The sequence below is a fragment of the Patiria miniata genome, unplaced genomic scaffold, assembly GCF_015706575.1.
Source record: "Patiria miniata isolate m_02_andy unplaced genomic scaffold, ASM1570657v1 HiC_scaffold_28, whole genome shotgun sequence".
NCBI lineage: Eukaryota > Metazoa > Echinodermata > Asteroidea > Valvatida > Asterinidae > Patiria > Patiria miniata.
In genome coordinates, this window is record NW_024037067.1 from 1,548,284 (window position 1) to 1,692,462 (window position 144,179).

The 144,179-nt window shown below is 38.9% G+C and overlaps 3 protein-coding genes across 11 annotated transcripts in view; all 3 read left to right on the plus strand.

Moving 5' to 3' along the window:
* Positions 1 to 10,766, plus strand: part of LOC119734740 (fibrillin-2-like) — a 110,206-nt gene extending 99,440 nt beyond the window's left edge. For 3 of the 4 annotated variants that reach the window (XM_038208282.1, XM_038208283.1, XM_038208284.1), the window contains 13 exons: positions 146 to 280; positions 2,452 to 2,565; positions 3,580 to 4,074; positions 4,584 to 4,697; positions 5,162 to 5,281; positions 5,806 to 5,931; positions 6,078 to 6,191; positions 6,513 to 6,608; positions 7,006 to 7,122; positions 7,958 to 8,052; positions 8,198 to 8,271; positions 8,937 to 9,041; positions 10,162 to 10,766. In XM_038208282.1, coding sequence (XP_038064210.1) covers positions 146 to 280; positions 2,452 to 2,565; positions 3,580 to 4,074; positions 4,584 to 4,697; positions 5,162 to 5,281; positions 5,806 to 5,931; positions 6,078 to 6,191; positions 6,513 to 6,608; positions 7,006 to 7,122; positions 7,958 to 8,052; positions 8,198 to 8,271; positions 8,937 to 9,041; positions 10,162 to 10,243 — 1,787 coding nt within the window. In that variant the 3' untranslated portion in view covers positions 10,244 to 10,766. Of the gene's footprint in view, positions 1 to 145; positions 281 to 2,451; positions 2,566 to 3,579; positions 4,075 to 4,583; positions 4,698 to 5,161; positions 5,282 to 5,805; positions 5,932 to 6,077; positions 6,192 to 6,512; positions 6,609 to 7,005; positions 7,123 to 7,957; positions 8,127 to 8,197; positions 8,272 to 8,936; positions 9,042 to 10,161 lie in introns of all 4 variants that reach the window. The other variant, XM_038208281.1, reaches the window with a different exon arrangement.
* A 2,629-nt stretch (positions 10,767 to 13,395) lies between these two features.
* Positions 13,396 to 94,785, plus strand: LOC119734880 (fibrillin-2-like). 6 transcript variants are annotated; one of them, XM_038208489.1, is made up of 59 exons: positions 13,396 to 13,789; positions 25,193 to 25,312; positions 26,614 to 26,961; positions 28,137 to 28,250; positions 29,065 to 29,178; positions 31,804 to 31,917; positions 33,506 to 33,619; positions 34,518 to 34,631; positions 34,986 to 35,099; positions 36,309 to 36,422; positions 37,210 to 37,323; positions 39,208 to 39,321; positions 40,401 to 40,514; positions 40,907 to 41,020; positions 42,089 to 42,202; positions 42,971 to 43,081; positions 43,837 to 44,064; positions 44,499 to 44,726; positions 45,397 to 45,510; positions 46,315 to 46,539; positions 46,694 to 46,813; positions 47,527 to 47,640; positions 48,521 to 48,634; positions 49,264 to 49,377; positions 50,349 to 50,462; positions 51,218 to 51,331; positions 52,473 to 52,586; positions 53,944 to 54,057; positions 55,331 to 55,444; positions 56,673 to 56,786; positions 57,490 to 57,603; positions 59,029 to 59,139; positions 60,645 to 60,872; positions 61,551 to 61,664; positions 62,048 to 62,161; positions 62,941 to 63,054; positions 63,838 to 63,951; positions 66,312 to 66,425; positions 67,533 to 67,646; positions 68,316 to 68,426; positions 68,948 to 69,061; positions 70,183 to 70,296; positions 70,941 to 71,054; positions 71,323 to 71,550; positions 72,765 to 72,884; positions 73,043 to 73,156; positions 74,545 to 74,907; positions 76,902 to 77,024; positions 79,169 to 79,282; positions 79,518 to 79,631; positions 80,465 to 80,584; positions 81,161 to 81,295; positions 82,159 to 82,275; positions 83,342 to 83,458; positions 84,115 to 84,231; positions 85,151 to 85,298; positions 87,125 to 87,136; positions 90,374 to 90,526; positions 92,752 to 94,785. In XM_038208489.1, exons 1-59 carry the CDS (start codon positions 13,720 to 13,722, stop codon positions 92,843 to 92,845), a joined length of 7,737 nt encoding a protein of 2,578 aa, XP_038064417.1. In that variant the 5' UTR covers positions 13,396 to 13,719; the 3' UTR covers positions 92,846 to 94,785. The 6 variants fall into 6 exon arrangements, with proteins under 6 accessions (XP_038064417.1, XP_038064418.1, XP_038064419.1 ...); XM_038208493.1 differs by lacking the exon at positions 13,396 to 13,789 and adding an exon at positions 21,833 to 21,943; XM_038208490.1 differs by lacking the exon at positions 87,125 to 87,136.
* Positions 94,786 to 124,751: 29,966 nt separating this feature from the next.
* Positions 124,752 to 144,179, plus strand: part of LOC119734672 (beta-1,3-N-acetylglucosaminyltransferase radical fringe-like) — a 22,377-nt gene continuing 2,949 nt past the window's right edge. Inside the window, exons 1-10 of the mRNA XM_038208196.1 lie at positions 124,752 to 125,811; positions 129,513 to 129,561; positions 131,292 to 131,334; positions 131,883 to 131,942; positions 132,319 to 132,466; positions 132,916 to 133,040; positions 140,301 to 140,371; positions 141,734 to 141,828; positions 142,864 to 142,955; positions 144,003 to 144,179. The exon at positions 144,003 to 144,179 is cut by the window's right edge and continues 2,949 nt beyond it. Of these exons, the coding sequence (XP_038064124.1) occupies positions 125,326 to 125,811; positions 129,513 to 129,561; positions 131,292 to 131,334; positions 131,883 to 131,942; positions 132,319 to 132,466; positions 132,916 to 133,040; positions 140,301 to 140,371; positions 141,734 to 141,828; positions 142,864 to 142,955; positions 144,003 to 144,060 (1,227 nt within the window). The 5' untranslated portion in view covers positions 124,752 to 125,325 and the 3' untranslated portion in view covers positions 144,061 to 144,179. The remainder of the gene's footprint in view (positions 125,812 to 129,512; positions 129,562 to 131,291; positions 131,335 to 131,882; positions 131,943 to 132,318; positions 132,467 to 132,915; positions 133,041 to 140,300; positions 140,372 to 141,733; positions 141,829 to 142,863; positions 142,956 to 144,002) is intronic.

A 144,179-nucleotide genomic window follows, 5' to 3' on the forward strand; every position in this document is an offset into this window, starting at 1 on the left:
TTCTTAAACTCTAGAAAACACAAAACAGAATACTGTTTGCATTTGTTATTTGCCAAAAAGTTTTTTTAAGGCACTCCTATACAAATTCTCCCAGGCCAGTTATAAAGGTAAATTTTGTTTTTTTCCTTTTGAAAAATTGATTCAGTAATTCCTGTGGTGAATGTGTGCACCATCAACCCGTGTCAGAATGGTGGAGTCTGCATACTTGATTCTACACAGGCCAGTGGATACAGATGTCGCTGTACTAACGGCTTCACTGGAACCAACTGCGATAACTTTGGTATGTTTGGCATCTGACTTCCAGCCTTGGAATCTAACCATAAAATAGAGCTACACCAAATAAAGGTCACCAGTAGATTTCATTTGGTTTTACCCCACCGCGTGGGGGAAGTAATGAGCTAGCTGTCAGTATAATGACTCACCATACGCAGAAAACAAAATGCCGATCACATTTTACAGCCCCCGAGACGCACAGTAATAATGCACACGCCATTTATATTCACAATATAATCGTTACACACGATATTATTTCATCTTGACACGCTTAATCTTGATGAAAAAGCCTATATTTCTGACGCATTTGTGATGCACGACATCAAATTTCGCTGTACGATGTTCTGTGCATGTGTGAGTGCATCCGGTATTCGCTGGTTCTCACCGCATGCTAACAGAATCAAAGCTATGATGTAGGACCGGAACCAGTGACTACGGCCTACGTACAGTCTAGTACCGAACCATGATGTACCATGCATGACTACAGAAGCGTAACAGGACGAATTTGGATCATGGAAAATACCAAGCAAACATCGGTGGAGAAAGATAATTTCTGCAAAGTAATTCTTAGAACATGATCTTCTCTTTTCTGTGTATGTATTTTCCGTTGAAATATATTTTTATAACGAAATTTTACCGCTCGGATTTGATACACCGTAGCGTATTTCTACAAAATTTTCGGTCACAGCACGTGCAGGCTTGTGCAGTCTCTGTATGCGTTCCTGAGCCACTTTTACCGACTCGCACTGTCCGCACTGGACTTATCATCTCGGGAAAAGTGACCTGGTCAGTTTTCCTGGGCGCCTGTTGGCCGCTGGACTCAGGTAAAGTAACTGAGAGGAAAACGTCCCAGGCTGTCCGCACTGGACTTATAATGGAAAAAGTACCAATAGTCTCGGTAAGCTTTACCAAAAAAAGTCCAGTGCGGACAGGGCTTAACACCCCTTGAACAAAAACATTGACAAAATGTGGAGCATCCCACATAGGGCTGGATAGCTCAGTTGGTAGAGCACCGGAACGGCAATCCGCAGATCACAGGCTCAAACCCTACTCCAGTGAATTTCTTTGCTCAAACTTGAAATAATATGAATTCATATAATATGTGTCCAGAAATTTCTTTTTGGTAGATTCCATTTGGTCTTGTCCAGTGTCACTGTTATATTCATTCTCCAGTGCTATGTACTCAATTGTTGTGTCTTTCACATTTGACACAAGTGCTTGAGATTTCTAATTTCATCTTATGGGCCTTCTTCACGAGTCGCCATATCAAATTGAAAGCGAGGTAAAATCTTCATTTTTGGAACTTGCAAATAGAAATGAAAGTAATGAAATAAAGTTAATTGCATATTAATACCAGTCTGCTCTGATGAATAATTTAAAATTTGTGATTGAACATACTAATGTTTTAAGCCACATTTAAAACAAATTAAAAGTGAGGTTTGGAATGCATAAATTATCTGGCACCATCCCAGTCAACAGTTTGCAAGGCTTATTTACATGATTAACACAAACGTGATTTTCTCTCGCAATGACTATGTCATGCGGCAATGTCCCACACGTGCGTGTGTGAACAAATTTGAATGTAAAGGCGCTCATTGATTTGTGCGTGCGACATTATTGCGCGACAACATCGCGTAAACGTGTGTAAAATTCAGGGAACACGATCAAAATGACATCCTTGTGAATAAGGCCCATCATACCGTCACCATTTGGAAAGGTTGGCAAATCTGCCCAATTCGCTGCTAAACTGAGATTTGAGAATATCCAATTTGAAGTTGGCCCATTTTTTCTAATCTTGATATTGTTTACATTTCACACCAAATTATGCAACTGATATATATCAAAACAATATACAACTGATGTGATAGCCCATTTTTACATAGCTCTACTTTGTCACTGTTTTTGTAAAATCATATTTAACTGAGGAGATATTACTTACCAAACAGATTTGTGACTTTGTAAAAACAGAAACTTTGGAGCGCGCTCACATTCCTCACACATACGTAGCATGAGTTTGTACACAGATTCGCCACACATCTTGAAATTTGTGGAGGAAAAACAAAAATTGCAAAATACACAAAAAATACACACAAATCCCGATTTGCTTAAAATACCGGTTATGGACAGATTGGTCACTTTGTCCAGACAGTAACACTGTTATGTATCACCCTCTTGTAGTGACTCTGTGTGCATCGCCGTGCACCAATGGTGGTAGCTGTATCTATGATGATTTCCATGCTGTCTACACATGTAGCTGCTTGACTGGCTTCTCAGGCCACCAATGCCAAATATGTAAGTACACAATTATTAGATAATAATCCCTTGAGGATTATTCCTTTAGATGATGCTACCTAAAACCTCCTGATGTCATACTGTTGTATCATTAGTTATTTTGATATTGGGTGTTGTCCCTATGAAAGCTTGGGAAATTATGAAAACTGTTGAAGAGCTCACAAACAAGATATATTCACAACGTTGCTTGTGAATTTGGTTCAAGTCGGACCAAGCAAGTCTGTGTGATCCCATGCATTGCTGTGCCAATGCCCTCCTTTAAGTAATCATGGGCAAAAACTCCTAACTTCCTTTTCTGGAATATCTACCGTCGACCAACATTGTAAATAACTGTTCATTGCTTGAGCTCTCTGGTCTCTGTATATGTTGAATTCGATATGTTTAGCAGCCACCTCCACTCCTCCGAAAAGTTTGGACTTGAACCACACCTAAGCCACCCCACCCCATCCCAGCCCAGCCCTCCTCACCCCACACCACACCCAACCCCACCTAACCCCACCCCACCCCACCGAATCCCCAGCCCAACCCACCCCACCCACCCACCCAACCCCATCCCCAGCCCAGTCCAGCCCCACTTAGCATTTGAGGTTTATGGGGTACCACTATTGTTCAACCCTAATTCCCTTCTTTTGTTCTCCTTTGTCCCGTTAGAAATCTCAAAACCCATAGCATTAGGGCTATGGGGTACTTTAATTTCTAAAGACAGACTTGCGGGGTACCATTGTCCCTATATGTGCCAATATGTAAGAGTAGCCCACCCAAACCCCACCCCTTATTGCAAAGCCTGGATTGGTCACTGGTAAGGTATACAATTCAAACTAAAATGCAGAAGTTCTTTTTCTCATTCTGAAGAGTAACAAGCAGTGAACCATAACAAGGGAATGCCTTTGTCACAATTCATTTGATTAGCTTGTGAGGACTTGGGACTGGATGATTTGTGATTAACTTGTTATTGACTTGTGATGGACTCAACTACAACACTGCATCGTATTGCTTGTGATTGTCTTTTTTTAGCTGCACCCTGTGGTGAGAACATCACCCTGACAGAGGGTGAGCAGCGGCGCATCACCAGCCCCAACTACCCCAACAACTACCAAGACAACCTGGTCTGCATCTTCAACTTCCTGGCGTCCGGAACCAACCGACGGTTGAGCTTTGTAATGGAGGAACTGGCCACCGAGTGCGATCGAGATCTGGTCCAAGTGGGTCAGGGCACGGACCCGACTGACCCAACCTCCGTCATTATGAGGGACTCTGGCACCAGCCTGATGGCACCGTTCCATGTGGACTCTCAGGACGCGTGGCTGATGTTCACGTCGGACTTTTGGCAGACGGAGAAAGGTTTTTCCGTCGTGGTGCAAGACGTGCCGTTGGACTCGATGGGCAATATGGGGGATTGTCAGGATAGCTTGTGCTTCAATGGCGGAATGTGTGTGGTCCGGCCTGGAAACCCTAACACACTGATGTGTGTCTGCCAGGCTGGCTATGGAGGGGATAACTGTCAAACAAGTGAGTTCCTTTGGAAGACCTGTTCTCAGTTACATGAGGCTTTGGAGCTTGTCGATCCATATTTGAAATCACTTTGAACAAACGTATAGGTCTTAAAAAACATTTTTTCACTCCATTCCCTTTGATCTTCACCCACTCTGATGTGTCCCCCATTAATCCCCTTTTTGTGTTTCTCCTCCCACCCGGCATGCTTGTGAGTCCTTACATGTTTGTTTCTGGTACCACTGATTTAGCCTCTGAAGAAGATCTCGTTAAGATCTAAACATCAGGCCGCTTACATTGATTTGATTATGTACACTTCAGGTCAATCCAGCCAGAAAGCAGTTTGCAGTAGTTTTATTCATTTTTATTCATTTTCATAAATTATAATTTGCCTTATCTGAAGTTGGACAAAAAAAATGTGTCTGAACAGCATTTAAGTTCTGAGTGGCTGTACTTGTCTGCAAGAGGTACATTGGAAAATGATAATGAGGGGATGGATATACAAAGTTTGATTTTTTTTTAATCAGATGTGGATGAATGCCAAAGCAACCCTTGCCAGTCCGGTGGGGAGTGTCGCGACGTCATCAATGGCTATATCTGTCTGTGCCCTGCAGGACGCGGTGGCCCCAACTGTGAAATAAGTAAAAAGCGTCTTCTTGATTTCATTATCTAGGAGTTCCTAACAGTGCTTATTTTGTTGTCCAATTTTTCCTGTCCCTGTTAAATCATATTCTGGAAGCACCCTGCATTCTTCCTCCAAGAGTGAATGTGTAAAGCAAAATATGTATCAAACAAATAAAAAATAGTTGCAAGTCATTTTAAAATAAATGATACTTGAATGGCAATTTACAAAGTTTATTGGGGACAGGAAAAGAGTCACACTTTGCACCCTGAATTTGATGAATGATCCACATCAATTTTCAAGCCCGGAAAAACCTGTGGAGACTTCGGAAGAAGATGTTAGCCCATACTCACATTTAATTATAGCCAAACTACATGTATGTGGAGTATTGTAGCCAAATGTCTTCTGTAGTCTTTTTAAATTTTTTTACTTCATAATTTTGTAGAATTACCACCTTATTTCTTCTTTTCGATATTTTTTCAGCTACAGCCAACCCTTGCCAGGATGAGCCTTGTCAGAATGGAGCTATGTGCTTTGAGCTTGCAGATGGATCATATGTTTGTGACTGCGTGGCGGGATTCACTGGGCGGAATTGTGAAACCAGTAGGTCCACCCTGTTGATTTTTTTTCTCATAATGCCAAAGAAATTAGGGTGATGAAAATTATGGAATAAGTTGCGATGGGTGACTCAAGTCGACAAGGAAACCATGCACAAAACACCCAAATAACGTATGGTTTTTACAAACTGGGTACAATCAAATTTGTCATCACAATTGAATTTTTCGTCGAAAGTGAAATTAGGCAAGTTCCTAATTGTGTTAGTTATTGATAGTGTTATCAGCATAAGATTTTGAGAAAACTTCTCCAGAAGTGTGCATGCACAATTGTAGGCATGTAGTTCCATTTATTCATCTAATAACATGGCACAAAATTGCCCATCTTAATCTTTCTCCGATTGTGAAACTTGGCTGGAAAAAAATTCAATTTGTGATTCATTTTCAGGCTCCATTGATTTCTGCAGTGGGAAAAAAAAATGAGGAGAGTCAAGTCAATAAACAATGCATTATTCAAAGATTGAAATATTGAAATATTATACTACCAATCATGTTTTTTCTCTCTTTTTTTAGCAATAGCGGTCGGCAACCCATGCTCCAGTTCCCCCTGCTTAAACGGAGGTTTCTGCCACAATCTGGCTGATCAGACACTCCTTTGTCTCTGCCCGAAGAACTACCAAGGAGTCTACTGTGAAATCGGTGAGAGGTCGTCTCTGCAACCATTCTTAATTCTGTCTCATATTAGCAGTAATTCTGAAATCTTGAAAAGCATTTATTTCAGCAGTTTGTGTTCATTTTTGGAAGTCCGTGAAAAATGTCTGATTTTTTTCCTTTGTATTGTCCAGTGTTAACGCTGTGCCAAAGCTCGCCATGTTTCAACGGCGCCACCTGCGATGACTCCAGTGGGAATGTAGTCTGCCAATGTCTTGAAGGTTACGTCGGAACCTTTTGTGAGACAGGTACTTCCCCCCCCCCCCATTAGATTTGTGCCGTTAAAGGGGGTTATCTTTTGCTACCAAGGTTGAAAATATGATAGTTGCGTTCCTGTGCTCTTCAACAAATTTTAGTATTTTTTTCTGTTAATAAACTTTCACCTTGTATGTTTTATTCTAACCCCAAAATTGATTATGGGGCAGGAACCAGCCTACCCAATAGAGCAAAATAATTTGTCATTGTTAAGTAATAATTCAAAAGCATAACATAGGCCAATTTTCATTTTTTTTTTTTTTTCATTTTCTTAAATCTGACAATGTGGTTTTTTCTTGGTGCATTTTTAACAGCAACCAGAGACTGTATTTGCCAGAACGGAGGCATTTGCTTCGGAGCCAACAACTGTATTTGCCGACCGGGCTTTGGTGGCCAGTTCTGTGATATTAGTGAGTACATGTAATTTAATTGTATTTTCTTTGTGTAGAATTTTCATTTCCTCCTTGTCACCATATTTGAATGTTTGGTTTAATGGTCTCACACTTTATATCACTCATCATCATTCACTGTCTGCACATACAAATTGTGGACCTCTCTACCACGATCATACTTCCCATCATCCTATACAACCCACAGTTTTTCAAGAGCTTCATCAACAAGCTCGATCTCATATCTCTTTTCTGGTCTTATTTCCTGTGTCAAGAGCTCTTTTGAACCTAAGGTGATTCCTGCCTTTTCTTGGCATTATCTAATAAAAAAAAAATTGATAAGCCTGTCTTTGGTTCAAACAGTCCTAAGGTTTTGAAATGTTTCTCCCCCCCCCCTTTTTTTCCCTGTTTCACTCAGATATCAATGAATGTGCCAGCAACCCGTGTCAGAATGACGCTGTATGCCTCGATGCAGATGGTGCTTTTTTCTGTGTTTGTCCGACGGGTTTCTCCGGACTCACCTGCGACACCAGGGGTAATAAGACATAATAAACCAACATTGGATGAATCTCATTTTAAGCAAGGTTTAAAACAGCACCTTCACAAGACCTACATGTTTCATACACAGTCAATTAAATAATTACAAATAAAAAAATAAGTTTTCCCGTCCAATTTTTGCAACTTGTTTGTTCCATCAGAACGAATGTTCATTCAAATTCGCATAAAAATGGTCACGCGTTTTTGCACACCATTTGTTTAATTGGTGTGTATACTTCGAGGAATAAATCTTGCATAATTAAAAAGGTGATAAAAATCATATCAGTTTCTTTTACTGATTTCCCCATCGCCAATATGATTAACGTTTGGCGAAACAAATGTCAAATTCAGTCAAAAATTAATACATCTATTAAAATTTGCCTACTTGGTGCGAAATCAAAAACCAGCAAACCAAATTAATTTTTCTTGCACAAAAAAATTTGACCACTGTCGCTTATTTGAACTCATTCAAACAAAATTGAATGCTGAATTTAGAAATTGTATTCATACCCAACTCTGTGAAACCTCATGAAATGAAACAAACATTTTTTTTCATGATTGAATGAACAGGTTGCAGAATTAAGCAGGAAACCAATAATTTGGAACAAAAAGTAATGTTGAAAAAAAAGGATAAATATCTCTGAGCATATTGGTAGGCTTTTACATAACTAACTAAAGCAATATTGCAAAGTGATGATAAAATAGAATATTGCTTTTCCTTGAAAAAAACATATTGCTTTCCTGATCACTGAGTGATCAGGGATTGGTACAATGTACATACATGTACGTCTTCAGAAATGTGGTCATCAAATAATTTTGGTTTCCTTGGACAGACCCGAATAATGCAGGACAGACTGGCAATGAAAACGCTGGTGGTACAGATGGAGGCACTAACAACTCATTGGGCGTAGGTTGGATCATCCTGATTGCTATCCTGGGATTACTGCTACTCCTACTGCTGCTGTTTGTGGTTGTCAGGTCCTGGAAGAAGTATGATGATAGGTGAGTGGTGATTGTTGGGTTAGGGTCGGGTTGGGTCGGCTGGGCTATGAAAAACTGGGCTGGGCAGTCAGGCTATCCTGGGATTACTGCTACTCCTACTGCTGCTGTTTGTGGTTGTCAGGTCCTGGAAGAAGTATGATGATAGGTGAGTGGTGATTGGTGGGTTAGGGTCAGGTTGGGTCGGCTGGGCTATAAATAACTGGGTTGGGCAGGGCGCAATTTTTTTTCACCCCAAACGACATCCACATGGGGTATACGCTATGACGTTTTGGACTTTACAAAACTAGCTGAGCTAAGCTCAGCTGGGGATAGGACTGGTCGGGTAGGACTGGTTCAGGCAGCAATGGACTGGCTAGGCTAGGCTTGGTAGGTTAGAAGTAGACTGCTATTTCCAACGATTCTTCCAACGATTCTATAAATATATTAGCGGTCTGGTAAGAGTCTTTTGCAATGGATGAAAGTTTGGAAGAGTTGCATTTTTTCATGGCGAATTTACTGTGTTAAGCACAGCACCATGGAGGTTGTTGAGCAAATGCCCAGAAGATTTGCATAAGTTTTGTTTGCAACAATTTCAGATATCAAGTGATTTGCAGTTTTGTGTGCGTGTGTGTTCGTGTTAATTATTTAATTGTGTAAAGCTATGCCTGATTTTTGTTTGGACGCCTAGTTACCGTGGGTTTCTCATTGTAATTGGTGTCTGTTCTTACAGGCACTCTTCTTCTTAAAATAATAAATACAAACCCAATATATGCACTGAACTCTTCTTTGATTAATGATTTCTTTGTTGTGTCAAATAATTTGGGAGTGCAGATACTCTGAGGACAAGTCTCGCATCCTGAGTGACTACGAGGACAACCTGCGATACCAAGACAACCAGAGAATGGAGATGGGTAACATTCTCCTGCCCGCTGCAGGGTAAGCAGAAACAGAAATCACTGCTAAGCAAGGTTACTAGCTAAGAAAAAAAATCTAGTGAGAAGCAGTCACTGGCAGCGTTGTTATGTTCTCATGATATCAGGCTTGGTACAGTTGTTTTGTTAAGCGAATGTTTTCTCCGCTCAGCATGTTTTTGTGCTTAGTTGGCTTATCAGCGGCTCCTGAGGAAGCAAATTGAAATTTTTGGTTTTTATTTGGCCTGACTTAGTGAATTCCAACCATACTTGCATGGAAATTGTGCATAATGTATTAAGCTGTATTGCTTGTAACTGAAAAATGACACTTTTTGAAGGGGCACTTAACATTTATGTTGATTACCTTTGAAAAACACTTAACTAAGCTAGGATTTGAGTCTGTGACTCCAGAACTTGCCGACACTATCCTGATCTTTATTTAATAGTCTAAGGTTTACAGGCAGATAGGATCATTTGCTTTTCATGCATTTTGTCCCATTCCAATAATAACACCACGCAAAATCCAAAGAAGATTGTTCAAACCTAACCTGTTGAAATTTCAGTTCAGGGGTAATTATACTTTTAGGAAAAACAGTCAAAAACCACACGCCACCTTTCGATCACTAAACATGATTTCATCCAAGGCACTCTTATATTTCCAAAAAATCAGTTGATTGACTGATCATTGGAAATCACTTACATTTCTTGAATTCTTCCAATGACAGTAAGCCAGATAGAATAATTTCACAGGGTGTTTAGTATCAGTACAATTTTTAATCCAAATAAGGTTTTTGATGATAATTTGGTAGGTGTAAATCCTTCTAATCTGACTTTCTTTTTTAAACCCAATTCTGTCTTAAAAAATAAACCTAATTCTTTATTTTTTTGGTGGTTTGTTTAAATACCCTATTGTTACAAACGGTTAAGACCAAATCGTAACAAAGTCAAGAAATGTTTTTGAGTCAATATGCACGGTCCCCCAACGAGAAGTTGTTAAATCTTGTGCCCCCATTGTGCTTTCTTGGGATACACAGGGTTACATTGTCATTTGTTATGCTAAATTTAGACGCATTAGATGATTGCTCACAATGTGAATAGGCTATTGACCATATTTCTCTGTACCTGTACTTTGTCTCTTACTACAGAACAACCAGCGTTGCCCATCTGAACACGAGAGAAGAACCTTGGCCGGTTAGCACTGACGAGATGCCTACAAGTAACATTTAGTCCACAGAAAAGTACTTAGACTTTTAATATAACTTCACAATTTCCCTACAATGGTTTGTATAAAATAATAACCTTCTTTTTTTGTAAAGTGAATTGAAATAATTAAGTCTTCCCATATTTAATTGTGCACATTAACACATTAAAGTTTTTAAAAATATTGGAAACTAGATATATACGTTTGGGTGGTATAATAACGTGGACATTTTATGCACATTTGCTATAATATCTAAAAATAAGTGTACTTATATGAGGTTTTCAATTTTCAAGTATGGACATTCTTTTATTTCTATGACTTTATATTCACTGAAAATTTTTGTAAAACAGTATGACCAAAGTAGTTCTCAGTTATGACAATAACTTAAAAGTTCTTGAAAGAGATTTGGTTTTTGTGTAATATTTGTCTAATATTTCAGGTTTTTCCAGTGTTTGTAGCACTGATTTTACAATATATTGAAAAGAAAACTGAATTATGTAGTCGCATTTATGGGGCCAAAATTGATACAGTTTTTGTATGTATCAATATTGTTGATCATGTAGAGGCACATACCATAGACAGTGCAAGTAAAAACATAAAGAAAGATTGTTGACAAAAATCTTTGGAAATTTGTGCTTTTTTGACTTGTTTTAACTTTTTGACCGGAAGGTATTTATGAATGGGAATAAATATGTGCTTGGCCGGTATTAAAAAAGTAGGTTTAAACCCGCTAGGTGCCTGGATGCTGATAATGTCCGTTGCCTTCAGCTCAGGCCACTATCAGGGTTCAGGCCCCTAGCCGGTTTTAAACTTGCTTGTTTAAAACTGGTCAAGTTCATATTTATTCCCTTAATAACAGGGAATTAAAAACTCGGCTTTTACTCTCTTTACAAAAATTCTACTGAGAAGGAACTGAATTTTTTTAATATTTTAACCGATCTATTTTATGTGGATGATTTTCAGAAATCTTTTTTTGTATTTTGAATCATTCTGGTAGATTAATGAATATATACCTCAATAATGTTTAAGTTGTTCATAATTTTGTAGCCGATGAGATGATTCTTTCTTTGACTTTTCCACACCACTCGTTCAGAGATTGTTTTGTGCATTAATAGGAGTTTCAAACGTGACCCTGTGTTTTACACAACTGATTCATTTTCACATCGTTTTAATTGCACCATAAGTTAATTGAGATGAGATGTAGTAGCCTTCAACCATCAAGGCAAAACAATAGTTAATTTCTAGACATGTTCCCCCCCCCTTCTTTCTGTCTTGCTATCTTTTCATTACAGTTGTGATTTATTTGTAAATTCATAGAGTAAACAAAAGAGCAGCTTAATTACACATTCCTCCCGACACTTGTATTTTTTTCACATTAATATTACAATTGCGGTTGTTTGGTGAAGTCTTTAATTAAACAGTGCTGAACCACGCCCCATTCGGTTGTCAACTTGTTTTCACCCGATCGGGCGGTATAGCGCCCTCTGCTGTCTGGCTATTAATACTCTGAGGATTGCTGGGTTGGAATTTCTACTTTTGTAAGCCGAAAAAATGGAAATTGCATTCCTTTCTACTACGTTCAGGATGACTGACAGTCCATGACTGCAACCCAAATTGAGACACGTTTTTGTATTGTATTTTTTTTTAGAGCAAGGGTATACTGTACTTTTTAAGTCGGTGTTTCAGTGAAAACTGAAGGAAACAAGAACAGGAAACATAGCTAGGCCCCTAGGTTTCGGCAAGGGAAGTACGGATGGTTTGGTCGTAACCATTGCGAGAAAATGATGATAATTTCTCTTTTCTCGAAAAGGACAGCATACTTGTACGCGCAACGATTTCACAGGATGATTGATCCTATTATTTACTTACAAACAAGTAGGATATTTCAAGATATTTCTGAGTGGTTGCTAAATGGTATAACTACGCTCATTTTGTCGGCTATCGGGTTCGGGCCGCGGTGTGTAACTTGTGGTTTAAATTCCAGCTTTCACTGTGTTTATAAACCTCTGACCTATCATTGTGTCCAGAATTCCGATCCTCGACTAAGATCATTTTCTGGTGAAGAGAAACTCATTTAACCTGTTAACTGTACACAAATCGGTGCGATCCAGTATCTGATTTTTCAATGGTCGGACTATAGGCTTACACTCTGCTATGGGAACCTGGTTCAGGAGAAATTTAACCTGTTCTCTTTTGGGGGGGGGGGAGTGAAACTGACCGTGTACAGGTGAAGGTTGAGTGCGCCCATTTAGAACAAGTCGTTTTCATACTACGTTCGTCACAATTTCGTTAAAAACAGTGACCTTGGTTTTTTCCTTCTTTAATTTATTTTTATTTTATCGTCTACTCCGCCTACTCACAAATTTCAGTTCAGCATTTTAAAGTGCCACCCTCTGACTGTACAATCAGTTTTCAAAAAGGGACCCCAATTATAATGCGCATATAATGATGTAGGCCTACATGTACTTTTGTTCTGTACTTTGTTGCTATATTATTGTTCCTTTTTCAAATCTGCTTTTCGCTTCCTTTTGTTATTCCTAAGGGGATATTATGGTAGTTTGTTCAAACCTTTTTTCTGGAGTGCTCTTTTGAAAAGGATTTATATTTCTCCTCAACCCACATTTACACTGTAAAACACATGATATGGTTGGGGGGGGGGTAGGAACAAGCAAATGCTCAAAATCGCAAGGAAAACCAAAGATATGGAAAGCGCCGGGTCGCCACTGGTCTTTCAGTAAGCAGTTTGAATGAACGGACCCGACCCATGTAAAATCTTCAGCGAATGCTGAAAACCAATAGGAAAGGTGGGGTAGGCGATTAAGAACTCGGTAATTAGTAATGCCTGCCTGAGCAGCAAACTTTTCCATTTTACCTTGGCCGCTTCATAGACCGTTGGCACCCACCGTGAACTGCAAAGCCATGCCTACACTTTCTGTAGTCACAACCCGATGATCTCATCCCTATTCATCGCTGCCTATTGTTACACTTTCAAAAGCCATGGCAAACACTGAAAGGCTAGGCATGGCGGTCCATGGGCTAGGTGAGGCCAGGAACGGTTTGGTATGGGAACCGGGCCTATTCTTACGGACACGCCTGACTGGTCACCAGGTATCCTATTCAACCTACCCGGCGCAGTCAGTCGTTTGTGGTAGCCTTTGGGGGCCAAAGCGCAATTTGAAACAAACACAAACCTTGCGTTTGGGACCAAAGCCCAAGCTACTAAATTTCGTGAAAGCAGGCGGGTGTGGATTTAAGATAGGCTTGTTTTGAAAGTGCGAACGAGATTGTGTTACGTGGGCATTATCCGGTAGCGAAACGAGGACGCTGAGAAATTCATGTCGTCGGGTCACACACACCGGATAGAAATATAGCCTGAAATCGGCAAAAAATTGGACCGCTTTTCCGACCCGATCTTGGAAATAAGTCACTTCTCAGAGTTTTGAAGTTGTACGGAGACGAACCCGATTGTTGGCGGAGAAAAGTGGTTGGTTTACAGGGGACGATGAGGCACTTGCTGCTGACTGCGTTCGTAGTTGCCACCGTGTTGACAGGCGGAACATGGGCAGTTAACGGTACGTTGTGTAATTGTTTATTGGTTGATGGAAGCTGTCTTAATGTGGTTTGATGGAGTTTCATTAGGAGGGTGGATTTATGAGGCCCAGACAAGGAGAAATATTTTTGAATAATATTCTCCTCATGTCGTTTGTGGACCGGGTCAGTAACGTTACTTTTTTATTAATATTTAGAAGTCAAAATTGGGAAAGAGTTCCATATCTACACATCATTTTGACATCACCCTGTGCACAAACCCTATGAGACTGGTCTGAAAAATTCCAAGTGTTTTCTCATTAAATGTTTCAATATTTTGCCCGCTAAATTTGACTTTTTAGGACATGTTATCGCTTTTTGATGGCTGATATAGGTCAATGCATGGGGAAAGTAGTGATGTCCATGTATGGAATTCATAAACAAATTTGATTAAGTTTTAATATTTATAATTGATATTGATAAATACAGCGAAGGGCAAACTATAGTAAGGTTGTACACCTAGGTGATTAATAAAATGAAACTTTGCCAAAGGTATTTTACATATACAATGAATAAACTCACATAAACCCCGTTGTTAAGTATTTTGCCTGCTTGCAGTTAGTTGCAGACATTGCCGTTCAAAAAAAATCGAGAGCAATAAAAAGCTTTAAGATTCGAGAATATCACAGAAATTCAAACAAAGGAGTCTGGAATTAGAACATTTGTTTTTAATTGTTTTTTTTTTTAATTTGTGAACATAATGCCTGAAGAGTGTTGAAACTGGTGTCATGAAAGTATCGGCACAATATATTGGAGAACGGAAATATAAATGCCATGTATCACAATTTTCACACTTTTCAAACAAAATTCACTGTCCATTTTTTACCAAAACCATGGTTCTTTCTAAACAAAAACTAAGTTCAAGATACAATTTATTTTTTTGGGTTGCGTTTCAAAGTTTAATCATACCAAATCCTTTTTTTTGGGTAGGCATATATTTAGCAAATGTGGGAAGAGTTTACTTTATACCAAACAATAAAATTGGCAGGAAATGATAAATCTGAAGAAAAACGCACACTTAAATCAAGTTAAAATACGTTTAGTGGCACAAACTAAATTATTTTAAGAAAGTTATGTGTTGATAACAAGCAGAAAATGTGCACACAGGCTACAATTATGTTTTAAGAGGGTTTTTCTATGTGTAAGATAGTTGTGAATATTGACAGTTTATTCTTTCCCCTTTTTCCCCATATTTCCTGACCAGTAATAATATTGTAGCGGAGATATCAAAGAAAAATCTTATAGTAGATTTCTTTTGGGTTAACTGTCCGATTAATGTCATCAATTTGCAAGCCAAAACGATAACATCTGAAGATGCAGTTCAGTCATACAGTAATGATGTTATTACTCCAACCATTGTCTCCGGTAGCAACCAATTTCCAATTTTATTGACGTGTTGACGAAATTTACTGGGATTTTTTGTTTTAATTTGATAAGGCCAAATTCTCCCATATCGTGCGCCTCTCCGATAGGCTTAAACTTGCAAGGCACAATCTTTTTGAAGGGGGAGTGGCATGGAATGTTATAGAAATATGTTTTGAAAATGTTTATTATAGAATATAGTTGCTAAATTTCGTTAGTTTTAAATTGTTTGATGGAGAATCGACACAATCCAGTTTACGTAGACATCACGCGGAAGGTGAGCGAGAACCATTTGCGAAAAACAGAGGATTTGAATGATATGATCAAGTCGTAATTTTCGTCGTCTTAACTAATAACTGTTATCATGTTATTTCAAGTACATTACGAACTATTATGTAGTCCATCTATCCGTGTAAATTCAAGTTGGTCTACCGTTCCGCCAAAGATTCTCCGCCCAAGGGAGATGATTTTGCAGGATTGAGGACGGCCATGAAGATCGAAACTAAAGTATAACGAATGGTATAATGGGGGATTTGGGAAGCTTTCCCATGCACAAAAACAATGACTACAGCATGTTAGGATTTCAGGCATATGACCTTGACCATAACACCAAAAAAATGCCATTCCGATGTATGATCAAACAAAAGTGGGCAGATCTGGAACTGTCCACGTCACTGGTATAATTTATCGTGGAAACACTGAAATTCTCACTACACCCGATAGGAACACAGATTTCAACGAACTTTTTTTACTGAAAATACAAAATTCAATGGGAGTTAGCTTACAATATCAGGGAAAATTCAACGATAAGGTTATTTCGGAAACCGTGGAATTCAAAGAGAATGTATCTCTGAAAAACGTTATTCAATGATTGAACTTATCAGGGAAAGGAGATTAAACGATAATATTATCACGGAAACACAAAAAGCATTGAAAACATATCTTAGAAACACGGAATTCAACGATAACGTATCTCGAAACCATGAAATCTGTGTTGTATCGGGTGTGTGTTTCTGTGCCTGTTATCACGATACAATTATCGCAGTGACTTGTATGATCATACCATGATCATACATGTACGCCTCCGTACCAGGAAGAGATGAGATTTTTTTTTCTCAAATACAGAAGTTTTTAGAAAGCTTTGTGCTCTCTGCTGAATAGAAGGAAAATAGAAACGAATTTCCCGATGTTAGGTTTAAGTATAACCATGGAGCTATACAACTTTTTTTTTTTTATAGCTCCATGATACAACTATATGCGTCTAGATGTTTGGCAGTGTGACATGTATATCGCTGTACGTAGCTATGTACGTACTTCCTCAACTTTCAAGATCACAATGTGGCGAGTTTAAAACTTCACCGTGCGCCTGACTTAGATGAATTAAGATAATGCTTACCATTTAAACTTTAGTCCATTTTAATGCACTAACAATTCTCAGAAAAACATGAAGATTCGTTTCAAAACCCCAATGCTTCAATACTTGGGTCGAAGTTTAGGCTACATTGTAATTTTTGTTTACAACCATGGCTTGCCTCGAATATCTGCGTGTACATGCATGGCGGAAGGCCCCTTTGCCTGTTTTGCATAAATTAAAAATGGAACTTGCGTTCCTTCTGCATCTGCTCTTCAACAAGTTCTATTAATAAATTTTCAACTGGTATTTTTACCCTTATTCCAACCCAAAAAAAACTGCTTCTTTTTCCTTGTTTGGACGTCTGCAAAGCTCTGGAAAAGTTGTATTTTTTGTTGGGGGCGGGCATAAACAGATCCGCTTTGCGAGCAGACCGGCTCCTGGTCCCTACATTATTGTTACTGATTGTGAGGCGGGAACCAGCCTACCCCGCGAGACTGTGAATTACATGTCTGGCAGCCAATAATTCGAAATTGTAAAGTAATAATTCAAAAGTGAATAATTTTTGTACTGCTAGAAAAAAAGCAATTTAGAAAAGGAATCTATTTTTCCGGATGAAACTTGAAAATAGCACGGGAAATGCATCTTGGAGTTTTCATTTTTCATTTGGTTTGATCACGTGGGACCATTCGACAAGTTAAGAATTTAAATAGATGTACTTCCATATTAACATCAACTACTTTATGATCATGTTTTGCTTTAACAAAACAAAATCAACAAGCAACTTCAGTTTGCAAAGTTTAGAGAATTAAAAAAAAAACACTTCCCATGAATAAATATAATTCCGTCCAAACAGCTAGTAGGATATTTATCTTTGGGGTGCGTTCTATAGGCCGGCATCCCATAAAAACACCCTCCCCAAATCACCCATCATTTGCCTTCCCGCAAAACTCAATGCCCATTAGTTGCTCAACCGAGTGAACAATTTAGTACCCAACCACCATAGCAGTACATGTTATCCTCCAAAAAATGACTTGATGCTACAATACCATTCTGCCGTAGGCACGCTGTCATCACCTATACCGCCTGTTGCTGAGGTACTCATGGGCGTTCCCCTATAAAGCACCAAGGACCGTGCGTAGAGGTACGGCAGGCTGACTCATGAGTCATGACCGATCATTATTAACCTACATGTTGGTTTTATTGCTTTCCATACACCGTCAACGCATTTTCTTTTGTCAAGGCCAACAAATGGAAGGCTGTTTATGCACTGAGCTCGTTGATGAGGATCATGGACTGATGGAGTGTTGGTTACACGCGTTTGATTTCTGATATCCACTGCTGCCGCCTTCTGAATGATGGAACTGAATGATCAGTTGTTTTGGCAGGAATGAAAATGGCTGATATTGGTTTAAATGTGCGGTGTTTTTAATTACAGGCTAATCATCATCATCATAACTATTGACACCGATACCCACGGTAGCAAAACGATACCACACTTGCATCCAGACACTGATGTGCTCGCGCATAATTACATCCTCGATCAAGCTATCCGCAGCGTTGCATTGGTGACACCGTATAAGCGAGCGGAATGCAAGACATCATCACCCGTGCTGTACGGACGAAAGCCTGCGAAAATAATGCGAAAAGTATATATTTGCACACCCTGGAGCTTAGCAATGTGGAATGTCTTCGTTAAACTGGGACCATGTTTCTACGGCAATAACAAAATGAAGTCATTTTCTTTGGGAGTTCACACGAGGCGTCTGGGAATGATGATTATACGATGATGGTATCGCTGGATGTTGAGACCATTTCGTTGTCAGCATGTAACACGTTGGATACCACACTGTAGACAAAGACGTAGGATTAACTTAAATGTCCACTTGATTAAATGGGGAGGAAGATCAAGACATGACATGAAACTCTAACACGGCAGCTCTGACGACATACAGCACTGCGGATTTTTTTTCTACGGAAATTCGGACAGCAATTTGGTACTATTGTTTTAATACACTACGTTCGTTTTTTTCCTGTTTTGTAAATGATGTAGACCTCGTGAAATTTGTCAACAAAACTGCATCACATAAATGCTGTGTATTGGCAACGACTCTACTTCAAACCATCCGAGCGTTTCTTCATCAAATATGAATAACAAAGAGAAGAAGCAGATGTGCCACTGATAATATACGTGAATTCACGTCTTGAATTTAATAGCGTAGAATGAGAGTACACCAGCTAAAATTTCAACGCCATATTTGGTACTAAAAGGTTGTAATTCGCAGATTTTTCGTAGATCTTTTTTTCTTCTATCGCTTGGGTGAGGAATTTCAAGTTCTGCAAAGAGAGTGACAGTTGTAATCTTCAGTTTATACCACGAACCAAAGTCCCTCATTTTTTATGCGCCGGGACGGTCTCGAGAGAAAAAATGGCGTCCAGTGATCTTTTCTGCAGGCGAAATGGACAGCCCTCGTCTGGACACCACAGCCGTAAATTCGGAGCAGTTCCCCCGTCTCCACCCTACAGGATTCACGCTCCCAACACCAGCTCGATCCGATACCTCTTAACCGCATCACTGTGTCTTCTGGCTTCCATTTTTATTCAAAAGACCGACGCCCTTTACGGTAAAAACCTTCTCTCTTTGATTTTGGAAATTATCGAATGTATGATATACCAATATATCCTTTGCCTAAGGCAGCCATCTCTCAAGGTTTTTAAAAACCCTGAACACACGAGACCATGCACAAAGATGGCTGTCATTGCAAGCGAAGTTACCAGGGGAAAGTGTAATTGAAAACGCTTTTATTAAGATGGCTATGTAGCTAAATTCTCTAGAGTATTTTACCATCACTGCTTCGTTTGGAGGCAAAATATGACATATTACCCAGTGATATTTTGGTTTAGAAAAAAAAAGTAAAAAAAACAACAACAAAAACAACGGATTAATGCTAAATGGAGTGTGGTTCTAGTCTGAAGCCAACAGGGTAATAAGAAACGATGGGCAAGGGAAGTCTGAATTGGTATTTAGAGAGGGAAATACTTTTAAAAGACGGTGTTTTCCGTTATCGTCGGAAATCTTCCACAAATAACAAAATTTAAAATTCAAACGAAGCGTGGGCAATTCCTCTCGACATTTCCGTTCCCTGAACTGTGTGTGATATAATTTAAATGTCGCTGTTTAGGTTTTGGACTGAAACGCAAAACTTTAAACCCATCACACCCGACCGTTGAAAAAAAAGCATGAATGAAATTTCTTTCGTAGATCGAGCGGGAAAATAGGATTCTGGTATTTAAATTACAAACTGGTAACTGCTGTAAAAATAACCACGAACCAGCCTTTCTTTAGTTTAGGAGTGGCGTCCTTGACATTACCACACTGTTGTGTGTTATTTGCATCTGAATGACTTTTTAATATCAGCCGTATTTCCTCCTTCACGGAAAATCGATGGCTGCACACATTACCCATTCTCGTGTACGCCCGCTTATGCATTGTTTGCAGAAGGCGTGTTTATGATCGTTTTCAACTTTTCCACTCAATTTTTTTCACACCTAGCTTTTCTACAAATGCTCTGAGCAATGTGACGTCAATTCTTGCAAACTAAATGTACAAAGAAAGGGTAACAAAACGATTGGGTATTTTGTTATGATTACAGTTACAACATGTTACAAGCATGCATAAAACAGGTAGCCCCGCACTGCGTATGTACTCACAGAATGGTCTATTGTGTAAATTAAACCCCATACAGCAACATGTCACGTGCTATTTTGTAATCGGCATGGGTTAACGATGTTAGGCACACGTGAGATTCAACGATAAAAGACAAAAGTTACGGAATTGTGAAACGCTGAAAATATCTTTTAGAATTAAATAGTGAGACATTCGGACATGAATAAAATCAAAGAATTGGATGTAAATAAAATCATCATCGTACAATCAGCAGGCGTGTCACGAGCACGACTACAACACTAACACACTGGTAGAACATATTCTCAAATACTTGCAAAAATAGGCCTTCACTTCTTTGCAAAACCCGGAATGAAACAAATTGTTTAATTTATCTCCTATAGATAATTCATTCTTTCAGTATGCACTTTGGCTATCCATGTAGGCATTATAAAACACATTTTGGAAAATGGTTTCAAAAGGAGGAATACTTCAGGAGAAAACCATTATCGGTAGATTTATTCACGGCCCTGAGGCATCTGAACGGCTGACCTAAATATAAATGCATTGAAACGGCAATGCTAGCCAACAGGTGTTTTTTTTTGCTGCCTGTGTGTGGTTGCCAAGGGACGCGGTTGCCATGACTCCCGAAGCAATGGTCTTTCCTCCGCGGCAGATGTTCACACTTTGCTCATGTCGCCTTGGGGCGTTGTTCGCTACCATCAACAGCAATTTGTATGATGATGGCAATTTGTCTCAATGTTGATGCCGTTTGTATTTGCCCAAACCATTACGGCTGACCAAAAGAGACATAATTCAATACGGCTACATGTAGGCCTAATAGGCCTACCGACCCATTGTATCGGGTCTTTTCCGATGAAGGAAGCCATTTCCGATCGTGTTCGAGATTATTATATTGTCCTTGTTTATCTCCTCTCTCCTGTCAAACTGTCCACCCTCCCTTCCCTCCCCCGCGACCCATTCCTTCTCGCATCCTTCAGCCTTGTCTGGTCATACTTTTTCAATTTCCAATTTTGTTAACTTTTTGATATATCTTTGCTTTGTCATTGTACTTTTGTTCATTTGTTGGCCGAATAAATAATAATAATAATTTTATGATTGGAGGGTGCGCGTGCCAAGCCTCGAATTCTTTCCTTTTTTTCTTGGCTTAAAACATTAGGCAATGTAATCACAAATGTTAATTATTCATCAGAGCAGACTGCACTGGTATTAATTTGTAACGAACTTTTATATCTTTCCTTTCATTACTATACTTGTAAGTTCCAAAATGAAAGGTTTTTCAATTTAATATGGCCGACTCGTGAATAAAGTCTAAACACATTGCATCTGTGTCATAAATCATGGCGTGATCGACGGTTTGGCTACTAAAACCATGCAGTCACCGTTTTTGGCTACAACTTAATGAAAATACACCGAACGTTAATCATGTTAAAGGATTTGATCTTCCTGAAAAGGAAAATGGACCTTTATTGAGCCGCGGCCCCGACCCCCGGTCATGGGCTAAAATCTCTTAAAGCTGCACTGGACTGGTGACGAAGCCCAAGTTTGGGGAAATCCCCGTCCCAAAAGTGTCACTTGGGGGCGCGCTTGACCACGGCGGTAAACTTCGACTTTGTTTATCGATTTCGAGAAGGTTAAGTTGGCAATGTCGGGCCTGAGTCAGTGTGATTGTCATCGAAGCATTGAGACCTGTTTGTTTTTTTGGCAGCTCCTTAAATGTGGGCACAAGACACGGAGAAAGTGAGTAACTCTAGCCCCATAAATGTGGCCAATTTACTGGACTACCTCCATGACCTCCGTAAATAAAGGCCACACTTCCACCGGTCATGCATGTCATGTACAAAAACATGTCGAACTTTGTCAAATTTTGATTTTCACATTTAGGCATATTTTGTGGCCAATTTACTGGACTACCTCCGTAAATAAAGGCCACACTTGGAACTACTCCTAGAACTATGAGGCTCCACGAGTGGAGCCTCATAGATGAAGAACCCCGCAAAATTGTTTTCAGCACAAAACACTAATTAAGTACAAAAACGTCCATCAAAATGCAGACATTTCCCGCAGAACCGCTGCACAGTTTGCCCCCAAACTCCGTACTACACCTCATGACATACTCACGTAATATGCGCAGAACAAACATTGCTGGATTTTGTAGGTTTTTCTGGCTAAAATGATGAAAAATATGCCCTTTCTGCGTTGAGCCAACCTGACACTTAAAACGTGCACGCATATGATCCAGCGATGATTTTTCGGTTCGCTCAGAGCGCGCCGCGGGGGCAGCCTCGACTCCAGAGGCGTGTGCTTGTTCCTTACACTAACCCCTGGCTGTGATGGTGACGTAAATGACACTGAATGGCTATTCACAGCGTACTGCGCGGGCATTTCAAAGATTGCACGCCGGGCGCGCCCATAATGCGCTCGCGCTCGCGTGCTTAGCTTTGCACGTAACGTCACATACGAAAAAAAAAATTATGATTCAAAAGTCGCAAAACCTGTACGATATAGATTTTGTCAGCCGCGTTTTTCACTAAAAAAAACCCTGTATCTGTGGTTGTAAAGGCACAAAAGGGGTACGTACATTTAATACAAATCTTTGCTGATTAACACAACGTCCAAACGTTGTGTTTGAAAGGATTGATTCTTCAAAATCACACCTTTTAACATTTTAAAGATGGCGTCGGCACGTAAAATGGATAAACTGCAGCCCTAGGGGTTACGATCGCGCAAGGCATGATGGGAAACAACATGGTGCTGCAAGATCGTACCCACGGGGCACGAGGTTTGCCGCGGGGGGTACGGTACTTGCACTTGTACGCATGTGCATAGTATCATTTTGCTTGTACCGTACCCCCCGTGGCGCGCTCAGAGCGAACCGAAAATCATCGCTGGATCATAATATGATCCAGCGATGATTTTCGGTTTGCTCTGAGCGCGCCACGTTTCAAGCGTCAGGTTGGCTCAGCGCGGAAAGGGCATATTTTTCATCATTTTGGCCAAAAAACGGACAAAATCCAGTGATGTTTGTTCTGCGCATATTACGTGAGTATGTCATGAGGCGTAGTACGGAGTTAGGGGGCAATCTGTGCAGCGGTTCTGTGGGAAATGTCTGCATTTTGATGGACGTTTTTGTACTTAAGTAGTGTTTTGTGCTGAAAACAATTTTGCGGGGTTCTTCATCTATGAGGCTCCACGTAGTGGAGCCTCATAGTTCTAGAAGTAACTTGGAACATGTACCTGAAAATGTAGAACTTGTCAAATTTGGATTTTCACATTTAGGCTTTTATTTGTAGTTTATTTACACTTTAGAAGCATAATCACCCTCTTTACAGCGATAGTAAATTTTTCCCCTCTTTTTCAGACATCTACTTTTCGTGTAATTTCGTGTTGGAATTTAGATACCCAGACGTATACAAACGAACCTGGAAGGAAATTACCTGAAATATAAATATCTCAAAAAGGGGGGATAAATTTTCTATCGCTATAAAGAGGATGAGTATGCTTCTAAAGCGTAATAAAACTACAAATAAAGCGTAAATGTGAAAATTTGACAAAGTTCTACGTGTTCGGGTACATGTTCCAAGTGTGGCCTTTATTTACGGAGGTAGTCCAGTAAATTGGCCACATTTATGGGGCTAGGTCGGGTGATGGTCTACTATCGCCCGACCTACCCCTAGTAGAACTATGGGTCTTACATGTGGATAGGCATATCAACGCGAACATGCTGTATACTCTACGAATATTATGGTTATTATAGAAATGAGTTTTGGAGCGGCCACTGTATATTTGTACCCAAAGACTATGCCCAGTACTTCTTGACAAACTCACGTTCATTTCGCTAACAAGTATAAGGGTTGAATCGATCCCGATGGTGCAAAAAAATGATGAAAACAGTTCCCTTTCCGTACCACAGCTACAGTTTGAGTTTTAACGTTTCAACGTGCACGTCGCATGCGATGCACATTGTTGGCGTGAATCTTTTGGTCTGGGAACCGACCACAGACACCGTCTTTAAAGTGCATATCTCGGGCAGCGTCAGACGGACCAATCAATTCTGAGTAGGCCCCCTAGTGGATCATACCAAAGAAAAACAAATTATGAGTTATGACATTAAAATTAGGCCGAATTAAAGCTTTAGTCCATCATTTGTAATTAGTGCATTTTGTTCGTTTGAAGCAACAAAAGTGTTCAAAATCTAATGAAGGATACTGAGCAACTAACCTGATGAAGTTTCAGCTAAGCTTCAGCTGTACATTCCGAGAAAAGCAGCATTCTAAGATCTCAATTTCAAATCAAAAGTTACTGAATCATGTTTTGAAAAAGGAAGCGGGCGGGGACGAGAAACATGTTTTTTTTACTTCGCCTTATGTAAACAAATGGCGATTAATTTGTAGGGTCCATATTAGTTATTACTAGTAGGACTATATTTGTCAGACTAGCAAAAGTATATCGTCAAAAAACCTGATAATTGTATAACACCGACTAGCTTGATAACTCCAGCTGACATGCTCATCAGGAATTTGTGATGAGCATGTTAGCTGGAGCTACTCGAGCTAAAAACTGACTTGAGTCAAAGATACTTGTAGAATTAGAAGGCCACACATGAGGCCTTCTAATTCTAGAAGTAAAAAGAATGATGATGTCATTCATGACAGATGAAGATGAAATTTTGAAATTTGAAAATGGATGTCAAATACAAGGATATACAAAATGTTCTGGAATTTTAAGACCGTTTTTTATTTTATTTGTATGTTTAAAAGTTTTTTTATAGGTATTAATTTAAAACATTCATTTTTAAGGTCTTTTTCTGGACTAGGCCTATCTTTTTTGAGGGAGGGGGGTTTACACATGTGTTGGAGGTATGCTGCATTGCATGGTGGACATGCTCAGAGCTGCGTGGAATTATCATGCAGACAGTGGATAGGCCACTGGAACCTGTAGATGAAATTTAATCTGATTAATTTGTTTTCATGTTTTGTTTGAATGCAGAATGTGCGAGTTCCCCTTGTGTCAATGGATTGTGCTCTGATGGCGACTACGGCTTTTACACCTGCCTGTGCAATCAAGGCTACGAAGGCGTCAACTGTGATATACTAAATGGCCAATCCCGTAAGCAAAACAAATGTTAACTCTCAATCCCCTAGTCTGAATATTACAGAATGCTGAGTCCAGCAGTAACCAGTAGCAATAGTACTAATGGTGTGACATTACATGTGCGCTTTCCTATGAGAGCCAGATGGAACATGTGGCTCTAATAGGGAAGCCCAAATGTAAACAAAGTGTGATGTCAAATCTTAGGACTATTGAAGACTAATTGTGAAGACTTGTTCAGTGTTTTTTTGTGAAGACATGTGCTACATTAATCTATTATAACAAAGAATATTTATCTGTTTTCTTTTAAATTGACATGAAAGTGACTGTTAATGGTCAACAGTAAAGTTGAGTATGGTGTGGTGCGGTGGTCCTATGTAGACAAATGTGCCTCATTTGGAAAAGAAAAAAGTATAAAACCTAATATCAATATCACAATGAATCAAAGACCTTCATTTGAAAACATGTTGATCATGTTCATAGCTGTATTGTATACGAAGAGTTTGGAATTGAACGCTTTAAAGAGTACTTGCAGCTCTGGCTGGGTTATGTTGGCCGTCCAATTAAGTTTCTTTCGTGTATCTTGTATTTAAATGCGTACTTTAAAAATGTAAACGGGTCCCCATTGCACTTTGTCTTGATACGAATATTGTGAATTTTCTGAATTCTTCTATTTTCTTATTTTTGTTTGTGCTGCTGAAATCCTGATCCAATGTACAGGTTGATTCATACTTGCAAAGCAAAAATGAATAACATGTAAACATTGGAAGACATTTTCTACAAATTGTGCCCAAATTCAAATGAAATCTTTTGCAAATTAGACCGATGAAGGGAAGTCTCCAAATTCATATTGAAGTAGCCTTTTAATATTCAATAAGAAAAATAGAGCCACTGATTTTTTGTTTCACTGGAAAATAGAATAAAATTAATAACAAAATTAACTCTCTGAATGAGAATTCAGCTTTCGGGGGGCAAAACATATATCGTGTGTGCACAAATAGAAACATACTTTCAATTTCCAACATGTCCAAACACACTTACAATTCAACAAAAATGTAACAATTTTTGCAAAGGTTTATTTTTGAATTCTTTGCAAAAAAGAAAATTTGTTCATTTTTCAGTGGACATCCACTACATGACACACATAAAGTGGGAAACAGATTTTCTTCCACAGTTTTCTGGTTGAAACAGAATTAATGATTTCATGCAATGGAAAAGCAACATCTTTGATAAGGGAGAATCAGTGGCCCTAAAAGAGGTTTCTGTATAAAAACAAAGACAAATCACTTTCCATTTTTTTCTGTTTTCCGTAACAATAGTCAATAGTTCCTGTGGGATGTCCTATTCTGCGACCACGGGCATTATTGAGAGTCCAAACTACCCAAGCAGGTATGGCAGGGAACTGTACTGCTTGTACCAGATCCGGCCCCACGGCGCCAATGAAATTCTTGTAAACATCACCAACTTTAACCTGGAAAACAGGAAGGACTACCTTTATGTTGGTGTTGGCTATGTTGCTGATATGAGCCAAGCTGACTGGACACTTACAAGTGATCTGACCAGTCAGCTGCCTCAGTCCAGACTCTACATTGCTAGGTCCGTCTGGCTTCTGTTCACCTCAGATTTCAATGTCCAGAGGTCAGGGTTCCGTCTGGAGTATAGTGCTGGTGAGTTTCATTCATAACAATGTTTCCGATCGCCAAAATTCCAATGCGTGAAAGATTGTACACTGAAATCTCAATACGTCAAACTATGATAATTCAAAAAATTTTTTAGTCAAACAAAGATTCCATTGCCTTTTAGTAGTATGACGTACCGTGCTTAACTCAAACAAACTTAACTCAAATTTTGAACCTGTTCTCTTGAGGTTTGACTTATCAAATTTCACTGCATATCACTTTTGTTGAAAGTTGGATGGTATTGAATTCTACAACGATTGTGTTTATTGAGGGCACTCTAACCTCAGTGGAGACCCTTGCATGTTCACTGATGATAATGTGTCCTACTTGTGTTACTGCGCATGTTGTCACACTGCTTTAACTAATGTTGAAGCCGTCTTGATCAAAGCTCATGAAAAATACTACACATTTTGGTCTTTTAGATATTCCTGGATTAGTGCTGTGCATTTTGTAATAACCTAGTACTTGATTATTGGAACTTAAATTTGATCGAATATTCAAATATTGGAACATTGATAATTGAGGTTAAAACTTTTAATGAATACCGTGAAACGATATGTTTTTATTCGGAGATAGCTGACTACCTGATGTACAGATAGAAAATTGTGGTGTAAAGTGGCATCTTTTTTTTGCAATCAGCTCGAGATTGCTCAATTTTTTTGCCAAGTATTCTGTTCAGAGGATGGTACAATATTCTGAATTAGAAGGACCATATTGAACCAGAGTCCCAAAAGTCAGACATCTCCTGAAGACAAAGCCTGAGGGCTCATAATTTGTTTTATACAATGACTGATGTTACAGTACCAGTAAAATGGGGCCAAAAATAATAAATGGAATGCTATTAGTTCCTAAATTTATGCTCATATTGCCTAAGAATCATAGATTTCCAAATTTCACCGGGCATGTCCCTGGACCCCCTGGCAGAGGCCTTTGGCACGCCGTTTCTCAGCCTCGCCTTCATATCTCCCCTTTCCCCGAAAGCTAGATCCACCCCTTCCAAAGTCTGGGACATTCAAATTTGTATGCATAATTTTGATTAATTAAAGAACTCGGGCTATTGGAAAATTTAATTTATCTAGCACTTAGCACCTTGCAAAATAAAATAAACATCTCAATCAGTGATTTTTTTGTGATGTTTTTTTTGTTTACTGTGTTAATTCTAGATGGTGATGATTGTTACAACTCTCCCTGTCTGAACGGTGCAACATGCACTGATTCAGTGCGGTCCTTTACTTGCACCTGTGCCCTGGGATTCAGTGGCACACAGTGTGAGATTGGTAAGTAAGATGTTCGCCAATTACATACATTTAAACTTTGTGATAAAAAAAAAGGAAACAACAATGTACTGTTTAATTTCGCACATTGGACACTGTACAATAACGAATGTTCATGAGTGCAATGGTAAGAATAATATCATGAGGTGAGTGATGGAATGTAACATTTCACCTATTGCCAAAGAAATTACTCTTTCCATTGCACGAATGTGAAACACTCGTAATTTGTTTTATACAATGCCTGACTAACTCCTTGTCATCTTATTGATACTTTGTAAACTGTACTATGAATGTACTGCATCAGAGCTGTGTTATGACGCAACCAATAATGTGACCATGCAAGTAAGTTTTATTTACCGTGGGAGTGGACCTTATATTTTGACGACACGATCGCGCTGTGTATTGTGACAAATAATTCAATGACACGTGATCAACGACCCACCAATTAGATGATGGAGATTTATTCAGGTGTTGAATAAATGTTATAATAATGTCATTGGGTTTTTGTTTTTTGTTAATCTGGTTTATAAAAACATTGCCTTTGTAACCCTGAGGCGTAAATGCAACAGTACCGGTATTTACAGTTAGAACAAAACATAAAACATGGAAATACAATATGAGTTATTAAAATAAATGCAAGAATGAGGGCAATCACAAGCTAAAGTATCGTGCTGTATTTCGTGCATATTCTCCTAAAAAGAAAGTTTAATGCAGATTTGCTTTCTAATGCTTATTTTCATTGTTTTTTCATCACTTTGTTCATTTTTGATCCCAGAGGGTAATTGTTTATCAATTTTGATATTGTTGTCAATGACAGACAATGACGACTGCACTCCTAATCCGTGTCTGAATGGAGCCATGTGTGATGACCGAGTCAATGATTACACCTGCCGATGTGCAGATGGCTGGATTGGCAGGAATTGTGAAACCAGTAAGTAGATAACCCCCTGTCTTGAAATGGACTGTTCCTCCATTTTAAGACATACTTGCCCCCCCCCCTCCACCCTACACTTAAACATGGAGTGGCCCCAGCATCAGTTTCTTTGTTTAGAATGGTGACATAACAAATGGAATAATACAACAAAATAAACAATTGTATTGCCACTGCCTGCAGCAGCCCTTGCTTTATCAGATTTTGATTAGCTTCCTGATCGATCAGCAAGCTAGGGTGTCAAGTGGCAAGACCTCTGCTCTAGTAAGTGAGAGCTCGTGGGTTCGAGTCCCACCGGAGTAAGCTTGTGATATTTTTCTTGCAAGCCCTCAGATAACACTTAGAATACAGTTTTATGAAATCGCGCCTGTGAATCAGGGCAAAACCCATTATTGAATAATCGTTTACATGTATTCAGCCATTTCAAAACAGAAATATAAGTACAAACAAATCCTGAATAATAGTGATGAACATTAAACATGCACATCAACCCTGTGAAATTGTCCATTTTGTAGACCTTTAGACCAGCACCCGATTTCACGAAGCGCTGCGACGCGTCGCAACTCGAGTTACGACGTGTAACACGTCGCAACTCGCGACGCGTCGTATCTTCCATTTCACGAAAGTTGCGATGTGTTGAACGCGTCGTAAGTTCCTTGACAACGGCTTAAAACACGTCGCAAGTTAAGACGTGTCTAGTGGTCGTCGCAAAATAAGAAGAGTAATTTCTAAGCCAGTTTTATGCCATAAACATTACATTAACGAGACTATAATACCGAGGCAATGTGTGTAAAGTTGTAAATAGAAAATTCATTGAATAATTATGAATTAGACCGGAATATTAGAATTGAAATTTCAAAGTAGCTATACAGTCCAATGAGAGTTTGTTTTCCTTCAAAATTGCATCGCACGGCCGCCATTTTGTTTTACGTTTTAACCAATTTCGAGCTGAGATCCGACGACTCTTTGTTGAATATCAGACGACTATTTACTGTACGCTGACTAAATACATAAAACAGTCACCGAGTTGTGCTATAAATACACCTACGATGCGTCGCACTTACGACGTGTTTTGTGAAATGGATCGCAGGACGCGTCGCAATTGCGACGCATCGTAGAGATATGACGCGTCGCATCGCTGCGATGCATCGTAAGTTACGAAGAGTTTGATGAAATCGGGTGCAGGCACCCAATAGCTGTACACTGACAAAAGCACCAAGTTGTGGAAAAAGCATTAAGCCAGCTCTTGACTCCTTGCACAAACAGTTGATGACGCTTTGTGACCATTTGTGACCAGTGGGTGAGACACACAGCGTGTTCGCACTGGTTTGTACACGTGTGGCATGAAGTGTGCACAACTAATCTTATTCTCAGAGATGAAACTTTTCCGATTTTAATCGGAAATCTGACTTTTGGAATTTTCCAATGAAATTTCCGATTTGGTTACAATGTGTCCCACAAAATATGATTTTGTGTCACGATATCATTTATTTTAATCATAATTTCGAAGAAAAGTCGATGAAAAGTCGATGGAGATGGCATGTTAAAATCATCGCGAACGTAGTTTTAATCTCTTTCACCAGTCGTTATTGGAGTGTTTCAGTGGTAGAAACACAGGCCAACACTGAAAGGAGCCTTTTCCGGCTGGACAAAAGGTAAAACATTGACATGTGGCATGGAAAAATCACTGTGTCGCACGGTAATACAGTGTGACGCGTGCATGTACAGCACATGATGATATGCAATGGTACCAGCGTACGTACCGCACCGTCTGCTAGCACATGGCCGGTTGGGAACGGGTAGCCTCGTGAATGATCCAGTGGATAAAATCCATTATGTTGTGTGATTTTCGGAGGTTTCAGATTTACTTGTACAAAATGCAATGCTTTAAAAATCATGATGATTATCTCGAGGATAGCGAAGAGAGCATAAGCGAAACATTTCGCTGACATTTGTTGGAAGAGAAAGAAGATAATGCCTGATTTTTCCCTACGATATGAAAGTGGAGTAGTGGAGTTGTGTGGTTGAATCACGGACATGATTGAAGCATTGAATCACCATGAATGGTGCCCTTGTCTTTCGGACTTTTTCCTCGACGTTCTCAAGTAAGAAGTGAACTTCTTTGTTGATGACTCCATTACTCTAACCGTAATTCAGGCGTTTTATGCCATGAAACAAAATTTTGTTTGAATTGAAATTAAAGCAGGAGTCAGTGTCCAGAAATTGGACTTGAAATGTATTGTACATGCATGTACATGTACAATTGTATATGTGACTGCAGCGCGGCCCAGATTTCGGTCACATATTTTTGTTATTTTATATTTTCCGATTTTGTTGCCATATGCCAGTTTCATCTCTGTATTCTGAGTGTGCGCAAAGCAGCTGCATCTTCCCGTGAGTGTCAGGCGCTGACCGTAATGCAGTGGTCTCCCCAAACTCTCTCTTTGTAACCGTTGAGGATGTACTTGTGCGAGGAGGCCATTGTACAAAGCTAATGCCGCTTGACAATTAATTCTGAACATTAACTTGCACAGTGCTTCTGAAGTGCACCTGAATTGTTCTAACCAGTACAGACAAGTACATGTATGTATTAAACATGAGATTCCTGTGGATATTTTGTCACAGATATTGATGAGTGTTCCAGCTCGCCATGTCAAAATGGCGGTGTCTGTTCAGACGCAGTGAATGGGTATGCCTGTAGGTGCCTACCTGGTTTCCTCGGTGAACAGTGCCAAACAGGTTTGTATATGCCTACTTCTGCATCTGACAATCTGTTTGTCGGTGTGCCTGTTGATGTTTGTCTTGTCCCCCATTCTCCCCCTTTACATGATGCTTAGGCCTGGGCCCAATTTATGCCTCTGCTTACCAAAAGCTAAAAATCTGAGCTTACTACAGGGTGTCTCACAAAAAAACCGAACCCTCAAAGCGTCCTCTTTGTTACAGCGTTAAAAAAAATTCATCGCAAATATCTATACATATTTAGAGAGTATAGTCCATTAGCTTTTCAACAAGGAAAACATCTTTCAGGTAAACATTTATTTAGTTGTGGCCAATTTAAATAAGTGCCGATTTTTCAATCTGTCCACGGTCTCAATTGTCATTTGGTAGGAATGTAATAGATTTGGGGTGAGGGTAGTTTTGCTCTCTTTAATGTTTTAATCTCTCTTCATTTATTCTGATCATTTTATTTTAAATTTTTTTGCAAAAGTGGCCAATTATCCTTTTTGAAGTAATGGTAGTCCTAAAAAGAACTGTTTGATTAACTTCTTAGATGTCTTCATCTTCATTTAAGTACATGGCAACAGGCCAAACTTGGCCCATGACGCCATGGGGTGCAGAGTGTGCAGAGTAAAGATGTCCACTTTATTGCTCTGTCTCTGCCCTCGACTTGGTAGCCCTTTTTCAAAAATGCAAGTTTTGGTCCTTGTGTCTTATTGTGGCAGTCAAAATAGTAGTCGCCGTGGACAAAATGAAGAAGCGTTACATGTTGTCAATTGGCCATAACTCAATAAATATTTACCTCATTGGAAAGATTATTAAATTGTTGAAAAGTTAATGGACTATACTGTCTAAAAGATACTTGCAATGCATTTTTTAAAGCTGTTAAAAAGAGGACACTTTGAAGGTTCATTTTTCTTGTGAGACACCCTGTATAGTGACAATATTGTGTAATTCACGGGTCAGCAAGGAATGTTGGCTTTTGCCCACGTATTCTGCAACTAAAGATTCTTGCTAACAAGCTCAGCACAGAATGTCTGAGCTAGTGCAGTCAACACAGAATGGTGTAAATGGCAGGGGCACAATTTGGTGGTAGAAGCAGAGCCTAGAAATGTGCTCCTGTTAGAAGTATTTTACTTCTTGGGATATGTAATTATTTGTTATAGTTTTTTCTCTGTAAAATTGACAAATTCTCTGGATAGTGGTCAACAAAGAAATAGTCCATATTTAGAAGATAGGAGGAAATACAGACACATGATTTGGGAAATAAAGTAAGTAGTTGGGAAAACTGGGGGGAAGTCCACTGTCGGGGTAAAGACCATTATCATGTTGCGGCCATCTTGATTTTTTCCCATTCAAATCGACGTAACCTAAAAATGTGGCTGGAAGGAAAAATAGTCTGGTTTCTTTTTGCACAAAACAAAAAAATTATCAATCAGTACTGTTATTGGATTCAGGGAACATGACTGAAATGGTGGCTGCGTGATAAAGGTCTATTGAGTGGGTTGAACATTACAATGAAAGATCTGGTCACAGTTTCTTTGCTCTTGTCTTAAAAAAAAAAAATCTTGAGAATTCTTCTTTTCTACCCATTTGTCTTTCGCTTTAGATTTTGATGAGTGTTCCAGTTCACCGTGCCGCAATGATGGGACATGCAGAGATCAAGTCAATGGTTATAATTGTACCTGTGCTGCTGGCTGGGAAGGACCTATGTGTAACATCAGTGAGTTCGACTGAGGCGATAATAGTGTGATGGAGCAATTAGAAACTTGTGGTTTAAAACCAGTTAGGGGCCTGACTGCAGATAATGGCCTGAACTGAAGGCAAGGACTTTAACTGGCAATCAGGCCCCTAACTGATTTTGAAAATGACGTTTATAACTGCTCCATCTAGCTATTATCCACATTATAAAATACCTTTTTCAATCAAAAGCCACAAAAAGTAAAAAAAAAATGGACGAACTGGCAACATCTTGTTTTACATTGTGTACCAACACAAACAAGGCAATTATTCATAAGATGGGGTTTTTTTTTGGGGGGGGGGGGTTTGCACCGGGGTGATGTAAATTAAATTAACTCGGGTGAAAAAAACCACTCGGGTGGGACTCTTAAATTAAAAAAAAAAAAAATCCCATCTTATGATTAGTTGATGCGGTACCCGCTGCTGTGTACATCCGATTTGAACCAGCCAACTGATCCTGTTAGCCGGGTGATAGAGTGGTAAGACATCTGCACTAGAAAGCAGGAAGTCGTGGGCTCGAGTCCCACCTGAGTGATTTTTTCCTGACTTTCACTTGGTAGGTAACTGAGTATACAGTGTTTATAGGTTGGTGAAGGGCATAACCTAATTTGATTTACATCACCCCGATACAAAAAAAAAGGCCCATCATGTTGATGCCCCCTACCCATTACGGTATTGCATTACTATTAATGACATAAGCTGAGGCTATTCGCAACATACCTTTAAAGACTTGGCCATGAGTTATGAACATTCAATTAATCTTTTTGAATTAATGATGATTGTAGATTGTAAAGGATCCAATTCAACACCCATTTACATCATTGCAAAATGGATGGGTTGGCCTTCATAGTTTGATACAATTCTCCTATTTTTTTCAACAGATATCGATGAGTGCGTCTCCAATCCTTGTCAGAATTCAGGATTTTGCCGTGACGGTATGAATGGCTTCACTTGCACATGTGCGTCTGGCTATACAGGAACCCTCTGTGATAGTGGTAAGGGAACCTTTCTGCATTTTGGATCAGGAGCAATCATTTTTGCTCACGGAGGGACAATTCCTCTACAATTTGAGGCAATTTCAAATTTGGCCCAGACATTTCTTTAAAAATCTGCTGAATTTCTGCCAAAAAGTGGTTTTGATTACAGTTGATTGAATAAAAGCAAATTGAACCTGTGCTGCATGTTACACCATTTATTTAAAAGTTACTTCCTCGGGATTATCTGAATTTCATCGCAAAATGGAATGAAATATCAGTCTGTTTTAAGGACTCCTATAAATAGACAATGTATGTACATATTTTTAGTAAGTGTAGTTGTTTATATTGTATTTCTGTGTTTTGTTCTTGAAGACATTGATGAGTGTGGCAGCAACCCATGCCAGAATGGAGGAACTTGCAGTGACAGGGTCAACTCATACCAGTGTACATGCGCACCAGGCTGGGTGGGGGAAAACTGTCAAACCAGTAAGTGTCAACTACACAAAACACCTCTTGTATTACTTTAAGAGTCCGTAAATGTATGATCTGTCTGAGAGGAGTATTTGTTTTTCCAATTTAGGTTGTTGAAGAAACAGAATCAAAATGTACATGTATGATGTAGCTTCTCATGAGAGCTCCAGTGTTTGGGACGTGATGTGTACAAACAAAGTCTTGCAAATTATGTTTTTGTTTCCCTTCTTGTGTTCTTTGCTTCTATTTAAAATCTTAAACTCCATAACATTTTCCTTATGGGACACCCAAAAAGATTATAGAAACCCAGCTTTTAAGTGACCCCCAAGTGTGTGTGGAGTGCAGCCTGCCATATATTCAAGATGGAAGCCGCCATATTAACAAGTACCAAGTGGTACAACCCACAGCGGTTCCACGAACAGTACTACCGCGAATTTTGCAGTGCAATTTGGCCTAATATGCAAATTAGACGCATGCGCATCAGTGTCACAAAGCTGTAGGTATTCCATAGAAACTCACTGGCCAAGCTGCGATACACACGTAGCATGGAACAGTATAACACACCCTGAATAAACTGTCCACCAACCAACCAACCCACCCACCCACCCACCTACCAACCGACCAACATAAGCAGCTCAAGCCCACACTGTGTTTCACATCGCCGTGGGAAAAAGCCAAATTAAAAGAAGGGAAAACTATAATGATCTTTTTACGAAAATAATGTAAATCCCGGAATAGCTATAAAAATTGTCAAAGACAAGCCCACTCTATGTTTGAGAATTTTTTTTTTTTATCAGTACTACTCCGCTGAATGAGCTTTTTAAATTTTATACAAAAAAATTAATGCAAACTGCAGTAAGGTTGCAATCTTTGTTCGTGATGTGTTCATTCAGTTTCAATTTTTCATTCCAAACCCTGTTCTTAAATTTTCTCCGTTCCTAGGTCTCATTTTGGGGGGGGGGAGAACCTCAATTGTTGTAGTCTGAAATCTCTACTCTTGCAAAACAATGTAGTCGTAAAGAGTACAGCGTGCGAAACAGTACCACCAAGAGGCAGGATTGTACAAACAAATGCAATTGCCATCACACAGTGACATTCATGTACCTATCATCTTTCCTTCTCCTAAGTTTTTAAGATTTTATTTCCCTACTGAAAATAAATAGATGCAAAGAGTTTCTTACACAATTTGTTTGATGGTGATTTTAATTTTGCTTTTGTTTCCAGACTTTCAAGAGTGTGCCACGATTCCATGCAGGAACGGTGGAACGTGTGAAGATGGTGTCAACACGTATAGGTGCGTGTGCCGAGCGGGATACACTGGCCAAAACTGCGAACAGAGTAAGTGCATTATATCGCGGCAGATTATTTTATTTATTTATTTTATTTATTTTATTTATTTCTGGTAATAAAACCGAGGATTCTTCAAAAGTGCCCTAGACACTGTAGCCTGAAAGCCTGACGAAAAGTGTAGAGAGGAGACAATCAGAAGAAATTACAGTTTTAAAGGTGGGAGGAAAAGCCCAGAAGAATATTCTGGGGAAAACCCACGAAATCGGGTAGGGACTGAAAACCCAATCCACATGTTGGCCCAGGCGGGATTCGAACCCGGGTCATAGCCGTGGAAGGCGGGGAAAGTACTACTACGCCAACCTGACTCCCCAAGATTCAAGACTGAAGAAATTTTGGAAAAATCCACTTCAGCTCCAAGTCTTCAATTCATAAAATGACAATTGCTAATGTCTGTGGCTGCAGAGTCATTTGGCCAGGGATCTGATGTCATAACGACAAAGTCTGTATCTGAAGCTTAGTTTTATCCTGTGGCATCAGAGCGTTGCCAATTATAAAAATTGCATGAATTCAACTAATTGATCCTGCAAAGTAATCAAAATAGACTTTTTAATTGCTTACTTTTTATTTGCATTGCTAAGAGCATGTCCAGCTTTTTAATTGAATACAGCACTCATTTACACATCTTATGAATATGGACATTTTTTACTATTGTAGGTAAAAAATACAATAGTTCGCAGGGCTTGTTTTCCGATTATTTCTGTCGTCCTAATGTTCATTTTTGTGGGATTGGGCCACTAATGAAATGATTCCGTGCCAATTATTTGTATGATTACAGATATCAATGACTGTGCCCCTAACCCCTGCATTAATGGCGGTGCCTGCTCCGATGGTGTCAACAGCTACAGATGCACCTGTGCTCCTGGGTTTGAGGGAGATCAGTGCCAGGATAGTATGTACAATTTGTCTCTTTCCATTAAGCACTGCCTATATCAGAATGTTCAATAGTCGATATATCGGAAATCCAATATCAACAATATTAGGTATATCGATTATCCCATGTAAAAATTAAAGACCGTTAAGATTATACTTTGATTTAAAAAAAACAAAATGTAAGGCCCCAATTTTCCACGGCTTTTGCTGGAGCATATTGCTCAATCTTTATAAAACATATCTCAGCACTGAGAGATTGTCCAGAACGGATGTTTTATTTAATAGTTTTACATTGGGAGAGACTGCGAATTTCAGCGAATGCAGAGCACAAAGCGACGCCGCTAGGCATTTCACAATGTTTTTGCTTTGATTCACAAGCACAAGTTGCCGCAGAGTTTTATTTTCATTCATACACAAAAACATTCAAATTGAATTGCTTGTGATACATATCGTAGTAACTTCTGACTTCAATCCTTGTGCAAAAGGAAAACAGGTTGACAAACACAAGTCTCCTTAACCTTTTGGTTGTACAATCTGCTATAAATCACTCTACATGGACATGTTGGCCACAACTTTTATGATTCCTGCTATATTTTGTATACAAAGTAGAAAAACTTAAGCAAATTTTGTGTCTAGCTCCTCCCGCTTCTATCCACAGGAAGTATGTTTCTACTTGTTTCAACAGTGTTTCATTCTTTAGGATCACATGCATCTGCAGCATTCAGTAGTAAAGAGAAATTGAATACATTTGTATAAAAGAATGTATGCAAAGTAGAAACACTAAATCCAAACAATACGATTTGATTCTTGGGCAAAAAGGCCATTACTTACCTAGTAGTGCCTTTACTCTACCAAAGTGCCCTGCCTGTTACTCCACATACTGCCCCAAATCACCCTAGTACTCTCTGGATGTTTGGATTCATCAAGAAGTAAATACAGTGTAGTACAATGTTATTATGGATTAAAGTAATTTGTTAAAATCTTGCTTATCTGTATAAACTCTGTGGTAATGTTGTGCTTCCGGTTGGGTTGACCAGGCAAAACTGACCTGAAACACAGATTATAAACTGAATCTGAACTGAAACCTATCTGAACTCCCCAAGTCTGACCCGACCTTACAAAAATTCAAGCAAAAACTTACCCGAACTGACCCGAAATCGAACCGATCAGAAAACCCCAAAAATATCTTGCTTGGGCAACTGTGTCAGCTTTTCGTGCCTGAACACCTCATTAGACACCGCGTCACTTGGAAATCATCATCTCTCAGAGAAGAATCCTATCATACGGTAAGGTGAAGACTCTTCCCGTTACCTACTGGTGGGCCTACACATTATACATGTAGACGGTGCGCGATGGACCGCAAACCACATGTACATTCTCACGGTGGGTTGTTGTTGGTCATACCGGGCACATCAACTTGCCGAAAAAAATTGCACCGTGTGAATTTGCGAACAGTTTCTTTTTTTTTTCCAGTTATTTCTTGTTTTTCACAAGTTTACTTAACTGACCCGATTTGAAAATTGCAAATGGAAAATCAACCCGACTGAAATGAGTGGAAACTGACTGAAGCTGACCCAAAGTCTGTTTCTGGTTGGCTTTGCACAACATTACTCTGGACATCTGTCGATTGTTTCCGGGAATCTTACTGGTCTGTCTAACACTAGGGGTAAATAATCACAAGTGTGCTCTGATATACAGTCGAGTCTCGTTAATACAAACTCGTTCGGACCTAAGCAAATTGTTTGTTAGAGGAACATCAGTCCCATTCATTGTGCACATAAATGCACAGTTGGGACCAGGCTTTATGTTTGTTATAACCAGAATTTTGTATTAACAGAGTTTATACTAACGAGAGTTGACTGTAAATGTTTACAAACACTTTTTCTGTTGTGAATTGCTTCAGATATCAATGAATGCATTGGCAACCCTTGCGGTAATGGTGGTACATGTATAGATGGAGACAACAGCTTCAGCTGTATGTGCGCTGATGGGTTTGAGGGAATTCGCTGTCAGATGAGTAAGTCAGTTTGATAAGAAAAAACGATTATGAAAAAACATTAAAATGATTTTTCCTTCTAATTTTCGTTTAAGTACTAAACCATAAAACATGAACAAAAATTTGTATTCAATATTCTAGTTTTTATCATTTATAAATACCTAAGACAGTTTACACATTTAGTCGAGTGCCTATCACGTGGGTGGTTTTAAATAGTTGATAAAACACTGACTGCGTTTAAACACTTTTATCCGCTGTCATATGAAATTTGGACTCCTATGAAATCTTGTCCCTTTTACCCGTTTATTGGTTGAACCCCCACACGTGACCAGTCACTCCTAATTATCTTTACTTAGGCATGCGCAATACTACCAATGATTCCGTATTTCATAGAGTCCTAAATTCACACTACACCGGCACCGCTGCGTTCTGCGCCACATCATGTGCAAGCCCCAATGTCCATGTAAGGAGATTTGTAGTACGACTTGCGCGAGGCACATACCACGATCATAGTTAGACGTGAAATATTTAATGGATGAACAAAAACATTTTAGAAGGAAAGATTTCCATATACGAAGTTCACTAATTTTCCTCTGTATTGACTAACAAGCCCCCAGATAGCAATTTCATGTCATCAAAGTCAATTTGAGCAGTGAGAAAATACAAGCATTTTCTTAGAAAACACTTAGAATTTTTCAGTCCAATCTCATTGGGTTTGTACACAGGATGTTGAGTGAACTTCGTATATGGAAATCTTTCCCATTTGAAATTTATAAGTTTTTTACTTGTTTTGACTTTTTGACTGAAAGTTATTTATGATTGAGAATAACAAATATGTGCTTGGCTGGTATTAAACGAAACCAGACTAGGAGAAGATAACGGCCGAGCTGAATCCTCGTCCAGGGCCCTAGCCAGTTTTATACATACTTGTTTAATAAACATAGGCCTACTTCTTAAAACCGGCTAAGCACATATTTATTCCCTTATTAATCAATAGGGCATTTTTCTACATCAATTTCGGTTAACCTAGAAAAATTATTTGGACTGTCTCATTAAACTTTTCATGTAGGGGATTACTACATATTTTCTCCATTCCACAGATATTGATGAATGTTCCCCTGATCCGTGTATGAATGGTGGCACATGCATTGATCAAGTCAATGGATACGCTTGTCAGTGTTCTCGTGGATATACTGGAGATCATTGTGAAATTGGTGAGTTAACTGCCCAAGGACTGTCCCAAATATACCAAATATACAAATTGATCATCAACCGAATATTCAAATAGCTTTTTGCTGGTTTGAATATTAAAAAAAAAACTATGCACGTACACACATGACTGGTCTTAGTTTAATCGTAAATTTGCGCCGCAAATAAGGATACTAAGTACTACTGCATAGCGAACAAGGATGCTAAAAAGTACTTTTCTGAACATAATAATGTATTAAATGAAATATTTAGTTTAATAAGTCTATACTTTGCAACTCGCGGAGAGTTAAGTCATTTTTCTTAGGATATAGAAACACTCTTTGTTGTACTGCTTCATACATTAGGATGAGCCAATGTGTTTCTGCATCTGACTGTTAACAATTCTGTTATTAAACAGATATCAATGAGTGCGACAGTGATCCATGTGCGAATGGTGGAACTTGCAACGATCTTCCCAACATGTACACGTGTGTTTGCCTGTCTGGATTAACAGGGCCTCGCTGTCAAACAAGTAAGCGGGATTATTTGGCAATAAAGTAACTAAACTTTAGGATTGGAATTGTGTGACATGATATGTTAGTTTATTGTCACTTTCAGTTAGTGTGTAATTAAATGTAACCATGTTGTCAAAAAAAAAGTTTTGAAAATTTGCCAAAGTATTTGAAGAATACTGGTGAAATGCACAGTACTTTTGGTAACAAATATTGTTTTGCAAGATTATGATTGATTTTGTTGTACATTTCATATTTGACTGACTTTTAGGTATGATTGGAAGCTTTGCATGGATACCAAAAGAGACTATTTACACCATGCTATCTCAATATCGCAATTTTCAGCTAATAGGCCTAATTAAACAAATTTGAAAACGTGAATATAGGCCTACTGCTTTTTTATTCTTTGTGCACATACACAGAACTTTTATGGTATTTAGTGCTTAAATTTGATCCATGGAATGAATTGCCTTAACCCTAACCTTCCCAAATCAACCAAATCCTCTTAACAAAATGGAAGTTTTGCAGGATTGAGGCTGTATGGCAAAAATGTGTGGCTGATTTTGGAGGATGCACTGTGTCCAGGTCTTAGGCCAGACCTTGTGTTGTTTATGCTCAGCCATGCATGCATTTAGGCCTAGATTATACTTGAAATCCTCTGCACTGCTCCAGGATGGCACTGGCTCTGCCTCAACGATTGCCAGTGATTGCTGGAGGATTTTGCAGGATTGAGGCAGTGGTCACCCCACTAAGGACCACATTAAATAAATAACGAATGGTTTTGGAGGATTGAGGCTGTATGCCATTTTTGCATGGAGGCAGTTGGAGGATTTTGCAGGGTTGGGGTTGCATCCTAGCCAAAATGCCTGGGGAGTTAGGGTTTATAATCAGAAGAATTTGCTAATTTCAAGCCAGTGAATCTGCTTGTTGTCTCTAGTGTGTGTCATAATCATGGAGTTGTAAATGCTCTAATAGTTGTATTTCTTAACCTGTTCTTGTACATGTAACTACTTTTATAATGGGCCAGTTGTGTTGGTTCTTTCTGTTTTATTCATGTTTTTGTGTTTTGTATTATCTCCGATTGTCAGATATCAATGAATGCAGCAGCACGCCATGCCAGAACAGTGCTTTCTGTGTTGACCTCATCAATGGCTATACATGCAACTGCAATCCTGGCTACACTGGTCTACACTGTGAGACAGGTGAGATAGTACCCTTAAATCTTATAAATATTCATTAGCAATAAGATAGTTTCATTGGTCGATTGTCCATTGTGTCAGAGAAGTGAAAAGTTTAATGAGTTTTTTTATCACCTAATAATGGTTATTTCCAACTTAATATACAGAGTGATTTTGGTTGTTGCAAAAGAAATCTTGGTCAGTTGGTTCATTTGTCTTACTGGTCTATCTCAAAGCTGTGACTTCATGTTTTATTTGTGAATTTGAAAACTGTTGTGGTTTTGAGGTTTGTCTCCACACATATCCATGGACCAAAAGAGATGACAATTATGTGACAGCCTCTAGATATTATGTGAGATTTGATACTTTTAGGAATGTTGTTGATTTTTCCAACAAATGTTAAAGAATAAGAGAGTCCTCTTGTTTCAACATTTTGAGAACCACTAATCAGATATCAATGAAATTATCATAGCTTTGGACTGTCTATAATTGTAATGGCCACTGTAGCTTTATGGATGGTGCAGTCAAAGTCTCGTGTGCAAAACAGCGCACACTGTATGAAGGCTTACTCCACCATTATTGTTCTCAGAGTCCATTATTAGTTAGTGCAAAATAACAAATTTATGAAGTTCAGATTACAACTCACTTCAATCATTGCATGCTCATTGCTAGTACCATCATGATTGTCTTTAATCCAATCTGCTTTTCACAAAATGCATGAAAGACAGCATTTTTTCCTCAAACTCTTGTTTTACTCTGACATGTCATTGTTTTCTTTGAAACATTGCACAGATATCAATGAGTGTGCCAGCGGCCCATGCGTTAATGGTGTGTGCAACGATGACGTGAACCGATTCACGTGCACTTGTTCGGATGGCTGGGAGGGTGCACTTTGTGATCAAGGTATTTCCCCCAAACTTCCCTCTCTCTCGCTCCCTGCTTAACCCCTCTCAAATTTACCATGGAATGATGGAACATTTCACTCTTTTTTTTTTAGATGTCATACATTAAAGGGCCTTTTTTCACTATGGGGATGTGGAAACCAAAACCCACATTCTGCAGTTGTTCATACAGTCAAGAAGACGATGGAACTTTTGGTTGCACAAAAGTTGGGGCATACAAAATACAAATGTACCTTCACTGTCCAAACTTTTAAAAATATTTCGCTTACTTCAGAGCAAGACATTTCTTTCATTTTCCTGGCACCCGCTATGATTTTAAGGCATGTGGCAAATTGTTTCTCCGAAAGGAAAATTGTAAAATGTTGATGCACATGTGTGCAGGTTGAATACTCTACTGGCTCATTAAGACAAGCCTTTAGTTCTGTTCCACATAAAGATGTCTTTCTGTGAACAGTGATTTGCAATTTTGAATACTCCCCAGCTCATATAGCAGAAATTGCTTAAATAGCCCTCCTCAGGTTGACCTTGGGACATCACAGAACAGTTGGCGACTGACTTTTCAGGATCAAGCTGCGTCTGAGCTACCATGTTGGAAAATTGATAAAAAGTTCCAGTTGTGAAAATGCCAAGGGAGTCCGAGTTATATTGTCTTTACATAAAATGAGTTTTTCAGTGGGTACAGGTGTTACTGATGCCTTTGCTTAAAAGCCACTTTTCTTATTATAACAAGAGAGTTTATACCTTGTTGCTTTTCAGCCATCGATGAATGTCGTTCCTTCCCGTGCCAGAATGGCGCCACTTGCGTAGATGGCCACAACTCCTACACCTGTGAGTGTGCACCGGGATGGGATGGGATCCACTGTACTGGCAATGTGAACGAGTGTATCCCGGACCCCTGCCAGAATGGCGGTCAGTGCTTTGATCTTATCAACATGTACCGCTGTGACTGCCAGCAGGGATGGACTGGAACTAACTGTGAAATGGGTAAGGGGCTGTCTAAAAACTAATCCAAACTTGAGGCAAGAGCAGTCATGATATTTTAACCCAAGCTTCTGTAACTCAGGGCTTTGTTAGAGTTGTTCAGATTCTGTCAGAGTTTAGTTCAACAAAAAGTAGAAACTCAGGTCAACTCAAATAGATTTAGTTCTAGACGGGCAAACTTGTGTGCATTAATTTGATAATTTTTATTGAACAGACACTGAAGTCACTCTGAATGACTATAAGAGTTGATCTTTTGACCTAGTTACTCCTAATTGTCTCAAGCCTTTCACCTTTTTGTGTAATTTATTAAAATCTTTGTAATAAGTCCCATCTGAAACAGGTGTCAGATCCTGATGATAACCTCACTCACAAGGGTGTGGAATACAAAGTGCAATTTTTCATTGTTATTTGGTACCTTTTTGTTTTACGTGTCTTAGACTTGAACGATTGCGCCAGCATTCCTTGCTTGAATGACGGCACGTGCATGGACATTCTGAACGGCTTCACCTGCACCTGTGTACAGGGATGGGAGGGCACCAACTGCGAGAGAGACGTGGATGAGTGTGCCAGCAACCCCTGTCAGAATAGCGGACAGTGTAACAATCGGCTGAACAGATATGATTGTACATGCTTGGCTGGTTACTCTGGAGTTCACTGTGAGACAGGTATGTGACATTTCCATTCTTGGGTTGGGTTGCATTCCCATGATCATGAATGTTCTGTGTAATTTAGGACAAATTTGGATCAAACTTGGATCTGAACATTTGCATGGTTATGAAACTTTATAGAATAATAACGCTACAACAGCTGTCTCTAAATTTCATTTTTTGCTTGACCGTATTCTTAAATTGCATTTACTTATCCATAAAATAGCCATCAAAACTGCAGGATTCTGTAAGTTAACAAAATGGCATTTATCTTGATTTGGAAATAAACTCTTGGTGTGAGCCAGTCAGAAACTTTTGACAGAGCTTGTTTAAAAAAATATATCCAGTAGTGATAATAAACAGATATCTAAGAAAAGTACAGAAAATAGCACCTGATTTACAAGTTGGAAAATGAGTGGCACAGGTTTTCAATTCAATTCAGTTCTGGTTTATAGGATCAAAAACACCACCAAGTAAGAAGTAAAAGACTTAAATAATCTATAATAATTACTATAACAATTACAAATTTGTACAAAGCATTAATGTCAGCATTCCAGAATTCCAATTAATTAAAAAAGAATAATGAATCAATTAATTAAAAATTTAAAAGTAAGAAGAAGACGTTAAAAAGAGGGTACATGTACTAAAAAACAACCACAATGATGATTGTTTCTCTTTGATCCAACAGACATTGACGAGTGTGTTAGTAATCCATGTGAAAATGGCGGCACTTGTCAGGACCAGCGGGCTGGATATGTCTGCCAGTGCCCACCTGGTTACAGTGGCATCAACTGCCAAACTGGTATGTTCACTCTGAAAGCAAACCGACACCCTGCAATACCATACAGGGTGGTTCAAAAAGAAGGAAACCCACTCTTGACAGGAATTTTAACCTACTTACTTAACTTATTTGAACTGGTTTTTTTTATGATATAGTGAAGTACAGCTCTTCAACCATTCATGGTGGAAAAAAAAATCTTTCAAAAATTCGTAAGAATAGTGTTATTATGCTAATTTGAATACAAGTCTCCAAAATCAATGATGTCCACGTGTAAGTCTAGTGTAGTGTTTTGTTGTCTTCAAATAAAACTCCAGAGCTCATTCAAGCAGATGGAATAAAGCCGTCTGTGGACAAACGGGTTTGGCACATGAAACCTTTAAACTGCCATATCTCAGAGACAAAATGTGCATTTGAAAATCATTTTTTCGTCACTTATGTTTAAAGATCAACATGTTAATACTATCAAATTGAATTCTTGAAATATGCTGAACAAATAGGTGAGAATTGCTGTCAAAAAGGGGGTTTCCTTCTTTTTGCATCACCCTGTATGTCATGTCTAAACATGTACCCATAATGTTTTGGAATTTGTAGCATATCCAACTGATGGCAAATATTCATAACAAGAACAGTGTGCTTAAAACAATAGTGGGAATAGATGTTCCAAAGCAATTGTTGATCAGGCCATTCTATTCCTCAGTTGACATTTTGTTCTCTTTGGTCATGAGCACCCATTCTCACTCCTGGGTTGAGACGGGTAATTGCCATAAACTGTCTTGCCCAAGAACACAGGAACATCACAATTTATGGTGCTTTCTTTATCACCAGACAACAACGAATGCAGTAGTTTACCCTGCCGCCAAGGTTCGACCTGCCAGGACGGGATCAACTCATACACTTGCGTGTGTGCTGCTGGCTTCGCTGGCTTCAACTGCGATGTAAACTTTAACGAATGCTCCAACAGTCCCTGTCTCAACGGCATGTGCATTGACGGCTTCAATGAGTATTTCTGCAACTGCTTTCCTGGGTACACTGGTGACAACTGTGAAATAGGTATGTGTATTTTGCTCAATCTAATTACAAACAAAACTTCCAAACATTGTGTGTTCTGCATTTTCTGTAACAAGATGAAAAAAATCCTATTAAATCTAAAAATGTTTCACTAATAAAAAATTGCACTGAATGTTTTTATTGTTTATTTTAACAGACATTGACGAGTGCAGTAGTGATCCTTGCTTCAATAATGCTACATGTTTTCAAGGCAGTAATTCTTTCACATATTTCTGTTCTTGTCCAATGGGATACACCGGCACCAACTGTGAAATAGGTGAGGTTGAGTTTTCATTCCTTTATTTGACCTTTTTTGGTACATTTCTCAATAGAGGAGTGACCTTTAAACAGCAGCCATCTCTTTTGTTTTATTCAGTGACATTGAATCACTGATCTCTACATAAAGACTGGATAGTGGATAGAGTAATTTAAAGAGGTTGTGGAATGCTCGAAGACATTTCCGTCATTTTTCGGGTATATGTAGCCTAAGGTGTGATGAAATAAAAACGACTATTGTATCTGTCATGAAATGAGTACAAAAGGTACTTTTGAGAGCTGTTTTTCAGGTCCTGTTTCGACCCGCAGGTGCAATTTGTGTAAAAGTCGTCGTTGGGGGCAGCAAACAAAACATAGTAAATCGTGACGTAATAAACAGGACTCCCGATGCAGCGTAGTATAAACGAGCATTCCACAATCTCTTTAACCAGTGCGCCCCCAATCTTTCAAAAATGGCCGCCTATATACGAACGTTCTACGCATACATACAGTGCGCGCTGTATCAAGATTGATGCACATTTTACATAGTGTTATGATTGGCTTCAAGATATGTAAGTGAAAATAGAAAAAAACTTCCCACAATTGCAATTGTGTCTCCTTTTTTGCCATGATTAAAATATACAATACTTGAACTTCAAGTAAATAAACATTCCAGAAAAAAATTGAGGTGGAAAAAAGGTATTCAAGACAAATTTGGGTTTGATGTTTTTCTAGATATAAATGAGTGTGTGAGCATGCCTTGCCAGAATGGTGGCACCTGTCGCAATGAAATCAATGGCTACAGCTGCACCTGTGCACCGGGCTTTGCTGGAGATAACTGCAGATTCAGTAAGTCGATCTGATTGGTCAATGGCCCTTTAGGCTGATTGTGATTGGTCACTGACTTGAGTCCGTTTAGGCTGATATATTTTTTTAAATCCTCCACTTTTAAGCTGCAGTGCAAGGGGGAGCACGTAGTAGTTCCCAGTGGAGCTGAAAGATAGGCAACTTGCTATTGGAAAATGACTGAACTCTTTACTCACTGTAGCACCCGAAATCGCCGGCCCGAGTACTCTATGGATTGATTGATTCTTCAGTGAATAAACACAATGTAATATAATGTAGCATCTTCTCTTTCAAGATGTTGTTAATCTGATGGCTGTATTACCTGGGATTTTGTTTGCCTTGAATAAGCCAGTTTGGTATTTCAATGACCCAAGGTCATTTGGGATCACATCGCTGACGTGATGTTACGCGATGTTACGTGCACGCCCATTCTGCTGGTAATTTACACGCAAGCGTTGTGCGCCAGCGTTCATGCGCCTTTGAAACCTTCTATTATCCCTTATGACCTGTGACCCATATCATTGTGCACATGTGCAGTTGCAATACCGAACTGGCTTATTCTGAATTGTTTGACTACCTCATAAGTTTTCAATCTTTAGGTTCAGAAATTTGATTTCCACACATTTCTGAAATTCTTACATGCCAGGAGCATTCCAAAAAACACTGTTTCGCAATGTGATAAATTGCTCTAAGGATGAGGTTAAAAGAGAGTGCAAAGTTTGTTTGTGTGTCCACTCCAGTTGATAACATTTAAAGATTGACCCTCGATGTGTCAGACTCCGAGATGTGTCAGACTGTGTCAGTTACTGCGTCTTTTATATTTGATCCATCTTGATATTTGTTTTCACCACTTTTTTTCATGGTTTACTCTTTTTACTTTTAGATTTTAATGATTGCCAGAGTCAACCGTGCCAAAATGGCGGCATATGCACGGACGGGGACAACGCTTATAACTGTCAGTGCCTAAGTGGTTGGCTTGGCGACAACTGTGAAATTGGTACAAAATTTCTTTTTATTTGTGTCCTATTATTTTTATTATTTTTTTTTATTCAGATAACATTAACAACATAGACTACACATAAAAATACAAAGATAAGAAAACAAAGAACAGTTGATGTTGTCTGGGATAGCCTCAAAAGCCAATTTAAGAGGCTTATTTCCAGTGGGTCCCATGGAAATACGTAAAATCATTTTGTTTACAGACCAAGGGAGGAATTTGTTTGGATTGCTTGGCGGTTTGCGGAAAGTTGTGTCAACATGAAGTGTATTTTATGGCTTTCAGGTACAAACTCTTGCAGTCACTAGAGATTGCTAGTATCACATCATTAAGCAAATACCTCCTCTGAAGTAAGTGCTGTGCTTACTGTTTTCAGTCTCTGTGAAGATATTTTCTCAAAAAAACACATAGTTGTTATTTTCCGCTAACAAATTTTTTAGGAACATAAGCTGTAAGCTCAGAAAATGCTAAATTTGCAAGGTTAGCGCAATTTCTCCGCCATTGTTTTTACAACTTTTCCCCAAACCATTCAGCAACACCATGATGCTAACCCCTGGCCACTTACAAATAATTCCACTTTGAAATGTGTATTAACATTCAAGTCATTGGACCCATCTTGTGACTTACAGCTAACGATGAGTGCTTGAGCCAGCCATGTATTAACGGAGGGACTTGCGTGGACATCCAGAATGCCTTCAATTGCATGTGCGCAGCAGGCTGGACAGGAGACTTTTGCGAAACAGGTAATCTGCAGGGGTTTTAGAATTTTAGTCTGCATTAAAAATGTGGGACTTTATCCTGTATCAAGAGCATTGTGATATCATTTAACAACGTCTATAAGTTCATTGCAGTCGTGTTTTCGTTGGCCAGTGCATGGTTGTAGGCATGGCACCATGTATTTTCATGGAACAGACCCTGGTGTGATGCCTAGGATTTTGGATTCCCCCAAAATAATAGAGAAAGGACAGCAGAGATGAAACTGTTTCAAGTTGATTAAATTTCAATGAATTTGATGTAAATGGCACCACGGCATCTGTATTATGAGCCTGATATTTGGAGGTTTTAGATTTAGTTGTACAAAATGCAATGCTTTAGAAAATAAAGATGATGATCTTGACGATGGCAAAGACAGTATAAGTGATACATGTCACGGGCAGTTGTTGGAAGAAAAAGTAGATAATGCCCGATTGTTCCCACGTACATAAGTGGAGTTTGGTTGATGGACATAATTGAATGGTGTTATGAATGGTGCCCTTGTCTTTTGAACGTTTTCCTCGACTTTCTTAAGGAGTAAGTGAACTTCTTTGATGACGAGTCAGTTACTGTAATTGTAATTCAGGCTTTTTAATTTTATGAAAACACTGAACATTTTTTCTCATCGTAACATTTACAGGAGGCGGTGGGCCAGAAATTGGGCATGAAGTGTATTGTACATATACATGTGCATGTGTAACTGCGGCGCGGCCCAGATTTCGGGCACATATTTTTGTTTCATCAATTTTCCGATTTTCCCCCCCATATGCCAGTTTCATCTCTGTAAACAACACTTCATGAAATCAGCTGTACATGAGCTTTCATCTTCCGGTCAGATTTTTTTTTAGGTGATAAACAATTTTGCAACAGACCTTCAGAACTGTATCATTAGGGAAATGAGATATGTTTTCATTCACAGAATCTTGACTTTTTTGCAATTCTAATTTTTGGTTTCTGCCAGACATTGATGAATGTGCGAGCAGTCCGTGTGCAAATGGTGGCACCTGCACACATGCAACGGATCGGTTCTTCTGTCGCTGTCCGGCAGGCTGGACAGGCACTACCTGCAGTGTAGGTAAGCAACAACAATACAATTCAGCAACCAGTTGATTTAAGGCTATAAAAAGGGAGGCAGTTTTTTTCCGTGTTTCTTTAAGTCTTCGCACAGTCTTGGTAAGTCATTTTATGGTAAAAAAAATGGTGCCTGTAGGAGACAATGAGTGTATAATACCAGTGCATTTTAATTAAGCCTTTTAGTTAGGGCACTTATATGTAATAGCATAGTCAATAATTCTTAAAAGTTTGTATTTTTCACTTTTTTAAATCCTAGCTCTTTATGTGTTTGCATTTCAGAACTCATGGTTTATAAATAAGGGATTACAGTCAAATCTCTTTTTGGTGTGGTGTTCATTGAAGTGAAGCCAATCATGTTGATGTCACAGAATTCACATGCATTTTGTATATGTTTTTCAGCCAAAGTGTAAACTAACATTACCATTTGTTGTTCATTTTTTGGAAAGGACTTTTTGACAAGAGAAATCAGACTGGATGATTTAGACTAGGTATAGAAATATCAAGGCCATAGTTGCTAAAAAACAATATGTTAAATGTTGACATGCATAAAACTTAAAAAAAAAAAAACTTCATTATTTAAAAACTTGTAGTAGCTTTACTTAAAGTATTGTCTGTGCATCGTATTTGTTAAGAGTGCACATTGTGAAGTATACTGTTATTCCGCTGATAGGCTGGCAATTTGTGGCCTGGTTTTTCAAAACCCCAAACTCACCATTCTTATGTTAAGATACTTGTGTATCATTTTTGTTTACATAGAATCCTTTGAATGTGCCAGCAACCCTTGCATGAATGGAGGTATCTGCTTCGAAGGCCATAATGCCTTTTTCTGTCTGTGCCAAGCCGGATACACTGGTGTCACGTGTGCAACCAGTAAGTCATTGATTAAAGAGTCAATTTCTATGGAGGTCTATTTAAACTTGAAATGAGTGTTGTCTTGAGAGTAATACTGTCAAAGTATTTGGTGCCAGAAAGTCCCTTTAGGACATGAAAACGGCTAGGGGCCTTGCCGAGTTGAAGGCTAGGGATGTTATCTGAAACAAGGGTACTGGCCACTTTTAAACATACTTATATAAAACCACCAAGCACATTTTTATTCCCATTCAAAATACCTTTTCATTCAAAAACTAAAAATCAATGTTGTAGTACTCGTACTTGAGTACTACTCGAGTACCTTTTTTTAGAGTACTCATACTCGTTCTCGTACGCGAATGTCAAATTGCTCATACTCGAAATGACGGTACTCGTACTTGGGCAGCAAAGTACTCGTACTTGACATGTCAAAATTGTACTCGATCATCAAAGTTCTTGTACTCGAATAGCAGTACTAAAAAAAAAGGTTATAGCTTGACTTACCACGGGCTGATTTTATTATCAATACTTTCAGTTGGAAATGGTTGATTGGCTTGCAGAGAAATCAAAGTTTCCTGATTTTTCTCTGTGCACGTCCAGACAAACACATTTAACAGCTAGCCGTGAGTGGGTCTGTATATCGACTGACTGAGCCTGGGCCAATTACACATAATGAACCATTTCGCCATATGGCCATATTCAGAAATAGAACTACTCGTACTCGTACTCAGAATACAGTATTTGTACCTGTTGGTACTCATACTCAGAGACTTGAACTTGTACTTTGAATTACAAGTACTCGTATTTGTACTCGGTAACCTGAACTCTGCAGTACTTGGTACTCGAAAAAAAGTACTCAACTACAACACTGGTAAAAATATGTCAAAAATTGACAATTTTGTCTAACATGTTTTGTGTAACACCCATCTTGCCATGGCTATTGTATGTGTCTCACATGGGTGTTTTGCTAGTGGTTTAAACCACCCACAAGATGGGCTCTAGGAATGGGTAAATTGTCTCAGGTATTTATGAATGTAGGACAAAAACAAATTATGGTTTACATTTCTGAATGTTGGCAGGTTTCTGACATGTATTTACTTTAAAGCAGACCAGTAAAAAGGTTCAGCGAATCTGATGGTTTTGTCTGTTTCATTTCTTACAGATATGAATGAGTGCAGTAGCAATCCATGTGAGAATGGTGCTGAGTGTCAAGACCTTATCAATGGATACAGCTGCACATGCGCACCAGGCTATACAGGGGACAACTGCGAAACAGGTACATATACTGATAATTAAGGAAAATCCAGTTGCCCTTTTTTGTCCAAGAGGCGAACAGTGAAGCCTATGGTTTCAATAAAGCTTCTTAATACCTTTTCATCGCAAGTGATCGTTTTCATTGACTATGAGTGCACATGCACAAAGATAGTGCCGGCATCGAGAAATAACGTCATCAACTCAGCTGGTATTGAAAAACACTTCTCCCTGATAAATAAATAATGTTTTACGAGTCGTTAATTGTGGAACCCATACAATATACATGTAACATTGGAACATTGTATTTGATTGAGAAATTTCAGTGGTAAAGGAATTTTTGATGTGACGGATTTCATAAGCTCATATATGACAACCAAATGGACTACGCAATACAATAAACAATTGTTGTCTGCTGGGATGTAGTCCATAGTGTTTTCTATGGCCAAGGGGGTTAAATGGCACCCAAGTGTGTACAAAACCCATGGACTGTATCACAACCTATAAGAATGGTTTGTTATACATGTACCATGTTTTCAGCTGCGGGATAGCAGCTAAACAAATCATCATGTCTCTCCGTTAGTGAGTTAGCAACAAGCGTATTGCTCCCACATATTTTGACCGATTTCAACCAAAAGTATCAGTAGCCCAGCCCCAACATGTCACATGACCAAACTGGGGTCAAATGTCATCATTGGGTCACTGGGATCAAAAACCTGGATTTATTTTTACTCAAAACACTACTCCTTCCAGAAATTACATAGCACAATCACATGACTCATACATCAACACCAATTCGTTGGCCCGCGGCGTCCGAGATATTTCTGATCAAGCTTGTTATGTTAAGAACTTGTTTGAGTTCTGCAGAAGCTTAACATGTCATTTTCATAATAATATTATATTAACTTAAAATGGCATCATCATAATGGAAGGAATTTTTTTAGACGTACTATGCATTTGGATTGAACAGTCCAATTCGTCAGTCAAATGCTTCAGTCATCTGTGTAGACACACCTGCAAGCAGGATGGCTTTAGTTGGCAGCGGGCACAAACTTGTTTTCAAAAGTCTTGAGAATGAAGAAAGGTGATGTTTCTGTGGAGTCCATCAGGTCGCCATACATGAACATTTGCAGTTCATCACATGGACTGTTCTCAACCAATAAAGTTTAACAATCTAACATCATAGTATAGCAATACCTCATGTAACCTGGGTACATCTTCTTGATAGTTCTCAAAGACTTTTAATCATACGACCATATTTGTCAAATTTTATAAAATTGTGCGGCTAAATTCCAGGCTTTTTCTGCAAAGATATTACGATGTCTGCATTGAATTTCCTGGGTGGATTGCCTACCTGTCATTCTCTACCTCTCTACCAACAGATATCAACGAATGTGCCAGTTCCCCATGTGTGAATGGTGGTGAATGTGACAATGGAATCAACTTCTACACATGTCGCTGTACCCCTGGATGGACCTCCACTAACTGTGACCAGGGTAAGCATATTGCTACAAGACTCTCACATTGCTACAAGACTCTCACATTGACCCAATCCATTGCAGAATGTTTCAACCAATGGAGTGATTAGTAGAATTTTAACAAATTGGATCATGTTTCAGGGGTGCATTCCATTTTTTATCCCCCTGGCTGGCTTTTAAGCCAAGGAAAGGGGATCTTGCGATAGTGTATTCCTTCTGTGTGTCTGTGTGTTCATTTTGGTCAGGTTAACTGTTCATTACTGTCATACGAAAAGTCAGACTTCAATCTCAACCAAACTTGGTGACAATAATCTTTGGGTTGAGACATTTGAGATAAAAGTTCATCTAGGGATCAAATGAGGTCATTGTTTATTTTGGTTTGGTCAACTGAAAAGTGTACTTACTAACTGACTGTATAAATACTGCCAGCATGCCAGGGGGATCGCGCAAGATTAACTTCATTATTTTTATAAATGAACAATGCTAATGTTTGCCAACATTCATGATCTTTTTGCACATGGCCAATGGGAATTCATTGGCAAGTTTGCTTTGTTCGCATAAGTGGAGTGCACCAGCAGTCATTTGGAAATCTCAAAGGTTGTTTACTAGGATATAGAGGGTCCCGTCTTTCAAAATGTGTTTAAAAAAAGTTAAACATTGAAGATTATGGCTTAGCTTATGGATAATGCTATTTTCTCTGGGCATTAATATTGAAAATGTTGAATTATACAATCAAGCGTGGGTACATTTTCCATTGTGTGTGCATTTCTTCGGCCTTGCGAGGTAAAATATTTTGTTCATATTCATCATATTCAGCTCATCTTCAGTCTCGGGTGTTAAAAATGGCCTAGCCCACACCACAACAGTCAACAGTAGTTAAAAATACAATGCACAATTGAACCTGTGAAATGCGCAAACCGATTAAGTGGACCCCTAAAAGTGAACCAAGACGCTTGAGTTGTAGCTGAGCTCATCACAAATGACATGTCAATAACAAGTCGCAAGTAAAAGTTACACGTAAAACTGAATGAAAAATCACACAAATGTTGTTGCCATTGTTCTTTTGAATAACTTGTGACTGGAGACGAGATGACTTGTGATGGTCTTATGATTGACTTGTGATATGGACTAGCTAGGACTTGACCAACTGTTCATATCGCCCTCAGTTGGGTCTCATGATAATATCACCCACGGGCCACTGGCTAGCAATTCTTGCAAAGAGCCTTTAGATTATAGATAATGATGATATAATCTCTTAGGATATTAATCTCCTTGACTATTTCTACTTCAGATTATGATGAGTGTAGCAGTAGCCCATGCTTGAATAGTGGACTCTGCAGCAATGGGCAGAACCGGTACACATGTACCTGCCAGGTTGGCTGGACTGGAATCCGATGTGAAACAAGTGAGTTTGTCCTCAGCAAACCGGGAGAGAGAGACATGTATGATAAAATACCCTCAGAATGTGTTCATTTGCACAACTGTGTAAATACACCGCATAGTCAATGATTCAAGGCCAGTGTCTAATGCATAGCCTTTACGCTCCTGCTGCTGCAAAGGGTCCCTCTTACAACCCTTTCTCACCAAGTCAATTTTTTTGTCAAATGTAAACAAATCTCAAACATCAAGTTTCAGACACCTTTTACTTAGGCTGACCCACAAGACTACTCTTAAAGGTACAGTCCATCATTTTTAATTTGTGCATTTTGTTCGTTTGAAGCAACAAACGTGCTCAAAATCTAAAGAAGGGTATTGAACAACTAAACTGATGAAGTTTCAGCTCAGCTTCAGCTGTATATTCCGAGAAAAACAGCATTCTAGGATCTCGATTTCAAATCAAAAGTTGCTGAATCATGTTTTGAATTGAGCCTGAATTCAGCGTCCGAGACACGTTCTCAATGAGCTGATTGCAGCTACGCGATGTCGCGCACTGATCCGATGAATTATAGCAACTGCGCACGCGCGTGCATCGTGCCAATGCTTGCACGCGCTTCGCCGCAAAACAAAACGAACTACTTATTTAAATTTCCTACGGTGCGTCTTAAGAAGCACTGTTGGAAAGGCCTTCTTTTGTTGATTTCTACAAAATGACAGCTTTCCAGAAAGAATAATTTCACAGGGAGTTTAGTCCCCTTACTATCTTTCAACCAAGTATGTTTTTCAACAAGAATTACGCCAGTTACTTTTTGGATAGCTGCAAATAATAGACTCCAGCTTTAAGACGTGGGCACATTTTCTAAACCCGGTACCTTGGTGCTCACTTTTTTCCAAGGTGTAAGTACAGGATCCAAACTTTAAATGTGAACGTAAATGAAGATTTCAAATGCCAGCTCTTGAAGAGACCGATCCATTAAACTAACTACACGTGCGCCTCTGCAGTGCCACATTGCATGTTTCACTGCATGTTCCGGAAGTGTGTCGTACACAGATGCATACATGGGAGACTATAATCACGGCTGTGATTGGTCAAAACGTAAAGGTGTGAGTCTTAATGGATCCGTCTATTGTGGAGTATAGTTTTCGACGGGGCACACCATCTTTGTAAAAACAAAGTTTGGAGGGATTGCCCTTGTTTTAAAATGAAGATATTTTGCCAATTTTGACCGACTTTAAGCACTTAATCTCTTTCCTAGATATGGATGAGTGTGCCAGTTCACCGTGTCGTAACGGAGGCACCTGCATGGATCAAGTCAGTGGCTTTTCATGTATGTGTCGCCCTGGCTTCACTGGGTCCATGTGCCAAGATGGTAAGCCTTGCATTCACTAAATGACTGGCTTTGGAGATTTTCCTGTAACCTCCACCTTATCGTAGTTTTGTGAAGGAAGCACAGAACATTCTTGGTAACTGACAGCCGTGTTCAACGCATCTGTACTCCATGCAAAACTTATCTTATCCCAAATAATTTAGTGTTGGATTATTCCTACTTGGACTTGATCGAATATTTGAATATTGGATTTTCAGAATGCACTGATCAAGTTAAACATGCACCAGCCTAAACTGGCCATGCATCAGGATTTTGTGTGCGCTTGTGCTTGTCGTAAATTGACAAAGAGCTTATCAAAAAACATAAAGAAGCGCTAGCAGAATGGCTGATATTTGACCAATTGTTAAGAAACAATTTTGAGTGAATATTCCTCTCAAATCATGTGGGAAGAAGCTTTTAACAATAGTATGGCATTTTTTTATACCCTCCCCAAAAAAAAGAACCCCCAAAAAACAAAGGATACGATTAAAATCATAACCATTTATTAACATAACGTCGTGGACTTTTTCATCGTCTCCTCGGGACCGCTAAATATTTAAATATTTTATAATTTAAATAAAATTATACTTAAACTTTTTTAAATGCTGAATCTGTTTTTGAGTGCTTTAACCCTACTAATATGAACATGCTCTTAAATCATTAATACTGTGACATGGACAACTTTTTTTTCCATTTTTTGGTACAGATATTGATGAGTGTATGTCAAGTCCATGTCAAAACAATGCCACCTGCATCGATAATATCAACCTGTACCTGTGTCAATGTGCACCTGGCTGGGCTGGACTTAACTGCCAAATCGGTAAGTGATTTGATTCAAAAGCCTCAAACTTGGAGCATCTAGAATTCTCTATTCTAACTCCTTCAAATCATTGTCCTGATTTACATATTTACTGCCCAACTTCAACCAAAAATAATTTTTCTTTTATAATTGGTCAAAGAAATTGACTGGGACAGGTTTGAACCTGGGACGTCTGGAATGCTGTTCCGTTGTCTTTACCAACTGAGCTATCTAGCCCTAAGTTGGAGGTTCCCCAGTTTGTCGATGTCTTTATTCAAGGGGCACTAATTGGAATTCAGTTTGATCTAGCCAATGCCTTAGGACCCCATTTTCCAATTTTTGGAAATCATGTTTGACCGCTGAAATAACTAGCAGAGATGCCACTTTTCCGATTTTAGCCGGAATTCGTTGTTTTTTTTCCAAAAATCTCACAAAATTCTGTTTTTTCCGGCTGTCAAAATAAACTGGAAAAAGAGAAGAAAAACTGTGGAACTGTGAAATGCTTTGATTTTTACCTTGTTAGCGCTCTCGAGTTTAATGCATTTAGGCGCACGCACTGGCACAACGTCGCATTGTTCGTTGAAGTAGTCTTAAAAACAAGTCTTTGTTGTGAACAAGCCTGCATGCGAAATAGGCGGCCAAAATACTTGCACGCAGTATACATGGCGCCTCGTGCGTGCTTCACTGCGTGCGGGCATGTTATGTGCTCAACGCACTTAGCAGTCGTCGTTGGGGGCAGCAAACAAAACATAGTAAATCGTGACGTAATAAACAGAACTCCTAGTTCTGATGCAGTGTACTATAAACGAGTCCTGTTTATTACGTCATGATTTACTATCATGTGACGGGTCACGTGAGGGCCTCAACAACACCAGTTGATAAAGACACCGTGATGGTGTCGCAAGCTCCTGATATGAGTTCTTGTGATCAAAGTCCCAAAAAGGCATCTTTTATTTAATTGATATAATAATGGGGCAGGAAACGAACTTCCATGCTCGACGATTTACTATGTTTTGTTTGCTGCCCCCAACGACAACTTTTACACAAATTGCACGTTCGGGTCGAAACAGGACCTGAAAAACAGCTCTCAAAAGTACCTTTTGTACTCATTTCATGACAGATACAATAGTCGTTTTTATTTCATCACACCTTAGGCTACATATACCCGAAAAATGACGGAAATGTCTTCGAGCATTCCACAACCTCTTTAAACATAGTTCCATGCCTATCAGTACTGGTGAAAAGTCATAAAGAAAGGGTTGTTTTGGCCCGCGGTTGATAGCATGTATTTTGGTTTATAGGAAAACAATGAGATAATTTGGATTGATTCAATCTTTATGTTTGAATTTTACTTCCATTTCCAATTAGATCTTTGCATATTTTGTGTAGTTTAATCAGAGAAGATTTTTCTTCTAATACAGATTTTCTGTACTTTTTGTTTCTTAGATATCAATGAGTGTGCTAGTAATCCCTGTGTGAATGGAGCGTGTACCAGTCAAGTCAATGGTTTCCAATGCAATTGTGTGCCTGGGTACCAGGGAGTCAGATGTGACTCGGGTAAGGAAAACTTTTTTGCTTAATTTTTTTATTGGTGGGTCGTTTATGAATAGCAAAGACAAAGCTAAGTAGTGAAGCGAAAAAATAATGAATGAATATCAATAAACTAACTTGGTTAAATGTTTAAAGTTGAACAAAGAAATTGACTGGAATGGGGTTTAAAGGTATGACCGCAGGATTGTTGTTTTGGTGCTCCACCAACTGAGCTACCCAGCCCTATGTTAAGTTTTAGCTCATAAATGCATATGTACAAACGTTTTGTACAAGATTCTCAAATGGCAAGCTAAAGTATGCACCATTTCCAGATTTAACTTTGCAATGGGGCAACAGACTAAATCTTTCACTGAATCCAGGACTGAAGATTGAAATTGCTTTCTACAAAGTGTAAAAATTTGCAAAGAAATGACCACAGCTTGTTCATATCTGGTAAAGGACAACATGCAAGACATTACATGTGTGCTTTCTTGTTAGAGCTTTGTGAAGGTTTTTTGGGCAAGGGGATGTTTTCTCACCTAAAACCACAAGGAAGCAGCCGGTTAAGCAAAATGTGACATAATTGTGTCTTGGGCCTATTTGTACTGGAATGGGTGACTACAGATTACCACAGATGGTAAAGGGAAGTAGCATAGCCTGAAATAACAGCAGAGAGCGAGGACCATAGACCTATATTAAATTACTAGCACACTAACTAACTCCTCATTCTTACACGCGGAGATACTTTGAATCCTTCCTGCGCACAGACACTTAGAATTCATGTGTATGTTTGAAGAACATAATGAAATTAGATGGGGTGAATTTTGAAAGTGTACTCTATTGATGCAACGCGGAAGTACAACATACGCAAACAATTTTAGCGCATCGTGAAGGTTTAAAAAAATCATGGTACAAATCATCTGCAGCGGATACGCACACACGTTTGCGTTGTTTGCGCAGAGCAAAATGAAACGCTCATTTAGTGATTGTGCAGTTCGGTTTGGGGCTTATCGGCTTAGATAACCACCTGTATAGAATACAAACGCAGATACGCAAGTAGCTGTACATAATTTCGAGTTTTTCGTAGGTTATTGCACAAACATGGATGCGCCCAGCAGGCATCACTTCATACATCATGTCAGCACAATTATAGCTCTGTGGCCTGGACAAAGAAGTTTGACAAAAATGATGAACTAGGGCTGGGGGAGGGGGGGTTTGGGGGTTGCAACCTCCCTGTTCATCTGCTGACTAACGTTATATAATACTAGTAAAATGGGGCTTGAAAAAAAAATGGAATGCTAAATTTCCTAAAACTTTTTCTCAAATTGCTTTAGAATGCAGGAGAAAGCATCGTAAACTTCAAAATTTCCCAAGGGGCATGCCCCCGGACCCCCCCCCCATAGCACTCAACCCCCCCCCTCTTCATATCGTCCCCTCCCCCTGCCCTTTTCTGAAAGCTAGATCTTCCTCCTGAGGGTAGCAACCACGCTGCATATTCTTTGACATTATCATTATCATAATTTCTATTCCAGATATAAATGAATGTGGCAGTAACCCCTGTCGCAACCAGGCTACGTGCCTGAATCAACTCAACATGTTCACCTGTCAGTGTGGTCCTGGTTGGACTGGAGTGACCTGTGAGACAGAGCTGGATGAGTGTAGCAGTAACCCCTGCCTGAATGGAGCCACCTGCGAAAATGGCATCAATCGCTACCAGTGTAACTGTGCCCCTGGTTTCTACGGGACCAGATGTGAGAGTGGTGAGTGAATTTATAATCATTTTTATTATTATAGAGGGGATAATAGTGTGATGGAGCAGTTATAAATGTGTGGTTTAAAACTGGTTAGGGGCCTGGTTGCTGAAAATGGACTGAGCCCGAGTCATGAATACCTTTTTGGACAGAAAACATAAAAAAGCCGCAAAGTTAACAAACTTCAAACAATTTTGTTCCCTCCTTTTACTGCATGTTTGGGTCATTATATGGTAAACATCTTATACTGAGATCTCAAGTACTCAATTGTGCCTGGCAATCATTGCTGAGTGCTGTTTAATTGGGGTTTAAATCCACCCATGTGACTGGCTCTCAGCCAATAGGAATAGACTTTCCCAGGTATTAATCAGTGTTGTATTATTGCCGTCTAGTATCGCAGCCCTCGGGCTGAATAGCACAATGTATTTAATACAATGTTTATAAAATGTGTTCATGTAATGAACTACTTAAATTTATATTGGGTTTTGCCCGTCTCTGAAGTATACTTATAAATACTTTATACCGAGTGTTTTTCAGGTGTTTGCAAGAAAAAAATTAACAAGCTTAGTTGGGTAGGATTCAAATTTGATACACGGGTGGACCTTAATATTGATTCCAGATTCTTATGAGATTGGGCACTGGATTGTTCCTTAGTATGTCTGCCATAATACCTTATTTTTGTTTTAGAATATAATGAATGCATCTCCAATCCCTGCATCAATGGAGGTGCCTGTGTGAATGACATCAACATGTACACCTGCAATTGTGTCAATGGCTACACTGGGCTGAAATGTGAAATACGTAAGTACCCCTCGATCTGAATCGTCAGTTCACTGCAGGAAAGTTCCCTACAGCAGTTGAACAGTTTTTGTATTAGCTCAGATATTGAATTTGAGAAAAAGAAAATTTAAAAAAGGTTCAACCAATTATAAGGATAATTCCTTCTGTAATGTAATGTTTTTTCTTTTTATGTTTTTTCGTTTTTTCAATTTATCTAGATTTATATTTTAAATTTCATTTTAAAAATTCAAACATTTAGAAAGAGGATATTTTTATTTTACCAAAGTTTTCCAATTCTTCAGGTGTTTCAATCATGCAGTCAGCTGGCACATGCCTCCAACCTTTTTGGCACCTTTAATCAATTTAGAATGATACTGATATATTTGTCCTCTTGCCTATATCAGCTATCAATGAGTGTGTAAGCAGTCCCTGCCTGAATGGTGGGACGTGCACTGACGGTGACAGCTCATACACCTGCACCTGTATCACTGGCTTTGAGGGGACACATTGTGCGACTGGTGAGTATTGGTGCCATTGTCACTCTGATGACGTCATTGTATTAATGGCAGCATAATATGACAATGACACATTGATGACAAATATACTTTAAAGTATCATTGATGAAATCAACATTTTGATGGTGTTGTCCTATTAATAACATTAAATCTCTGAAAGCATTGTATTGATGATGTTGTAGTGATATTGTCCTACTGACGTTATTGTCGATCAATATGATGACAGCTGTATGTCAATGACCATCATTTTTATTATTTTTTTGTCATTGATAACAAGAAATTTAAGTCAAAGTATCAGTGACTGACAAATTGATGATATTGCAATAATGATGGCATTGTCATGCTGATGATATTGTAAACAATATCGAAGTGTTAAAATAAAGATGCATTCCCCATGCTTTTTTTGAGTTTTATTTCAAAAAATGGATTCCTTTTCTAAATTGCTATTTTTCTAGTAATACAAAAGTTATTTATTTTCGAATGAGAAAACGACCAAAAATAATCTGCCCATGTTTGCCCATTGAATTATTACTTAATAATTTTCAAATTTTTGGCTGCCAGACAATAATTTTGTTCTTGTGAGGTAGGCTGGTTCCCGCCCACAATCAGTATAGATAATGTATGGACTGGGAGCCAGTCTGCTTGCAAGATTCAATTGAAGTTCCTTTGTCATATTTGGGAAAAACCCACAGAACTCATTTATTATTTGCGACTTTCTGGTTGAAACTTTTTCCGTTGAGCATCTGATATGTAAATTTGTGATTTGTCATTTTCTATGGCAGATATTGACGAGTGCGCCAGCAACCCTTGTAGCAATGGGGCCACCTGCATGGATCAAATCAATAGATACAGGTGTCTGTGTGCACCTGGCTGGACTGGGGTCAGCTGTACTACAAGTAAGTGATTGTTATTGCTTGAAATAAAATGATGAATGATTATCGGACAGAAGGGAATATGAGAAATTCAAATTGTTTTTATTAGGCAAATCAATATATCGGCTCAAAATGGTGCTTAGTGGCAAAAGAGAGTTGATAAGTTCATCTGATGTAAAATGAGACGGATGAAGTGACAAGGATTGCATGATTTGTTGTCAGGATTTTTCTAGATTTCAGGATGTTTTAAAAATCCATTTTGAAATCTGAAATTCTTCAGGCTTTAACGTGAGGTGTTTTTACAGATAAAAGTGTCTATAGCACAAAAAGAGATGATTGTTTTAAGGGGTGCCATCCAGCAACTTACACATTCCATACACCCTACATTGCTCTGGGGCCCTTGACGACCTTCAAACCCTGTACCGATTATTTTACGGATTTTTCATTTGACCGCAATCTCAACCCTGATTGTTGGGTGATCAAGTCCAACTCTCTTAGCAATTTTGCTGGGACCCTTCCTGAATCCCTCAAAGGAAAATACTTTGAACTGCTACATTTGAATTGACCGTATGGCTTGATAAACGGGGGTCATAATTGTGGAACATTTCCATTACATGCATAGCTCTACCGCAGTATTAATTTTGTTATTATCAGACATGATATTTGTCATTGAATAGAAGTGTCACAAGAAAAAACACTCAGTAACCCTTTTGATTGATTTTGTGCATACTGTGCTTTTCCTGTCCTGCTGTGTATGATTATTAGATTTTGCAACTTCATGTATAACCTTTTAAACTTTCATACCAGACATCAATGAATGTGCTATCAACCCCTGTATCAATGGAGGCATCTGCGATGATCTCATTAATGGTTACGAGTGCAGATGTATGGCAGGCTGGCAGGGCATCAACTGTAATGAAGGTAAGGGTTTTTTTGTGCTTTTTATGCCCCGCGGCGAAGCCGAAGGGGCATACTGTTTCCGCCTTGTCCTTCCGTGGGTGGGTGTGTGTGTGGGTGGGTGAGCTTGTCTTACATACGCAGTGTGGACTTCCGAACAAAAGACGTCCACATAATGTAGGTAGCAGCGACGAAGTGTGGACTTGCCCACGTCCACACAGTGTTTCCCCAATTCTGGAAAACAGGTTTAGAGGCATTTTTGGGTTAGGTTTATCTGTAGCAGAATGAAGAGAAACACTAAAGGGAATCATAGAAAAAAAATTGGGTTGAAAGAGTTTTCACAGTTTGAGAAAAATGAGTTTTTTCACTGGTTTTTCTTAACTACACGAAAGCAATGGAAAGTCCACACTAGTCATGTGAAACAAGTGTGTGTGGGTGTTCCTGCATGGCATTACGCCTGAGGACAGACAACAAAAGGAGCACAAAGGGGCCATTGATCCTCGAAGGAAGGTGCCTATTGTCCTCGAACGCAGGTTTGTGTGCTTAGTCTATGGGAGAGTGTTATATTACAGGGACAAAGGAAAACACAAAGCCAATCCTCGGAAGCATAGCAAAAAACGACTGTGTGTGTGGGTGTTCCTGCATGGCATTACGCCTGAGGACAGACAACAAAAGGAGCACAAAGGGGCCATTGATCCTCGAAGGAAGGTGCCTATTGTCCTCGAACGCAGGTTTGTGTGCTTAGTCTATGGGAGAGTGTTATATTACAGGGACAAAGGAAAACACAAAGCCAATCCTCGGAAGCATAGCAAAAAACGACTGGGTGTGTGGGTGTGTGTGTCCGGACAAATCTTGTCAGCGCGATAACTTGAGAAATACTTTACATATGAACTTCAAATTTGGTTTGTGGATTGTCCTTGGTAATCCTAAGGAGCCTTTTGCATTTGGGGCCGAAAGGTCAAGGGTCAAGGTCACAGTGGCTGAAACAATAGAAATTTTGTCAGCGCGATAACTTGAGAAATACTTTACATATGAACTTCAAATTTGGTTTGTGGATTATCCTTGGCAATTCTAAGAAGCCTTTTGCATTTGGGGCCAAAAGGTCAAGGGTCAAGGTCACAGTGGCTGAAACAATAGAAATTTTGTCAGCGCGATAACTTGAGAAATACTTTACATATGAACTTCAAATTTGGTTTGTGGATTGTCCTTGGCAATTCTAAGAAGCCTTTTGCATTTGGGGCCAAAAGGTCAAGGGTCAAGGTCACAGTGACTAAAACAAAAGAAATTTTGTCAGCGCGATAACTTGAGAAATACTTTACATATGAACTTCAAATTTGGTTTGTGGATTATCCTTGGCAATTCTAAGAAGCCTTTTGCATTTGGGGCCAAAAGGTCAAGGGTCAAGGTCACAGTGGCTGAAACAATAGAAATTTTGTCAGCGCGATAACTTGAGAAATACTTTACATATGAACTTCAAATTTGGTTTGTATATTGTCCTTGGCAATCCTAAGAAGCCTTTTGCATTTGGGGCCAAAAGGTCAAGGGTCAAGGTCACAGTGGCAAAAACAAAAGAAATGTTGTCAGCGTGATAACTTGAGATATACTTTACATATGAACTTCAAATTTGGTTTGTGGATTGTCCTTGGCAATCCTAAGAAGCCTATTGCATTGGGGGTCGAAAGGTCAAGGGTCAAGGTCACAGTGGCTAAAACAATAGAAATCTTGTATTTATTCTGAGATCATAGGGATTAGGGATTAATTCATATTAAACCTACAGAAGACACTAATGCTGTCAATGAACGTTCCATTTGACCAAGGTACATGTAAGTTGATGTTAGAGTGGTGTTATGTCATGGAAACAGTCACGGTTGCGGGGCATTTGTGTTTGTAAACACACCTGACTTGTTTTTATTTTACTTTGCCTTACATTTATAGCTTTCCAGTTGTATTTGAATATAATTTTATTCAGTAAATTGAATCAAGCAAAAGTCACATTTGGGAATTTTAATCAATTACATGTATTTTACATGAAGAAAGAAATTGACTGGAACAGGATTTGTACCTGCAACCTCTGGAACACTGTACCAGTGCTCTGCCAACTGTGCTATCGAGCCCTGTGTTGGCAGTCTTTGTTCATGGGGCACTTGTCCAAAGCCACAAACCTGTATGTGCCATGTAGCCGGGTTTCTAACGCACAATAGCAACATAAGGCCGGGATGCTGCAAACTGCAAATGTGGGACAGGAAACTTTTGGATAATTTAGTTTGAGTTGATAACAGCTTTGATAAGAATGGCTTGAACAAAACTGTTGCTCTTACAGCTTTGTTATATTGCAAAACAAGCATTTGAAAAACGTCTTGATCTTTTTTGTTGTCCTTTTTCAGACGTGGATGAGTGTGCAGGAATGCCTTGCCAGAACGGCGCTTTCTGCGTCAACGGTCGCAACATGTACACATGTAACTGTGAGCCGGGTTACACTGGAGCCAATTGTGACATTGGTATGTTAAGACAAACTTCTGTAAGGGACACATTTGAAAAAGCATGGAAAATATTGCTTAGCAAAAATAAAATAAGTCAAAGCAAAATAAAAGTTCAAAGTGTAATATAATGTATAGACTAATTCGGCCAACTAAAATTAGAAGTTATTTTCTGTGGTCACGAATCGCGCTCAGCTGATACACATGCACTCTAGGCTCCTTTCAGACCAATAGGGTAATACCAACATGCGCACTTTGTCTTTAAGAACCCATGCAGCATGCTCACAACATGGTTTCACCAAATTAGTTGATATAGTTCATTACTGATTCTCAGATGTGATGATATGTATTTAGTAGGCAAACAGCTCTTACTAATTTGATGATTTGACATAAAGCAGTTATGTGCAAAGTTAGCTCAGTACAGAAGAGGATATCCATCAAAATGCATAGAATGTGCATCGCTTGTAAATATTTGTCAGCTGACTTTTGTTCCAAATACATTTTCTCTTAATACAGTGTTTTGTTTCCAAAACTTGTTGCTAAGGAAGAAAGTTTGCTGGGCAGATATTCAAACTTGATTTGCTCAACAAACTTATCCCAGAATCAGTTAGAACGCGGTTTCACGTATTTTGAAAGTGCACATTCTTAAATTGTGTTGCTGAAAGCATTTGAGCATGATTTCCCCTGCTCATCAGGCATACAAAATATTTCCTAGTACATCTGTTGCCTTTGCGTTTGATTTTGTAAAAGTATAGCAAATATTTTAAGAACCGTTTAAACGTTTAGCCATTCACAAAGGCTGATGCATGCCCATTATGTCTGCAGACCGGCATGATAAATCAGTAGTGGCAGGCATTGAAAAAGTAAAAACTTTACTACGTGTGCTCCAAGTGTTGAAGTGCTTTGAAGGTTTTGTAAATTAAATAGGTTTAAAAACATTGTTAATTCTTTGTGCTATGTAGATTTTACTCATGTATAATTCGGGTTTTGTTTAAACGTATTTGGAAAATTTGGAAAAGAAAACGTGTAAATGTCACATCCTTAGTTGCCTTAAGAGTTTATTCAACTTGATGCTGAATTTCTATCTGATTTTATTCCTGGTACCTTTTGTTTCAACTTTATTTGTAGACATTGATGAGTGCGGCAGTTTTCCCTGTCAGAACGGTGGCAATTGCAACGATAGTGTCAACTTTTATGAGTGTCAGTGTGCCGCGGGATATACAGGATTCAATTGTCAGATAGGTATGTGGATGTATACAGCGGTCTTAATTGTCACTTTGAAATGTAATGGATTTGGGCTGAGAGTAGTTACGCTTTCTTTAAGTCTTTAATCTTTCTTTATGTGTTTCTTTTTTTCTTTTCTTTTTTGTCAACAATTGTCATTTCTCTTTTTAGAAGAAATAGTTGTCCTGAAAAGGACCGTTTTGTTTAACTTCTTTGATGTTTATTGTTCTGCTCTGCCCTCTACTTGGTTGCCTTTTTCTCAGCTGCAGGTTTCACATCTTGTTCTTGTTTCAGCAGTCAAGCATCAGTCGCCTTGAACAAAATGAAAAAGCCACATTTTTTTAAATTAACAATAAATCAATCAATATATTTCCAATTGGAAATATTTTGTTGTTGTTGAAAAGCTAATGAACTTTACTTGTTAAATGTGTATCAGTATTTGCGATCTATTTTTTAAAAAGCTGCGTAAAAGAGGGTGCTTTGAGGGTTCGGGGTTTTGGGGACACCGTGTACATGTGGATGTGTATGCAGTTTCCCCATAGGTATTTGCTGTGAATGTGTACTCTAAATTTGTCTAGGAATGGGTATGTTTTCTCCGTGGTATGTGGATGTATACTTATAAAATCCCCCCTGTTTGGTAGAGCTATGGTTTACTGATTAAATCAATTTGTTAAATTGTTGTTAAAGATATTAATGAGTGTGCCTCCAATCCCTGTGCCAACGGAGCATGCAACAACTTGATTGGTATCTACACGTGTTCCTGCAATGCGGGCTGGACGGGAACTAATTGTGATGAAGGTAGGCTTTTACCAAGGAAAACTATGAACGATCAATAATTTTGGTAATTAACTGTATGATGCTGTACCATTTGTTTTACTTTGGGAAACTAATTAGGTGTTGGGCTGAAGCCAACACCTATTGTTATTCTACGAATTTACTATTATTAGGTGTTGGGCTATGAGTATTGTTAAAGGCATTTGGAAGGCTTGGGGGAAAAAAGAATCCTAAGAAGAATCGTTTATTTGTAGTAGTTTCCTATTTAGACAAGGAATGAAGTGATGGGTGTATTTTATATTAAGATAGGTGCCAAAATACAACAATAATGGATATCTTTTTTTTTTAAATAAAAAAATCAAATTGCTTTGGTATTAATAACTTACCCTGTCAATAATATGAATGTGTGACACATTATTTTGCTGTTGCTTTCAATGTGTTACTTTAATTATTTGCTTAATTTCCAATTTGTGAGATTCAAAGTTATTTATCACTGTTGTGGGTGCGTGATTTACTGAATCACTTTTGTGCTCTCTCACATTTAGATACGAATGAGTGTATGAGCAACCCCTGCTTCAATGGAGCCACATGTGACGACCTTGTCAATAGCTATCGCTGCCTGTGTGCCCCAGGCTGGTCTGGACTGCGCTGTGTTATGGGTGAGTCATTGTCAAGTCATTTCAAACATTCCCAGGATAAGAGTTAACTATAGAGACTCTCAGCTTGCAGGATAGTTGTCAATCTACCTGGTCAGATTACAGGAATATAGCATCATTTACATTTATCACACAAGTAACTCACCAAATTATTATCAAAGAGATTACTGGGGTTACTGTACTAAATACCATATGAAATAAATCCGTCTCTCTTGCTGTCATTTTAGAAGAAGCCAATAATCGTGATTTCCAATGATCAGTCAATTCACTGAATGTTGTTGGAATAAAGAGTTCTATAGATGGAACAGGTTTTGACATTTTCCTTTGGATTTTGAGTGGTGCTAAAATTGGAAACGAACGAAACGCATAAAAAAAGCATATGGTCCTATATGGGCTTCTTGAGCAACAAGAGAGGGTGCTTTTTTACCATTTCTGAGAGCCTAATGGACGGGACACACCGAGTGCACGTACTAGTCCAAGCACGTATGGCGTGAAGTACACACAGCTCATTTTATCCTGAATATGCAAAAAGTCATAGCGTCTTTGCGTGAGTGTCAGGCGTCATGGGCAATGTGTTCGAACGTCTTTCCAAGTGGTCTCCCCCAACTCTCCCAATACCTTCAAAGCCAGACTTCTCAAATCCTTAAAAATCCCCTGACTAGTTTGAAAGATTTCAACCGATTGGGGAAAGTGCAGGCTATCATTGATTACTTTTACAAAATACCAGTAGTTGTTACCCTTTCAAAGTTATATTCATAGAACATGCTGTTGGGTTGTTGAGCAATGAAGGATTTTGGAAGATTCATGAAGGAATGTGGAAAATGTTTTCAGACAGAGCTAGGGTATTTTTAATGCGTTTCATTCAATGGCAAGACTCTCCATTTTCAATTGCAGTGATCTTGTTAGACAAGGAAGTTTCAGAATGGAATTATTGGTGTTTTTTTATGGAAAAGTATGGCGCGTTTTGGTAAATTTTTGGGTTGTGCATTTATTTTGTGTGTTTTGAAGTTATTTATTATTTTTAAACAAGAAAGATGTACCTTCAGTTTTATGTACAGAAATTTATTAAGTTGGATTTGAATACAAGATGTTTTTAGTTTTTGTCTTTGTCCTTTTTCTGGCAGATATTGATGAGTGTGAGTCCTCACCATGTCGCAACGGTGGTGCATGCTCCAACCTTGAGAACCGCTACGAGTGTATCTGTCTGAGTGGCTTCACGGGTGACAACTGCCAAATATGTACGTTGTGTGGATTGTTTATTCTGTGTGAAGGCTGGTTCATTCATGGTGCAAAAAAGGCAAATTTGTGATGCATCAGCAAGTTTTCGCGGCCTGATTTTTAAAAAATTTAGCAAATTTAAACACTGGCAAATTTTGCTGTGAATGTTTCATGGCGCCATATTGTTTTGCCATTGCATTTGCATGAAATATGAGTAGAACTTATTACTCTTGAACACTTGGAAGCAGAAACTTGTGTGACTTTTATCTGAAAACTAGCTTGGGATAGTCGGCACTTGTTTTGTGTGGTTTCATCTCATCAAGTTTCATTCATAGAGGCCATTGCACCATTGACATTCACTACTACAAACAGTTCACAGATTGAATGAATTTTAAAGGCTGGTTTACACTCTCAATTTACATGGAAACAGAACACATTTGAATGATGGAACATTTGCCAAGAAATCCAACATAATTAAATATATCCAGTTATTGCAAATTCCAGCAAGTACTTGTCATGAATTGTTACATTTGCTTTTGCATTGAATGTAAAACAGCCTTAGAGAAACAAAATTAGAGAACTAAAATCTAAAAACACCAGAAGTAATGTGCTTCTTTGTTAATTTGTTATTTGTTGTTTGCGTGTGTGTGTTCATCATTTGCAGCCCTTGATAGATGTGACAGCTCTCCATGCCTCAATGGCGGCCTGTGCTACAGTGAAGTCAATGGCTTCATATGTACCTGCAAGGCTGGCTTCACGGGACAAAACTGTGAAACAGGTAAAAGTCAGTCACAAACCAAATCTTAAGCAACATGGGATGAACAATGACAATGCCATATTCAGTTAAGAAACTAGTCATTTAACTTGTGATAAAATCACTTGTGATGACATGTAATTGACTACATTACAAAATCCGGTCATAACTTTTGCAGAGTCTTGGATGATAAAAGAATGAAATACCTTTGGGTTGAAACAAAAAAACAGCCATGTTTGTTTGATATCAAGTTTTGAAACATTTTCTTTTTTCTTTCAATTTTTCACTCCAGAAATTAGAGAGTGTGACCAGGACCCCTGCCGCAACGGTGGGACATGCATCGATGGCTTGGACTCTTTCACTTGTGTCTGTCCGTCGGGCTGGACCGGCTCCGTCTGTGACTCTAACATCAACGAGTGTTTCAGTCAACCCTGCGAGAATAACGGTGTCTGCAATGATGAGATCAATGGGTTCAACTGTGCGTGCCCTGATGGCTACACTGGATCACTCTGTGAGATTGGTAAGAAGCTTGTTGTTTGTCTTCCTTTCAGTCCGGTGTTCTGGAGGTCACAGGTTCTAATCCCTCTCCGGTCAATGTCTTTGTTAATGTGATTAAAAACTAATAGTTTACCATTGTGATTAATCACCGCTGTACAATTGAGTACAATTTATAAGATGGAATTTGATGTCGGGTGATGTAAACACCTTGTAATAACTCTTTGTACAATGTATTTTTTTCAACATCAAACAGCTCCGAGGCCAATATTTGGATGAATACTTTAAAGTAAGTAGCGCTTCAAAACGCTACTTACAGTTACCAAGATAACATACATAAAGCTGCTGAAAACTATTTGTCTGCTATTCTGCTTTGTGCAAATCACCTTTAGTGTTGATTTGGAACACTTTAAGGCCCTGTCACACTGTGACGTTCTGGTATGGAGTTCGTACCGCGACCAAGAAAATTGACTAAAACGCGGTGGGAACGCAGATGACGGCGTGGGGACTCATTGATACTAGTTGAGGACTTCAGAGGGACTCCAAGGACTTTGCTGAACGCCAAAATGCCATGTTCGTTTTGGACATGCACAAAACAAACGCCGCGCCTCGGCGTTTAGACCAGAACGTGGTAAGGACTCTGCGCGAACTCCTCGCGAACGGCCGTGACGTACTGACAACGCGCAAGCAGACGGGAGTGACGTTGGAGAACTCCACGGACGTGCATGGTGACGCAGAGTGCATGGTGACAATCGCCCGTTTTTGCCCGAGTATTTATTCACCCCACCCTTCTGGCTGCTGACGTCACACGTACGTTTTAAGGTCACATCAAGCGCGAGATAAGGACTCCAAGAACGTTGTACGAACTTGTTGGACGCCATGAGGGCACAGTGAGGCCGCAGAGGACGCCGCGCAGACTTCTATTTGGCTCCTCAAAGGAACACACAGAGTGCACCACACGGACGTTCTAGACTTCCCGTGGACTTCACAGAGACGTATCTTTATCTCTCATGGATGGCTTGCAAGCCACTGGCGCCATGAATCCTGCGTCTTCATGGCGTTTTATTACATTTTTAAGAATTTCAACAAATCCTGCGTCTTCATGGCGTTTATTACATTTTTAAGAATTTCAACAACGCAATATGAACGTCATGCATGGATGTGACAGTTTGACAGGGCCTTTAATGAAAGAAATATTTGTAGTGTAAAAAATTGACTTGTATTCTTCACCCCAAATAGATGTGATGGAATGTGCAAGTAACCCATGTGTCAATCAGGCCACGTGTTTGGAGAACTTTAGAATGGCAGGGTACCAGTGCTTCTGTCATCCAGGCTTCACAGGCATCCACTGTGAAATAGGTAAGACGCACTAGCACCGTAAGTGAAGTATCTTCACTGACTATAGCAGTCAATTTTGCCCTAACGGTGAGTGTATTTTAGGTATTAATAAGGATACTATGGTAGCCTAGAATAGGTAACCTATTGCATAAACATCTCTCTGTTTTTACTACACGCAGACATTGATGAGTGTTCATCTAACCCATGCATGAATGGTGGAATCTGCTTTGATGGGATCAATGAGTTTACCTGTACATGCCCCACTGGCTGGACAGGAGCCGTCTGTGAAACAGGTGAGCTGTGTCATTATTCATTATGTCAGCAGTGCAGATAATGTTATCTGACAGATAGATATGACTTAAACATTGATGATTTGGTGCCGAGAGCAGATGCAATATTTCTGTAAAATACTGCTTTGTGCCATTTTCTGTGTTCAATTAGAAACCTTTACAAATGTACCAATTCAGTTTCTCCGTATGGTTCATTTCATAGAATGAGGCCCAGTAAGGATTACTTAGTCATTCATCAATTGTTTAGTCAGTTACTTTGCCCAAAATCCATATTTTTTCGAAATTCTTTTTCCGGCCGAAATCGGTTAAGTGAACAGCAACGAATGTTTTAACAAATTTGTTTGGTGAAAACGCTGACAATTTGTTTAATCTTAACCATAGGCAGAAAGAAATAATTAATCATTTCAACAATCATCGAGTACTTCTGGGCAATGGTGGAAGCAGATATTTAAACGTGTAACTTTAAAGATGCATACCCTGCGCTCTTCAAAAAATGGATATTTTTTTCTCTTGCGGAATTTTCAATGTGTATGTTTTGTTTTAAAGGTAGAGTAGATCATTTGCAGGTATCCAAAAAGTAACTGACAAAATTATTGTTGAAAAACTTGCTTGATTTTAATGGGGATGGCAATAAACTCCCTCCTAAATTATTAAATTATTTTTTTTTGGCATGCTGTCATTTTGAAAAAAAACAATAAAAGAAGATCATTTCCAAAGATGCGTCAAGTTACACATTTTTGGAAATTTTCGTTGTACAGTTGCTATTATTCGTTGGTTCATTGTGTGACATCGCGTAGCTGCAATCAGGTGCATGAATATGTGTCCCCGATGCTGATTTTGGGCACAATTTAAAACATGACTTGGCAACTTTTGAATTGAAATAAAGATCCTAGAATGTTGGTTTCTTGGAATATACAGCATTCACAGAGGTAAAAGTTCATCAGGTTAGTTGTTAAGAACCTGTCTTAAGATTTTGAGCACTTTTGTCGCTTCAAATGAAAAGAAATGCATGAATAACAAATGATCTACCCTACCTTTAACGAAAAAAAACCTGCTTTATTCTGAAATTGGGCATCTGAAACCCTCTAAAAAGGGTTTTCATTTTGTGCACAAATAACCCACCCTGAAGAATCCAAATTATTATCACGCAGCCAATAATTCAAATTTAGTGAAGAAATATTTCAATAACTTTTTTGGGTTTTTGGTTCAATGTGAATAACATTTATATCGCTGGGAAAATTAGCAATTGAAAAATACAAATCTATTTTTTTGAGGTGAAACTCAAAAATTGCAAGGGGAATGCAATCAATGCATCTTCAATTGAAATCCGATCATTCTCTCTTTTCCTCCATCGTCTTCTCTCCATCTGTTAATCCTCCCCCCTCCATCAGCCATCGGCTGCCGGAATAACTTCACTGTCCCTGTGGATGGCAAGATTGAGCTGCACTCCCCCAACTACCCCTCCAACTACCGCAACCAGGAGGAATGTCGTTGGTACATCCACAGCGGCGCCCCTGGCCGTACACTGACCATCCAGATCTTGGACTTCATTACTGAGAACCGCTATGACACGCTGAAGATTGGGCTTGGGGATAACATCCTAGACCAGGGCACGGTGCAGGTAGAGGCCTCAGGAACCGGAAGGCCTGACGGTTTTTACACCAAGAGTAATATGATGTGGATTACTTTCTTCACCGACTCTGAGAAAACGGAGAGAGGGTTCTCAATTGAGATTCTTGACGAGGGATACACAGGTACACAAACTTGATTCCTTTTTCAGTGATTTTCAACAGTAAATCATAGCTATTACAAAAGGAATAAAATAGTGATATTGTCTAGAGACCCTATGAAAGGTACAGCTTGTGAATATTGGCCTTTAAACTTTTTTTTTTCCTTGATTCACAATTTGAACAAAACACCAGTTTTTATCAAGCAGTATGTTGACTTTGTTTATAAAGTTGTAAACCTGAATATATTAATTCCTATTCATAAATACCTCAGACAGTTTAACCATACCTATTGGTCGAGAGCCCGTCACATGGCCTGTCTTAAAGCCCGTCACGAAACCGGATGGCTGGTCTTAAACACTTTTCCAGTGTCACATGAAATTTGGACTCTATGAATTCTGGTGCCTTTTACCGTTTTACTGGTTGAACATTCACAATCCTCACGTAGGCATGGGCAGTACTACCAGAGAGTCACAATTTCATAGTCCTACATTCAAAATACACCAGCACAGCTACTTTGAGCACCACATCACGCAGTATGCGCGACATGCGCGCCAAACTCTATATAAGGTGTTGTTTACGACACTCGCGAGACTGGACATACCATTATATAGCTAGAGGGGTGTCCCGAAAAACATGAGGTGAACTTCTTGAAAAAAATCGTTGGAAATTTATAATTTCTGACTTGTTTTGACTTTTGGACCGAAAAGTTTTGATTATTTGACCGAAAAGGTATTTATGAATGGGAATGAATATGTACTCGGCTGGTATTGAACACTTTTTTTAAGACCGGTTGGAGTCTGGATGCTGATAATTACCCTCGCCTTCAGCTCGGGTAATTATCAGCATCCAGACTTTAACTGGTCTGAAACAGAGTGTTTCAATCGGCCAAGCACTTCTCTCAATTGCCTTCAGAATGTTCTTATTTTTACTTTTTAAATGACCTTTCATTTTCATCAGTAAACAAAACAATGAATTTCAGGGCAATGCGTTGTTGACATTCATGCCCATTTTCCTCAGCTCTCTTTACCATTTTTAGCAGGGCTGTGTATTCTTTCCCCACCACCACCCAAATGGAAACTTTAGGGTGCTTTTATGGTTTAAAATTTGCAGAACATCTTAAAATCTTAAAGTTTGCTTCAGGAAAGTAGTGGGTAAAGGAACTAGCAAGGTACTTGTTTGCTACTGAAGAGGCTGTTCCTAATTGATGGTTCATGCAAAAACATTTTTTTAAATAAACCTATCCTTTGATTGGTTTGGATTTGTTTCGTCTTTTTTCCTTCTGTCATCCAACCATCACTCACTCACTGAGTAGATTAAAACTGTCCAACTGTCAAAAGCTGAGCCGCTTTGGGTGAATTATTTTGTGACCACAAACGTAAAAAAAGAGTTATACCTGATGGAAGTTACTGTTTTCTTTTCACACCGATTACTTTTGAATCCGCTTTGACTCCATGGGCACGTGCGCATTCCTTCACTAACCCCTGGCCGTGATGAACACGTAAACGACGTTGACCGGCTATTCAGAGCGAACTGTGCGTGTATTTCAAAGACTGCTCGCGCGCTATGCACGTCATGTCACGTATGAACATTATTTTTCAAAACTGTGCGATGCCGTTATGATATGGATTATGGTAGCCTCGTTTTCGCCCCCCAAAAAACCTGTATCTTTGGTTGTAAAGGGACGAAAGAGGTATGAACATTTAATACAAATCCTTGCAAAATAACGCGACGTCGAAACCTCATGTTTGAAAGGATTGATTTTTCAAAAAACCAACTTTCAACATTTTAAGAGCCGTGTCACGCGTTGGATACATCGACTGCAGTCCTAATTTAAATGTGACACTGTTTGACACATTTAAATTAGACAATTCCAGGGGTTAAGATCGCTCAAGGCATGATGGGAAACAACATGGTGCAGCAAGATCACACCCATGGAAACGAGATTGATTTTGAATGTGAAGATCCAAAAGCCCTTATTCTTGAAAATATACATGTTGTTTTGTGTTTGTGTGATACAGATGTGTTACCATGCGACAGGGAACCATGCATAAATGGCGGCACCTGCTCTAACGGAGAGAACAGTCTTTTCCTTTGCACTTGCACTGAATATTGGATGGGCCTTAACTGCCAGACACCAACGGGTAAATTAATCTGTCTGTATTTCTAGCCTACCTCTCAGATTTATAAAAAGGTTCTTTCAAGATGAGTATTTGTTTTTAGGGCCTGTCATTATTGTTAATGTGTGGTCATACATTTTTAAGAGGTGTGCACAAAACAAAATTAAACAAGACTAGGCGAACCTAGTAAACCTTCAGCTGATTTCACAAAACCTTAAGCAATGACGCTACTCCGCTTGCGCCACAATTTATTTTGTATTAAAAGTTGTGCAATATTTCACGCTGTACAACATTTCATGTATGACACTTTTCAAGAAAGTCTCACAGTGCATAAGTCCGTAAGCACTGTCGATAAAAGAATCTTCAATAATCGATATATCGGAAATCCAATATCGAGAATATTCAATATATCGATTATCCCATGAATGAGTGAAGTCTATTAAAAAAAAAGGGGGTTTGCATTATACTGGAGACCACGAATTCCAGCGAACGCAAATCACAAAGCGTCGCCACTTAGCATTTCGCGATGTTCTCACTCACAAACACAATTTGCCACCGACTTTTATTCCATTATACAGCAAACATTAAACACAAATTCATAAATACCTCAGACAGTTTAGCTATTCCTATTGGTCGAGAGCCCGTCACGTGGCCAGTCTTAAACGGATGATAAAGACATGGCTAGCTGGTCTTAAACACTTTTTCAGTGTCATATAAAATGTGGACTCCTAAAAATCCAGTGCCTCTTACCGTTTTATTGGTTGAACGTTCACAATCCTCACGTAGGCATGCGCAACACTACCAGCCAGTCAGAATTTTATAGTTCTAAATTCAAAACGCAACACCCCAGGTGCGTTCTGCGCGACATCACGCAGAACATGCTACGCGCCCGTCAATCTCCATAAAAGGGTTGTTTACATCTTACTCGCCAGCTGAACACTCCATTATTTTGCTAGAGGGATGTTTAAAAAAGCATGAAGTGAACTTGTTGAACAAAATCGGGATTTTTTGAACGAATTATTTGATATTTTTTTACGGATAAGGTATTTATGAATGGGAATAAATATGTGCTCGGTCGGTATTTATCACTCTGTTTAATACCGCTTAGAGTCTGGGTGCTGATAATTACCCTCGCCTCCGGCTCGGGTAATTATCAGCACCCAGACTCTAAGCGGTATTAAACGAGTGATAAAAACCTCCGGAGCACACATTTATTCCCTTATTAAAAGCACAAACGGGAGATTTATTTTGACGATAATTTAACACATTTTGATACTGTTGATATCATTCCTCATTATCGAAATTTTTGATATTTTCGATATTATTTCTGAATATCAAAATTTTTGATATTTCAATGTGATGAAAAATATTATATCGGTGATATCGATATCAAAACAAAATCGAGTAATTGTGTAATATCAATATATCAACGGTGCTTATAAGTCTGCGACTTGCGCAATAAATATGGAGTAACTTGCGCAGTCATTTTAGGTGGCGTAAGTTGTGGCGTAGCAACTGAATACGACCTATTTTGCAAGTAACTTGTAATCGTCATGGAACCTGTCATTACACAACTTTAATGACAAGGTTGATACAAGACACTCACAGCTTTGTGTTTGAGGTACATTAATTTCTATTTTACTTGTGGCAGAATTTTTATAGTTGCCACATGATTCCGAAAACAGTCGGACAACATTATTCTCAATATGGTAGGCTATTTAAAACGTTGCGCAGCTCTGCCAAGTTTTGTGAAATCAATCGTAACTTTATTGCGCAGTTGCACAACAAATTTGTTGTATAAGTCCTATACGCAGGGCACCAGTTGCACATTTTTTCATGAAATCGGCTGCTGTTTCCCGCAGTGCACAATATCCTCTTCAATTGATTCATGATGGCTGTTCACTGAAAGTCTTGTCATGCATCTGATCTACACAGAGGGCTACATTTAGCCCATTCATTGGCATTACAGGGTAACACTATACAACAGCACTGCCCAACTCACAAGTGACTGTCAGTAAATCAGTCAGCAAGATAGGTACAAACGGTACACTAGCATGACCCTCTGGGACCAATTAGAATGGCACCGATGATTAATGTCATATGACCTGTATGCTGTGGACGAATGTAACTGAAACAAACTTCTGTTTGTTTTATTTGCCTTTTTGAAGAGTTGAACAAGTGTGGCAACAACCCATGTCAGAATGGCGCGCCATGTACAAACTCTGGAACGGACTACTCCTGCGACTGCCCCACTGGATTTGTAGGCAAAGACTGCGAGCAAGGTAGGTTTTCCGTTGTTAAAAAATGGTTGAATTTCTTATATTTGTAATCAACAAGATCAGTGATGTAGTCTTATTTTCCTGATTACACAAAATTACTCAAGTATGAGAGCTGCATGCATTCTCCAGTTGTTGATGAGTTAGTTTCCAGAAGTACAAGATTGTGTATGAGTATACAAAAAATACTTCAGAATGTAATATAACTTTTTGTTGGAAATGTTGCCTATTTTGTTACCAGATATTAACGAGTGTCAGTCCAATCCATGCATGTACGGAGGGACCTGCGTGGACCTTGTGGGCCATTTCGCCTGTATCTGCCCACCTGACCACGCTGGGGAAACCTGTGAAAATGGTAAGATCAAAGGCAATTTGCTTTTACTTCGGAGGCTCAATTGTATGGAGATGCATTGAAGAATATATTGTTTAGAACATTTGCATGCTCAACTAAACATGATATTTTGATTGGTAACCTATTTGGCAAAAGGAAACTCTTCAGGCTAACCCAAACACCCACTAATCCTCAACCCCATAACACCCAAACCCCAACCCCCTACCCCAACTTAGTCCAAAACCCTTCCCAAAGTAAAACTCCAACTCCAATCTCAACCCTATCTCTAACCCCAACCCAACTTCAACCCCAACATCCACCTTACTCCGTCTCCAACCTCAACCCCCTACCCCTTCCCCAACTTCAATCCAAAACCCTTCCCAAACTAAAACTCCAACTCCAACCTCAACCCTATCTCTAACCCCAACCCAACTTCAACCCCAACATCCACATCAACCCAACCCCATCTCCAATGCCAATCCCAACCGCAACCCAAACTTTAACCCAATTAACCCCAACCCCATTTCCAAGCCCAACTTCAACCCAAACCCGAGCCCCACCAACCTCAGTCCTAACCCCATCTCTAAATCCTACTCCAACTGTAACGCCAACCCCAACCCCAATCCCTACCCATCCCCATCCTCAAACCCATCCCCATCCTCAAACCCAGCCCCATCCCAAACCCCCAAACCTAAATAAACACAAATCAACCCAATCCCATCCCAACACAAATGCATCCCCAACCCCAAACCAACCCCACCCAACCCCCAACCAAGCCTAACTTTTCCATCCAATAAAATGACCCAGCCCAACCCAAACATTATCTGATCCGTTGTTGATGTATGGTCTGATTTCAGCTCCCCAGCCTGCTTCCTGTGATATCAGCTATTGCATGAGTAACGGCGTCTGCACCTACTTCAATGACACATACACATGTACCTGTGAGAATGGCTATGGTGGGAAGTACTGTGAGATTGGTAAGTTAGGCAAATTGTTGACCTACAAACACATCTGGACAGATCAGAGCAAATGTTATCCCTAGTTGTTTTTTGTTTCATGCTCACCTGAAGCTTAGATAGAAAATTAAGCCTTGCCTCTCCCCGTGTTTGGACCCAACGCCACAGAGACACAAGAACTGTGCCCATATCCCCCACTTTCAGAGAAGCTCTGCTGCTGCTTGTATTTAACTCTAGTGAGTTGTAATGATGGCCAAACATTGGGCCCAAATAATTATTTGCAACCGGTATCGATAGACAGGAAAAGTTTGATACTGTGGCATGCAGGACTATTTAGACCATAACCAAAGGGGATTTTAGACCCGCTTCACTGGAGAAATTTGTTGGGATTATGGTGAGAGGCAATATTATTATCTATCATGTTGATGTTATTTTCTTAAAGCCAAAGGTTCTTCAAATGCATCCCATGCACTGTGACTCAAAAGCTTCAGTTTCAGGATAATAGGCCTTGAGTGAACCAGAAGTTGCATGTTCAGAATGTTATATGTTAATTTGAATGATAATTTGAATATTGATACTTTCTTGATTGCATTGCAGATTACGACCCCTGCCGCCGTGCCCCTTGTATGAACTCGGGCATCTGTCACAACGTGACAGGGAGTCCTGGAGGATGGAACAGCTTCATCTGCGAATGCCTTGATGGATTCATCGGATCCCACTGTGATATACAAGGTGAGTGGAGGACAATTATCTGAGTCGTCTGGGAAATATATGAAAATTACTTGAAGATGGTGAGGAAGATCGAGGCAAAGTACAGAAAGAATGTACTCATCAAAACATGTCTCAGGCAAAAGTCATCTTTCTTTAATAACACCTCAAAATGTAGATTCAGTCACTTGATTGGCTGAGAGTGCGTCATGTGGGATTCACCATATTGCGTTCATGGCCAAAAGACTATACAATGGTCAAAAAGACTTATACAATGGCTGAAAAAGTACTGACGCATTGACACCAATGTAGCAACTGAAGGTTTGTTTGAACATGCATTTGCAGGTGTATGTGTTGCACATACTGTTCTCATGCGCTACAGAGTAGGGTTGAACAATTTTATGAAGGGGTAGTTTGGGAAAAGTGCAAGTGAATTTTCAACTTATTTCATACTGTAGAGGAAGTACAGTTACCTCTCAAAATCAGGCAGAATCTGTGGCTGACACAAGTAATGGCTGCTTTAGGTAGTGGTGTAGTAATTGGCCTCCTTCAATGATCCATGGTGTGTTCCATTTTCTTCGGCTGAGAATGCTCCATGGATCACCTTGGGAGGCTAGTTTTACCTTACCACTCTAAGCAGTCAATAATTATATACTGTGATTCATGCGTACCTTATAAAAAGAGATGTATTGTTGGAAATCTCCAACTTCAAATGCTGACCTCACCAATTCCATGAAATTTTGCCCAAGTAAGTAAGATAGCGGCCCATGCTCTCTCCCCCCCCCCCCTTCAAGTTTAAATTTACATTACAGCTTTTGTTATGTGGTGGCAGTCAACAAGTGTTACGTGATTTTGATTCAAGATTTTCATTGTGCTTATATTTGCAGAGACTACCGATTGCATCTATGCCAACCCATGTGCTGCCGAGGCTACCTGCCAACATTCCAAGGGAGAGTATACGTGTTTTTGTCCGCCAGGCTATGACGGCACATTCTGCCAAAATGGTGAGTTAAGCACGCGTAACAGCGCAACATCAAACTTTTCCATAATGAATCTGTTTTCCATTGGATTAGACTATTTAGTACGTTAAAGATTGAAAATATCTAGCACTTTTTCACGATTCGGGCAAACTGTTGTAACTGTGGATGAGAATGATTCAGTACAATCATGACCATTCCAGGCATGAAAATGAAATCTTACTCAGAATTACATTATGGGCTCTGCGCACAAGTACCCCCCTCAAAAGTTTTAGCAGTTTTACTTTTGTACACCATTAAATATCTTTGCAAAGACACTACGGTAATACAATTCTGACTACAGGCTTTCTGTAAGTTTACAATAACGTTTACTTGACAGTCTTTTTTTTCCTCCAAGTTGTTACAGTCTTTCTGGTTTGTAGCTTCAAATTTCTGAAACAGGTGTTTTTATCAGAACTTTAATGATACAGTCTATCATTTGTAATTTGTGCATTATGTGAAGGGTGCTTAAAAACTACCCTGATGAAGTTTTAGCTCAGTGAATGCTGTATATTCCGAGAAAAACAATATTTTAGGATCTTGATTTCAAATCAAAAGTTGCCGAGTCATGTTTTGAATTGCGCCAAATTCAGCTGATTGCAGATACGCGATGTCGTGCACTGAACCGATGAATTACAGTGCACGTGTCGTCGTGTCAACGCAGGCGCGCTTTGTCTAATTAAAAACGAACTACTGATGGAAATTTCCAACGATGCGTCTTTAGACGCATCGTTGGAAATGGTCTTCTTTCATTGTTTTCCTCAAAATGACAGATTGCCAGAAGGAATAATTTTCACAGGCAGTTTAGTCCCACTATCTTTTAACCGAGTTTGCTTTTGAACAATAATTTTGTCAGTTACTTTTTGGATAGCTTCAAATGATGGACTGTAGCTTTAACTTTTAGCGTTCTTTTAAAAGTGAAATTGCCTTTTTTCTCTCTTGTTATTTCTGCAAAGCCACTTGCACAGATTTCTTACAGTTTATTTATTTGTGCATGTATTATTATTTTTCCCTGGTGCTAATCTGTTTTTTGGTTTATCTTGTCTTGACGCAGATATTGATGATTGCGCTATAACCAACCCCTGTAATGGCAATGGTGTCTGCATTGACAGAGCCAATAGCTACAGCTGTGAATGCAACAGTGGCTTCAATGGAGTACTCTGTGAAAACGGTAAGTTGATGTGCAGTGGTATGGTGTTGCAAGATTCATGTTAGTGAATCCATGTTGAGTTGTAGTAATGTAGTCAGGAGCTGTTGCTGAAGCAGTCAGTGAATCGGACATAGCTATTCTTGCACACCAACTCCAACTATGGAGGAAAATGAGCTTTTCAATCTCAATGTTCATCATAGTTCACTCAAGTCATTCATGTTTTTAACATTTACAGTTTCCGCAGCCGTACATTATCAATATCAAAAAACAAAGTTCCATCACTTGCCAAAGTTTTTTTGGAAAAAGCAAAGCAAATCAACTGATTTAACAGGTTTTAAATGGAACCTTTTCAGTAATTTCTCATACATGTCAAAAACAGAGTATGGTATATTTTACTCTTCCACAAGTTGGGCTTAGTTTGTTGCATAAGATTATACTTGCAAAACAGACAAATGATGTCAGGGAACCACTCCAAAGTGGAAAATGTTAATGCGAATGTTCCTGTTAGATTACTTCCTGTTCCATTGGAAACACAAGCTATGATCATGTCACTTTTACGTCATATATGCGTGTGGCCCGTATTCTGTAGTGAGTTCAGGTCTTCAGTCTACAAACTTCACTGGTAAACCTACCAAACAGAGACAATACCTTACAATTACTCTCCTTGTGATCGACAGATATCAATGAGTGTGACCCCAATCCGTGCCGTAACGGTGGACAGTGCACTAACGGCAAAAACACCTTCGTCTGCAACTGTATTGAAGGCTTCCGGGGTGACATCTGCAGTGTAGAAGGTAAGCCTTGACGATCTTGGACATTCACACAAGTTACTTCAATATTTAGGCTTACGCCAATTGTTCAAAGTCAAGACTTTTGTGTGACACACTTGTGCAGATCAGGAGGTTTCCATTGATGTTTAATACTGGGAGGTGTATACAGCTTCAATATGTTGTCCAAATGCAAAAAGTGATATCTTTAAAATCACTGATAAGATGTAAAGTGACTTTTCTGTGTGTTTTTGTGTGTGTTCATCATCAGTTGCTCATAGGAATCAGACTGCTATACTTTAGTAGCTGGTCTGTGTGGGTTGGTGCTATCAACCAGTGATACATGTAGATTGAACAAATCTGGTCATTTATGTTGAAGCTTGGTAATGCGATGAAGCTGACTTGTACTGTAAAGACAGATTCAGAAATCAACTCATGCAATATATAAATACAACGTGGTTAAAAAGGAAGTATTGAGAAATTACTGGTGTTGAGGCCTGTTAGCTGATCTTTTCAAAATCTGATATTATCTGATTTTATTAATATCATCCAGCACTGAGGGACCAGAAATTTTGCACTACTTCCCGACATGAACCATGCAGTATTCAATTTGTTACACCTCATACAGTATATTTAGGTTCATGAACAAGCGATACAAACACTTGACAGAAATTACATAATAATAACAGTGTAATTTGTCAGCCATCCAGGTTTTCAGAATGATGCCATTAACAATCAAACTTATGATCACTACTGTTACAAAGTTAGAAATCTAGGAGCTTACCGCAGGGTACTACTCCCATAGTTCTTCCAACCAGCCAGGAGATAGTACACAAGTCGTGGGTCCAAGATAGCTGCTGTAGCTTTCCAGACTTAAAAGAGACGCGTTTGGCTTGTAAATATGTACAATGTATAATAATGCTTTACTTATGTATTAAACCTGTAGCTAACCCTGTAGCCTCTGACCCGACCTACACCTGGATGGGTAATCGTATCAGTCTGCCACCCTGGGTGATTGGTATCCTGGCTGCACTGGTAATCCTCATCATCTTCCTGGTCCTTTTGATGCTGGTCCGAGGACGCCGCACCCAACAGTAAGTTCATATTAACCATTAGCACTTGAATTACATTGTGTTTATTCACTGAAAAAAATCAATAAAACCACAGAGTGAGGGGGCAGTTGGGGGTACTACAGTGACTAATGATTAATGATAAGAATACAAATGTGAACACGAATGTGATCTAAAAACAAATGTATTGTTAAATGGACTAGGCGATGAATTGTAGGTAGGGGAATGCAAGAAACAATCACCTGCACGCAGTGGTTCTCTGTTGTTCATGATACATTGCACAAATCCATATTTTCAGTGTAGACAAATCTGTAGTGTCTACCAATACTGGGACCTGGAGTGCTGAAAAACATGCAAAAGTAATTGAAGCCAACTTTACTCACTCTTTGGCTGACAACATTCTCCTTTACATGTACACTACACAAATTCTGCAAAGTTAATTCAGAGTCAGAATGTGCTTACAGTAGTGATGCAACAATGGAAAAACATCCGTGCACAAGCTTAATTGTGCTTACATAGGTTAGTGTGACCTTTCTGCTATAGTTTGCACCTCTTTTATGCTAACCTTTTCTGGCCTTATGAGCATAGACCAGTGCCCCTCAGTGAAAGAAACACCACCGAAGACATGTAATACTGGTTTTTGGAATGCATATGGTGTTTGATTAAGCAGTGTGTGGTGAGCTCAGCCTTCACTTTCCTTTCAAGTCTCTGTTCCCGCTTCAATTCTGGAAATTCTCTTTTTTTGTATAACCTTATAAAACCATTGTAATTCCTAGGCACATTTAGATCAGTCCTTAACTGTGTTCAGTGAAGCATGAAATAAGGTGGACAAGTTTGCAATCTGCATAGTATGCCATAACAAGGAAGGAATTTTTTAAGGTTTAGTGACTCTCCATAGGATACAGTTTCACTTTTTGTGTGCTAACACTTTGGTAAATTTCAGAAACAATTTGCAGCGTTTTTGAGTTTTCAAATTGAAGATTACATGTGTTAGTTTTTGACCGCATTCTTGAATGTATAAAAAAACACATTTTTGTATTGCCAAGTATCTAAAGTCAGGATTAAGATACGAAAAAACAACATCAAAACGTTTGTTTTCAAATTTTCCAAACTGTTTAATCGAAAGCCGAATTATAAGTTTGTTGAATGTTTAATCGAATTATAAGTTTGTCGAATGTTTAATCGAATTATAAGTTTGTCGAATGTTTAAATGTTTAATAGAAAGCCGAATTATAAAAAAGGGACGGGCTTCGATCCTTCTTGGATCTTCCTTTGAGTTAAAAATACATAGCACAAGTATTTATTGATGTTTTCAAACTCATTTAGTTGACAAAATGGTAGAAGTACTGCAGTATTTGATTGCATTCATGGTACACGCAGCTTAAGGTTTTGTGTTTTCAATGACAACCCCCCTATTTATTTTGTCGATCATTGTTGATTTATCATGTCAATTACCCCAGTCTAGGACTACAGGCATAGTGGGCAGGCGTCAACCTTTGTGAAATGGAGAAATATTTAAACGGTTCTTAAAATAGTTGCTTAATATTTACAAAAGTAAACACAAAGTCACATCCTTATATAGTCAGATCTTTAAAAAAATGTTATGCAAAGTTTGATGGAAATTTCGGCTTTGATACTAATGCAATGAATTTACATTTTGGTATCTTGAACCATATGGGTTTACACCATGACCTCTTTTCTCAAAACCCTAAGTCTTATTCCAAATGTTCATTACCAATCATTTTGCTCACTTACAATTACATTTTTTTCCTTCTGTTCTGCACTTTCATCTGCATCTTTGCTCTTTTCTTTTCAACCTTAAAATCTTCCTTTTTTGGTAAATTTTCCAGCCGTCGCCAGAGGTAAGTTAATTACCTTCTGTCCCTTACTCATTGTTCATTAATTGTTCAAACCTCCCCCCACCTTGTTCTTTGTCTTTCATTTCAACCCATTCTGCTGTAGACTGATCCTCAACACCCTCACTGCATTCAATGTGACATGTTCCAACAAGAAAACTTGCTCAAAATAGAAAGAAATTGACAGACGGATTGTGTCACATGACAGTGTATGAAACAGTACAATACAAGGAGAAAAAGCCAAATTTAACTCCAAAATTACTGAGAAAATTATAGAATGCTGTGTACAAACAGTATATGAAGAGCTTCTATTAAAAAAGTTCCACTCTCAAAACTCTCTAAAAAAAACAAAATTGTGATTTAGGGGATCGGTCTGTGAGTGCTGGTACTTGCCATGGTGGTTAGAGCGCCTTCACAGAGACTAACATAGGCCTGTCTGGTGTCGGTGGTTCTCGTTTAAAAAGTTACAGTTTTGTCCTTACAGTGGCCAACCAATTGTGGACACTGTAACCATCTTATTCCAGGAATGACTGTTGATTATGGAATACTTCACAAAAAGTGGTATGAACCAGAACATATCAAAATAATATGGAGTTCACCTCTGCGTCTTCTCAGAGCATTTTCTTGTAGGAACAGTCAGTTTACATGGTGTACTAGCAGCAAATTTATTCCAAGGCATTAACCATTGCCCTAACAATTGGAAGGCTTTATGTTTCTCATATGAGTCAATATCTGGATAAGATTGATTTTTTTTTTGTAAAATAAAAGTTCAGTATTCCCTTGTGTTTTTTTTTGTTTTGGTATTCAGACTATAATTTTAGGGAGCCAAGAAACCATTGATTTTTTAATACTACCCTGGGTTCGATTCATAGCACAGCTTGAAAGTTGTGCTATTTAGCTGGAAAGGAATTATTAACCTTCTGCATTTTTTTGCTAGATGCAGTGATTTATAACAATTTCAAGCAAATTTTGCCCTCTGAGCACACTTCATATGCTTTCTACTTACAATGTACATGATACGGACAGAGGTTACACATCAGCAGAACATTGTGCAGTTGGTCCCTGTTCTTAGTTTCTTATTCCACCTTCATGTGTCCAAAGTGGAATTTAATTTAGCTTGAATTTAAATTGAAGTCCCATCCTTTTAGTGTTTTAATTCACAATTGAGATATTTTTATTATTAGTTAGGCTTTTTTTGCTACATGGGCATTGTATCCAAACTTTGATTTCTTGAAAATCCAAATCCCTGCAAAATGAAACTATGTTAACCCACTCTACCTTGAAGCCATCAATTCCAAACAAAGGGATTTTTATTGGCAGTTTCATGGATTCAGGACTGTAGGCGTCAGACATTGGGCTTGAGCTACTTCTTTATCTTGGGCTTATTGTCCCTGTGTTGGTCGAAGTACATAATAATACAGTGTTCATGTTGGTCTGTGGCTGATTCTGGAAGGTGTCTAGACAAATTCTGCGATATTTAAACATTGAAACATGTGTGTGTTGTTCATTAATAAAGGCTTTCGTGTACTGTACGTAAATGATGATCATTTTGCTTCACTATTAGACATGTTTTTGAAGTATTAAACGTTTTCTGCAGTCATGTTTTTCATGCAAGGTTTACTGGAAAAATAATACATTTATTGCGGGATTAATGAGGGAATAGAGATTAAATGTATTTCTTAGTTTTTGTTGTCACCAACTTTGAATGTCAATTGATTTGAATTGAATTTGATGAGGGTCATTAGAAATAGACATAAGGGTCATTAGAAATAGACATAAGGGTCATTCCGTGTCCAATCACCCCCAAAAATTTAAAGTTTAAACCGCACCCCCTTCAAATTTGCTTATATCTAGTATCTGGGGAAATTTAGGCTGAAAAAGCTGAAATTTTAAGTTGTAGAGCCATCGAACAAAGGGTTTTGGCGCTGCTTTTGGTCAAAATGGGCTTGGCTGCCAATTCTCATATGGCCATGTCTCCATAACACGGGGCCAAATTTGTTAATCATAAGAAATTAAATTTTAACATTGTTTTTCATGTTGGGGTTATCTGAAGTATAATGACCTTTTGACCTTGAATTTGACCTTGTGGGTCACCGACCTTGAGATGAACTTGGATGAAAATTAAATCTCACCATTTTTTTCTACAAAATATCCAAAAATTGGGGGTATAATATTTTTGTTAGGTTTCTAGCTCATCTTAAAGTTGGCATACATGTTGCAAAATGTGATATCCCTATGCAGTGTACTAGTGGATTTAAAGTAGGGATTTTTTGTCCCTGCAGTGTACTAGTAGATTTAAATCAGGGATTTGTTTTGTCCCTTAAATGTGTTCATGTATAGGGATATCACATTTTGCAACACACAATGCCAACTTTGACATGAACTAGAAACCTAACAAAAAATATTATAACCCCAAATTTTGGATATTTTGTAAAAAACATGTGGGGCTATAATTTTCATCGAAGTTCGTCTCAAGGTCATGTGATCCACAAGGTCAAATTCAAGTTCAAAGTAAAGGTCAAAAGGTCATCATACTTCAAATTACTCTGACATGAAAAGTAATGGTAAATTTGGATTCCTTATGATGTTATCTTTTCAAAGCAACCAAGATTAACACAGTTGGCCAACAGGTTATGGAGATGTGGCCTTTTGAAAATTGGCGGCCACGCCCATTTTGACCAAAATTGCCAAACAATGGGGGGGGGGCAGTAGCACGAAAACCGCTTGTTCGATGGCGCCTAGCACTAAAACTTCAAATTTCAGCTTTTTCAGCCTAAAATACCCCACATACTAAATATGAGCAAATTTGAAGGAGTTGGGGTTTAACCCATTGGGTGATTTGACATGGAATGTCCCATATGTGATATCGCACAAAATTCTGCCCTTCTGGTTAACAAACTTGCTTGTTTGGCACAAGCATGAAACAGAACTGTTGCTGATAAACTTTGCAGTTAAAGTTGTCAGATGGTCATTATCTCATTATAACATCCTAATATTTGCCAAATCTATGTCTCTGTAAACCTTCCAACCCCCTCCAGTTTGACTTCTACTGTATTGAAATGAATTCCCTTACACATGTAATGACTTATCCTTAAGTTGCCATCGTCCAGTCAACCACTGAACTAAAACTTCTTTTGATTTCAAGAAACCATTTAAAAATGGTCAAATTAACCAATTTTACCTGAAAATCCCCTCTCCCTTTCTAACCCTAACCCTAACCCAATAACCTTTCCTTTTCTGCAGTGCCAAGTATGATACTGAGCTGGCCCAAGAGGAGCGTGCCAAGGGCCTATCCAACACCCAGATGGATGATCCTATACCCATCCTGGAAGATGACGATGGGCGTCCATTGACCAGAGAGAATGATTATGGCTTCATACCGCCTGCTGGTCAGGGGTAAGTAGCTGCCTGACACAGCTGACATGGCTGGCATAATGCCAGGTGTTTGCTATGATTAGGCCACTTTCCTTGGCTTCTGCCCAGTGCCCACGACCCTATCCAAGGCTGCAAAAGAGCCCTCATTGCACAGATTTTGTCTGCCAATGACTTTGGGTCAACTTTTTTAACTCTCTATTGGTCAAGTTTTGTTTACCTTCTAAAATGGGTCAAAACTCTCTATGTGCATGACACGTGCACATGGAATTTACTTGCATTGTAAGAAAGTGTCCTACCGACAATTTTTCAGATATGAATTTCCATCACAAGATTACAACATATGGATCAGCAGTCACCAGTGCCTTTATAAGGGCAATGGAGATTAGTGCTGTGCATACTCAAATAATTTAGAATTTGATTCTTGGTTCTTTAATTTGATCGACTAGCCAATATTTGACAGCTTTTAGAAATGCAAATTAAAGCTCATATTCTTCACGGACACTCTCAAATCATGCGCATAAAGTGGCTGTCCACAGAAATGTGGCCATTGACAAACAATATTAACACTCAACTTATGCGCATCGGTGGATGATAGGATATTCGGTCGATGATTGGATATTCGGTGGATGATTGGATATTCGGTGGATGATCGGATATTTGGTGGATGATGGGATATTCGGTGGATGGTCGGATATTCGGTCGACGATTGGATATTCGGTGGATGATAGGATATTCGGTGGATGGTCGGATATTCGGTGGATGATGGGATATTCAGTGGATGATGGGATATTCGGTGGATGATGGGATATTCGGTGGATGATGGGATATTCGGTGGATGATTGGATATTCGGTGGATGATCGGATATTCGGTGGATGATGGGATATTCGGTGGATGATCGGATATTCGGTGGATGATGGGATATTCGGTGGATGATGGGATATTCGGTGGATGATTGGATTTTCGATGGATGATCGGATATTCGGTGGATGATCGGATATTCGGTGGATGATGGGATATTCGGTCGATGATTGGATTTTCGATGGATGATCGGATATTCGGTGGATGATCGGATATTCGGTGGATTGGATATTCAGTGGATGATGGGATATTCAGTGGATGATGGGATATTTGGTGGATGATTGGATATTCGGTGGATGATCGGATATTCGGTGGATGATCGGATATTCGGTCGATGATTGGATTTTCGATGGATGATCGGATATTCGGTGGATGATCGGATATTCGGTGGATGATTGGATATTCGGTGGATGATTGGATATTCGGTGGATGATTGGATATTCGGTGGATGATAAGATATTCGGTATATTCAGCACAGCCCTAATTGGGGATGAGAGAAGCCACTTTCAAAACTTCAAAGGGGGCGTGGCCATTTTATGTAAATTAGACTGTTGGTGTAAATATTATTACCTTCAAACAAAACGGCAGCTTCCCATTTGATACCGATAGTCGGGGTGTCACTGTGTTGCAAATCTAATTAGCAACGCTTGATTAGAGTGTATTTTTACAACCATTGTGCGAGCGCGTACAACTGACTATAAACCTTTTCGTGGACCCTTATTGGTTCCCTATGAAAGCCAATGGAGAAAATAAAGAAAAATTTAAACAGCTACTATGGAATTCCCAAAATGTTAGTGGGAGCAGGTGCACCAGTCTAATCATGCCATTACCGGTAGATATGCACAATCACTAGCATCTTGGGCCAATACTAACCAAATGTTAGGTCCCCTGGGTATTTGGAGTTGGCAAAGAAGTTACCCTGGCTTTTCGCCTTGGGGAAAAAAAATTGGTCAACTTCCATTACTGTGAGAAGCAAATATCGACTAACAACTCTTAAACCATGTTATATTTGTATGCTATGCACCTTTACGATGCTGTGTTCCCTGTATTCTGATTGGTTGGCTCTCAAATAAATGTACACGTGTAATGCAGTGCCTATACTTTTGCATGTTGCTATTAAGAGAGTTGTCTCCGCATCAGAGGTCGTGAGGGCAACAATGCGCTTGCTATTATCAGACTCAAAATTTAGAGCTGAAGGTTCAACTTGATAATTTTTGCTCAACAAATTTCTGCCCAAATTTGTTCAACTTTCCCAAACTGCAACATCTTCAAAAGTTTCCTAGTTGGACAAATTTGGCCCCCTTACAATTTTGCTCCTTGACACAGGGACTTATAAAGTTAACTTAATCTTTTTTCCCCTCATCGGACAACTCTCTGTCATCCACAGGTCTACAGTGGCCGAGATCAACAGCTATGAGAATCCCTGGCCCCAAAGTACCGAGGATTTCTCAACGGATAAGCTACAGAAGACTCACTTGTGATCTGTCAATCAGCTGCGTGCTCTTGCCCTTGCTCCTCCCACCTCTCGCATCCTGTTAGCATGTCACTAATTAGAAAGTGGTGTTTACTTATAAATGTGTATAGAGAATAGTCCTTTGATTTTTATACAGAAAAGAATGTAGGCTGAAAGCTGGCGTGGTGTATTATAAAAACAAAATACAAAGTTTGTAATTTTTCTGTTTTTGTAGGGCAAAATCTTTGTACTAATGGTTATGTTATGATGCATATCAATACGTCTTCAATGATGGCTTCAGCTTTTTTGAGGAAAATCAAAAGATACAGTAGATTGCGAAACAGTTTCAAATTTGGATATATAAATAAATAACATCCATAAAATAAAAAATTAGAAAGTGCTTTTCAAATCCGAGCAAAAGTGCGTAAAGTTTTTCCAAAAAAAAAATATAATATAGTAATTAAAAAAATGTTGAAAGGAGGTGATAATTGCATTTCTTTTTTATTTTGGAGAGGGAGAGCCTTGTACAGTGGGTATTGGGTTGTAAACACGGGAGTTTGAGTGCTTGAGTGCAAATACTTCTTTGTCTGTTTTCAAAGTTGTCTGTTTTAAATTGTAAAATGTTTTCAAGTAATACATTTATGAAAAGTACTCAACCAATGAGTTTGAAAGTTTTTTTATTAATGTATTTACTTCAAAACATCTTTTGGATAATTTTCTTATATTCGGTTTTTTAGGTAAGCAGTTTTAACTTTACATTGCTTTTTTGTCTATGGATAAATATGACATTGTTATGAACGCCTTTGCCAATTTAAATTGGTTTGAAGTTATTTGTTTGATTTTTGAAGTTAGAAACTTTTAAAAGAAATTTGATCGTTTTTAAAGAAACTATGTCTTAAATTAGTGATAATTGTTTCTCATTTGTTTATTGTAAACAAAAATCATGTGGGAATTACTGAAAAGACACACCACATAATTTCACTACCATCATGATACGTCTTTCAACGAAAAAAAGTAGATTTTGATGAAATATGTTTTTCAGTGTACTTCATTTGTGTGAAAATATCTTAGCTATGCAAATCTGTTTTCTTATAATGATTGGTCTGAGGGTTGATCTTCTTAAAGGGTGTCTTTCGATTAATTCTAAATAAAAAAGCAATTATTGATGCGGTATTCAGGGTATTTTTGAAGTAGAAAATGACTCGCATTGCAAGGGCAGAACAATGAAAGAAATTGTGTCCATGCAGACTTTGAAGATTAACCTATTAATGCAATGCGTGTCATTAAAAATAGTACCAGTATGAAAGTAGTGCCTTCTACAGTAGATCTTTCAAGTACTGTGTAAAAGCAATATACTGATGCATAGATTATTTGTATTGTAAGGCTTATTACATATTTAGGAACTAATAATATGCATGGTACCCAGTTTTCATGCATATGTGAGTGGTTTGATGTATAAAGAAGAGTTACGTTTTAAAATCTGTGAGGGAAAGAAATTTTACATTTGTTTTATCTGTATGTTAGTGTAATGATAAGAAAGTAAATATTCAGATATGGAACTTTTTATACAATTCTGATTTGTCTAGATTCATGTACATGTAGGTAGCAAATGTTACAAATTGGACTGTAAAACAGATAATTTTTCGATGGCATATCAAGCAGAGGGAGCTTCAAGGTAAAAAACAAAATGGGGAGAAAATAGCAAAAAAAGCTCTTCAGGATATTCACCAACCTCCTAAATGACAGTTGGTGTGATCATTTCATGTCTAAGTTCAGATTTAGACTATTTTTTGGCAAAAAGGCTGTAAAGCAGGGCGTAGACTAAAAAGGCTGAATACATTTGTTTTCCGGAGACTAATAGATTTAATTCAAGCGGACGTTTCATGGCACTTGAAGGAAGGTACATGTACATACATACCCAGTAGTCAATTTTGCATTATATTTGTAATAAACTTGCAACGCATAATTGTTCAGTGCCTTTTTTTGTCTGTTCTTCCTAAATTAATTGTTACCTCATTTTTTATTCATTATTTTGTCATCCTTGCCTCCATAATTTCGATAGACAAGGTACTATGTTTTGTCCGGCATGATTGATCATATCTTTTCACCTTTCATTTGCCAATTTCTGGGATTTGTTGAAGTGCTGCCCTGCGGTTAAATTTAATACAGGGCGCCCCCAACAAGTGTTGCGAGGGGGCAAGGAGCATCGGGGGCCCTTGCACAGTTGCGTCGCCCACCTACCAACAGAACGCGTTTCGATTCCACACTCATTAACTGCATCTTTATATGAAATGTATTATCAATGAGATCAAAAGCCTTTAAAAAATCAGTCAAACAGCGCTGCCCGTATTGTTACATGCATCAGCCCCCCTATGCAAAAAGTACATCAGACTAACCAAATAGTGTGAAGTAGAGACTACTTTTACATTTCTATACTGGTCAATATAAATTTTTGTGTCGGACATCGTGAAGTACCCATTGAGCAACAAACCCTTCGCTACTTTTAGCACACCCATCCGTCAGGGACACTGGCCTCAACTTCTCAATATTTGCCGGATACCGTTTGGAAATGTGAGTTGAACACTAAGCGCGTAGGCATATTCTTTGATGAGTCTAGGCGGTATCCCATCAGGACCTGTAGCCAGATGAATTAACCTTTACTCAACATACAGTTCCCATGGTAACAGATGAGGGTCTGGCTTAGGTGCAGGCAAAAAAGCGGGCAGTTTTGAAATGTCCAATGGTGTAAGACCAGATGACACATTGCCAAATTGATCATTATAGTATTAGCAATGCCATGGCGATTACTTGCACATACCTCTGGGACATGTAGGCCTATGCTAAGTTCAGTAGAATTATTTTTAGTCATGATTTTAATCTGTTGGTGCCAGTTTTTAGTATCATTTTAATTTCTTGTTCTGCGGAAGAACACTACAATTCTGCATTCCTTTTGAACCGATAATCCTTTATTTCAATTTTCTATTAAAATGCAAACCATACGAGTAAAAAAATATTGTTTGAACCGTGATTAAGTCAGCAATCGGTCAAGTATTTTTAAGCTTATTAAATGTTTAACAATGCTCTGTTCAAGAGGCCAATCAGCAGCTTGTTTTAGCCCTTCTAAAACTACGGGCAACTACATTTTTTTCCAAAATATAACCACTTTGAAGTTTGAAATGTAGATATGTTCTTAATTTGAAGATATTGCAAGAATATCAAACGTTTGTAGCCTAAACAGGTTCACGTTCAATGCTGCTAATTGCCCTTTCGTCAAATTCATGACTCATCAGTTGAACTTGCGTTGAATTTATTAAATTGTTTTTCTTACACTGACGTTTTAATTACATTATGTTTTGTGTTGTTTTGGTTGTCTGCAATATCCTGCTTTCATTTTAAAACTCTCATAACATGGAAGACTTATCTGAGAAAAGTGCAGGTAAAGTGTGAAAGGTTTCATGATACCACTCCCTGCTCTGCTGACACTGCACCATTTTGTCATCTAGTCCTTCTGGTTGCCTGCAAAAGCAGAAGACCTCAACTAAACCGCTGTTGTCCGCTTGATGCCTCCACTTGCAGCTCGATTAACCTAGGAACAATGAAGCAGGCTGCAAAGTGAGTTCGTATGCTGCGTTGGTCCCAGTGCACAAAGCATGGGCATTAGCAACGGCCAAAAGGCCACAGTCAGTTCCACCAACCTACTATTCCACCTTAGAACTTGTCAAAGAACTTGTCTTCTGTAAAAAGCAAGGCAGTAATGGTTCTCTTCAGGGCAGCAGGCAAGGAACTCCTAAGCTATCATAAACCCTAGCTTTGTGACCAAGTGCAAATCACTGAACTTCTTTCATGAATCACTTACATTCGCATTTTGAAACAATGGACCACCACATAACCTCCGGCACTACCTGCATGAAGGGTCACTGCACTCTGAAAGGCCTGAAGGGCTGGGAACTGATTAGACAGGCAAGATTGGGGAAAATCAATGTGTTTATCACTTGAAAAAAAGATCCAGTTATGATGCCCTCTGTGCTGGCACCCTATGGGGGCCTTCTTGATACTCTTCGCTGGCTGTGGATATCAGGGGCTGGTCTATTATAATGAGAAACACACAAAAACTAAACTTAACATTTAACTTCAAGTCTTCAAGATATTACAAGAGCCAATTCCATGATAGCAAATAAGAATACTCCTTTCCTATGGACGAAAGATGACCCTCTTACCGATCTTGACAACTTCAAAATCATCACTGACACCTGGAAAACAATACATCATTGGGTTACCTGTATTGTAGAATACCGAACATCAGCTAAAGAACCTCCAGTATGACCTACGTACAGGACACGACAAGAAAGACAGAAAGAGACAAGTATAAGGCTAGTGAAATTGGCATGTACTTTAATTTTAACATTCAACCCAAGTGGGCACCAGAAAAAAAAAAGAAATTGTACATGCACAGAGGAATATCAGAACTGACATCTTATCTGACACCTCCACGAGCACCCTCTGTCCTCAGTCCTGAAGAAAATCCCCCTGAAATACTCACAGCTTCTAAACGGGCTCGAGACACAAATTAAATTAATGCTATTTTCTGTTGAATTTTCAATGACTTTTCGAAGATAATTTTTCTTTCAATGATGATCACACCTAAAAATACTCCTGAAACCCATCGCCATTTTGAAAAACGATGCCTACGCTCCATTGCAAAATAGTGCACTTTTAGGGCCGAATTTCATCGAAAATGATACAGAAATAAACGCTCATATAGTCATGTGCAAAGCTTCAACACTTCTTTTTTACAAAACCGTAAGTTCATGGCCCACAAAATGGTCTAAAGTCGGCGAATTTAAGGGCATGCAAATCGTAATTTGGCCGGCGTAAGCAATTTGGGCCTATTTACTGGCCTATAGCGATTGGACAAATTTTACCAACTTCACGTATTATGCATGATAATGATGAAAAGTCACGAGGTGATGGCTCTCCTTGCACCTAAACGCGTATTATGAAACTCATGCATGTGTTAAAATCGCCAGCGTTACGCTATCAGTGGCCAGCTATAGAGTAGCAATAGTCCAGTGGCTTAAGGAAAACATCGTGACACGGCGGATTAAAGCCAAATTTGGTACACTTACTGTATAGGTCCCAAGAAGTCATTCTAGAGGGGGGTGCCCGGTTTTGGCAGCCTGGGTCAAGGTCAGGCCAAGGTCAAAGGTCAAATGGTGTATTATATGGTATATAATTTGTAGTAAATTTCGACAAAGTCTGAAATTTTAAATTCCGAATAGCATAAAGGATGTCTGGCAATTATAAGACCTAACATTTCAGAAAAAGTTCTATCAAAAATACTTTTCCCCAAAAAATAGGGGAGTTTATTCCATTTCACAAAATGTTGAGTCAGCACTTTTTAGAAAGTTTGCTTTCTATTATGTAAATTTAGAGAAAAGGAAACTTTGATCGTTTTCGCATCACTACTTCGGCACATGGATACTATAGCAAGCATAAATTACGCTCTTCCAGAGGTGGCAGCAAGTCATTTTTTGCAAGTCCAAGTCAAGTCACAAGTCATTAGGTCCTGTCACAAGTCATGTCACAAGTCATTAGGTCCAGTCACAAGTCAAGTCACAAGTCATTTGGTCTAAAAACAAGTCAAGTCACAAGTATCTTTGTCCAAGAACACGTCAAGTTGCACATTATTTTGTCCAGCTGTAATAAGCTTAAAGAACCTGGCGTCAACTTACGAGTTATTTTGAACATGCCTCCTTAATTCCCCTTTTTCAATGCGTTGCAATTACTATTCTTGTAGTTTATCACATATCTGTCGGATATTAGCCCTTTGTATACTTTAATAAATTTACTTTACATTGTAGAAATAAATGTTGAGATGACATGAAAAAAGACTTCACTCACTCGATTACATGTAGTATACTAACACTTTATTGTTCGATTTTCATGTATACTAAACGCCTACCAATGGGTTAGACTATCCGGTATTTTACATGCAATTGACAAAGGCCTGCTTTCTTTTCATGAAAGGTTCCTTTCAACGTTTGTCCAAACATTACATTAAGCAAGAGACTTGGTCATTGAAAACTGTAGTTTGTTGTGACAGTCTTATTGAAAACTTTTGAAACTAGTGGGAACTATTCATTTACTGGATTCAGTCACTGAGGTCTATTTTCTGGAATGAAACTTTCTCGCTGCATCTATAAACTGCATTTATAAACACTTTGAGTGGCCTTTTGGGGCCTTGTGTTGGGCGACTTCAATTAAAAAAAAATCTATTTGTTCATGTACAAACTGTTACACTTCAAATAAACAAGATTTGATAGCATAGTATCACTCAACTTTGCTCTGTGTGGCCTCATAATTATTCCTCCATGACTGAATACACGTGCGAAACTCACCACCCGTGGAACAACACCGCTAGAAGCCGCCATACTTGCTTGTCAATTATGACATATTGCAGTCACTTTTTATTTCACTCACGCGCGCGTACGCAACGTAACAGCTCAGCTCACTGATATGATCTACAGCTGCAGCTGGGCGAAGTAGAAACCGTGCAAGGCGTAAACCGAATGAGCTAATTAAAAGTATAATAGCTTAATTAAAGTGTATTGGGTCGCTCGAGTAGCGTCTGACTTGGGTTGGTAACAAGTCATTTTTTTGCAATCCCAAGTCAAGTCACAAGTCATTGTTTGCAAGTCCAAGTCAAGTCACAAGTCAAAGCTGGTATTTACAAGTCAAGTCACAAGTCACAAAAATAGCGACTCGAGTCCGACTCGAGTCAAAGTCACATGACTCGAGTCAGCAACTCTGCGCTCTTCCTTTGATTTATTTATTAATTATACGTGGTTTATTAATTATCTTTATTACAATGTTAGTTTGATTTCAATTATGATTTAAAGCTGATTATGTCTGCATATGTATGTATTGTATTTACATATCACGGTTTAACTCACATTAGGCACGAAAGTGTATGGTCAGTTTTCTGGTATTCCATTCTTTTTTTCTTCTGAAAATGTATTGGTTGTTCAAGTTCAAATTATTCATTGGGTGTCATTGTTTCACAGTGGCACTGTAGGCCTATATGTAGGCCCACAAAAGTTATATACAGTGTATGTATATGGATGAGGCACATGTCGAAATTGTTTTTCATTTGCATAATAGCACCCTGATGTGTTAATTGTTTGCTTTCGCCTACTTTGAAATTTTGCTGACTCAGCAAGTTTGGAAATGGAGTAAACTGCACTAATTTGTTGGGCAAAGCTTTTTATGATGGAACTTTTCTGAAATGTTACGTCTTATAATTGTCAGACATCCTTTTATGCTATTTCGAATTTAAAATTTCAGACTTTTGCGGAAATTTACCACAACTATATACCGTAAAATACACCATGTGACCTTTGACCTTGGCCTGACCTTGACTCAGGCCGCCAAAACCGGGCACCCCCTCTAGAATGACTTCTTGGGACCTATACAGTAAGTGTACCAAATTTCGTGCTTTAATCCGGCGTGTCACGATCTTCCCAAAAATTAGCTCTAGCCACCGGACTACATTAGCCTTTCACTCTGTGATAAATGACACAACAAAAACCACAATTGAAAAGTGGCGCAATTCTCTAAATAGACCCTTTCATAAAATTGGTCACTGCTCAGTCAACCGTGAATGTAATTACATGACTAGGGTGTAATTTTAAAGAGGAGATTCAACCCTAGCAGAGGATTTTTGATTCACATGTGCCCTATTTCTGTTTAAATTAGCAATAATATCTCCGTTAATATATCCACCCTGTATAGGTTTTCCTGGCTATTTTAAAAGATTTTTCATTCAAATTTGCCAATTCTACCATTCAATTTTGTCCACGAAAAATCTCGCACGTTTTTACCAGAACCAATTTAGTCATTTACCAGTCAATTTTAAAGTTTCATCTAAGATGTTGCTGAATGGCAGCATTCGCAGATCGAATTCGTCGAATATAAATCAATCAGACGAATTTGATTTCTGATATTTACAAGGTTTGGCGTAGACGAGACGAAATCGAATACGCCTGGACGAAAACGTATGCTAATCATTTGAATTCGCTTGAAATGAATTTGAAATTGTCTGACAAAAGACTCAATTAAACATTGGAATTGCGGAATTGCAGCGAACTGATGTTGATGGACGAATTTGAATATTAGAATCGGTGAATCGGGATAACCTATACTATATACTTGAACACGATAGCCTCATCATTGAAACATCTTTCTTAGTGGAGCATCCTTGCAGATCTCATTTTGACAACCCACGATCTCGCAAAAAAAATTGGACCAAGGACATATGACGGATATGGCAGTTTTAGTTTAACTTCCCCATAGGTGGAATATTTTGGAGGACATCAACCAAGTAGGCGTACCCGAAGTACCAAATACGATCAGTACATAGGCCTACGTTAGACGATCATTACCAACGTACGTTAATATCCCCCTTAATATAGTTATTTAATAGGCCAGTTTCATCTTTGTTTTGTAATCCTTTTCAATTTATAGATAACCCTAACAGTCCTGAATCCTTCAATTTCAATATGATTTTGCACACCCCTAGGGAGTTAGGGTTAATCAATAGTATCGGGCAAACATCAAATCTTATTTACATCTTTTTTCAGTTCGAACTGTCGAAATTTACGTGCAATTACTACAGTCCATGCACCCGGCATGCCGAGTCAACTATGATCTGGCGCGACAGGACGGTTGAAGGCAGAATTCCGTTGTTTCGGCAATGTCGCCATCTTTATTTTGTGCCGTGCATGACTTTATCATCGTCTTCATATTAAGCCCTATTATTTCTCTCACAAAAATACAAAAAAAACTGCCCTATATCTAAACGAATTATTGGCTAACCTGCAACATGTCTTCAATTATTTAACCCGGTGCAATTTACCTAAACATTTTTATCAAAATTATTGTCCCAAACTATACGATCGGCCTTCACCTGTTTCGGGCCGGTTTTCTAGAAAACTACAGTTATAATCTTTCAACTAAATGTTTGTACAGATGACACTTTCTAACAAAATGTCAATTTATTTTCATTTATTATAGACAACCAGATAAATTTATTGAGAGATGTACAGGGTCAATCATTATTTTCCTCTGGTTCCAGTTGAGGTGAGTTTTTTTTGGGGGGGGGGGGGGGGCTAGCGTAGCGGCTGCTTGAACGTGATAACAAACCTCCTAAGATCGTCTTCATTTCTGGGACTATTGGTCAATTCTTGGGACTCTATTTTAAATGCACTTACTCTTCCAACACCAATTTTCCCAGAGAGGAAACTTCCCAACAAAACTTTCTACAAGACTGTTACATGATAATCTACCAGTTTCTGTCAGCCTAATGGGCCTTATAGTTTCTTATTATATATCTCTTGCACAGTTGCACTTGCATTTCCATAAAAAGGTAAGTGTATCTTCAACCAAAACACCCCTTGACATTAATCCCCACATTTTACACTCCAACACTTCACTCCCTACCCGATTATGACCGGGTAAATCAGCTTGTGTGTTTATAAAATAAAGGATTGCTTGGAGCCCGAACGTCAGTGTGGTTAATTATAATCAGAGCTTTTTAAGGGCAACAATGCTATATATATTAATACTCATTCGACAATTTCCCCATGCTAAAATATAGGTTTTCCCGGTTATTTAAAACACTTTTCGTTGGAATTCACCTATTACTATATTCAAATTCGTCGAGCAACATCGATTTAGTGCACTTCCAATTTTTAATTTCGTCTTTTGTCAGACAATTTCAAATTCAGTTCAAGCAAATTCAAACAATGAACACACGTTTTGTCCCGGAGTAATCGATTTTGTCTCGTCTACACCAAACCTTGTTGATTCAGAAATCAAATTCGTCTAATTGATTTATATAAGACGAATTCGATCTCTGAATGCTGCCATTCTTCAACAGCTTAGAAGAATTTGATGTGTAATAACGAATATTCTCGACCCGGTGACTAAAGAGGGTGACTAAACTTCAAAATTGAATGGTAAATGACTAAGTTAATTTTGTTAAAGCGTGTGACATTTTTCATGGACGAAATTGAATAATAGAGTTGGTGGATTTGAATGAAAAATCTTTTAAAATAGCCGGGAAACCTATACTATAGCTACATGTAATATAAGGTAAAACTAATATCGTGCTTAAGTTATGCGAAAGCACCAGTGCTTAGCTGATATAAAAAGGTTATATGCACGTGACCGGGCAGTAAGTAATTAGTTTTATTATAGTCTAGTTAGAGTTCACAAACCCTTAAACACTCTGCTTAAATTCACCATTATTTGTCATCGATGCCATGGAAATTGGTGTTTAGTCAGCCCACCTTTTCCAAAGGAAAAATATTTCAAGCTAAGTACTTGTTAAACTCAAGAACGTTTGTAAGCCAGCCTCGAACATGACTGTAAAAGGACTTGAAAGTTTGAAGCGTTTGTTCATAACACCTATACTGCAGCGCACCTTTGCACACCACGTGAGCTATAGTTAATTTCCAACCAGACCTTAGTAATAATAATTGGAGCCCCAGATAGGCCTACTGCCTGCATAGTGTTGCCATGGTTGCCATTGCAACGTGACACGAGACGTAGTGTGTGCATTATTCTTAATTAGTTTCCTTGCTTTATTACATCTCCATTTGTGCCAAAAAAATGGAGCGTTGAAAGTGATCACGTTTTCGTCAAAAGGCAACATCGCTGAAGCATTAAATTGAAAACAGTGAGAACAAGGTCAATCAATATCGAGCCAATTTGCGTGTGTTGCTGAGGAATCTGAGGATATACTGAAATTCGCATGTTTGCAAGTGACAACGGTGTTCGGCAATGCACAACCAGTTGACATTGTGGGAATAGCAATGTGTTGCATGTTTGGCGTTATTTTAGGCCTTAGTTTGGGATTAATTGTTTTGGTGATGAATACACGAGGGGAGATGTGTAGCGCCATGTCTCAGGCTGCAGCCGGTGATGATCTGACCGCACTCCGAGACAAGACATTCGCAGCATTCAGAGCACAATGTCGGAGGTCGGGGAAAAAGGAAAAGAAACAAGATGTAATCAAAGGTGGGTAACTTTTGTAACATTTAAGGTCGATAATATACATTCAATTTGTGTTTTCTTGGGTATTTCCCGTTGCCCATGGTTGTTTTTGCTTTGTTTTCAATTTGTTTTTTTTTTTGTTTAGTTTTTTTTACTTTTTTTTTGGGGGGGGGGGGGGGAGGGGGGCTGGGGACGAACGTAGTTCTCATGTTGCATAGGCGTAGCCATCGGGGGGGGGGGAGGGGTAAGGGGGTATTCAACCCCCCCCCCCCCCCCCAATATTTTGTAAAGAGTGCCCTTTTTTAACAAGTGCCTTTTTTTCTGAACAAGTGCCCTTTTTAAAATTAAGTGGTGGCCTTTTTGGTGCCATCGGCCCTTGCGGGTGCCTTTTTTGTTAATTTCGCGCATGCATCGCCGTTAAAAAGCATCATATATTGTCCGTTAGTGTGCACAATCGTCGGTTTTTAACAGCGCCCCCACCGACAGATGGTACCAGCGCCTCCCCCCCCCCCCCCCCCCCCATTTGATTTTACTGAGGCAAAGTGTCCGGGGGAAAAAAAAACCTGTCTACATTTCAGGACGGATGTGCAAATGCCCTTTTCATATTTTTTATACCCCCCCCAATAAAAATGGCCGTTCTACGCCACTGTGTTGACCTGTCCAACATAAGAACACGAAGTCAATTTATTATATTTTGACCATTTTTAACATTGTCTATTGCTCCTATACATATTGTGACCGATTTCAACCAAAATTTGTCAAAAGTATCAGTAGTCCAGCCACAACATGTCATATGACCAAACTGGGGTCAAAGGTCATCATGGGGTCACTGGAGTCAGAAACCTGATTTTGTTTTTAACTCATGAAACACCACTCCTTCCAGAAATTACGTACCTCATGCATGAACACGAATTCGTTGGCCCGCAGCTTCCGAGATGTAGTCGATCGAGCTTGTTTGTATAAAACATGGAAATGTGCAGTATGGCTGCCATTGGCGCGAAAAGTCCCGTGTAATTTTCACTCTTTTTATCTACATAAACAAGCAAAGTTGTCAGTTCGGAAACATCGACAAACAAGACGATTCAACAAGGAAAGGAATTTCTGAATGTGAGGTATAATACTTGTCTTGTTGAGAAAGAAAAGTGCAGCGAGGTAGACACGCAAGAACATACAGTGTCCGTTGCAGCCGAGATTTTGACATCGACAGGACAAGTATAAAGTGGCTTTAACAATGGTGTCTGCCCGATAGTCCGCAGGTTCGAGAGTCCGAAGGTTTATTGATCCGTAGGTTCGATAGACCGAACACACATAACAGGGGGTTCATTATTCCGAAAATGAAATAAGGTTCGTCAGTCCGAAAATGTGATGCGATAGTCCGATTGTTCATTAGTCCGAAGGTTCGATATTCCGAATGTTCGTTTATCAGAAGGTTCGGAAACGAAAACAAGGTTCAATAGTATTCCGAAAGCACAAGGTTCGATGTTTCAAATTGACAACAATGTTTAATGCTGTCAATTCGGACTATCGAACTTTATTGTCGATTCGGACTATCGAACCTTATCGTCTATTCGGACTATCGAGTCTTCGGACTTTTTGTAACCTTATTATATAGGTTTTCCCGCACATTTTAAAACTTTCTTCATTCAAATTCATAAACGGTTTACTTTTTTCATTTAATAATTATTATGCAAAAGTTGTAAACTTTTTCAATACTTATTTGTGTATCCATTTAGTTCTTTGACAAGTTTATGCGTCAACAACTGAAAGAAATGAGGTATACACAGGCAACTGAAAATGCATACTTTTCATTTTATGCAAGAAATAAGTAGGCCTATTATTATGTACTTATGAAAAGCAAAATGCATTCATATTTTCACATCTTTCGAAAACAGTTAATTCAGTTCTTTTTCTTGTCCTTTGGATTGGTTGTTAAACCTTCAATTTCTTGTCTTGCAATACACCATGCCAAATACGTCTGTGCATGGTATACCAGCGTGCGCATTTTGTCTGATGAATTTGTTCGAAAATTTCTTGAGATCGATTGAACAAAGACGAATTCAATCCTTACATTATGTAGATGGTTATCACGTGAGACGAATTCCATTGAAATCTGACGGCATCGAATGGACAAATGTTGAAATTGATTGACCATTGTTGGAATGACCAACGACTAAATTCATTGTAGTATTTGCGCATTCCAGTCTTCTCGAGACGAAATTGAAGTTAACCGTTTGTGAATTTGAATGAAAAAAAGGTTTTTAAATGGCGGGAAAGCCTATATTTTCAGACTAATGGGCCCTCCAGACTATCGAACCTTCGTACTATTGAATCTTCGGACTACTGAATCTTCGGACTTAACAATATGGCTTCGGACACAAGAGGAGGACAAAAAACAAATTCATACAAATACAGTGGTTTCTACACGAACTAAATGTATTGTGATTGTCAATTCAATAACCGGTTTTTTCTTTCAGCAACATATTTTTTTATTAAAACTGCATCCTCAGTGTTGTCCAGAGTGATTGTGAAAAAAAATAAAAAAAACTATCCGGATGGGACTCGTACCCAAGACCTCCTGTTTACCACTCGACCACCGAGCTGGCCGGGGTTGGCTGGCCACTATTCTCAAGATGGATTTTTGGTGATGCCATGTTATGTGATTTTGTTGGTTTAGTTGAAACTTGTGTCAATCAGTATATTGATTCTTGTGGGATGTTTCATTTTGATCCCGGCAGCTTGCTCATTCCTCACCGAGCCCCAAGATCCTCACGTGTTTACATTCATCATTGGGCCTCTAAATGCGAAATGTCGAGTGAATTTCAAAGTTAAGACTGAGCAGGATGCTTTAATCGCTTTGGCCGAAAACAAGAAAAGGGGGGCGATCTTTGCTGATATAGGTAAGCGCACTTGTACTGAGTAAAATAAATGTATATCCCTAGGTATGGCGTTATCTTTGTTTTAGCGGACAGTTTGTGTAGCATCTTTTTGTGGTTTTGTTTTACACTGGCCGCCGTCGGCGCGCCAACGGCGTAGTTTGTTTTCAGGGTGCACTGACCTGTCACCCGTTGTCGATGGATCCACGGAGCCCTAACTCCGGTCCAACGTTAGTCTATGGGGCCGGGCTGGACACCACATTTCACTAAAGGACGCTATAGGATAAAGATGTATATCATTATGTAGACTCGCGCGTATATCAAAACGGCGCATTTTAAAAGCTGTTGTACTTTGTTTCTCCACTTGTCAGTGCTATTGAGTACATTCCCAGCTAGCACAAAACATTGGCCCAATATTGGTTTTATGTTGGCACAGTAGTGTAGGTAGACTGTCTGGTACACTTTGACCTTTGGCATAGAAATATGTAAGGTCACATAAATATGTATATACAGATATAAATATCAATTAAGGGAGGTTGGAATTTTCGGTACAGTTTGACCTATTGTATGGATGGGATGAATAAGGAAAAGGTGAGGGTAAGGAACCGAGTAGGCCTACAGTTTGACCTTTTCTATGGGAAAGGTCAAATATGTTTTGTTTCTCAAGTGGATATTAATTAACGCTGAAAAAATACACAGCTTAAAGATTTATAGACAGCTTTCAGCTATAATTTAATAAATTGACTCCCAATTTCCGTTTTTAAGTGAATATTATGATAATCCCCCGATTACAATCACGCTATTAATTGACGTTGCTGATACTATTAGACAGCCTACACTATAACATGAGAGCCTATATAATTTCGATAAGTTTAATCGAATGTGGCTTGTTTTTCGACATTCGTTGTCCTTATTTTAGCCATTGGAGGTGCGGGAAATCGCGTATCCATGGTAAGAACCTGCCATTCTTATGACTGTACTGAAAAGGTGGATCGTTTCGACGAAGTGGGGATTGTCAGTGGTGAAGAAAGTCGACTCTTCTGGATCGAGTTCTCTGGGGGCGTGGTCAAGGTCGGTAAAGGAGGACAGGAGGGAGCTTTCTTGGAGTGGGACGCCGGTGCACATCACGGACGAGTTGTCTCGCAGGCATACGTTGGTATTGCATCATGTTGTGCACGTGGGGAGTGGGTCTTTTACGAATTTTGTGACTAGGTGAAAATTTCAATTCATTAAAACCACAAATTATCAACAAATTATGTATAATTTATGTGACGAAAACAATTCAATTGCCCGTGACTGTTTTCAATATCGTAATAATTAAACTTTGCGTTAATCCACACAGAAAAACGAACATTTGGACTTGAAAATAGACAGATTGGTTACAACAAATATCCTGGTTTTATTTGTCTATGTCTGTATCATGTTGTTTCTTTATGTTTTACATTGTTTGTTAGTAATTGACACCGTTATTAACATAGACCTATATGTACACATACGGAGATAATCATCAGTGTAAGTAACGCTAACCTACTGAAGCGCTAATAGTTACTTCGTGGAAACTCGAAAGCTGAGAGGTTATTCTGGGTTTTTTTCCTATTAATGAATAGGTTTGTGATACTTCGTGAAACTGCAAATTCCGGATTATACGCTTATGACACACCAGGTATAAGTAAAAGTAATAGGTGATTCCAATGTAATTTCCAATTTGTTTCCCTTTAGAAAACTGCCTTCGTAAATAGGCCCTTTTTTTGGGGGGGGGGCAGGATGGGGGTACCAGATTTATATTTTTAATCGCAATGGCATGTACAAATGCCCATATAACACGTGACGTGCGGCAACAATCTTTTTCAGAAAAATAACTTAAACCTTAAATCAATTAACGAGCGATAAAAAGTCGGCGTATGACTTACACCAAAAACTGTTGAAGAAAAGATAATGATTTTGTCAGGATTTGAAATGGAAGAAGATCTCGAAAATTAATTGTAATTTTCAAAATGACTTTCTACAGCATTCGTTCTGTCTACGAACGCTTTTATGTTCAGAAAAATCAGTGTCCACATCATTATGTAACTAAAAGTTAAACGTTAGAACATAAATACTTTATTCAATGTAATTAAAAAGCAAAGTTCAACGCTTCAGGTCAAGTTATTGTTTTGTCAAATAAAATGAATGTAACATTTGGTTAAATTTGATGTCCTTGCACAAATTCTAACTGTGCAATTTATACCTTTTGCTTTCAATTACATTTTCGATTATTTCGTTGTAAATAGTTCATTGTAAAACAAACCCAGTTTCCTAAAATGTTCATTCACTTCTGAAAATCGGTCATTCATTTTTGTCTGAATTTGAGAATCGCTCTGAACACGCGTTTCATTTTCGCTACAAGAGCATTCGATTCCATTTCAGTTCAATCTATAAGTGAACGAGCAGCACATTTCGTTTATGCTCATTCAGATTCGTTTACAAGACTTCCTTTTCGCTTTTAGAGGGCGATTTCAAAAATTGGTCATTCTATTTCACTTTTAATGTTATGTGATGCAATCTGCTATTTTTCATGAGAAAAACGTACTTTTGATACTTGATACTGTAATCCTTTTACAGCTCTTCTTGAGCTAAACTAGGATGTTGGTGCAGAAATGGCATCTCCAGCCAACGGGGTGGAAGTTAAAAAAAAACAGTCACAGCAGACGAAGACTGGCAACAGCCAAACAAACAAAGGAAAAATGTTCTCTTTTAACAACTGAGGGTGGACTACATACAGGGACTGGTAGCTGGATTACAGAAGGTTGCTGCCAGGTGAAGGAAGCATCTCCCTGATGGAATGAAGAGCAGCTTCCTTGAAGGCTGGTGCAGTTGGTATGGTGACAGCGGACGGCGGCAGATTATTCCAGATGCGTATGGATCTCGGGTAAAATGAATACTTTAATGTATGCTTCTGTGGTGGGTGATGGGATCTGATACTTGAGGTAATGGTCTTGACGAGAAAAATATGTAGCCGGGATGACAATTGGTGGGAAATGGATGTTTACCAGCTGGTAATGAATCCTGAAGAACATTACATTCTGTGCCAGAAGACGTGGGACATGCAGAGAGGGGGACATGCAGAGTCCCAGCCTGAGTGGTTAATCAGCGGTGTTACATGGGTCGTCCTGCGATAGTCGGCATACACAAAGCGAGATCTGGACCTGCTCTAGCTTGTCCACTAATGATGTTGTATATGGGCACCAAGCTTCAGAGGCATATTCGAGTCTATGACGGACCAGGGACTTGTATGCTTTTGTATTGACGTTTTTTGAACAGGGTGCTAATTTCGACGTAGCAGACCAAAGGTTTAAATTATTTGATTTCTTGATGATGTTGTTACGAGCCCTGGGGTACTCCAGATGTTACTTTCCCCAAGGACGAGTGCCTGCCATTTACTTTTGATTGCACATTCACGAAATTGTTGCGTAAATGAATGCACAGGTAACGTAATTGGCCATCGTTTCTCAAAACCAAATATGCACGGACAACGAAAACGATTGAACTTTCGTTGAATTGAAATGGGAATAAAGACGTGCATTCAAATTCAGACGAAAATGAATGACCGATTTTCAGAAGTGAATGAACACTTTAGGAAATTGGCTGGGAAAACCTATAGTTCATTGTAAAACAAGTCAAATTTATGGTTCCACGGCTGTAATGTGTTTTAAATTAACATTCTAAATAATTCGTAGTAGGGCCTAAATAGTTCATTGTAAAACAAACCAAAGTTATGGATTCACGGCTGTAATTTGTTTTAACTATAAGATTCAAAAGGGTTCGTTGTAAACAGTTCATTGTAAAACAAGCTAAACTTATGGTTTCACGGCTCTGTGTTTTAAATTAACATTCGAAATAGTTCGTTGTAAATAGTTCATCATGTAAAACAAGCCAAACTTATGGTTTCACGGCTCTAATGTGTTTTAAATTAACATTCTACATAGTGCGTTGTAAATAGTTCATTGTCAAACAAACCCACATTAAGGTTTCACGGCTGTAATTTGTTATAAAATAAACATTCCAAATATAGGTTTTCCCGGCCATTATAAAACATTTTTCGTTCGAATTCACCGATTCTTATATGCAAATTCGTCCAGCAACATCGATTTATATTAGTGCACTCCCGATGTTTAATTTCGTCTTTTGTCAGACAATTTCAAATTTTGTCCAAACAAATTCCAACAATAAGCACACATTTTCGACCCGGAGTATTCGATTTCGTCTCGTCTACGCCGAATCGTGTCATTCAGAAATCAAATTCGTCTAATGCCACACAATTTAAAAATAATATTGTTCAATTTTGTCATACGTCATAGCGATATCTTCGAAGGCATATAGGCTTTTTAGAAGAATAAGTCTTTACTTTTTTAGTTTCCTTATTTCTTCATAAATGTGTCATTTCTTTTGATTGTATCTTTTAAAAATATGTTAGACTCAATATTTAGCCATATTACGCGGGGATTTGGTTATCGATTCGTGGCTTTTATATAACACAAGCTGATTTACCCGATCATAGATCGGGTAGGGCGTATTTGTGTTGGGGTTGAAAGTGTGGGGAGTTAAATGTAAATGGGGGATTTAGTTGAGAAGACATGTAGCTATAGAAAAGCAATTTACGGTGACGCGATCTGAGGCAATTTCTGACCACGTATGATATAGTAAAACAACATATCATCTTTTAAACATCATTTTCGAGTTTGGAGTCATTGAATCAGCTGTTCTGAGCAAAAGAATATTATAGTAGGCTACAATCCTTATTCGGGGAAGAAAAAGTGGGGGTAGGGAACCAAACGATATTCAGTGCCCGCTTTTAAATGTTGGGGTGGGGGTCCCCCGTCCCCCACCGATTGACGCCGCGCCCATGATAATTATGTACCATGGCATGTATAACTGTCTGTAAATTTTCCCGTTGGTCTGTTGCATTTTGTGAGGCAGTCGCGTTTGTTAATGTGGGAAAACTGAGTTGAAAGACTTACCGTATAGTACACAGGCGAAGGCTGATTGTACTGTTTTGACAATAAATCATAATGGAATAAAACGTGAAGGTGGCATTTGCAATAGAAATGTTGAGTGTGTTACCATAAAATTACATAGTCTGAATCATGGAGGAAGGTCATTATGAAGGTACAGTATTGGACTCTTCAACAAACGTAAACTTGAACTTCTTACAATTTGCGAGACCTGCGAGGAAAAAGTCGATTTAACTATTTTATTCAAGTTGGCATGGTTCAACCATAATATAAGCAAGGCCAAACAGCCAACAACCGCCAATATTATTATTTATGCACTCTTTGTTATTCCAACCCAACATAGTTCAAAGATCACAATATTTGAAGCAATGCATCGATACCTCGTTGATTTACCCGATCATAGATCGGGTAGGGCGTAGAGTTGGGGATGAAAATGTGGGGAGATGAATGTAATTGGGGGATTTAGTTGAGAAGACATGCAGTTATAGAAAAGCAATTTCTGTGGTGCGATCTGAGGCAATTTCTGACCACTAAAACAATTTTTTTTTTAGCAAAAGATCATCTTTTAAACATCATTTTCGAGTTTGGTGTCATTGAATCAGCTATTCTGAGTAATAGAATCATTATACATGTAGTAGCTACAATTTTTATTTGGGGAAGAAAAGTGGAGGGAGGGGACCCAAAAAGTCTCCACCGCTTTAAAATGGGGGGGGGGGGGGGGGTGGAGGGGTTCCCCGTCCCCCACCGATTGACGCCCATGATAATTATGTACCATGGCAACAGTCTGTAAATGTTCCCGTTGGTCTGTTAAATTGGCATTTTGTGAGGCAGTGGCATTTGTGAGAAAACGTACTTGAAAGGCTTGCCGTAGTACACAGGCGAAGGCTGATTAAGAAGGTCATAATTAAGTTTCAGTATATTGGACTCTTCAACAAACGTAAACTTGAACGTCTTACAATTTGCGAGACTGTCTGCGAGGAACTTGTCGAGTCAACTGTTATTCAACTTGGGTCAACCATCTATATAAGAGCAAATTTTACTCGGCCTCCGAGAAATGTTTGCTCCTGAAACGATCTGAGACCGCGGTCTTTCGCAACGCCAAAATCGCTCCACGTCCGTGGAAAAATGTGGAGGGTGTCTTCCGCCGGATCGGACACATTTTCGTTGATTTTTTGTGTGCATGGATCCTTCGTTGATCCCAGACAGGCCCCCGAAATTATAACGCAACACATGTGGCGGGCAGCGAACTCACAACGCTCAGCCTTGGTGGAAGCAGGGAGCTGTATTAACACACGATGGAAGCAACAGAGCACTATACACGTCACTCACATGCTTGTGCTTCAAATCATGCAAATAGCGAGCACCGTAGACCCAACCTCGTTTCCAGGGTGTGGAGCAGGCTGCAGTACGCGTTGCCATCGACAGTTTTGCATAGCCCGGAAATACTACGCAGTGTAGACTTTCGATTGGTCAGACCGCGCAAGGCATACTTAATGTGCAGTCCTTCTGAGTATTCGTTGCACTCGGCGCAGGGGCGGCAAGCGAAGCATATGAAAGAATAGGGGCACTCGGTGGCCACGCACCATGGAGAAAAAATATTTTACCAAGGTCACCCCATACACAATTTGGTGAACGCTTTTGCAGAACGGCTGAGTAGAACACGTAAACGAAACCCCTACGTTGACCTCGCTGACCTCGCACAGTCTAGACTCGCAGAAAAGCCAGCACAGGGGGCGACCAGGCAGTCAACGTGAAAGCGCACACGACGGAAAATTCCTGTGCAAAATGCAGTCACGAAAAATAGACGAAAAGGATCGCCGGTCCGTACGGGAAAATCAGGACGACCCGAAGCGTCCGACCCGGCGGAAGACACCCTCCGTATTTTTCCACGGACGTGGAGCGATTTTGGCGCCGCGGGAGCCCGCGGTCTCGGATCCTTTCATGAGCAAACATCGTCTCGGAGGCCGAGTTAAACTCTCTCTTATATATAAAGATGTCTTGTTTCATTGTAAAACGTTTTCTTTGGCTTTTTCGCCATCAGCGAAAAAGCCTTTGTTTTTGTTCTGATTTTTTTTCTTACTTCTTCTTCTTGTTCTTCTATCCCAAATCCCATTGACTTTGCACATGTTTCATTCTGAACCCCACTTTTGACCCTGAACATACTTCAATCTTAATGAAACTTGGCACAGAGTCAGAACCCACAGTGAACTCGTGCATGAAAAAGTGAGGTCATCATGACGTCATCATGGGCCACGTGACGTCATCTGAAATGTGCAAACTCTAGGACTCTATATATCAAGAACTATACATCGGATTGGGTTGAAACTCGGTATGATGGTAGACCGGGATGTGTTATAGATACAAAATTGAGGTGACGTCATCATGACGTCATCGTGTGATTTGATGTCGATTTTTGACGTTTTGGACCTTTAAGCCATATCTCACGAACGCAATATGCTAAATTCAAAATTCTTTTTGTATTAGGTTTGTTATTAGGTATATGCACAAAATTTTGAAAAATGTGTGACGTCATGATGACGTCATCAAAAATGCGATTTTGTAAAACACATATAAGGGAATGTCTGATCGTACTGAAACTTGGTGGGTGGGTAGATAATTCGTCAACGTCACCACGAAGTGACACTAACCTCGAAAAATCGATATTTTGCGATTTCGATTTTTTCCCGATTTGTGATTAATTACACATAATCTATCACCTCAAGAAGTTACTAAGCACATAGTTAATTAGTTTTGTCAAAACATTAATAAACATTAATTAATATTTGCAACTTAATGGGTCAAAACCGGAAAATGCGTTTTCACGAAGTGTACTATACCATTCTTTCGCGTGTAAAGTGCCTGCACACTACGCGTCAAAAACGGGTTTTGCGTTTTCACGAAGTGACACAAATGTCACGTGATATGCGCGACTCTCACTTCTGGCGTTTTCATGAAGAAGCGCTAACCCATTAGCTAATGCACGTGGTTAGTGTCACTTCGTGAAAACTCAAACACAGCGTAATCTGAAATTTGAGTTTTCACGAAGTGACGTTATGGTTAATTAGTTTGATAACTCATTAATAGTAATTTATTTCATTGAAAATCATACATTTACGTGACATTCAAGATCCCAGCTTTCAGACAATGTAAAAAAAATATGAATTTTGAGGCTAAAGCGATGTTCAGATCACCGTTTCAAAACATCGCAGACTTAAATCGCTTGTATCTCAAAACACACATTTTCCACTTCGCGGGGGTTAAGGTCACTTCGTGGTGTCGGTGACGAATTGTACCAATGCACAAAATCTGAAATGACGTCACGATGACGTCATCGACAGATTTTTAACGATTTTAAAAATATTTACAATTTTATTCTTATTACAAAATTTAACACTTTTATTCATCTGAGTCGCTTCAAACTTGGTACAAGCTAAATCCACAAAAAAATAATGAGCACCGCCAAGTATTGTTTTAATGACGTCATCATGGGTCACGTGACGTCATCTTAAAAGTTTATATTTCAAAACACAATATCTACAGCACGGTAAGTCTGATTGGGTTGAAACTCGGTATGTAGGTAGACCGGGATGTGTTATAGGTACAAATTGAAATGACGTCATAATGACGTCATCATGCTATTTTATATGATTTTATGAATTGTTGGACCTTTAAGCCATATCACACGAACGCAACATGCAAAATTCAAAATTCTTTTTGTATTTAGTTTGATAGGGAATAAGTATATACACACACTTTTGAAAAGAATGTGACGTCATCATGACGTCATCAAAAATGCGATAGTTGAAAACACATATAAACATAACATCAACATCAACAATCACCATCAACTAATCCACAATGAAAAATAAAAAATCAAAATCAACAATCAAAATCAACAATCAACACCAAAAATCATCAACAATCAACATCAACAATCAACATTCAACAATCAACTATCAACAATCAACTATCAACAATCAACTAATCAACTATCAATAATCATCAACCGACATCAACATCAACAATCAACAATCAAAATCAACAATTAACAATTAGCATCAACAATCATCATCAACAATTAACATCAATAACTAACATCAACAATCAACATCAAGAAACATCAACAATCGACATAAAAAATCTACATCAACAATCAACGTCAACAATCATCAACATCAAACATCAATATCAAAAATAAAAATCAACATTCAATAACAACATCATCAACATTAACAATCAACATCAACATCAACATCAACATCAATAACCAACATCAACAATCAACATCAAGAAACATCAACAAACGACATAAATAATCAACATCAACGATCAACGTCAACAATCAACATCAACAATCAACAATCAACAATCAACAACAACAATCAACGATGCGAAAAAAAGCCATATGTTCTGTTGATTGAACAGACATAAACCTCTAGTTTCTTTTGTTTCTTTTAAATAACGTTGCGTTGTAGATCTTGGTAATTTTTACTTTTTGGTAACTCTTCTTTGAGTTCAGTGCTCTGCTTTGGTCCAAAAATAGTGCGAACAAATGTGCCAAAGTGTGCATGAGGACACCAGGAAAATGCTTTAGAACACACCTGACTAATTTACTTTATACAAGTTTTAAATTCGAAATAGTTCGTGTAAATAGTTCATCATGTAAAACAAGCCAAACTTATGGTTTCACGGCCGAATGTGTTTTTAAATTACAATTCAAAACAACAATGAATGCTTCGTGTTGTTATTTTGGTTCAAGCACAAAATAATGTGTTGTTGGATACAAAAGTTCTTAGTTCATTTTCATAACATATTTAGGTTTTCATTATGGCAGCATTGAAATAGATGTCCTCAATACGTTTATCCATCGCGAGCGTAAACATCAACGTAAACATAAACAGTTATTTAAAAAAAAAAATGGAAACACGTTCACCGCCCCAACTTTAAAATTGATATTTTTTATTTTAAGTGCACTCAAACTCTTGTTTGATTCCTGTATTTATTCTTAGTTTTGTTTCGTAACGTTTTTGAAAAAAAGTGTGAATGTATAGTACTATAATTATAGGCCTATATTGGTTTTTGTTTGTCAAACGATTAGACTGTCTTTTGAAGCAATGCGTAACAATACATGCGACGATAACCATGTACGATTTTCGTGTCGGTTTATTAGCCTTTGTTTTTCTGATTTTTTACTTCTTCAATTTCCCGCACCTCTAAGGTGAATCAAGAAAAAGGAAACCCAAATGTCAGGACCCTTTTTAAATGAAGTTCTGCATGTAGCGCTTTAAAAATCTAGGATATGAAAGCCCAATTAATAAACTTTCTTTTATAGTAACAAGAATCATTCAAATCACTCATGTACTTTTCAAGTTCAATTCACATACATCCCTATGAGAATTGTTTTCGTTTTGTTGAAAGAACACTTACCTTTCTTGTGATCCACGGACAGAACTTTAAAACGGTGTTTGTGTTTAAAATTCCGTAACTTAAAAAGTACACGAGTGATTTGAATGATTCTTGTACTAAAAGAAAGCTTATTAATTGGGACTTTCATTTCCCAGATTTTGAAAGTGCTGTACGTGCATAACTTCAATAAAAAAATCACTTTGTATATGCTGCACTTTTGACATTTGGCAAACTCGTATTTGTAATGAACCTTGACATAGACAATGACCCCGCATTAACATCGTGCATGGAGAAGTGACTTACGTAATTATAAGTCCTGTATCTCGAGAACTAACTTTGTATGTACATGGACAGGGACTTGTTATGCAGGGTGAGTAAAAAAAACCCGAAACCCAAATGTTGGGACAATTGTTTTAGTGAAGTACAAGAATCATTTCAAGTTACGGAATTTTAAACACAACCACCGTTTTGAGGTTCTGTCCACGGATCACAAAAAAACTTCAGTGTTCTCTCAGCAAAACAAAAACAAATCAGGGATGTGTGTGAATGGTTTTCGTTTTGCTGAAAGAACGCACACATTTTTGTGATCCGTGGACAGAACTTTAAAACGGTGGTTGTGTTTAAAATTCCGCAACTTGAAAAGTACATAAGTGATTGGAATGATTCTTGTACTAAAAGAAAGCTTTTGAATTGGGCTTTCATGTCCTAGATTTTAAACGTGCTACATGCAAGACTTCAATAAAACAATAGTCCCGACATTTGGGTTTCCTTTTTTTTTATACTCACCCTGTATGTAAACATTGATGTAATGTCATGATGAAGTCTGCATGTGTTTTTAATTGATTTTTGAATTTTTATATCTTAACATATGTCACGAACAAGATATGCTCCAATTTAATTTGTTTTTACTAACATAGCTGTGTTCATTTACAAGTCACGTCAAATTTGTATATCTAGAACTACTATTTCGATTGGGTTGAAACGTTGTATGCACTAGTCTGGTTTCTTGACCTGACAATTTCCGGACGCCCTGTCGTCTTAATTGTAGGTGAGGTAGCTGCCACCGACAAAAAGATAGAGCCACTTTCACATAATACATATACAATTTCCTAACTTTTACATATGAGCCAATTGTTTTTGGATTTCCTTCATTTTGATACACCTTGTACACCTCATGAAATATTTCTCTCTCGGGGAACCGAACAGGAGAAGTTGGCTCAAAGACGCCAGCCACGCAAACTAAAAAAAACCCTAAATGACACCAGATGGTTCTTAAGCCATCATGCATGCCACCGAGTCCTCTCGGATACTCTACCGTCCGTTTTTGTAGCCCCCAAGATAATGGCAGCGACACACCCCGAAGGGATGCAGCGTGTTACGAAGTCACTTCAAATCCAAGCAGACAACATAACAGACAACATCAAAATAAAGGGAAAGGAACACTCAAATGAATAAGGATCGGAATCAAAGAGTTTTTGGAAATGAAATTAGAATTATTTTAATTATTTACAATTCACAAATAAACACATATAAACCAGATTAAATAAGCAGATGGAAAATTAATGAATTATACATCACAAATCAAGTAACTCATACGGTTGGTTGGCCATTGGTGAGACTGAGAGGGGAGGTACCTCCAGAGGGTGGAATCCTGAACTGGAGTCTGCCGGTAAAGTTCGGAAGTCGCCGAGTTCTTGTCATGACTTGCGTCTTGATCGGCGACCTCCGAGACCGGGCGCTTGGTGTGACGGACGGTACAGGTGTAGACCGGATCAGGGGAACGATTGGGCTAGCTGACCAGTCGACGAAGTGCCATAGTGGAGGGGCGTGACACCGGCGGGAACGGCACCATGATACTGGCCCAAGCCAAGGAGAGCCAAGTTGGCGGTCAATCTGACCGTCGTGGTGGTAGGGACCGTGCCCCCTGCAGACGGCAACGGGCAAGGCACGGCTAAGTCAGCGGCCTCAGCAAGCCAGACGGTCGGGCAGCATGGCATCGCCGGAGAGCGAGTCCCTTGACCACACCTTAGCAAACTGCAGTTCAGAATCCGAAGAACGGCGAAATTCCAGAGCTTTTAAGTCCGGCAGGCCGGAATTCCAATGTCCATTCCGCTGGAAAGGAATGTGGGTTGGACTTCAGCGCGAATTAAGTCCCAGTGCAGGACCAAAAATACGTTGCAACAAACGGGGGACTGCGCAGGACGATCGCGGGCCATTGGCCTAATTTACATGAAGTTAATTTGCTTAAACTGTAAACAATTTACGAATTCTTTACAAGTGATGCAAAGGAATTTCTGATGAACATTCTCTTTGGGATTATGTGTGTCTTGTGACGTTGACTCGTGCACTAAAGAAGACAAAACCATTCTCAGATATGCTGCAATCCCCGAAGAGCCAAGAGAATTGATCTTGATGCATTTGTGTCTAGTTTTGCAGAAAAACACAACATGACGTCACGCTTGTTTACATTTTCATATGGGAGTATGGGATCTCGTCCACACCTGGCTCCCATAGGAAAGCGCACATCAGTGTAAACGAAGCGTGACGTCATAATGTCTTAGGTCTATGTACCCCAGGAGCCTCTCAGAAGTTCAACCCTAGTTATGCAGTGTTTTATCGGGGGCAAGGGGGCGCACATGGATCAAGCGAGGGACCCATGCGCCCATTTCTCCACACTTAGTTTCGCCAATGCTTTTATTTCACGTTACAACGTCTCTTGAATCGACCTGACCGTTTATTCTCCCGATTCAAATTCAGTCACCCACACACGCACATTACCTGGCCCCACCCTAATCTCGAGACGAAATCAGTCCTGCGCCAACCGTACACCATTACCCAAACTATATCGCACTCCTACCCTAGACGGCGCTCTTCCAGGTGATGACGGGCGCTCAGATAAACCACCGTTTACACTTTAAAGGGTTCATGCAATACAGTCTGAAGAACACATTTTGTGCAACCTTTTACTCTTCTTAAAATGTATGACAATGTATTGAAAAGTGCACTTATGTAAACACTTAAAAAGTGCCCCGCTTTCCCGTAAACCTGAGGGCGCTGTTGCTGTGATGTCATTTAAGGAAGACACTGTTCAGTTTAAGGGTTTATTGCTCAAATTGTTAATGCAAAATTTGTTCATTGAAAACATTTGTGAGAAAGGTTGCTCTTCGTTTTGTACTGACACATCAACAGTACAACGAATCACCAAACGGAAAAGAAAATTTACGACTGGAAAATCTGGCATCTTGTGCTGTAGCTTTACATTGAGGTTTCTGCTCACATTTACATCATTATGTTTGCTCATGAATATAGAAATTCGCAATAGCATGACAAAAAACACAAAATTTGAAAGGTAAATGACAAAACGAAAAAAAGAGAGAAGATAATGAGACATTTTCCTAGATTGCGAAAAAAAAATCTTTGCATGAACCCTTTAACAATGATGTTGTATCACAAAATCTATACGAATAATATACAAAGACGTACATCATCACGACTGAAACCATCTCAGATAGTGTGGAACTTGAGGATATAGGCCTTCTTTTTATATTATTACTATTTATTTATCGATCTATTTTACCAGGGTAGCCGTTAGCTAAGAACGGTTCTCCCTGGGACCCTGGATAAAGTGTACACTTTAAGTGATTTCCAAATAAGATGGAGTAATTTCCTCAAAGCAGGCGCGGATCCGGGGGGGGGGGGGAGGGGGGAGTCAGCCCCCCCCCCAGCTCTGACCAAAAAAAAAATCATAGAAATTCCTAAAAAATAATCCGAACCCCCCCCCCCCCCCGTTCCGACACCCCCCCCCCCCCCCAAAAATATACTGGTAATAATGTGCGCCTGTACACAAAATACGGACAGAGCCAGCTTGGTTAGGGGGTATCTGTCAACTATTTTGTAATATTGTGTTAATAATTGTCAAATTTGAACACCGCCCCCATTGAAAGTATGGTCCGAGCCCCCCCCCCCCCCCCGAAATGCTGTTTGCAGGGCGGGGGTACGAGCGAAACAATAACCCATGCAACCGCGGACGGGTACGGTACGGAGGGCCTTGGATCACGAATTTCTAATGTGTATGTTTTGTTCTATCTGAGGAAAAAAATACTTTAGGCCAAAAAAAAAAATAAGTCGGTCTCTGGTCAGCGCGCGCGTCGATTTTAATCATGCGCGTCGATCTTTTTTTTCCCAAAAAGTTCCGCGGTAGCTGCAACAGCGCCCTCTATTTCCGCACGTCCTCAATTTTTTTTACCAAAGAGCACCAAGGAATGGGAAATTGCACCAAGGCAAATGATCGAAAGCACCAAGGCAAATTATGGAGGACACCAATGTACATGAGGACACCAAAAAAGCAAAATAGTACCCCACCTTGTCTGTACAATCCAAGCTTGAAGAAAAAAAAAAGCCCCCCCCCCAAAAAAAAAAGCCGCGTGGCCGCGTCAATTCCGGATCTTTGGGCTGACCAGAGACCGAATATATATATTTTTGGCCTTATTCTGATTTTTACGGAGCTTTTAAAGGGACATAGGTGAAAAAAAAATTGAAAAAATCCATCGTAAGAATGAAAACAAATCTGCGTTCGAACGCAAAAAATCTGCGTTCGAACGCAAAAAATCTGCGTTCGAACGCAAAAAATCTGCGTTCGAACGAAAAAAATCTGCGTTCGAACGAAAAAAATCTGCGTTCGAACGAAAAAAATCTGCGTTCGAACGAAAAAGTTGTTAGCTGTTTGCTGTAAGCTGTTTTCCCTCCCTGTGCTGCCCCACCACTTATGTGGGTGATTTGGTCACGTTTTTTCAGGTCCAACATGCATGACATATGTGCCCAATGTAGGTCCGTGGCCCAAGTACAGGGATTTCAATAACAGGTCTTAAAGCAGTCTATGAGCTTTCAAACGGTCTTACTAGGGCTTGCTGTTAGTTGGTCATGAAGTTTAACCATTGCAATGAAGATCTAGCTAATTGTCCTTCTTTTTTTAAGAGTCCCTATCCTGTTACAATACTAGCTACAACACAACACCCCCCCCCCCACCCCATCAGTCCCACCCATTATGCTATGCTGAGGCAACACACTTATGAGACATTTTAAAAAGTAATTTGCCTTTTTGGTTTCTTTTTATAAAGTGAGGCAAGTTTTAAAAAAATAATTAAAAAAGGCTATATAATTATCTTTCAAATTTTTCAGGTAAATAAATATAACTGGTCGTCATTGTGATTTTCAGAAATTTGTCTATCCACAAATCCTTTACAGTATAAATGTTCATTCCTAATCCTTGTAATAGTTCCAAACTTTAGAAGCGACTGACATGTATATATTGTTTGATCATTTCTGGCTTTCAATAAGGCTATTTTACTAGTCTAACACTAGTACATGTACATGTACTTTCTGCTTCCTCACTTTCAGATACGGGATTCACTAATTAGCTGATTCCTACTAATACTCATAGCAATCGACAAACATGTCGGGCTATTCTGATAGCCATGGCTAACCCGACATGTTTTTTGGTGGCCCATGGATAACCAGTTAAATGTGGAGAAACTGTTGCACTTACAAGAGCATGATATGAGTCAGCTCATGATTAATACGTTTTACATGTTTGGTACAACAGTTTTCAGGGCAAAGAATGTTTTGACCCACAAAAATCACCCACATAAGTGGTGGGGCAGCACAGGGAGGGCAAACAGCTTACAGCAAACAGCAAACAGCTTTTTCGTTCGAACGCAGATTTTTTTCGTTCGAACGCAGATTTTTTGCGTTCGCACGCAGATTTTTTGCGTTCGAACGCAGATTTTTTGCGTTCGCACGCAGATTTTTTGCGTTCGAACGCAGATTTTTTGCGTTCGAACGCAGATTTTTTGCGTTCGAACGCAGATTTGTTTTCATTCTTACGATGGATTTTTTCAATTTTTTTTTCACCTATGTCCCTTTAAAAGCTCCGTAGATTTTGGGCGTCTGCAAGGCTCTAAAAAGAAGGCATTCATTTTGAACATGAACGAACCCACCGACAGCTGTATTATTTTTCTACGAAGCAGTAATATCAATTTTTTGAAGAAATAGTTCAATAAGGCCAAAAAAAAAAAACCTGTTCTGCTTCCGGTTTCCCTACGTACCCTATTCTGACAGCCCCTACCCTAATTTTTTTTAATGGGAAAATGAGAAGAAAAAAAACACCCAAAACCATAAATTTCTACCTTTTACATTTGACTGCACGCAGCCGCCTCCATATGATCGTACACAAAAAATGGCAAAAAAAATATTCCCTACCTACCTTTAGGCCAAAAAAAAAAGTTTCCGGTTTCTGGTTTGGAGCTTGTCCAAAAAGTGGTGCGGTGACGCGGCTTTTTTTTTTTTTACCTGACTTTTTTGCTTCAAATGTCGACTGATGACTGCAAATGGTGCCCGACTAAACTTAGTGCAAATATATGGGAGTCCAGAGAGGCCACAAAAAGCTTATTCTCGATCATAACCCCATCTAAAAACACGTTAAAGTGGTGCAGCAGCAGGATTCCAGTCAAACCAGTGAGTTTGGCGGTTTTGAGGCATCATCTTTTATTGAAAAAAAAACCTTTTTCATTTTGCCGACGCGCATGGCTACGGCGACGCGCGCGCATACCAGAAACCGGAGACTTTTTTTTTTTGCCTTACCTACCCTATTTTCGAATGCCATGTATTGTTGATGTACCCTAACGTGGCGCGCCCCCTAACGTGGCGCACTTTGATTTTTCGCCTGTAGCGCCTAGCTAGAGCAAAAGTTTTAACTGAAATTTCACAGACAGTGAAATTTCATCAAGTTATAAACACTCCCATTCATAAATCGCGAATTTATTTACCCGCTACAAAGTTAAAAGAAAAACTTATTTTGGCGTGATTTTCCGATTTTATTTTCAAGTGCAAAGTGAACCCTTTGAAAATGCCCCGAAAAATAAGAAAATAATTTTGTGACAAACATCTGGCTGGGTATGTAAGTAGAGATAATAATGATTTATCAGAATTTATCAAGTTTTCAGAAATTCTTAAATGTTAATTTGGAATTTCCCGAGATTTATTTAAGTGCGCCACGTTAGGGAACACTCCGCCAAATTGTGCCCAATTTCCGGACGCCACCGTTTTTTAATTTCGGCTTAAATTTTATGAAACCGAAATTGTTCACAGAGGTTAAACAGCAAGCATTAATAAGGTAAAAGTACCAGTATTTCACTGTATGAATTTGAGGTTTGTCAACAAAGAGGTTTGGCAACACTACACGAGGAAATTTGGGTATGCTTCGAAGTGCGCCACGTTAGGGTACACCACCATATACGGAAGCAGAACTATTTTTGGGGCCTAACTAAACGTCGGTGGATTTTCTCGTTCGATGTCTAATTCAAAAGTGAATAACTTTTATATTGCTAGGAAAATTGAAATTGAAACTAGCACAGGGAATGGTCATGCACGTCAATAAGTTTATAAAACAATTTTTATCAATCTTTAAACGGAACCAGAATTTAAAAACGTGTCTTCTGCTTCCGATCAGCCTCCCAAAAATGATACAAACAGTAATTCCGTTGCAAAGTTTGTTGTGCACCTGTTATAGCCCCCTCTAGCAGATCAATTATGCAAATCGTTACTATCAGCAGTCTAGTAAGTAGTCCTGCAACAGGTCCGAAACTCTGCAACACACCGGTGCCGAGCCGGCTGTGATGGGTTTGTCACCGATTTATCTTTGAGTTCACCGTAATGTCGGAATTTATGTCAGAGTGATCAAATGATCTAGGATGTATGCACTTATTTGACGTAGACACGTCCCCCATGTGTGAATCGTCCCGAGTGGGAACTCGACGTTCCAAGGGCGATCCCCCTCGCCTCACGGACGGGACCCGAGAAGTGCTAGCTATGCTTCCTTATCGATCGTGAAATCAATAACAAACTGCGGAAGTTTTAGCTAATAAATAGTAATACGTGTACGTTTAGGCCTACATGTACAATGTATGCCCAGTCAACTGCACCATGCTGCTGAAATGAACAGGCCATCGAAATCTGCTCTGTTGTTCTTATCTCACGAATGACAAATTGATGACAGCATGGAACAGAAATTCAGGAAGTAGCCTACCAATACCATTGACATTGTGTGATGTGCACAACAAACGTACATGTACATGTACTTCGTCACATTCGCCTCTTCACGTTCATGACGTTCCAACTGCAAGGTCATGATGCTTTACAACTGGAAGCGAATGTCCAGATTGCTGAGAACTGTTCTTGTGATGGGGACAGTTTATTTAATGCTATGCTTTGCGGCTGTACTGACCCTTTTACCGAGTGAGTCCAAGGAAGATCATGAGAACCAACCGTCCAAAATCCAAGCTGTGCAGGTGGAGGCGTGGCATGCCTCAGCCAAAAGGGGGGGACGGCCACGGAACATCTTCTTTAGCAGTGAGGGACGAGAGGAAGTTAATCAGCCTGCAAAGGTTGAATCCCATTTAAATCCGGACCCCAAAACGTTGAATATTTCGAAAACCTTTATGGACTCGAAGGAATCCAAGAAAGCCAACATTCCAACAACATTAAAAAACAATTTTAGGCAGACTGAACTGTCGGACGTTTTTATTGGAGTGAAGACAACGGAAATATATCATGACACCCGGTTACCCGTGCTCTTTGAGACGTGGCTTGACAGCTCTGATGTCAGAAAACAGGTAAAACTCTTAATCTTTGGTTTTATCTCTTTTGGTTTTCTAACCCTCCTGCTATTTAAAAGGTCACAAACCGTCAAAATTTCCTTCCACTCCCAACAAACCAATGGGGGTCTTGACCTATACCCAAGTAATAATATGGCTCAGAATGCACAAAGAACTTGACTAGATACAAATTAAGCAGTATGTTTGAAAGTACGTTAGACATGTAAGAAGTGAGAAGTATGGCACTGGAATCTGGAAAACAGTTGTGACACTGTGTGATTACTAAGCTGAAGACAGTCTTAACTTGAGCTAGAACAATTTTTACTTGGGAAAGAATGTAGTATCCACACGCCAATTCTTTGGTCGTGTACAAAGTCTTTGGAGAGTCGAGTGTATTTTTGAAGTATTTTCTAATTTAAATAATTTGAAATGATTCTCAGTCCCAGATTCATGTTTTTTCAACATTTTGGCAATGACTGATCTTCATTGAGATAATATATGATGAAAAAAGTGGTGTCGGGATGCAACATTCTTTCCCTAACTTGTTTTTCTTCTCTTAAATTGAGGACCCTCATCTTTGGGGGGAAAAATTGATGTGTAAATATATAATAATTGTCTATTAAGTATTATGGGAAAGATTTACGTACTAGGCCACCACTTTTTTTCAAGCGCCAAAAAGTTACATCCTTTATGCTTATTTCTTCCACTCTCCCTTCTCTACTCTCACCCTCTCCTTTCCTTATAATTCCTATTTATTAATCAGTCACTTACTTATCGAAATTCGAACCTCGGACTCTTGCTTGAAACTCAACACTTTTACCGCTAGACCGCCCACAATCGCTTGTTCCAATGATCAATCTTTGGACGTACTTAAAGTATCCATTGAAATAATTAAATATTCATGAGAAATTATTGCACTGTCATTGGCCGGCTCATGCATTGTCATGGTTGTCGATGTCATGCGTATAACGTACCGCTGTCTTCCAGACACTTCAATCACTATGACCGGCTGCCTCCAACTTAGTTCTGCACGATGTGTGCATCCAAAATGTGCTCTAAAAACACATTTTTCCTAAAGGGATTCATCTTGAGTGAAATCACAAGGTGAGGTGGAAGTTTACGTGTTTGGCGGCAGGTAAGTGGTGGCCTAGTATGGAAGTCTTCCCAGTATGATGTCTGTCTTGGAGTTGTGCCCTAGCTGTACCAAAGATGTCCTTCATCGCAAGGTTTGCCCAGGCTCCTACCCTCTAGTAGGTGTGTCCTATACCACATAGGCCATCAGCCTTGGTCCAAAATTTTGGCCACCGGTATCAAATGAGGGGAATAATCGTCATAGCGATTTTTGGCAAGGTATACAACTCCAGAGTTGGAAAATATGTGATAGCATTGCAGCGGTGGCAGCTTTTTGAGTGTTATCACCCTTTTTTCCCAAAATGTCCATCGAAATGCTTGTTACCACTCTAGGGGCGGTATACGGTACCTTGCGCATGCGCACTATAATCATTCATGCCCTGATTTGATACTGGCCAAACCCCCAGGCTGATGGTCTAACAGGGATTTGGAGCAGTTTGCGTGATTTTGGGATTTGGAGTCATGGGCCTATTTGTTTTGTACAAATTAAACATGTCAATGATTCGTTGGTTTCCTGGAGAATTTGGGAAGTTTCAGAATGCTTCCTGGAAAAAGTGCACAGGAAGATCTATAGCCCCGGTATCATATATTCCCATGTGGGAAGAATTCCATACATGGACATCACTAATTTTTCCCTGCAGTGACCTATCAGCCATCACTTTACACAAAGTGATAGCATGTCCTAAAAAGTCAAATTTAGTAGGGAAAATATCGAAGCATTTACTGAGAAAACACTTAGAATTTTTCAGACCAGTCTCATGAGTCATAGGGTTTGTGCACAGGGTGTCAAGTGATGTCCAGGTATGGCACTTGTTCAAACGTGTTTCTCTATTTTGTAAACATAAATTAGCTGTGGACAAACATACAGGTAATCTTTCTTAATATTGACCATGCCAATTATTTGTAACCAGCATTATTGTAAAAGGTGTTTAATTAAAAAGAGAAAACAACAACAACAACAGAGAACTTAAACCAGAAATGTTTTTCCTTTTACAGAGTTTGTAGCAGTTTTAAATTGGGAGCAAAAACGAAATATGTAGATATCTTACACAAACCTTGTGCATGCATTTTGACATGCCTATCTGAAAATGACTGATAGATTTTATTCAAAAAGACTCCTGCTCGTATGGTCAATAGGCCTATTATCTAATAGTTTTGAGGAAAAAATATCTGGGCAAGTCTGGACAAGTTTGATAAAATTAGTTCAAGTGCACTTGGTGAGTTGACAATCAGATAAACTTTCAACTTGTAAAAATTAACTTGTTTGCACTTTGCACGCTCTGGCATTAACTGAGTTCTAGTATTTTACACCTTTCTTTTTGGGGGGGGGGAATGCCAGACTCTTGACAAAGTTTGCTTGAACAACACCATCGATATGCATTATTCTCCTTTGGATACGATTTTATGAAAAGGTAGCTTTCAGTGTATAGCCTTTATGAAGATGAGCTCGGGCAAGGGTAATTTTTTTCTGTGTGGTTAGGTTAATATACACAAGCACCACTATGCATACAATGCAAGGACACATTTGCCAAGTTTGCACAGAGATATTGCCTGTATGCTCTGCTGGTCATCTTTGTTAGCTTTACCCAGAGTTTTCTTCCTGTATTTAGCTTTTAAGGACACTGAGCTTTTTGGTAAACCTCTATTTCACAAAACAGTATCAAGCAATGGCATAAGAGAACTGCATGGAGACAGTTGTTTTGGCAGAAAGATATCATTGACTGTATGTTATTTCAAAAGATTGCCAAAACACATCCCAAGGGGAAAAAAGAGCACATAGAGTAAAAATAGGTGTGTTGTGTGAAAACATCAAATCACTGATTACTTGGCATTATTCTTTTTGGGTTTGGAAACTCTTGGTCATATTTCAGATCAAACCCCTCGGTAAATGTTTCAGGTTCCTCAACAACTTAGGCCATGCTGCCTGATGAATGATGTAATTGTACAAATCATAACCATACTCATGAGTAAACTGCCCTAGAAGCAACCTAAATTTCAGCACATCCACACGTTAACATACATGTACATGCACAACGCGAATCAGGACAAAACGTCTCTGTTTTCACTTTTATTCCTAGATGGCATTGCTTGAGAAATGTCTATTACAGAGTAAAATTGTAAAAGTAGCTAAAAAACATGACAAGTGAAAAATTGTTGACTCCAAATCTCATTACTTAGTTTAAACATACATGTTCCAGTATATGTATATTTTTTAGAGAATATATGGTTACACTACACATCTATAAGTTGTTTTCAAACAGTAACCTCTAATTAGATTTCCTCTGGCTTCCTCTTACAGTCCATTGACAGACTTTGCAATACATTGAGTAAAACGCACACACAAAGGTCATATCAATGTGGTAGGTGATAATAATATTATTGGACAGACTGATAACCAACCTAGCCCTTTTTTATATGAATGAAGGGGTTAAATATTGTTGTATTGATTTTACTTTTCATTTGACAGATAAGATTGCGTGATATTTTTAACGTCATAGAAAGTGTAATTTTTGTGGATTGTTTTGCACATGCGGTGTTTTGCACATGAATGTCTTCAGCTCAATCATGTATTTGTCTTCTCCTTTCAGACATATTTTTTCACGGATGCTGACAGTCCAAAATACTCCAAAGAAACAGGTCAGTATTGTCAATCCTTAAAATTGAGTTTTATTTGAAGTAATCCAGTTGTTACTGGATTTTGGTACAATGTTTTTAAGGGTTTTTATATTATAATAGCAAAACAATTGTGATATATTCAGCATGCGCTTGTAGTCAATTGGATTTGTATAAGTGAACATCTGTTGAATTTATTTTAGGAGCCATTCATATCATGAGCAAGTGAATGTATTACAAACGTGAGGTTGTTACTTTGTCATATTATTTTATTATTGATCTGTTGAATGCATCTGTCATTCAGTCAAAAATATTGAATATTATAGAGAGGAATTTTTTATTTAGTGTCGAAACACATCTGTGTACAGTTTGTACATTCAGAGTTATGTAGGTCTATTTCAGACCACGTTTGGTGAAGTTAGCTCGCAAAAAATTCAGTATTCATTAAATCAAAACTTGCCTGTAAAATCAACGAAACCATTGCAGAGATTATTCAAGGAAGTTATGTTTTGTTTAAGTTTAATTTTAAAAAAAAAAGGTGATTTTTCAACTGACAGCTGATTTGGCTGAAGCTTAGCTCGTTTTCATGTAGCTAGAATATTTTGATCTGCAAAATGTCTTGTGTGTAAGCAATATCCACCTGCTCTGCAGATTCACTTGTTCAGCAGAAGGAACCAGAGAACCAGAGGCAATTAGTAAATTCATTGCATGGCAGTTTGACTGATGTCCAATTTATTTTGGGTGCGTTCGATTAGCTCAACCGGGTCGACTCGGGTAAAGGTAGACAGTTAACCACAAGAGTCAGACTTATCTAATTCTCAAACGCAGGCCATCATGATCCTCATAGCCATAGCTATTGACAAAATGCCCTTTTTGGAAAAAGTGAGGACGTCACGACTGGAATAATAGCCACTAAAGTCGCAATGAGATCAATGAATAATTATGTTTAGACTTCAAATAAAGTTGATTTTTGGGTCCCCTTGATCATTCCCTCTGTCTGGTCACCATATTTGTCAGCGTCTTGGAATGAACAACGCATGCGTTTGATGTATTTTCACCACTGACTTCACTCCACGAGCGGGGCCTGTGGTGGCTGACCCGGTGAGCCCCGAAAATGATGTCAGAGCTAATCAAATGGCACGGGGCTAACCTGAGTGGACCTGAGCTAATCGACCTCACCCTTCAGTACATGTACTTAGAAGGAAAAAATGTGCTGAAATAGCAGTCCATGACAATGATAATGATAATAATAATAATAATAATAATAATAACGGAGTCTTATATAGCGCACGTATCTACCAACAATTAGGTACTCAAGGCGCTGGAAATTATGTCAATTATTAAAGAAAGGTAAATAAAGTTTATGAGAAATATGAGACCCATTATGTAGCACCTGTGCTGCGGCGCACATTGCAGCCACTGCCAGAAACACCAGGGCAAACCCCTTCTCTTAGCGATAAGTGTTACTGGGTTCTTTAACGTGCATTACACAACACACAGGACTTACGGCTTTACGTCCCATCCGAAGGACGAAGCAATAATGGTAAAGTTCCTTGCTCAAGAGCACAAGCACCATTTTCCCACGGTCAGGATTCGAACCCATGCACCACGGCACACGAGTTGAACACCGTAACCATTTGACCACAGCCCCCCAGTAATCACATGATTAAATGTAACTAATTGTGCTACAGTTCCTGAGTAACAAAGACGTTTTGTAATCTCACTATTTTTTTTTCTCACTATTTGTATTGCAGGTGGACAGTTCATAAATACACACTGTGCTGCCAAGCATACAAGGTACGTACATGTACATTGTACGTGCACACCCATGTTATAAATAACCAAATAATTTCATTTCAAATTAACTGATCTGAGACAAGCCTACGTATTTTTTAATTTGTGAGAATTTTTGACATGTGATATTGTGTGATGCATTATAATTTTTTGGTGTACTTTTTTTGTATATCATTTTTAAATTCTTTAACATGATCATGTTCTAAAAAAACCAAGATCATGCATGTATGAACACTTACATTGTGAGTTCTTCCTCACGTGCCAAATAAATGACAAACAGGCTGAGCACACCGTTAAATGTTAAGTTTGAAACCTACCCTGTTTAGGACCACACAAACTCAACAAAGAGGTGAAGTTTCCTCAAATACCAGTTGTTGTTTAAAACACGCAGTATTTATTACCAACGGTTGTTTTTGTTTGTAAACCCACATGGAAAATAATACACATCAATACTTGAAGTTCAATCTTAAGCTATACTTGCAGCAAATTTACGACCAAAATTAGAGATCTTATTAAAAAGAATTTGTTTTTTTTTGTTCTATTATTTACAGGCAAGGCCTATGCTGTAAAATGGGCGCCATTTTTTCTATGTACTTGCAATCCGGAAAAAGGTAAACCTCCCTGTACAATTTTCTTTTAATGGGGTCATTTTCCCTTGGATACTGATTTGATTTTCCAAAAACAAATTGTAACCACGAGCAATTATAAAGAACATGGACTTACATATCAGTACAACAGGTACTTCCCAGATTAAAAAAGTAGGTTTTTTTCCTCCTTCCTTAACAAGCATTGTCTGTTTCATGTTCAAGTAAAGGAGTGTTCAAGTAAAAGAATGCTCATAGTGAGATACAGGTAGCAATAAAAATGAAGAATCTTTGCTGAACTGCCCTTCTCAACTAGTTACAGTTCATTGCACATCAATCAACTTGAATAAACTTCTTCACACATTACTTGTATTTATTCATTTAATTTTTTTTTTTTTTTTAGATGGTGGTGTAACGTGGATGATGATAATTACCTGAACATAGATAATTTATTGAAGTTGTTACGATCCTACCAACATGACAAAGACTACTACCTTGGACGATCCAGTACCTCAGCAGAAATTACTGTTTATGATGTCGGCGATAAAACTGTAAGTCGCAAACACATTGTAGACCTGAAATGACTTGAGCTGTCTTTTAACATTGGAATTTGGAATTTCAGAATAGTATGCATATTCTCTGTCAAATGAGCTCTCAACGACTCCAAATGTTGATAAATCAAAGTAAACTGGAAGACTGCCACCATCAAGTGGAAGGAGTAGGTGGGTGTTGGGGGGGGGGGGGCAGTGCAGTTCCACAGGTTCAAGTGCTCTGCTAGCAAGGTTTTTAATATTGCTGTACATGTGTGTATGTACACGTAGTCAGTTCTTGTTCCCATCACTTCAGCCCTGATATTTCAGATGATGTCCTTTGCTTCCCAAAGTATACAGAATTATCCCTTACCACCAAAGAGTTCATTTGGGGTAAAGCACCACATACTGCAATTACTTTGTAAATTTGAAAACTCTGGCTAACAAGGAATCATTATTTGTGCCTTCAGCTTGACAAGAGTAAAATCAGTCAGATGAGATCCACAAGACGCCAAACCACCTTCTGGTTTGCCACAGGAGGAGCTGGTGTGTGTATCTCTCGCTCTCTTGCCCTGAAGATGAGTCCTTATGCTGGGTAAGTCCAGGCGTTTAGTGGGTGGTAGACTGCAAAGTGTTGTAATCAAGTCCTTTTTCCCCCTGTCCAACAAGTATATGCAGCTACCTTAGGAATTCAGCCCAAGAAACTAGACAGAGTGGTCCAAGTAAGTGGGCTTGGATTAGTGGTCAGACTGAGTATTTGGATGAAAAATGTATCCAGAAAATGTCTGAGATAAGCAAGAGGACTTTGATTTGGACTTGGTTGTGTATCCTTTTACAAATCTTTGGATTGTTCTTGCATATATCTGTGTCAGTATTCAGACCTCCCATTGTCACTGGGAGAGCCCTTACAACCCTAACCCCCTAGGCTCTTTTTGCTATGAACCGTCCTCAATCCTCCAAAATTGTGCACTTCGTTCAAATGAAGGATACCTGCTGCCTCAATCCTTCATAATCGTCAGACAGTCCTACCTCTCAAACTGCATTCATCCTCAATCCTCCTCAATCCTCCTCCTCTTCAAATACCATTTTATCCTCAATCCTCCAAAATCAACCGGTTGTGAATGAGCATTCATTCTCAATCCTCCACAGTCCTCCCAAATTGTATGTTGCATTCAGCCTCAATCCTCTGATATCCTCCGAAACTGTTTGGATGACTTTGGAGGATTGAGGAACTTTAGGGTTAATGACATTAATAACGTTTGATAAACAGGGTATTAGTGGATGCAAAAAGGAAAAAATAGTAGGAGGGTGTATTATGGAACCCTTGGGATGATCATGTTGAGGGAATTTGGGAAAGGGAGTGTGTGTAACCATCAGCTGGATAAAATCAGGGGTCATTGTGTTGTGAAGGGGGGGGGGGCTAGGCAATGCTGCAGGGTGAAAATAGTAGTTGCTATTTTCAAAGGTGGGTTTGGAATGTGGGAAATCAAATAAGCCTACCTACTGTATATTCTGCCTTTGATTGTTCTTTTCAATTGTGCATGGAATCACCAGTGTTACCATAAAAACAGAGCAGAGAGCTAAGCAACACTTTAAACATATCAACATCCTGCCAGATTATTGATATAACCCACAGGTATAAAGGTTGACTGTTTCCTGGTTAGGATGATTTGGCCCACTCTCTTCAATTTGTTTAAGTCCTTTTGTAAGTTTGCTTTTATCAAAAGGCGAATGCAAGTGTGGAAAAATTTGGGGCCAGTTATTTTGCTTTTCTTTGATAGGTGTGACTTCACTAATCTAGGCCTCTGGATGTCCATTCAGTGGTCGGTCCCTGGCCTGGTAGGGTGACATTTACATGTATGTTTAATTTGAGGTCGGGTCAGTGTTACAGACTTCTTGAGTACAGGAGGAAAAATTTGCCGGACCCCCCCCCCCCCCCCGACAAAGAATTGGCTAGCGGCCAAAATGTTATGTGATGAATTGTGATTGGTTCTTAGCTGATTTTTGCTATTAGCTTGTACATTCACAAAGCAATATTTTCTACATAGCATTTTTCTAAAAGTGGGCCTTGATAAATTTCTGCCACCATCATTTTTGAGTTTGCCCCCCCCCCACCAAATACAGGAGAAAACTAAATAGTGCATTAAACAAGTGGATATATAGCTGATATGAGAAGTCAGAACAATATACCTAGTTCCATTGGCTAATGATTACTTTTGCATTCATTTAAGTGTCAACCAATAGCAGACAGCCATGTCATAGTAACTGGCCCCTAATTGGCCAGTTTGTGACCTGCTAATGTTTATTGATAATCATTGACCTGACTAAGCCCTAGCAACATGTCTCATATTGGCTAGGCATAGCTTGTCCTACCAGGGTCATCAGTAGAGTAGACCTCGGTATGGTGACCTTATACATGTATTGTATTGATTAAAAAGTTTGAATGGTTGTAGCCTTACCTTTTTACAATGAAATGACCTTTTTAAGTTGTGAACAGTTTGCACTCTTCAACAGAGCAAAGATTTGGCTATGGACTATGGAGGGGGGGGGGGTTCTTTTTGGCACCTTTTTTTTTGACATTCCAGACATCCACATGAATGTTTGGTCATTAGAAATAAAAGATTACCAAGGCCAACTGTGGGTAAACAGCAAACTTGGATTGAGAGCATACATGTATGTGGCACAGGTCCTATACTGTTATTTTTCAAGGGATTGTCAGTGTTTATTTCCTGATAGTGAACATTGCAAACCGGATGTCACATGCAAGTAGAAAAGATAACAAAATTTCAATACAACGAGCTAAATTGATCATGTTTGCTAAACGCAAATCGTGAATCAGAGGATTATAATGTGTGACTTGATCAATGAAAGTGATCTATATGAACTGGTGTTTATGTTGCAAAAAGGGGGTGAATTTTTGACAGATGCTTAACTTGTTCCTTTTGAACTTTTGATGATTTAATTTTGAAAATGTGGCTGAAATTGTTATAGAGATCTTTTGACTCATCTGTTCATATAAAGCTTGTTTTCTTCAGTACAAAATTGTAATTCATTTCAAGTTTCACTTGTTTGTAAACAAGGCTTGTGAAAAGATTATCTGACTGCCCGTAACAGCCAAAATATTTTGTCTGCAGTATATCACATTTATTATTACATATTCCTCATGGTTTATAAGGGGGAGGGGACTTCAGCATGGTAATGGGAGTTGCAGTATAAGTTTGCTACTTCAGTCAGACGAAATTGTCTAGATGATAAACTGTTTTTATTTTCCAGTCATACACCTGTAGTTTTGTGTATGCGTACTATATGCATGCCTAACCTTTGGTTCTGTACGTCTGCTTCCCATGCACATGTATGTACGGACCATTAGAAATGGTGAGCGTGCATGATATGCAAGTTGCTTGTTAGGCAGAGTAAAATAAATAAATAGTTTCTTGTCTTGCTATAATTTTAAAAAAAGGAAGGAGGCAGGCATTTCCCCCCACCCCCAAGATGGCAGATTTTCCAAACTATTGCTTATTTGCATTCCACATCATCATGTTACGATTTACATATATGAGTTGGTTAAGTACCCAAAATGGTAAAATAAACAGGTACCAGGTAGCTTTTCCGAGCCACATACGTACCCCACACCATTTTGAATGTTGCCCATTGTGTTGACATACATGTACAGGCACGTACATCTGTGCTTACAACTTCAGTTCAAGTGGCTGCCACTCACTGATTTCTCGGGCAACTGAAATACAATCTCAGCATAGATTTCAGTGGGCAGGTATTCGTGAATAGTGGCTTTAGGGTCAGTCCATACTTAGCAAGGATAATCCATTAGTTTCATTGTGATGTTTGTTGTCATTTGATGAGTCAAGAAACAAAGTTCCATTTGCTGGTTTTTGGCCTTACACAGACAAGTGTACATTGTACAAGTCATGTGTAAACTACGCCCACCTTACCACAACCTGTGCAGTATTGGGGTGTCTGCCTTGACCCACTTAGGGCTTGCAGGGATTTAACTGCTGGCTTTAGGGAATGTAACCTTTACAATCCCTCCCAGAATAAACCAGAGATGGAATAACAAGGTATTGGTGATCTCAGCGGGGAATATTTGCATGGATTGTACCACACACTATACACACAAAAAGCAGGCAAGGACAAATGGCATAGGTGCATTATAAAACTCATTCTGTGTTACAAAAACCATTGGCCAAAATACCAGACACTGACAACTTGCGCAAGAGTTGTTTAACTAGCATTGTGAAAATGTTGTTGTGTTATGGGCTACACGCAAAACTACCGCGACAGATGAGCACTGAATTCCACTGTCAAACTAATGTGTAAACACATAAGAAAATATAATGTGGTGCTTTCTTCAAATATTGCAGTGTGATTTAGTTTCGTTCACATCCGTAATGGGATCCAGTTCACAAGTAACTTCGGCTTCAATGCGCTATGTACGAGCGTAGGAACTGGATGGCTCTTGCTTTTCTTTACTTCTTTCCTGTTAATGTGTTTTTGAAGTACATTTTTTTAGTTTTAGTTATTAATACTGTGTACATGTATAGGAAATTTGTATTTTACTTGTTGAATAGCACGTCTTTCATCACATTCCTTGCATATGAATCAATACGCTACGTGACAATGTGCGTAATAGAATTCACACCCAGAGTGTGCAAATTTCACACGCACCTGTTTCATTTAGCTGATATCCAGCTAGGTTCGTGAGAAAGTACGTATGAAAATTGAAAAAAAAAATACATGTAGGCCTATAACAATGAATCTGAGAAATAGAGTTGAAACGTACAAAGCACTCATACCTTAGTCTGTGCTGCGCTGAAAGCCTACACACTTTATTATCTTGACAACAACAAATACACATTCCTTCCTGTATTGACAGACAAACAGGTTCACCAAGGAGGTTATAATACCCATTATAATAACTGATTTTTTAATGCCAATAGGAATTTTTCTCAGATTGCTTTTGAATTTGCTGTTGGATATGTGCCAGAATGATTGAAAAAAGCAGTCTGTCTACGTACATGTATACAAAAGAAGTTCTTGCCCATATTCATTTTGTGCATGTGTATGTTTCATTGCTGTGTCTGCATATAGTTCCCGTTATGTATTTTTGATTCCAGTCTATTAAGGAAGCATAAAACTTACAAGCTATTTCCTGCCAATAGTAATTTCATTTCCATGGGTATATTATCTTTACAGGTTTGTACATGTATAAGACAAATTGACAATGGTTTTCAGTCCTGTCTTCTCACCGTGGGCTACCATTGACTGTTCAAACTACATGGAGTAATTATTTATCTGCACAGAAACGGAACAAACCCCACCCCTTGGGTTATATTTTTAAAATTTGAAATACCCATAGGAGCAATTCCATGAGAAAGTGGACACGGCTAAAAAGTGGACAATTTTAATATAATCTTCAGAACTACAACCAATACAACCTTAAATGTGGTATCAAATTAAAGGGGACAACAAGGTCTTTGATTTGAGGGGTGTACCAGTGAGACGGGATATAGTTAGGGGTGTGTTGTTTTGTGTAGAAAAACTTCTTTCTTTGACTAATATGGATTTTAGGTGGTAATTTTGGCACCTTGTTTTTACATGCAAAATGCGAGTATTATAGTGAGTTTTTTGGTTTTCAGACGGGGAAAGGTTCATATTTTATCCCAAAAGAGTTTTTTTGTGCAATTAGAACTTTCTTATATGTTTTATCTTGTACATGTACTAAAGATGGGTGGACCAACTGTAACGTGAGTTACTGTAACATAAGTAACCGAAATATATCCCTCTAGAGATGTCATGATCGATTTTTTTAAAATGGTCATTATATTAACCTAAAACTTGCACCCTAATGAATGTAAGGGCACTGAATGATGTACAGTTCACAGTATGTGGAAACTTTCAAATGCAAGGTACTGAACAATTTTTCTATGTCAAGTTTGTGTAACTTGAGTTACCGACAAAAACTTACTGCCAAACTGAAGTTTTTATTTGTAATTTAGTCACTTAATTGTGAGGGATCTTCTGTGAGAAAAAAAATATACCCTAAATACTTGGACTTTAAAAGAATAACAGTAAAAAGATGACGGAAGACCCCTTCTAAATGTAACGTGAGTTACCATGAAATTGCCAATAGGCAGTGTAGAAAGAAAAAAAATTTCTTAAAAACATCTAATAAAGTTGAAAAGGAAAAGGCTTTAAAGACTTACCAGTTTTAAAAATCAGCAAATACATGTAATTAGAAAGTGTATTGATTTGGCCTTTAAATTTGTGGCAATTAAACTGTGTACATGTATGTATTTACAGCCCCAGGAAAAAATAAGCTATTTCAATTTGGGTGGTTACTCATGCATCTGAGGTGGTATTAGTCCCTTTAATAATCTGCGGCTGGCTGAGAGTGTGGGAAAGTCCCTCCCAACTCACCAGCTGATTAACTCTGCATGCTCCTTCCTTCAAGTGACCAACCCACTCCACTATTGTACCAATTGTTCCATGCATCACAAAGGACACAATGCATGACTAGAATGGATATCACGACTTTTGCTAGGCTCCATTCAGCGGGGCCATTCAGACAGCATCCAAGCACAACAGAGGGGACATGTCCAGGCAGTGGTAAACCAAAGAATGAATTGCAGGTTACTGTTATCTGTATGTGTGTGCTTACAAATAACCTACAACCAGGATTTGTTTGTTTTCTTAACGGTGTATTAATTGTTGATGGTAGATATGTACCCTGGCAGTTATAATGATTGATATAAAACTACCAGCATATTCTCTTATAGAATTTGTTGAGAAAATCCTTCAATTAGGGTCTAGACAATGCTTTGCTGTTTCAGCACGGATGGAATAACAGTATGACAGATGGCGGACAAAAGGCATTTATCATGCTAGACAGCATCCCATGGGCCTGCTCTAGGCGCCAGGCGGTTGAGCGCATGCATCGTTATATGCCTGAAATGTTTCAACCTAGCACCAACTCTTGAATGAGATTGGTTACACTCTGGCTTGAATTTGGTCCTGCTAAAATAAGAACCATTTGGTAGGCCATAGCAGTGCGATTTGAAATCACTACAATTTGAATGTGTGAAAGCGTGAATGTGTGAAGTGATTGCATCAGGGTTCAGTGCTCCTGTGAAATAAGCAAACCATTGGGTTGTCTGGATTTGAACCTGGGACCTCCGGAATGTTTGTCTTGTTGCTCCATTAACTGATCTAAAGCGCCTTAAATTGACAAGTCTCCTAGTAGCTTAATACATGTAATTGATAAACATCAAAATTATGATAATTTCTGTTACTTTGATCTATTCTCGAAATTCACAGAATTTCTGAACTTAAAGGGTGTTTTTTTTTTGGGTGGGGGGAGGGGGGTTCATTGCATGATTTGCTTGACTTCTTTGAGTATTCAGTCATGTGTTATACATAATTGATATTCCATCAATTCATGTGGCAACCCCACAGCTGTACTCCTGTATTGGGTAGATCCATGCCCTATGGTTTACTCATCAAATATGTCTTCCAAATTAAGTTAGCGGGGGCACAATTTGTGCTGGTACTGCAGATATACATAAGTTTATAAGCACATTTACATGCAAGTGATGTATATGACTGTTATGTATGTAAACACCACAGGCCATATTAAGAATACAGAAATTGAATGTTGGAATGGGTTCACACAAAGATACCTTATAAAAGGGTGGGACTTAATGGGTTGTAGACACTTTGTGTCATTATTGTCATTATATCAAAATACTAGAAGAACACTATTCTGCCAACAGAAGATGCCCATTATCTCCTGTGATTTATAACACTTACGGTTATTCATTGTTTCTTTTCTTTGTGACAGTATTGGGGGATTCCCACAAATATGCAACAGGATCAACTTACCAGATGACGTGTCCATTGCATTCCTTATTGGTGAGCATAAAATATTTAAACACCTAAATTAGCATAATGTCGAAACTCTTCATTTTTTTTCGAAGGGGGGGGGGGAGGAGTTCAGTTTTGGAACTTAAGCTCAAGCCCTCAAGCCATTTGCACATCAGTATTTTTAGTCTACAGGGTGAGTAAAAAAAAACGAAACCCAAATGTCGGGACCATTCTTTTAGTGAAGTTCTGCATGTAGCACTTTCAAAACCTAGGATATGAAAGCCCAATTCATATTAAAGCTTTCCTTCAGTACAAAAATCATTCAAATCACTCATGTACTTTTCAAGTTACACAATTTTAAACACTACCACTGTTTTAAATTTTGTGTACGGATCACGAAAAGGCAAGTGTTCTTTCAGCAGAACGAAAACAAATCACATGGGATGTGTGTGAATCGCTTTCATTTTGCTGAAATAATGCACGCTTTTTTGTGATCCGTGGACAGAACTTTAAAATGGTGGTTGTGTTGAAAATTTTGTAACTTGAAAAGTACATGAGTGATTTGAATGATTCTTGTACTAAAAGAAAGCTTATGAAGTGGGCTTTCATATCCTAGATTTTGAAAGTGCTACATGCAGAACTTCACTAAAGCAATGGTCCGGATATTTGGGTTTCGTTTTTTGTTTTACTCGCCCTGTATACCAACATCTGACATATTGTTGATTTCCCCTAACGTAGCATGTCCCCTAATATAGTGCATTTTTCGCCTTTAGTGCCTTAGTAGAGCAAACAAATTCACAGTAAGTGAACTTTCATCAAGTTCTAAACATTTCCATTCATATACTTGAGTTTACCTACCCGTTATAAAGTTAAGAGAGAATTATACATGGGCGCGGTTTTCTGAATTGATTTCTAAGTGTACAGTGAACCCTTTTAAAATGCGCCGAAAATAAGATAATTTAAAAAAAAAAATCTTAAATGTTCGCTTGGGAATTTCCGAGATTTCTTCAAGTGCGCCATGTTGGGGAACACTCGGCTGACCAAATTTGTGCCCAATTTCTGGACTCCACAGTGTTTGAATTTGGGATTAAATTTCATGACACTAAAATTGTTCACAAGGGTTCAACAGCAAGAATTATATACGTTAATAGAACCAGTATTTAACTGAATGAATTTGAAGTTTGTCAACAAAGAAGTTTGACAACACTGCATGAGGAAAGTCAGGGGAAATGTCAAAGTGCGTCATGTTAGGTGGACTCCACTATACCCAGAGAATCGACTGATAAAAGAGCAAAACCCAGTGTCATAAATTGATTTTTAATTGGGAATAAAGTTGAGACTGGTTTTTCAACCAAAAACAAGCCAAGTCCAGCCCTGATTCTTGACAGTAGTTGTGTTTGTTTGTATCAGTTGATTTGTTAGGTGTTCCTCTGACCAAGATTAGTGATATGCATTCTCATCTAGCCATGCTGAGGAACTTGAACGAAAACCAAATCAAGAGAGCTGTAAGTATAATCATGTAATTGTTTGGGACTGTCATTGTCCATTGTTCCTGTCATTGCAGTTTGTGTTATTTTCACCTGTTCTGTCATTTACAGTAATCAGGTTGTTGGTCAGTCATCCTGTCATTGTTAAATGCTTTGTAAACTGTCAATTAAGTTCAATCAGTCTTAAAGTAGATCTTGGTCATACATGTGGGTCCACTATTTTTTTCGTTGTTACATCTGATGCGGGTGGCATGGGTGGCTAGTGCGTAAAGCGCTGGCTCATTCCCAGCTAGGACCATATGTGAGTTGAGTTGTGCGTTGGTTCTCTCCTGTGCCACAAGGGTTTTTCTCCAGGCTCTCCAGTTTTCCTCCCTTCGAACAAAAAATCCAAACTTTGGATCTCTGGCTGTGCTCTGTGGTCATATAATTATGGGTCGTATGGCTGGCTGTCAGAGGCGCCTTTACATGCTTGCAGCTTGACCACATTATAGCCGCGTCTTTCGCATTTCAGCTTCTCAGCTGCGAGTAAGGATGATTAGCTCCAAAATAACGCATTCCTTAATACGATCGTCTTGCAAGAGTGATTATGAACAGCAAACTATCTAGCCAACAAATAAAAAAATCATTGAGAGTCATTCGAATGATATTGAATGGCAAAGTACATAGTACATGTACCAAAGTAGCAGCGACTGGTAAAATGTGTCCCTTTGGACCCTAAATTTATAGAATGGACCCATCTATCACAGTCATCGTTAATGTTTCTTCTTTATTTTTCAGATTTTATATTTATTAAATTTATTTGAATTTTCCTTGAATTATTTTAGTTCACTTATTTCTTTTGAATTGTCTACTTCATTTATATTTACTTCATTTGGTAATACTACTGTATCAGGAAGCACGGAAATAAATTAAATCAAATCAAAATCAAAAATTGATTCCATCATTTGTTTGGTCATCAGTGTCAGTTGTCCTGTCCCTATTGTTGTGTCACTGTCCAGTCCAGACACTTCCATCAGCTTTGTGGTGATCAGGATTTCTGTTTTGTTTAACCAGGTTACACTGAGTTATAAAATTAACTCTGAGAAAGCAACTAATAGCGTCATTCTGAAAAATGCAGCTTTCGACACAACGGTGGATCCAACCAGGTAATACATGTTATATCAGCAAGGGTCAGGTGTTTGAAGAGGGGACAGGGTGAGTGGGTGCCAAGGTCCCTATGATCAGATGACTTGCTTTTGGGTACAGCGGGGGGTGTCAGAATTTATCATGAGAAAGGGGTGTGCCAAGTATATGTGTTGATCTTTAGCACGGCATTAGTCTAAATACATGTACTTTGAAAAAGGATTAGGCAAAATGGCATATCCATGATAATGTAGTTTGAAATGGTGTATGTGCAAGGGCCAGGGAAAGGTTAATATGCTTTCAATGGGGTCAGTCCATGGGCATTATGCTCTCTAGTCCTGCTGAGCATGTCGGTCATTAAAGCACATTCTTTATTGGGCTCAGTAGCTGACAGCAGAGGGCGCTATTCATCCAGCTAACCATGGAATGGTGAAAGCGTGTAGTGGGACTGCCAAATTGCTTTATGGATTCAAAAAAATCAAGCGTTGCATGTGGCTGCACACAGTATACTCATTATTGTCTGAGAGATGGTACACTAAACCGGAGCATTGTTACAAGTGTCTTCAAATGCCCCCTCTAATTAAATAGATGATAGTGAAACTGCACCATCAATGATGGTGCTGAATTGGCCTAATATGACTGATGTGCACCAAGTTAATAGAATGGAGTGATGCCCAGTGTTTTTTTAACATGTAGTTCAAGATCAGTGCAGACTGTTCTATAAGCCCACAGATGCTCTCAGTTGGCTATATTCACAATATGGAGTTTTTGCGTCGGAGTGATGTAAATCAATAAATCGTAAATTTATATGCCGGTGAAGGGCAAAAACCTAATATTGATTTACTCTCAGTTGGTTATTGTAGTAAAGTGTCTTGCCAAAGAACACAAGCATCTTGAGAGTTTTAATCCATATACCTCCAGACAAGAGTCTGACAAGTGCAATTATTGGACCCCAGTACTCTACAACCATTCCACTTACTCCTCTGGATCCTCTGGATCCAAATCTAGTGCCTGCATATTATGTAAGGTGTCAACTTTTCCCCCAACGTTTGTTTTTTTCCCTGCTGCAGATTCAAGTCACTTCACTGCATGTTGAATCCTGAGGCAAGTGTCTGCTCTAAACGCTGAACTGAGAGACGTGGCTCTGTTGTCTTGCCGTGCTAATCTCAGTTCATCAAGTCACATGCGTCTATCGGTAACAGCACTGCAACAGTGCTGGAGTAAATTCTACTGCAGGTCTTTTCAAA

What these genes read in the sequence shown, in the direction of transcription:
- LOC119734880 (XM_038208489.1), top strand. Translation starts at nt 13,720, where the DNA reads ATGAGGCACTTGCTGCTGACTGCGTTCGTAGTTGCCACCGTGTTGACA. An exon ending in AGGATTCAATTGTCAGATAG is followed by an intron (nt 67,647 to 68,315) that starts GTATGTGGATGT and finishes TTGTTGTTAAAG; the next exon opens with ATATTAATGAGTGTGCCTCC. An exon ending in TGACATCTGCAGTGTAGAAG is followed by an intron (nt 84,232 to 85,150) that starts GTAAGCCTTGAC and finishes TTAAACCTGTAG; the next exon opens with CTAACCCTGTAGCCTCTGAC.